The sequence below is a fragment of the Ceratotherium simum genome, chromosome 32, assembly GCF_057802395.1.
Source record: "Ceratotherium simum simum isolate JZ-2026a chromosome 32, ASM5780239v1, whole genome shotgun sequence".
NCBI lineage: Eukaryota > Metazoa > Chordata > Mammalia > Perissodactyla > Rhinocerotidae > Ceratotherium > Ceratotherium simum.
Window position 1 is genome coordinate 28,837,895 of NC_141931.1, and position 144,179 is coordinate 28,982,073.

Consider the following 144,179-nt stretch of genomic DNA (forward strand, 5'->3'; position numbering starts at 1 on the left):
AACCTGTATATTAGTCCACATGATGGTAACCTATAAGTCTTTTGGGGTCTGTTCAAGTTTCTTCATTTTTTTCTTTCCATTATTTAAGATCCATAATTTCTATACCTTTTTTTTGTGAGGAAGATTAGCCCTGAGTTAACATCCAAGGCCAATCCTCCTCTTTTTGCTGAGGAAGATTGGCCCTGGGCTAACATCTGTGCCCATCCTCCTCTACTTTATATGGGATGCTGCCGCAGCATGGCTTGACAAGCAATGAGCCAGTCCGTGCCTGGGATCCAAACCTGCGAACCCCGGGCCACCAAAGTGGAGCAAGAGAACTTAACTGCTACACCACTGGGCTGGCCCCTCTATATCTTTTTTTATAATATCATTTCACTTATGTACGATTTACCTGATTTCATTTAGTTTTTTCTGAAATTTTTCCTTTAGCAATTTCAGCATGTATAAGACAGTTGTTTTGAAACTATTTTCTATGATGTCCAGTGTGTATTCTTGTTTAGCAATAGTTTCTGCCAATTTATTTTCTTCTCTTGAATGGTTCTTCTTTTTTTTTGTACGTTTGTGTGTGTGTTTAATTAGACATTTTAAAAAACAGTGACTTATGCCACTCTTTGCAGATTTTTTTGGTATCCTGACAATCCTTCACTTATTAGCCTGACATGCTCACAGTCTTGGAACCAGCCCAACCTGAAAGCTGAAGGTCTGTTCAGTTCTTTTCTGAGCATGCATCTGGCCTGGCCTGTGTTGGCTTTTTAATTCCCTTGAATACATGGCTACTTTTTGAATGCCTTCATATCTCAAAAGTTCACAGCCCAGCTTCTACTCAGAGCTTTATAGGGTCTATTTTATGTCTCCACCCTTAATCTCTTGTCCCCGGCATCTGCACATCTATAGTCCTCCTGCAGCTGTAATGAGCCATTCCAGCTACTTCTCAGTCCGTGTTTTGAGTTGGGCGAAACAGACAGCCGTCTTTCAGGCAGCCCCCAAACAGGTTAGAACATTGCAAATAGGATCGTCTATGATCACTCTGGTTTGAGAGAGGTAACTGGGTACCGGGCTGATGCCTCTTACAGACCAAGCTTGCACTGTGCCAGACGAGGGGAGGGGCAAGGGTGAGTAAAACTTTATGAAATTTCCTACCACTTTGAATCTGGCTTATTCCTAACTAGGCTTTCACTTTGTTATTGTAGAGCTTTGTTTGACTGTTTCCCAGAGCTACTATAAGGTTATTTCAGCTCGTTTTTGATTTTCTCCTTATGTTTCCATGGGAGAACTCAGGGCTACCTTGTCCACCGTTTTGCTAACATCACTCTATGTGTTCAATTTTAAATGGCTTCATAATATTCCATTGTATCAATGCATCATAATTTCCTTAATTCCTCCCAAGTTTATGTAATTTAAGTTGTTTCCTATTTTTTTCTTTTATGAATTCTTTTGAGTATGATAATAAATTATATAAAATTAATGTCAGTTTTTTTGGTAGTTACATCATGACAGATGTCTAATTTTTTGGTGTGGAAGATTAGACCTGAGCTAACATCTGTTGCCAATCTTCCTCTATTTGTTGAGGAAGATTAGCCCTGAGCTAACATTGGTCTACATCTTGTTCTATTTTATCTGTGGGACACCTGTCACTGCCATGGCATGATAAGTGGTGCGTAGGTCTGCACCTGGGATCTGAACCAGTGAACCCTTTGCTGCTGAAGTGGAGCATGCGAACTTAACCATTATGCCAACGGGCTGGCCCCAGATTTCTAAAAGTTATGTAACTGGGTGAAAGATGTAAACACACTAGTATTCCATTTGCATGCTGCAAATGATATCCAAAAACTGTTAATAATTAATACTCCAATAATCACCATGCCAGAATGTCTTTTTTAGGCATCCTTTTCAGGATTACACCCTGGTTAGGACTGCATATTCTTTTTATAAAGCAAAGAAAAAAGAAACAAAGGTAATTTTGCTAATGGGAAAGGTAAAAAGGAAAATTTTCTTTGAATTTCAAGTTTTTCTTATTCATTGAAGGTCAACTTTTTGAAAAATGCTCATTAATCATTCCTCTAAAATGTGTCTCTGTGTGTGTGTGTGTGTGTGTGTGTGTGTGTGTGTGTGTTGGAAGATAGTTAATTGTTTCAAATGCTGTATGATTAAGAAGGGGCTTCATCATGGTGAAACCAAAAAGGAGGTTGGTATCTGGAGATTTGTGTCTAACATTTGCTGAGTAACTGTTCATCAAATCTCTTGGAAGAATTTACTTATGTATGTGGATCCTGAATAAAACATTTACTTGTGGAAAAAATTAATGATTTCGTTATCACTATATAATAATTCTTTAAGATTACTCTTTAATAACAAACAAACAAATTACTGGTTCCAATTCTCTTCTTACTCCATGGGTTGCTGCTTTAACCTTACTCCTCTTACAGTCTGTTTCCTAACAGTTGGATAGTGGACTTGGATGTTTCCTTCCTGTTATTCACATAATGTACGAAGGCAGAAGAATAAAACAGAGTCTGCTTAGATAGAAGGGCAACAGACAATGGAACCCAAATATTGATGTGTGGGACTACATGATGGCCACTGCATTCCTGTATTGGGATTTGGCATTTATACACCTGAAGACGTACCAATAGTGGTCTTGAGGTTGAGTATTCAAAAGAAAATAGACATAGTGTGAGAGGAAGCTGCCCTGAGTTGTCAAGTCATTGAGTTCCTGTGCGAGTCTGGGAGGCTCACTTTATTCTTGTAACCAGGCTTATACAAGAGACATTGTAGTCAGTGTTCACTCTACACTGGAGTCTGACCATGTGGTTACCTACAGATTATTCTGGGTTTTCTTTCAGTTTTGATCTATTTCCCAGGGTGGCAAAGAAAATGAAACTCATCAGTCAAGAACACTGACTACCAGCTCCCTTGCTTTGAGAGTGATTGTATGGGAGTGATTTCTCTGTATATTTCTGGAATTCAAGAAATCTGTCTGCTCACCAAGAAGACATGATCCAGAGAAATATTTGTGGTAAAATGTCTTTGAGATGAGGTGAATGACAAATTCTGGGAGAGAGTTTCTGTTCTGCTGTGCAGTGGCCTGCTGAATGCCAGGCCATAAATCCTGCACCTGTAGTTTCCTTTGAACTTCTCCTACTGCTTGGGAATTTATCCCGAATGAAAAATATTATATCATTTGAAGGGATCAGCTACAGTCTTCCAGGCCAACGTTTCAATCCTTGGTCCTTGTTATGACATTTGTTTGAAGCGAATACATATAGTTGGACCTTGGACATCAGAGGGAGCAAAGTGGACAAGTCACTAGACTGGAAGCCAGAAATTTGCCTTCCCATTTTTTCTTTAGACTATTTAGTTGTATGACAAGGGACCAGTACTTAAACTTTGAGTCTCTCTTTCTCATATATAAAACAGAAGGAAATATTCAAAGAGATGTTTTGGAGACAGATGGCAGGACTTGTTTACTTTGTAGTGCAAAGTGGGATGAAGGAGTGGGAAAGATCAAGGATACCACTGAAACTTCAACTTCAGTAAACCTTTAAAAGCCCCTACACCTAAGGAAAAGAGCATAACGAGCAGAGGGCCATTAGACCAATTACCTTGTTCTTATTAAAATCATTGAAAAAAGAAAGCTTCTGAGAAACTTGAAAAGAAATGGAATATTATTCAACCTTAAAACAGAAGGAATCCGGCTGTTTGCAACCACATGGATGAACCCAGAGCATATTATGCAGGTGAAATAAACCAGACACAGAAAGACAAATACTGCATGATCTCATTTATATATACAATCTAAACTGGCAAACTCATAGAAAGAGAGTAGTGGTGTGGTGACCAGGGGTTGGGGGAGAGGGAAGTGGGAAAAATAGGGAGATGTTGTTCAAAGGGTACAAAATTTCAGTTATAAGATGAATAAGTTCTAGAGAACTAATGTACAGCATGGTGATTATAGTTATTAGTAAATGTAGTATATTCTAGAGATTTGCTAAGAGAGTAGATCTTAACTATTTTCACTGCACACACATGAAACAGTTAACTACGTGAGGTGTTGGATATTTTAATTATCTTAATTGTGGGAATCATTTCACAATGTATAAGTATATGAAAACATGATGAACACCTTAAATATATAGTTTTCTCATTTGTATGCAATTTTTATTTCGTATGTTCTGTGTGACTACACTGGTAGAGGACTCTTAGAAGCATTCACCTTGTTTCTTGAGACTTCATTCCATGTACCTCTTCCCTTTGTTGATTTTGCTTAGTAACATCTCACAATATAAATCATGTCCATGACTACAACTATATGCTGAGTCCTAGGAGCTCTTTTAGAAAATCAATGAATCCTGGGGTGGCCTTGGAGACTTCCAATGCTAGTGATCAACCAGTGATAGCCTGAGATTGAAGAGGTTACTGGAATGCCCAAGTTTTATTACTTACCATGAAAGTCCCAGGCCTATATTATTCATTAACCAACGGCTCTGAAGGTTGGCAATTTGCGTGGTCACACCTATTTTACTTCCTGTGTCAGAATGTCTATCAGTTTTGCATAGATGGTTGAATTAAAATTTTTCTTAGAACGATATAGGGATTATTACACTAGAGGAGAAACTCCCCAAAATGATTCCTGATTTTCTTTTTATGGACTTTTTTTGAATCATTGATTACCTTTCCATGCCCCAAAAGAAAAGAGTTCAACAGTCTTAAATCCTCTGCCTCAAATGCTTCAGGAAATGAAAAAAAGCATATTCAACACACAATCCTGGTTATGACTCTTGAGCCTCTGGGGATGTTAGAAACACAGTGTTTTCACACAGCTGTGGTGAGCAATCAAACTACCTTACTTGTGCATAATGAGTTGATGACCTCTCTCATCACTGCAAGTTGAAAACAGGTTTGGTGGTGTTCCCTCTAAGTGGGTCTAAAACTAGAAGCCTTCATAGGGACTTGGGAGACATTACCTACACTGCTGGACACCTTCACAATGGAATTTTGTAGACTGTACTTAGCCATTAAGGACTGTATTTTGTAGAATTCTTGATTTTAGTTATAGAAAGTTACTCAAGCTATCCTAAGCAAAAGAGTTTATTGGACTATGTAAATGGGAAGTCCAAGCCATGTATAAATTTAAGAATTTAGAATAGTCTTCAGAAACATCTCCTTTTATTTGCAATACTATTGGTTTGCTTTATTTTTGTCACAACATTTTCCATTGGTGTCAAATATGGCCTTAACGCTGTTCAAGGCTCATGGTCATTAACACTGAGAGCATCTCTGAATCTTCCAGCATCCGTATTAATCCTGAAGGGAACCTCTATTGTTCACATGCCTGTTCTTCTACCATCAGATGTTCAGAGAGATATGGAACTCTGATTACCTAGCCTGGGTCACTATTGCATTAGTTATTCTAGAAATAAGGCCATGTCACTTATTGTCATTCCCAGTGCACGATAATCCTTTTTCTAGATGAAAGTTTAGAGACAGACAAGAGTAATATAAGTCACTATGAGTTCTCATTGGAATCTAGAAAAAGGTATTTATTAAAATGTATAAGTGTAAGCGATTAGTGGAGGCCTGTCTCCCAAAGACATTCCTTACAACTCCATATGCAAATAACTTTGCATATATTACTATCTAGAATGTTGCATCACTTACTTCAGGGAAATTTAGTGTCCTGGCACTAGATATACCCAGCACCCTGGCTAAGTGTGCAAAAATTATTTAGTAATCTCACTGAAATGACCACTTCTTTTCCAGCCAGGGTAGGAACTTATCAGAAGATGAACATGGAAAACTTATATTTGACACAGTGATCTCTGTGCCACGTGGGAGGTGAGTTCTTGGAGGAGAAGGCACAGAGGAGGAAGCCAGGAGAGGGGGAAACTGATTCATTTCTTTCACTTGAAAGACTAGGCCATGCACCATCACAATCAGCAAATCACAAACTCTAAAACAGTTGGTATACTGTATTGGTGTGGAGGAAATCATTATTGAAATGTTTACAGAGAGGAATAGAACAGAAGAATTTGGGACAACAAAGAAAGGTATCTCTTCAACGTGTAATACTCTCTCACATTTTTCTAAGGAGAAGACAGTAATCCTTATTCTTGCTGTCACTACCTTCTTCCCCTCTTTAATTCACTACTTTTTCTATTCTTGGTAATCATGCCAATTGGCTTCCTTGTCGTTTCTTGACAGTTACTCCTTTTAACAGATTTTCTTGCATTTATTATTGATCTACAGCCAATTGCACAAATGATTCTTCACCACCCTTTCTTCCCCATGCCATGAAGAAGTGTAAGGATGCAGGACTGACCAAGTCCATCGGGGTGTCCAACTTTAACCGCAGGCAGCTGGAGAAGATCCTGAACAAGCCAGGGCTCAAGTACAAGCCCGTCTGCAACCAGGTGAGCACGCCTGGCCTCCTCTCCTTTCTGTTCTTCATCTCCTTCTTCTTGTACTACTGCCAGATCTCTATTTCACCTCCCCTCCTATTCATCCTACCTTCATGGAACAGAAGATTCTAGAGAGCAGAGCCTCTGTCTAGAAGGGTGTGCATACAACCCATAATTGTGTCTCTGTTTTGTAAAATCTTTGTGAAAAATGTGGCAAGAACTTAGTGCTACATTGTGGCTAAGGATTTAGGGAAAGTAAAGGAGGTGATAGAGGGATGGAATAGTTACCAGATCTTCGAGAGAAAGTGACATTTCCCTGAGTTGTAAAAGATGTCCAGAGATGGGATGGGTGAAAGTGATTTGGATGGAATTGGGTATAGAAAGGAAGGTCATGAAAACATGAAATGGGAAATAAGTAAGGAAAGAGTGAAAATAAGATGACATATGTATCAGAGGTTTTTATAGGTTTTGGATGCATGAATCATTCATCTTGGTATCTCCGCTTTCAGAGGTCCTTGAATAGGAAGGATAGATAGAAGAAAAATTATCTGGAGACTATGAAAGTCATCGAGGCCAGAGGGATGAAGTTACTGTTTTATGGAGATACTAATGGATGAAATCAACACTCAGGAACATTTAACAGGAACATAGATCAGACCTTGTGATTTACTCTGTCTTAATCTGGTTCTCCTCGTTGATTTCTACCCTTAAATTAACTGTTTAGACACATTATTGTGTGTCTGGGTCTGTGCCCCTACTTTATTTATTCAATTTTCATTTTATTGTGGTAAGAACACAAGATGAGATCTAGCCTCTTAACGATTTTGAAGTACAGAATACATCACAATACAATGTTGTTAAATATGAGGACAATGTTATACAGCAGATCTCTAGAACTTATTCATCTTACATAATTGGGACTTCACGCCTACAATTAGCAGCTCCCGATATCTCGCTCCTCCCAACCCGTAGTGACCACCAATCTGCTCTCTGATTCTATCAGCTTCACTATTTTGGATTCCTCATATAACTGGTATCATGTAGTACTTGTCTTTCTGCAACTGTCTTATTTCATTTACCATAGTGTCCTCAAGGTACAACGCGGAGTCAAGGAGTAAAATTCTTTGACTGGAGAATGTAGGTTATAAAATTCAAGAATTTGATATATAGTGATATAGCAGCATGATTTTCAGTTATAAATGTTAAAAAAAATTATGTGAGATTCTAACGTTAGTTTTACTCCCAACTTTTATTATGAAAAATTTCATACATTCAGAAAAGTTAAAAGTATGATAGAGAACATCCATATTTTCCCACCTACATTCAAAATTTTTAACATTTTGCCACATTGCCAAATATATGTGTGTATATGTGGATCTATCTGCATACATATATGTGCTATTTTGCTGATCCTCTTCAAAGTAAGCTGTAGACATGACACTTCACCCCTTCAGTTCTCAGAAAGCTTATTGTCTAGTATCCAATCCATATTCAAACTTCCCTATGATGTCCCCAATGTTTTCTGTAGATCTTCTTTTCTAATCTGAAGCCGATTATGCTCCACATATTACTTTGAGTCGTGTTTCTTAAGTTGTCTTAACCTAGAATGGTCACTCAACACTTTTTCTACCATGACATCCAGATAGTTTTTTGTTGAATATTCGGGATTTACCTGATTGTTATATTGTGATGTTAACTTGTTTCTCTATTCTCAGTTTTGTAAATCAGAAGCCAGATCTGAATGCCTTCTTATATTAAGGTTAAATGTTTTTGTCAAGAAAATCTCCATTGCATGCTGTGTCCCTCAAATTGCACTCCAGTAGGAAGCCTGTCATGACAAGTTGTCCCCCTATGAGAGATGTTAGTTTTGTCCTCTTGGTTAAGCTAGTGCTAGCCAAGTCTTTTCTTTGTAAATGTGTATTTCCCCTTTGAAATTATCTAGCGATCTGTTCGGTGGTAATTGTCATCATGGGTAGTCACATTGCCCCCATATTTTCATGTAATGGTTGAATATCCATCAATGATTGCACCCTGAATTAGTTATTTCATTGGGACTTGTAAATAATTATTTTCAATTTTAAACATTCTTTTTAATTTTCTTGAAATTTTTATTATAAAGAGAACATTCCCTCATCAAGTCAAGATAAAATTACAATTATTCCTATAGGGCAGGGATAAAGCTAAATTCCTTCCCTTTAGCCATAAATGTTCCAAGAAAGCAGTTACTGTAATTATCATCATCAATAGGAACAATTATATTGTTCATTCTCTCTCTCGCATCACTATGGACTCATAGATTTTTGTTTACTATATGTGTAACAATTGCTTTTAGTTATTATTCCCTTTGACGCTCAAATGTACCCAAATTTCACCCCATCAAACTGGTTCTTTTGTCCTTTAGAGATCCCTTCATGAGTCTTTGAGGAATTTCTTGCTTTCTGGCACAATTTGATGTGCAAGGCTCAAACAGTTCTCTTCCTGTCCCAGATATGGAATTACCCATGTCTCCTCATAGTGTACAATGGTATTGAGTAACAAAGATCTGGTCCCTAGAGTCACTTGTTCTCAGGAACGTTATTTTTTTTTTTTCCTGTTTAAGGGAACAGAGGTATAATACTTATTTTTTAAAAAATCCTTAATTGATGTTATATTTCCAGTGTAAATTTAATAATAAACAGTTTTTTTCAGCTTTTTTTTTCTTTTAACCTTTCGCTTTCATATTCATTTTGCCATTTCATATAATATGACACTTTTCAGTCTTGGCATTCTACAGGTGGAATGTCATCCTTATCTCAACCAGAGCAAACTATTGGATTTCTGCAAGTTGAAAGATATTGTCCTAGTTGCCTATAGTGCTTTGGGATCCCAACGTATAAAAAGAAGGTAATGAAGATAACAAAGAGTTTACCTAAAATGCCATTTTTTATGAAATATTTTTAATCGTACTATACTTAGGTTTCTGAAATTAACTCTCCACTGGTTTGGGGATGAGAGGAGAGGGACAGAAGAAATCCTTCCCCTTTATCATCTCATCACCCAGCCAATGCTTTAACATTATATGTGTCTGGTTGAAGATTAATCAGTAACAAATGTCTGCATTAAAATCTATATATAATCTAAAAATTGAGACAAAATACATAAGCTTAAGTCATTATTTAGATATTTATTAACTAATTAACAAGTTTCTAGTAATACACTCTCTAAACCTCGCTTACTTTATGTTTAAAATCTGGATAATAATATGTAACTCTTGGGTACATCATGATAGAAAGAATTACAATCCGAAGCATTTCTGTAAAATTCTATAGAAATATCACACTCTGTAAGTAATGATAAAATGAACAGTTCTCATTTTGGAACTACTCAATTTTTATCAATAACTTTCAAAAGTTAAAAAATATCCCAGTCTTTTCCTTTTTCTTTGTCGTTTCATGCTCTTTTGCTTTCTTTGGGGCTGTGATCAAAAAAGAAAAACAGCCAATGAGAAGTAAAAGAGAAAAAATCCAGAAGTTTGAAAGCATTGGTCAGAACTCAAACATGCTACAAAATGATCTGGAAGGCTTTGTAAACACAGATTACTGGGTGCCACACCTAAGTTTCTGAATCAGTTGGTCTTGGGTGAAGCCATGGAATTTGCCTTCCTAACAAGATCCCATATGACAGTGATGCTGCTTGTCTAGTGACCACATTTTGAGAAGCACTGACCTAGAGTGGACTTACCTGTTCTGATTGGGAAGCTTCTTACAAACTGAATACTCAGTCTCAGATCTTCAGCCTTTCTGCATTTCCTTCCAGGGTAGACCAGAGCTCCTCGGTTCTCTTGGATGATCCAGTTCTTTGTGCCATGGCAAAAAAATACGAGCAAACTCCAGCACTGATTGCCCTTCGCTACCAGCTGCAGCGTGGGGTGGTGGTCCTGGCCAAGAGTTACAATGAGAAGCGGATCAAAGAGAACATGCAGGTGATGAGTGAGGCTGTGGGTATAGGGCTTCTAAAGAATATCTTTCACACGTGTTCCTCTTAGTAAGGCTCTCAAGACATCTTTGGGCCCAGATGTTATTTCCCATGAATGTACACCTTAATGTATTTCTGCAAGTTTTCTCCTACTGTGGCTACAAGAGAGGCAGGATGGCTCAATGGAATTAAGATTGGTTGGAAAAAGAGATTTTAGCTCCAACATGAAGTCTGCAATTTACTCTGTAGCCCTGTGTTAGCGATGTGTCATTTTCTTCATTCTAAAATGGAGAATTGGATTATGTGATTTTCTTAGTCCATTTGGGTTGCTATAACAAAATATCACAGACTGGGTGTCTTACGAACAACAGAAATTTATTTCTTACTGTTCTATAGGCTGAAGTCTGAGATCAGGGTACCGTGTGTCCAGATGTGGAGTCTCTTCTGGGTCACAGACTTCTCATTTTACCTTAAGATGGTAGAAAGGACAAGGGAGCTCTTTCAGGTATATATTATGAGAACATTCATCTCATGCAAGAGGGCTCCATGCTCATGACCTAATCACCACTCAAGGGCCCCACTGTCTAATAGCATCACAATGGGGGTTAGGTTTCCAACATATGAATTTTGCGGGCACACAAATATCAGACTGTAGCAGTGATCTTCAGTCTCCAAATCACAGTGGTATTAGTTTGCATTTCCTTGAATACTAATGTAGTTTCATTTTCATGTATTTATTCTCCTTGAGTATCCACTTTTTTGAAGTGCCTGTTCAAGTCTTTGTCCATTTTTATTAAGTTGTCTGTCTTTTTATTTATGTACGGAGAAACCATTAGTCTACCATTAGTTATAGGTGCATAACAAACTAGCCCCAATGTAAAATTTATTTGGCTCATGATTCTGTAGCTTGACAATTAGCCTGAATTTAACTAACCAGTTCTCTTCTTGGCTGGGCTCTCTCATGTTTTTGCAGTTAAATGCAGAATAACCACTCAGTTCTGCTTTAGGGGGTTGATTTGGCTGCTGTCAGAGGTATGTAAACTTTGTTCCATATAATTCTTCATACAGTTGGCTAGACTATAGCCAACTAGACTGTTCCTCATCTTATCACAGTGGCATGATCCCAAGGCAGTGAGTGGACACTTGCAAAGCGTTTTCATGTTTAGGTCCAGAACAGACTCACCACTGATTCTGGTAAATTTTATTGTCCAGTGCAAGTTACAGGCCAGGCCAGATTCAAGGAGTTGAGAATTTTTCAGAAATGTTTTTGTATTACCATTCAAATTTGGGTCTCTATACACTTGAAATTAATTTTTAATATCATGTGAAAATGGACCCAAATATGTATATGTTTAAATGGAAATCCAATTGTCAATATTTTCCCACAGATTTTCATTGTCATCTCTGTCTTATATCAAATGTCCCTCAGTCCATTTCTGGCCTCTCTCTTCTATTCAACTACTTGCTTTTCTGTACTGTCTGATTATAGTGGAAAATAAGTCTTACTTTTCAGAATAATAAAATTTTTTCTTAATTTTTCTTCTTTAAGAATATCTTGGCTTTTCTTGAATAGTTGTTAATTTATGTAAAATATAGTATCACTTATCAACTTCTATGAACAATAAGAGTGTTAGTCTTTGGTTCATATTGCATTGATACTGTAGATCACTTTGTAGAAAATTGACTTCTTTACAGTATTGAAATTTTCAATCCATGATTATGATATGGATTTTTAATTACTTAGGTGTTCTTTATATAATTTTAATAAATTTTATTACTTTCCCCACAAAAGCATTCACATAATATTTTGTTGTATTTATTGATAAATAGTAAATTTGATATCATTTTGATAACTTTTTCTTTTGAAAATTTTGAAATGTGCAGAAAACTTGAAAGAATAATGCAATAAATGCCTTGCTTAGACTGATTGATTGTGAAATTGTAGACATCGTGTCTTCTATCTATCTATCTATTTCTCTATCTCTCTATCTATCTATCTTCTCTATCTACCACTGTTTTGTAGTATTACGTTTATGGATTTGTTTGGTTCAACGTATTAATCATTACTGACATTCTTTTTGATGTGTAAAGTGTTCTGCTTTGAAACTGTGCTATCCTCTTCAAGTTAGTCACTTTGTACTTTGAACATGACATCATTAGTATTTGGACAATTATTGGTTTAAAATATCTTGATAAAATTTTTTTTCACATTCTAAATATTCATTGATGGGATATAGAAATCGACCTGTATTTATCAAAATTACTAAATTATGTTATGTATTTTTGAAATTTATCTCTAGATTCTTCTGGATCTTCTAAGTACACTACCTTATCTCTTTGAATAATGTGAGCTTTGTTCCTTCTGTTCTTTTAAAGATCTCCTTTTCATCTGTAGTCTCATGCACTTTCAATACATTATATCTAGGGATGGATTTCTATTTAATTTTTGCCTGATGTTTATTACCACTTGAGTGTTTTGCTTGATGTCCTTAAGAAATTTTGGAAACTTCTAAGATATTTTGAGTATTGCCTCTGCACCATTCATCTGATTTGCTTGGATTTTCTAGATTGGCAATTGTGCAATCTAAAAATCATAAAAATCTTTCTACTTCTGTGATAGGTTTTTGAATTCCAGTTGACTTCAGAGGACATGAAAATCCTAGATGGCCTAAACCGAAATCTTCGATATCTTCCTTTTCACATGTAAGTGATTTTGGCAAATGTGTTTGCCTCAATTCATTTTCTGATGTCTATGATGATGTTAAAATTTACCTCAATACCAGGAAGACAGAGCCCAGTTTGAGTCAGCGATGAGACAGGAGCTTTCTGGAATCTCATCCCAGACTCACTCCAGAGCTTTGTTCGCTGACACCACAACAGTCTGAGTGGACCAGAGTCAGCTTGGACTTACACACATATGTCCTGCATTCATTGCTCCATGGAACTTTCCAAGGAGCTCAATATCATTGTTGGATCTACATCTTCCACATAAGCCTCCCATTTCTATAACAATCTAGTGGACATACACTGTGGATATCACCAGTGTAGGCTAATTCAATGTTTCCAAAACTGTGTTTATCATCTTCTTCTCCCAACTTCTCAATTCTTTATCTGATTAAAGGATTCTCCATCAAGCCTGTGGCCCATGCCTGAAATGACCATCATCCCATATGAAATCTTCGTGAGATGCTGCCAATTTTATGTCCTTCATTAGTTTCCAAGTCTCTCTCTTCCCTTTCATTGCATGTTTGTTCAGGACCAAAATCTGCATTTCTCTTCAGAAAGGCTGGTCTTGTGGGATCAATAGGATTTCTTGGTTTAGGTTTTCTGATGTGTGGAGATCTTGATGCAGAGGACAAAGTTTTCAAGAAGAGAGATTTAAACTATGGAAGAATGTGGAGGCAAAAACACAATTGTTGGAGAGAATTTATAGCCACCGAAGTATCCTTACTCTTCCTTCATGCTCTAAGGTTCTGGTATTTGGAGAAAAGACTTTCATCATAAATTAGGGAAAGGGAGGAATGCACATTCCTAGAAACAGAGATAATGAACCCATGTAATGCATTGTTCTTTCTCACTGTAGTGTTGCTGAGCACCCTGAGTATCCATTTTCTGATGAATAGTAACATGGAGGCCACTGTCCTGCCTTCTACCAGAAGCCCTGCTTGTGGATAGTGAGACAGGAAACATCTCAGATGTTGCTGATCAGACACGTCTGTGTGGGTCCCATCCATGCTGCTTAGCAACTCCTACTCAGCTAGACTTAAGTCCATAGATGAGGAAGGAAAAGCACTCCATTTTTGTCACTTTCTGTAAAAATTAAAGATTTTTCCTTTAAAGACTCGTACCTACTCCACTGTCTGTTTTGTATAGTTTGTTTCCTTTTGACTCATTAGAGCCAAAATCTGATTTGCCTAGAATTGGGGTGGGTGGGAAATGGGATACAATAACAGCAATTTTATAGACATTTCCAGACTGGGGTGGGTAGAGTTTTCAGCCACTAGGGAAGTAGAAGTTAGCAGGTATTTATCAGTCAGTGTTCCTTTAGTAATTAGGGAACAAGAAAACACATTGCATATGTCTGTAGGGTGAGGCACATATTGCAAGAGTGACCAGAATTGCAAAGGCTCTCGTTCAACAGCACGGGGAATCAGAGCTCCAGAATTCCCAGACTGAGGTATCCTGGTCACAGGGCTGGCCCAGGAGGTGGGAGGGGACCCAGCCTGGAAGGATAATTAGGACTCAGACATACAGAAATTTTAGGAGGAGGGAGTTGAGCATATATCTGTTTGGGAAACTTTGGGAAATGCCTCTTTTTCTGCTTCTCTCTCGCACATTAATGAAACTTTCCACTGTTTTTCACCAAAGAGCCAGAGCTGAGAGTCAGGACTAGACTGCCACATGTGCCCAGGAAATAGTAATGAGCTTGCCGGGTAGTAGTTGAACAGGAATTCAAAGAAACAACTGACTGATCAAATCACTCTGAACATTAACTCCATGTTTATCAAATTTTCTCTGTTTCAAAAAATATTAGTTTGATACATTTGATCCTTTTAAATGTTTCATACACAAAGAAGGGCACGCTTACAAATACAAAACATAAGATATTCCTAAGCCAATAAATATTTTCTGTAAACCAATATTAATATGGCAAATACATTTAGTAATTCCAATTCTCCTAAAGTTTTAAACATCATTTGAAAATATATGCATGCAAAATAGCTTACATTTGTTAATTTTTAGGAACATCTTTTATAAAAAATATACATTTATTTTCTACAATTTTTAGTTGTACACACTTAATCATGTAATTGTAAGGAACCAAATTTTATTTTCAGAACACTTTGTTAAAATTTGTGACAATCTTTGACCCAACAGGGACAATAAAAGAGCTTTGAGACTGACTATTGTTCAGGACCTGGGTACACATTCTAACACCTATACCTGCAGCTCTTGTTTCCTCTTATGACCACATTCATCTGTCACAACCACAGGGCTTTCCAAAGCCATGTTCTTCAGTTGGGACCAAAGCAAAAAGCTCTGTAACCGACAGTCTTTCCTAAAATGATTCATCCTTTAAATTAGAGGAGGTCATATATGTTCTCAGATTTTAGTTCAGATTTGTATGACTGTAGCAAAACCTTATGTTTTTAAGACCTAGTGCATAATTATTGGGATTGAATCCTTTTGGTAGGCTGAAATTGTACCCCTTCTATTTTATATAAGGTCTCCTTGGGCACTTTTTTAGTCAATTGATTGAAATTCATCTTAAAGTGTTACTACCCTGAGAAGATCAGTGTATATGACAAAGGTAGCCAAGTAAACTCCATAGATCTGCTTCAGGCAGAAAAAAGATAAGGAGAAGATGCTAAGACTCAAGAAACTGTATTGTCAGATCTGTTCACAAAAGAGGGAAAATTTTTGATAATATTGAAAATGCTAGAGTTACAATATCTTGTCTCACAGGTCAAGAACTTGGAAGTCAAGAATTACATCCTCATAACAAGAAAAAAGATAAACTAAGAATTGTTAATGAGCAACAGGCTCATTCTGCTTGCTTGAATGACAAAAGCAAAACCTCAACAGATGCTGTAAAAAAGAGATTAGACCTAACAACTATGAATTTTTATTTAAATTAGCGATTAATTTTAGAACTTAATTTCTCTTCATCTACCAAAGCCAATGAACACGGTATATTCTGACAACTTCCATGTAAAAGAAATTAATCAGTGCTATCTTCCCAGCAAAAAATATTTTGCCTCTAAAGCTTTTTGATATTTATATTCAATTAAGCCATACTTACAAATCTTTAGGTTTCACTCTTTACATAACTTTCAAGCAAAATTCCACTCCTTCTACGCTTGGCTACCACTCTTGGCTCCTTCTTCTGCCTGACTCTCCTTCATGAGCCTCCACTTCTGCTCCATGTTGGAAAGCTGAATCAGGTCAATTCAGATTGAACCAGAAAATTCAGTGATTCAGTCACTTCAGGCTTAAAATTTGTCTCAGGAACTTTCTCCTCCACAGAAATATGTGTGAAGGCAACTGCAAGCTCCCTCGCTCATTCCTTTGCTGGCTCTCTTTTTCTGACTGGAAGATAATGGCAGTCCACAGGCTTTGTTTGCTCACAGGTTACTTTTGTGTTCCCCTTTACCCATGGAAACTTTCACATTTCACATTCTCACCTGGAGTAACATCAAATAACCAGGATTGCTGTTGGGACACACAAAGTTGGAGCCTGTGCAACTGCATCCACCTGGAAAAATCGTTAATATGCTCCAATGAAGTCTGAGAGAACTTATGGAGGAGCTGTGTCCCATTATTAAAGACTTCGCTGCTGGAAATGTTAAAATTCAAGCAATAATTCTCCATTTAAAAACCTCCTATGTCCAGTTTTAAATGGAGACAAAATTGAGTGATGACTCACAGCTGAAGAGTACAGCTTTTTTTTTTAATTTCAACCTTTTTTTTTTTTACTGCAGTAACATTGGTTTATAACCACATATAAATTTCAGGTGTACATCATTATACTTGTCTTTGTGCATAGATTACATTATGTTCACCATCCAAATACTAATTACAACCCATCACCACACACACATGCCTAATCATCCCTTTCGCCCTCCTCCCTCCCTCAGTCCCCTCTGGTAACCACTAATCCAATCTCTGTCTCTATGTGATTGTTTTTTGTTGTTTTCATCTTCCACTTATGAGTGAGATCACATAGTCTTTGCTTTTCTCCCTCTGACTTATTTTGCTTAGCATAATACCCTCAATGTCCATCCATGTTGTCACAAATGGCTGGATTTCATAGTTTCTTATAGCTGAGTAGTATTCCATCGTGTATATATACGACATCTTCTTTATCCATTCGTCCCTTGATGGGTACGTAGGTTGCTTCCAAGTCTTGGTTATTGTGAATAATGCTGCAATGAACACAGGGGTGCATGTACCTTTACGCATTGGTGTTTTCCTGTTCTTTGGGTAAATACTCAGCAGTGGAATAGCTGGATTGTATGGTAGTTCTATCCTTAATTTTTTGAGGACTCTCCATACTGTTTTCTATAGTGGCTGCACCACTTTGCACTCCCACCAGCAGTGTATGAGAGTTCCCTTCTCTCCACATCCTCTCCAACACTTATTGTTTCTTGTATTGTTAATTATAGCCATTCTGACGAGTGTGAGGTGATATCTCATTGTAGTTTTGATTTGCATTTCCCTGATAGTTAATGACATTGAACATCTTTTCATATGCCTGTTGGGCATCCGTATATCTTCTTTGGAGTAATGTCTGTTCAGATCTTTTGCCCATTTTTTACTTGGTTTGTTAGTTTTGTTATTGTTGAGATGTATGAGTTCTTTATATATTTTGGAGATTAACCCCTTATCAGATATAAGGTTTGCAAATATCGTCTCCCAACTGTTATGTTGAGTTTTCTTTTTGTTGATGGTTTCCTTTGCTCTGCAGAAGCTTTTTAGTCTGATGTAGTCCAGTTTGTTCATTTCTTCTATTGTTTCTCTTGCATGGTCTGACACGGTACTTGAAAATATGTTGATAAGACCAGTGTTGAAGAGCGTATTTCCTATGTTTTCTTCTAGAAGTTTCATGGTTTCAGGTCTTACATTCAAGTCTTTAATCCATTTTTTGAGTGAAGATTGTAACTTAAATGTGGTTGTTCTGCCAAATATTATTTAAGTCATCAGGGACATGTGAAGGACTCCAGGTGACTACCTTGCAGGTATTGATTTGGCTACCATGTTTTACTCCATACCTGTATCCATTTGCCCTCCTGTTGGAAGGCACTCAATCAACCTTCTTCCAGCCTCCCATGGGTACTCAGTAACCTTGCAATGTCACAAAACCTCTGCCACTGGGACTGAAAAAGTTAAATAATATCACATTTTGGCATTACATGGACAATATCTTTTTGTGGGAACTTGCTTTAGAACAGGTGACCAAGGACTTCAGTCTCACAAGTCATTTATAAAATAGAGGATGGGCCATTGCCCCTCACAAAATTCAAGGGCCTGCCAAACTGGTCAGATTCTTTGGGTAACTTTATGTGGCCCTCTGTAGGACAAACAATTACCAAGGCCACCAAGTAACTTTCATTACTTAGGGCATCTTATTTTTTGTGACACTTAGCTCTTTATTTCATCCTCTTTGGCAGTTAAGGTTTAGATTGCTTACAGACACTAGTTACATCTTAACTATGATACTCTATAGAGTCCCTATTCTTTTTTTCCCCCCAGAGGCCCCAGTAGATAGTTGTATGTCATAGTTGTACATCCTTCTAGTTGCTGTATGTAGGACGTGGCCTCAGCATGGCCAGAGAAGCTGTGTGTCGGTGCGTGCCCAGGATCCGAACCCGGGCCGCCAGTAGCAGAGCGCACACACTCAACCGCTAAGCCATGGGGCCGGCCCTGCTTAGACTACCTTGAACCTGAAAACAAGCACAACAGCTCCTGGTCTTCTTCATCTTCAGAAACAACACACTTCCTTCTTGTCAATTTTAGCACACCAATTTCTCAGATTACTAGAGAGTCTGCTTCCTTCCAGTGGGGGGACTGCAGCAGTGTGCCTTGGGTTAACACACAAGGTGTCCAGCAGGCTTGGTCCCAGGTTCCAACTTTCCACTGAGGCCTTGACTACCACCACAATGCTTCCTGGAATTTATTGACCAAGCATGGCCCTAAGGGGTTTTTGGAGCAAACTGCTACCATAAGGTACCTTGAGGAGACACTTTAGAAAACAGATACTTGAGCCTACTGGGATCTTGTAGACTGAGGTTCTGTGCTCCAGTTAGTGGCCTGAGGACACAGATTCCTCTCTGCCAAGGAGAAGAGACCCTTCGTGTGGGCAGCCTGGCCTAGACACAGAGCCTCCTTGGTTAAATGTCAATAGCTCCTTCAGGACTGGACCAAACTCCAGGAGAAGTTCGCTCAGGCCTTCACCTAAAACCACGGGGTAAGTGAAGATGCCCATGCTGCCTGTCCCATTGGCAAAACGAGCAGCCCCTTGGGACAAGGACAGTGATGTGATTACATAGAATAGAGCTCACGGGCCATTGGTGCCATTCCAATCAACTGTAGCACATCCCTGACTGGGATGGGACAGAGGGCTCTGCTCAGTTGGCAAGGTTGAACTCTATCCATTTGGCTCTTCCAAATGTGCTGAAGGATCTACCTGAGGTCCGTGTTTTTACTTATTCATGGGCAGCTGTTAACAGTCTTGGTAAATGGCCTGGAAAATTGTAAAATCTTAATATATTATTACAAAGGAAACCACTTTAAGTAGTCCACGTTTGGCAGGCATTGGTGGATTTTCTCTACCAATTGAGGCTATGCATATCTTCATTTTCACCATGTATGATTGGTACAAGGACAGATTAAGAGGTGAAAGAGCCAGGAGACCTCACCTAGCACTGATATGCTTAAAGGAGAAATGTAGAGAGAATCAGTGGAGTCTGATTTACTTCAATTTAATTTATTACTTACCCTAATTTGAATACGTAATCTTCTATGGGAACTGAAATGATTAAAAGGAGATAAAAAAGACTCAGTGATAACAATTCTTGGTGAATAAATAACTTTATGGATTGAGGTGTAGTCAACACTACAGAGTAAGAGAATTGATCGAGATGGACAGTATTACAGTTAAGATTTCAGAAATGAAGCAGTTCTAAAAAGTATACTTGGGAGTAGTTACCTCATGTAGTGTAGGTACAGGTAGAAACTCTTCAGGAGTTGAGGGTGTCAGAACACTGAGAAGCTTAAGTTGTCTGCATGAACAAGGATGATGTTGACATATCCTTGGAGGGAATTATAAACTTTATAAACATATAACACTATAAAGGCAATGAAGGAAGTGTATGAAGAAGTGGGTAAGATAGTAAAGTCAAGATGATGTCAGTGTTAGAATAACAGTCACCTACTTCTCTCGTTCTAAGGAATTTAACATCCCTTATGAAATGCGCTATCATCTGACCATTCCCTGTTCTAACCTTTCCCTCAGTCACACTACATTCTGAGTATTAGGTTCTGAATAAACATAAGAAGGAAGCACTGGTTGAAATGAGGTCCTAATATTACCAATTACGAACATGGTTCCATAGCACTGGGGTGTAGAGTGTGAGTAGGGGTGCTTTGCTTAGTTGGTGCAGGCTTTGTGTCTCAGACCTCGGCACTGACAATGATAAAAGCAGAGCAGCTTCCCACTAGTTCCCCCAAAGCCACATCTGTTCTGGTTCAAAGGTTGTAGTTCAGGACACTGAACTTATTACTTTATTTTCATTAAAACTGTAATCAGAAATTCTATCTATTCTATTTTATTAGAAATTATACCTAATATTATTCATTATAACTCTTGTACATAGTTAACTGATGTCCATGATTCATAAGGCAGTCCTAAAATATCCTCTTGTCTATGTATAATGCTTGAAACTTAATTATCAATATAGCTAACTAGGAGCAAATCTGTTCTATTCACACTATCATTCCATAGAAAATAAAGAGAATAGTAACTATGATGTTTCTTTCATTTCAGAAATTTATTAAAAGAACAACCACCATCCCATCTCATTGCATGGTCAACTGACCATGACTCAGGTTTGTGAAGGTGTACAGAAAAATATAAATAATTTTAATATTAATCCAGACACTTTCAAAGTATATACTTCAAAACTACAATCAGCATAGTTTCTGTCGGTTTAGGACCTCATCCCAACTAGTGCTTCCTTCCCATGTTTATTCAGAAACTGATTCTCTGAATGCAATGTGACCAGAGCAATGGTTAGAACAGAGTTATGGTTAGACAATAGCCCAATGCATTGGGAATGTTGAATTCCTTAAAAAAGTGAAACAGGGAACTCCAGACTGCTACTAGCAGCACTATAATTCCCCTTAAGTTTGTCTGGATATTAAAATTTAACAACATTCTGACAGGACACCTGCCTTTTGAATAAGTGACTTAAGTGAGACAGATGAGAGGGGAGTCAAATCAGAGGGCTGACTATGGAAGAAAATTCAGCAAGTGAAACTCAGATAACATCCGCAATCAGAGGGGGCACAAGGGAAGGTTGGGCTCTGGAATACCATCTAGTATATCCTTGATCTCAATGTCATCAATTTGTGGTCTCTGTAATTCAGATCATGGAGCAAATCCTGAACATCTCCAATTTGAGATAATCACTAGGCCCACCCATTTCTGGACAAGCTCCTCACTGACCATGAGGAAATTCTAACATGGTGGCTCTCAATAGGGTCGTTACATGTGGGTCCAGGAGATCCACTGTGAGAAGAGAGGAGCTGTAGGTGGCTGTTGGGATTTATGTAAGGGATACATTGAATGAGTAAATCACTTTGATTTGTTTTGCCAAAATAATATTAAGTCTTTCATTTATGAACATGATTGTATTTGCATATATTTGTGTCTTCTTCAATTTCTTTAAGCAACTTTTGCAATTTTGATTGTACAATTCCTTCACCTCCTTAAGTTATTCTTAAGTATTTTATTCTTTTTATGCTATTATAAATGGAATTTTTTAAAATTTCCTTCTCAGATTTTTTTATTAGTATATAGAAATGTAATTGATTTTTCTGTGTTGATTTTGTTACCTGCACCTTTGCTGAAATTGTTTATTAGTTCTAACACTGTTATTTGATCTTTAGGGTTTTTTACATAGAAGATCATGTCATCTTGGAACAGAGATAGTTTTACTTCTTCCTTCTCATTTGGATGGATATTATTTCTTTACCTTGTCTTTTTACTGTAACTGGAAGTTCCAAAACTATGCTGACTATGAGAAGCAAAAGTAGGCAAATTTTTGTTGTTATTGATCTTAAGGGGAAATTCTTTCAGCTTTTCATCATCAAGTATGGTGTCAGTTGTGGTGTTTCATATGTGGGTGTCATTATGTTGAGGAAGATTCTTTCTCTTTCTCATTTGTTGAGTGTTTTTTATCATGAAAGTGTGTTGAGTTTTGTCAAGTGCTTTTTCCACATCGGCTGAGAGGATCATGTGGTTTTTCCTTCATCATTTTAATGTTGTGTATTGCATTTACCACTTTTTGTATTTTGGACTATCCTTGCATTCCACGAATGAATCCCACTTAGTCATGATATAAAATTTTACTATGGTGCTGGTTTCAATTTTTTAGTATTTTTTGTGAATTTTTAATTCTCAAACTATATGGAATATTTGTATTTAGTTGATTTTATTCTAATGCCTTTGTCTTTGTATCAGGGTAATGCTGGCCTCATAGGATGCCCTAGAAGCTCTTCCATCCTCTTCAATTTTTTCAAGAGTTAAGAATGATTGTTGTTAATTCAGCTTTAATGGCTTGGCGGAATTCACTAGTGAAGCAATGAGATCATGGGCTTTTCTTTGTTGGGAAGTTTTAATTACTAACTCAATCTCCTTAATAGTTATAGATCTACTCAGGTTTCATATTCTTTCATTATTCAGTCTTTTAGGTTATATGTTTCTAGGAAGTATCCAGTTCATTAGGATTTCTGAATTTGTTGGCATACAATCATTCATAGTACTCTCTTTCCATAGTTTTATCCACTATGGAAAGTGGAGCATTGAAGTTTCCAACTAGTTTTGTAGTGGTGTCTATTTCTCCCTTCAACTCTGCCAAAGTGATTTTCATGTATTTTGGACCTCTGATGTTTGGTACATATATGCTCGTAATTGTTCTATATTCTTGGTGGATTGACACTTTTATCAATATATAATAGAACTTTTTGTCTCTTGTCACAATTTTTGTCTTAGAAATTCTTTTCTATCTGTTACTGGTATGGCCAGGTCAGCTCTTGTTAGGTTAGTATAGACAGGGAATATGTTTTACCATCTTTCCTTTTTAAATGATTTGTGTCCTTAGATCCAAAGTGAGTCTCTTATAGAGAACATATACTTGATCCTGTTTTTTTTTTTAATCCATTCCATAAATCTATACCTTTTGATTGATTGGGGAATTTTTTACGCTTAAAGTAATTACTTATAGAGAAAGACTTATGTTTTTATTTTTTTATTTTTTCTACGTGACTTAAGTCCCTTATTTCTTAAATGTTTACCTTCCTTTGTGCTTAGATGATTTTTTTGTCTAGAGGACGTGTTTTATTTCCCTTCTCCTTTTCAATTTTGTATACTCTATTTTTATTTTCTTTGTGGTTACCATGGGGATTACAGATAACATTGTAAAGTTATAACAATCTATTTTGAATTGATATCAATTTAACAGTAATGCCCTACAAAAACTCTACTCCTATACAACTCTGTTTCCTCCTCCCAATTTATATTATTGATGTCACTAATTTTACCTTTATACTTTGTGTATGTATTAACATAGATGCATAATTATTTTTATGCACTCATCTTTTAAATCTTGTAGAAATGAAAAAGTAGAGGTAAAACCAAAATTACAAAAGTGCATGATTTTATATTTTCCCATATAGTTACCTTTACTGGAGTTCTTTATATCTTCATATGGTTTTAAGTTACTGTGTAGTGTCTTTTCATTTGTACCTGAATGACTCACTTTACATTTCTTGTAGGGCTGTTCTAATAGTAATTAAAACATTATTATGTATAATCTATTAGGTTTTGTTTATCTGAGATTATCTCAATTATGCCCTCTTTTTTTGTTTGTTTTTTTTTTTTTTTGGTGAGGAAGATTAGCTGTGACCTAACATCTGTTTCCAACCCTCCTCCTTTTGCTGAGGAAGACTGGCCCTGGGCTAACATCTGTGCCTATCTTCCTCTACTTTATATGTGGGATGCCTACCAGAGCATGGCTTGATAAGTGGTGCATAAGTCTGTGCCACGATCTGAACCTGTGAACCCCAGCCTAGCAGAGCAGGCAAACTTAACCACTACACCTCCAGGGTGGCCCTGTACTCCCTCAGTTTTGAAGGACATTTTTACTTGATGTAGAATTCTTGCTGGACACATTTTATTTTTCTTTCTGTACTTTAAATATATCACACCACTGCCTTATCTTGTCCAAGGTTTCTGATGAGAAATCTGTTGATAGTCTTACCCAGGATCCCTTTACCCAATGAGTCATGTGTCCTTTGCTACTTCAAGATAGTCTCTTGTCTTTGTTTTTCAACAGTTTGAATATAGTGTATGTGGTTGTGGATTTCTTTGAGTTTGTCCTACCTATAATTCTTTGAGTTTATTAGATTTGTTGATTATTTATGTCTTACCTTCAGTTTGGGGAGTTTTTGTTCATTATTTCATCAAATAATCTCTCCGCCTCAGTCTCTCTCACTTCTCCTTCTGGGATTCCGGTAATGCTTATATTAGTCCACCTGATGGTGTCCTACAAGAACTTTAGGGTCTGTTCACATTGCTTCATTTTTTTTCATCCTATTCCTTAGGCTCCATAATTTCTATACTGTTTTGATATTGTCATTTTATTTTTATATGATTTACCTGGTTTCCTTTAGTTGTCAATTTTTTTCCTTTAGCAATTTAAGTATATATAAGACAATTGTTTTAATACTTTGGCTACTAGTCCAAAGCCTATGCTTGTTCAGGAACACTTTCTGCCAATTTATTTTCTTCTTTTTAGTGGATAATTTTTTTTGTATGTGTGTTTTATTAGGCATTTGAAATAACAGCCACCTTTCCCACTCTTTGCAGTTTTATTCTATGTCCTGACAATCCTTCACCTATTAACCTGAAATGATCCTAGCTTTTGGATCAGATAAACAGGAAAGTTCAATGTCTATTCAGGTCTTTTCTGAGCACGCATCTGGCCTGGCTTGTGTGTGGCTTTTTTTTTTTTTTACCCTGAATAAATGGCTGCTTTTGGAATGCCTTAACATCACAAAAGTTAACAACACAGCCTCTACTCAGGGCTTTATATGGTCTCATTTATGTCTTCACTCTTAATCTCTTGCCTCTGGAATCTGTGCATCTGTAGTCATCCTTCAGCTGTAATGAGCCATTCCAGCTGCTTTTCAGTTCAAGATTTGAGTTTGGTGAAAAAGATAGCAATCTTTCAGGAAGCCCCAAAGAGGTTAGAACATTGAAAATAAGATCTTCTCTGATCATTTTTGTTTGAGAGAGTAACTGGGAACTGGGCTAATGCCTCTTACAGACCAAGACTTCACTGTACCAGGCAGGGGGAGGAGCAAAGGTGAGTAAAATCATGACAAAATTTCCTACTACTTTTAATCTTGCTTTTTCCTACCTAGATGTTCACTTTATTGAGGTAGATCTTTGTTTGATTCTTTTCCACTGTGCCTATAAGATTATTTTAGCTAGTTTATGGTTGTTTATTTATGTTTCCATGGAAGAACTTAGAGCTTCTTATTCCACCATTTTGTTGACATCACTCTATGTCTTTAATTTTCAGTGGCTTCATAATATTCTATTGGAACAATTCATCATAATTTCCCATGTTTATTATAGTTTAAGTTGTCCAACTTTTTCTTTCATGAGTACTGTTCAGTAAGATAATAAATTATACAAAATATTCATCAGTTTTTTTGTAGTTACTAAATGATAGTTTGCTGAATGTTAAAGATATAAACTAAAAGATATAAACTCTCTAAGATTCTATTTGCTTACTGCAAATGATATCCAAGAAGTGTTAATAATTAATACTACAATAATAAATTTTCTGGAATTTTTTTTTGTCACCCTTTGGAGAACTGCACCCTTGTTAGAACTGGATATTGTTTGAATAAAGCAACAAAAAAAGAAACAAAAATAATTTTGCTGATGGGAAAGGTAAAAAGACAAATTTTCTTTCAATGTGACGTTTTAATTTTTCAGTGAGGGTCAGTTTTTTGAACAATGATCATTAATCATTCCTCTAACTTGTGTGTGTGTGTGTGTGTGTGTGTGTGTGGTGTAAGATAGTTAATTGTTTCAAATGATGTGTGATCAGGAAGGGCATCATCATGGCAAAAACAAAAAAGAGACAGATATCTGGAGGTTTCCAGTCTAACATATGGTAAATAGTTGTTCAGCCAATCTCTTCTAATAATTTACTAATGTATGTGGATCCTAAATAAAAAATTTATTTTGAAAGAAATCCCTATACAATAATTCATTACGTTTGCTCAATGATAATAAATAAAGTAGTTAACTGGTTCCAATTCTCTTCTCACTCCATAGGTTACTGCTTTAACCCTCCTCCTCCTACAATCCATTTGCTAATAGTTGGCCAGTAGAGTTGACTGTTACCCTCCTGTTATTCACACAAACTGTGGAGGCAGAAGAATAAAACAGAGTCTGCTTAGACAAGGAGCAATAGGAAATGGATCCTAAATGTTGGCACATGGAATTAAATGATGGTCACTTCATTCATGTACTGGGATTTGGCACCTATACACATGAAGAGGTAGCAATAGTGGTCTTGGGCTTGAGAATTTGAAAGCAAATAGACCTAGCATGAATCTAAGCCAACCTGGGTTGTCAAGTCACTGAGTTCCTCTGTGACTCTGGGAGGTTTTCTTCATTCTTGTAACCAGTCTAGAACCATTCCTTGTATAAAGAGACAAAGTAGCAAGTGTTCACTTTACATTTGGATGTGACCATGTGGTCACCTACAGATTATACTGGGCTTTCCTTTAGTTTCCATCTATTTCTCAGGTTGGCAAAAGACAGGAAACTCAGCAGTCAAGAACACTATCAGCTGCATTGCTTTGAGTGTGATTGCACTGGAGTGGTTTCTCAGTCTATTTCTGCAATTCAAGAAATCTTTCCTCCCACCAAGAAGAAATTATTCAGAGAAATATTTGTGGTAAAAGATCCTGGAGATGAGGTGAATGGAAAATTATGGGCGAGAGTTACTGTTCTATGGGGTTGCCTGCATGGTGCCAGCAATAAATACTTCATCTGTAGTTCTTGGCAATTTATCCCAAACGAAGGAGAATCCCAATTGTATTTCCAAATGAAGAATACAATATCATTTGAGGGAATAAGCTACAGTCTTCCAGGCTAGGTTTCAATTTTTGGTTCTTGTCACTACTTTCAGTTGAAGCAAATAGGTAGCACTGGACCTTGAACATAAGAGGGAGCAAGATGGACAAATCAGTAGACTGGAAGCCAGAAGTTTGCCTTCCAATTATGTCTTTAGACTATTTAGTTGTATGACAAAGGACTAGTACTTAAATTTTGAGCCTCACTTTCTCATCTGTAAAACAGAAGTGACATTTCAAAGAGAAATTTTGAGAGAGATTAGATGACTGTTTACATTTTAGCTCAAATTTGGATGAAGGAGAAGGAATGGTCAAAGATACCACTGAAACTTATGCTTCAGTAAACCTTTGAACATTCCAGCACCTAAGGAAAAAGCATGACCAATAAAGGGCAGTTAGACAAAATATCTAGTTCCTAGCTATATCACTGCGAAAATAAAGCTTCTGAAATACATAAAAACAAATGAAATATTACTCATCCCTAAAACAGAAGGAAATCCTGCCATTTGCAACCACTTGGATGAAGCTGGAGGGCATTATGTTAAGTGAAATAAAACAATACTGTACAGACAGAGAAGGATCAATACTGTATGATCCCACTTTTATATGTAATCTAAAATATCAAACTCATAAAAGAAGAGAGGAGAAGGATGCTGACCCGAGGCTGGAGGAGAGGGCAACGGGAAAAATGGGAGGATGTTGGTTAAAAGGAACAAACTTTCAGTTATAAGATGAATAAATTCTGGAGAACTAGTGTCAGTACGGTAAGTATAGTTAATAGTAATGTATTATAATCTTGAGGTTTGCTAAGGTAGTAGCTCTTAAGTATTCTCACCACACACAGAACAAAGTTGAGTATGTGAGGTGATGGATATGTTAATTACCTTAACTTTGGTAATCATTTCACAATGTATACATATATGAAAATATCACGTTGTATAACTTAAATATATACTTTTTTAATTCCATTTTTTATTTAGTGTATTCTGTGTGGCCACCCTGTTACAGGACTCTTAAAATCTTTCACCTTGTTTCTTGAGACTTGGTTCCATGTACCTTTTCCCTTTGTTGCTTTTGCTTAGTAAACTCTCACAATATAAATCATATCCATGACTACAACTAGATGCTTAGTCCTATGAGTTCTTTTAGCAAACCATCAAATCTTGGGTGGTCTTGGGGACCTTTGATCCTTGTGATCAACAAGTGATTGCCCAGGATTTAAGGGGTTCCTGAGATGCCTAACTTTTATTACTTATCAGGAAAGACCCAGGCAAACTGCCATGGGTTGATCACCACACATTCAGAACTAACCTAAGACATGAGGAAAAGTTGATTCTTGGCAAGACAAAGTTTGTGCCTTAGCTTTCTCAAAATCATATGGATATCAAACTACTACCTTTGGTTGCTCATCTGAGTTCTTAAGAGCAAAGCTTTAGAGGTCATGAAATTAGCTACAGATGCTGGGATTTTCTGTATTGATTCCTCACATTTGTAAATTAATGAAAAGGAGGTTGGACCAGCCATCCAAAGCAAAATTGAAGATGACACTATGAAGAGAGAAGACATATTCTACACTTCAAAGGTGCTGTGTATTTGGGGTGCGTGTGTGTACAATTGAGTAAATGTGATTGTGTTGGAGATGACAATTATATGATAGGATCAGTAGTTGTTTGGTGAATTGTGCTTATCGGTAGAACTTTTTCACACATATTCACATATTAAATCTAGTATCAAAAATGATGGTAGCTTTCTCATCATTGCTTTGTTCAAATTTTATGATTTTAACGTAAAGCCACTTTACTTTTCTGATCCTCAGGCAATATCAGTGTGATTTAGCATTGACTACTGAATCAGAGATAACTGTGATCAGTTTATAGCTTTTCGTGTCATCTGAGTGACTTACTAAAATTTCTTAACATTCTGTATCTCAATTCTCACCTCCGTCAATAAGAGAGCAATATAACAGGCACTTTGAGTTTAAACAAAATGTAGCTAAACTGTTTTGAATTCTATTCAGCACATATTAATATGTTCAAACCATTTTTTCCCTACAGTTATCTACACAAAAGAGATGCCTAATATTCTCCATATGATTGAACATTTGATAGAATTAGGCTATGTTTATGAACTGTTTTGTAAACTCCATCAAACGTAATTCAGATAATGAGCATGGTTATTATTTGCTAACACATTTCATCTCTTGGGTTATTTCCTTCCATTGTTAATTGATGTGCCAATGATAAATGCAAACAAATAATAGAGTTTCTATGGTTAAGTCAGATTAAAAGGGAAGGCAATAATTTTCCTCTGTGGTCATCAGTTTCCAGCCAGCAGAAAAATGTCAAATTCTTTGGTGAAACAAGAAAAGCAAAACTGACTGAAGTATTAATCCAACACAACTTACATTCTGTATTATCTGCAGGCTTGGGTCAGTATCCTTCAACCAGATTTGGTCTGATCAGCCTTGGAAAAGGCTCTAAAGAAACATCAACGGGACTATATCAATCTTTATGTTATTGATTTTCCAATGGCTCTGAAGGTTGGCAATTTGCGTGGTGACATCTGTTTTACTTCTTGTGTTAGAATGTCTATTGGATTGCATAGATGTGTGAATTAAGTGTTTTTCTTATAAGGATGTAGGGCTTATTACACTAAAGAAGAATCCTCAAAATGGTAATTCCTGATTATATTTTTATTGACTTTTTATAAATCCTTAATTTCATTTCCTGGCCTCCAAGAGAAACGAGTTCAACAATCTCAAATCCTCTGCCTCAAAAACTTGAGGAAATAAAAATAGGCATGTTCCTGAGTCTCTTGGGGATGTCACAAACACAGATTTTCATTCAGCTGTGGTGAGCAATGAAATTACCTTACACTTGTGCATAATGAGTTGATCTCCTCTCTCACCATTTCAAGTGGAAAGCAGATTTAGTGGTGCTCCCTCTAGGGGTGTCTAAAACTAGCAGCCTTCATAGGGACTTGTGAGACCTTGCCTATACCATTGGGTATTTCACAATGATATTTTGTAGGCTATACTTAGCCAGTAAGGACTGTGTTATGTAGAATTCTTGATTTTAGTTCTAGAAATCTACTCAAGATGTCCTATGCAAAAGACTTTATTGGACTATGTAAATATGATGTCCAAGCCATAGATAGATACAAGGATTTGGAATAGTCTTCAGAAATGTCCACTTTTCTTTACATTATTATGGATTTGTTTTATTCTTGTCTCAACATTTTTTGTTGTTGGCAAACATGGCCTTGGGGCTGTTCAAGGCTCAAGATCATTAACACTTGAGAGAGTCTCTGGGTCTTCCATCATCTGTATTAATCCTAAAGAGAGCCTCATTTGTCCCTGTTTGTTTCATGTGTCTGCCCTTGGACCATCAAAAGATCAGAGGGATAAGGATCTCTGATCGTCTAGCCTGGGTCAAGATTGCAATAGTTATTTCGGAAATAAGGCCAGGTAACTTACTGTCATTCCCAGTGCTAGGAAGAACTTTTGCAAAAGGAAAGTATAGGGGTTAGAGAAAGATGTATAAGTCACTGTGAGCCCCAATTAGGACCTAGGAAAATGGTATTTATTAAAACATATAATACGTGTAAGAGATTAGAGGAAGCCTGTGTCCTAAAGATGTTCCTTGCAACTCCATATGCAAATCACTTTGAAAATATTTGTATCTAGAATGTTGCACCACCTAACTCATGGAGGTTTAGTGTCCTGGCCCTAGATGTACCTGGAAGCCCAGATAAGTGTGGAGAAATTATTTTGTGACACTACTAAAATGACTGCTTCTGTTCCAGCCTGAGGAGGAACTTGTCCCAAAAGATGAACATGGAAAAGTCATATTTGACACAGTGGATCTGTGTGCCACATGGGAGGTGAGAACATAGAGGAGGAAGCCAAGAACGGGGGAATCTGGTTCATTTGTTCCTCTTGTGACAATAGACTATGGATTATCACATTCAACAATTCATGAACTTTAAAAGTGCTGGTATGCTGTATTGGTGCAGAGGAAATCATTACTGACACGTTTATAGAGAGGAATGGAGAAGAAGAATTTGGTACAATGAAGATAGGCATCTCTTTCCTTCAATGTGTAATACTCTCTCGCATTTTCCAAGAAGAAGATAGTAACTTTTATTCTTGCTCTCACTACATTCTTCCCCTGTTTAATTTACCACTTTTTCTCTCCTTGGTAATCATGTCAATTGGTTTCATTGTCATTTCTTGACAATTGCTCCTTTTAATAGATGAATTCCACATTTATTCCTGATCTATAGCCATTGGTAGAAATGATTCTTCACCACCCCTTCCTCCCCAGGCCATAGAGAAGTGTAAGGATGCAGGACTGACCAAGTCCATCAGGGTATCCAACTTGAACCGCAGGCAGTTGGAGAAGATCCTGAACAAGCCAGGGCTCGAGTACAAACCCATCTGCAACCAGGTGAGCACCCTTGGCCTCCTCTCCTTTCTTTTCTCATCTTCATCTCCTTCTTGCATTACTGTCAGATGTCCATTTGGCCTCCCTTCCTATTCATCCTACCCTTGCAGAACAGAAGATTCTAGAGAGCAGAACCTCTGTGTAGAAGGGTTGTAATAGAAGCCATAATTGTATCTCTGTTTTGTAAAGACTTCATGAAAAGAATGATAAGAACTTAGTATTAAGTTGTGTGTAAGAATTTAGGGAAAGTAAAGGAGGTGATGGAAGGCTGGAATAGTTACCAAACCTTAGATGGAAGGTGACATTTACCTGAGCTGTAAAGGATGGCCAGAGATTGGATGGGTGACAGTGATTTGGATAGAATTTTGCACCGAAAAGAAGGTCATGAAAACATAGAATGGATACTATATAAGGAAATAGTAAAAAATAAGATAAGGTTAGTGTTAGGGCTTTTTGTGGGGTTTGGATGCCTGAATCCTTTGTCTTGATATCTCTGCTTTCAGGGACTTTTGAGTAATAAGCATAAATACAAGAAAAATTAACTGGAGACTATGAAAGTCACCCAGGTTAGTAGGATGAAGTGACTGGTTTCTGTTGATACTAATGGTGGATGGAACAAACACTCAGGAACATTTGGCAGGAACATAGAGCTGACTTTGTGATTTACTCAGTCTTAATCTTGTTCTCCTCACTGATTTCTACCTTTAAATTAACAGTTTAGACACATGATTCTGTGTCTTCTTCTGAACTCCTACTTTTTTTAAATTCTATTTTGTTTTCTTTCTGTTAAGAACACTTAATATGAGATCTAACCTCTTAACACATTTTTAAAGTATACAATACAGTACAATATTGTTAACTATGTAGATAATATCATACAGCAGATCTCTAGAACTTATTCATCTTGCGTATTTAAGACTTCATGTCCACAGTTAACAACTACCAATTTCTCTCTCCTCCCAGCTGCTGGCGACCACCATTCTGCTCATTGATTCTATGAGTTTGACTATTTTAGATTGCTTATATAACTGATATCGTATAGTGCTTATCCTTCTGTGAATGTCTTATCTCACTTATTGTCATGTCCTGAAGGTACCACTTCCAGTCAGGAAGTAAGAGTCTTAATTGAAAAACGTAGCTTATAAAATTCAAGACTTTGACATACAGTGATATAGCACTATGATTTTTAATTATAAATGTTAAAAAATTCATGAGATTCTAGTATTAGTTTTACTCCTAACTTTTAGTATGAAAAATTTCAGGCATTCAGAAAAGTTGAGTATGATACAGAGCATCCGTATTTTCCCCCCTACATCCAAAATTTTTCATACTTTGTCATTGGAAAATATATATATATGTATGCAGATCTGTCTGCATGCATATATGTGATATTTTGCTGACCCTCTTCAAAGTAAGCTGTAGAAATGACAATTAACTCCTACAGACCTCAGACAGCTTAGGATGTAGTATCCAATCCATAATTAAACTTCCACGTGGTTTTCCCAATGTCTTTTGTAGATTCTTCTCTAATCAGAAGCTGATTATGGTCTACATATTACTATGACTCATGTTTCTTAAGCTCCCTTAACCTAGAGTGAGCACTCAAGATTTTTTATACCATGACCTCCAGATAGGTTAATGTTTAATACTCTGGATTTATCCTATTGTTATCTTGTCATATTAATTAACTTGTCTCTCTATTCCCAGGTTCTGTAAATTAGAATTTGGATATGGATGCTGTATTACATTAAAGTTAAACACTTTTGGCCAGAAAAAGCCCTTTGCATGCTTGTGTCCCTAAAATTGCACTCCACTAGGATGCCTGTCATGACAAGTTGTGCAATATGAGAGATGTTAGTTTTGTTTTCTTCTTCAAGCTAATGGTAGCCAGGTCTTTTCTTTGTAAATGTGTATTTTCCCATTTTACATTACCTAGCAAACTGTAGGGTGATGATTGCCATCAGGGGAAGTCACGTTGCCCACAAATTTTCACATAATATGTTGCGTATCCATCAATGATTTTACCCTGAATTAGTCCTTCCACTGGGATTTGTAAATAATTATTTTCAATTTTAAACACTCTTTAATTTTCTCACTTGACATTTATTACTGTAAAAAGAACATTCCCTCATCAACTCAGGATAAAATACAATTGATCTTATAAAGCAAGGTAAAAGCTTAGTTCCTTCCCTTTAATTATCAAAGTTCTGAGAAAGCTGTTACTGTAATATCACCATCAGTGTGCACAAATATTTTTGTTCTATTTCTCTCTCTCTCTAATCGCTATGGACTAATGGATTTTTATGGACTCTATGTGTTATAATTGCTTTTACTCATTATTCCATTTGATGCTCAAATGTACCCAAATGTCACCAGTGGGATCCCTATCACACTGGTTCTTCTGTCCTTTAGACATCCCTTCCTGAGTCTTTGTGTAATTTGTTGCTTTGTGGCACAATTTGATGTGCCAGTTCTTTTCCTGTTCCAAATCTGGAATTAGCCATGTCTCCTGTAGTATACAACAGTATTGAGTAACCAAAACCTGGTTCATAGAGTTGCTTGTTCTCAAGAATCTTAATTTCTTTTCTTTTTTTACCCTTTCACAGAACAGAGATACAACATTTACCTTTTAAAATTCGTTACTTGATTTGATATTTCCAGTTTAAATTGAATATTACACATGTTTTATTCAGCTTTTTTCCCTTATAATATTTCTCTTTCATATTAGTATTGCTTTTTCATATAATCTGACACTTTTCTATCTTTTCATTGTAGGTCACCCTTACCTCAACCGGAGCAAAGTGTTGGATTTCTGCAAATCAAAAGATGTTGCCCTGGTTACCTATGGTGCTTTGGAACCCAACATCTAAAAGGATGGTAATGAAGACAACAGAGAGTTTACCTAAAACTTCCTTTTGATGAAATATTTTTATTCATACCATACTCATTTTTTTGGAATTAACTGTCAACCAGCTTGGGGAAAGAGGGGAGGGATGGAAGAAATCCTTCTGCTTTATCATACCGTCAATTAGCCAATGCTTCTACATTATATATGTCTGGTTGGAGATTAGTCAATAGCAAATGTCTGCACTAAAATCTGTATGTGATCCAAAAATTGAGATGAAAAACCTAAGCTTGTCATGGTTTAGGTATCTGTTAACTAATTAACATATTTATAGTAATACACTCTGTATGCCTCACTTATTTTATGTCTAAAATCTGGATAATAAAAGGTAACTCCCGGGTTTATCCTGGTAGAAAAATTTACAGTCTGAAGCATTTTTATAAACTACTATAGGAACATTGCACAGTATCTGTAATTACAAAGTGAATAGTTCTCTTTTGGGGACTACTCAATTTTAATCATTATATTAGAAAAGTTAAGACAGAAAATATCCCAGTTTTTCTTCTCTTTCTCCTTTCATACTCCTGTTCTCACTTGAAGCAATGATCACAGAATTAAAAAAAAAAAAAACACTGAGAAGTAAAAGAGAAAAAATCCATGAGTTTGGAAGCATTGGTCTCAGCGCGAGCATGCATCAAAATGACCTGGGGGCTTTGTAAACAAAGACTGTTTGGTGCCACACCTGAGTTTCAGAATCAGGTGATTTTGGGTGAAGCCATGGAATTTGCCTTCCTAACAAGGTGCCACATGATACTGATGCTGCTGGTCCAGGGCCCACCTTTTGAGCAGCACTGGTGTAGACTGGACCTACCTGGTCTGTTTGGGAAGACTCCTAACAAACTGAATACTTGTTTCAGGTCTTCAACATTTCTGCATTTCCTTTCAGATAAACCAGAGCTCCCCAGTTCTCTTGGACAATACAGCTTTTTGTGCCATGGCAAAAAAGTATGAGCAAACTTCAGCATTGATTATCCTTTGCTACCAGCTACAGCATAAGGTTGTGGTCCTGGCCAAGGGTTACGATGAGAACCAGATGAAAGAGAACATGAAGGTGATGAGTGAGGCTGTGGGCACAGGACTCTTAAACAATATACTTCACCTTTGTTCATCTTCCCGAGGCTCTCAAGACATCTTTGGGACCAGATGAGTTACCTGTGATTTCCCACGCATGTATGGCTTATGTGTATACCTACCGGTTTGCTCCTACTGTGGCAATAGGTGAGGCAGCATCGCTGGATGGAATTCAGATTGGGCAGAAAACAGAGATTTTAGTACATGCATTAAGTCTGCAATGTACTCTGTAGCCCTGTGCAATTAAATCTCATTTTCTTTATTCTAAAATGAGGGAATTTGGTTATGTGATTTTCTTAGTCCATTTGAGTTACTATAACAAAATATTATAGACCTGGTGGTTTATGATCAACAGAAATTTATTTATCACAGTTCTAGAGGTTGGAAATCTGAGATCAGGGTTGCAGCATGGTTGAGTGAGGTCTCTCTTCTGAGTCACAGACTTCTCATTGTATCTTAAGATGTTAGAAGAGGGAAGGGAGCTCTTTCAGTTCTCCGTCATGAGGGCATTAACCTCATTCAAGAGGGCTCCATTGTCATGACCTAGTCACCACTCGAGGACTGCACTGTCTAATACCATCATAGTGAGGGTTAGGCTTCCAGCATATGATTTTGGGGGCACACAAATAGTCAGCCTGTAGCAGTAATCTTCAGTCTCCAAATCACTGTGGTTTTAGTATGCATTTCCTTGAATACTAATATAGTTTCATTTTTTTATGTATTTATTCTCCTTGAGTTTCCACTTTTGTGAAGTGCCTGTTCAAGTCTCTGTCCATTTTCATTAAGTTGTTTGTTTTTTTAATGTGTAGAGGACCATTGTTTTACCATTAGCTATAGCTCCATAACAAACTATCCCCCATTTACAGGTTTGCTACAAAAGCCATTTATTTAGCTCATGATTCTGTGGTTTGACAATCAGCCTGGCCTCAACAAAAATGTTCTGTTCTTGGCTGGGGTCTCTCATGTATTTGTGGTTAAATGCATAACAACCAGGCAGCTCTGCTTTAAGAGGTTGATTTGGCTGTCGTCAGAGGTGTGCGTCCTCTCTTCCGTATAATTTTTCATATAGTTGGCTAGACTATAGCCAACTAGCCTGTTATTCATCTCATCACAGTTGTAGGATTTCAAGGCAATGAGTGGATACTTGCAAAGCCTTTTCATGTCTAGGCTCTGAATGGACTCACCACAGCTTCTGGCAAATTTTATTGTCCCATGCAAGCTAGAGTCCAGGCCATACTCAAGGGGTAGAGAATCTTACAAAAATTGTTTTTGGCTTTTCATTCAAATTTCGTCTCTAATACATCTTGAATTTATTTTTTAATACGATGTGAAAATTGGCCCAATATACCTGTGTTTAAATGCAAATCTAGCTGTCTGTATTTTCCCACACATTTTCATTGTCATTTCTGTCATACGTCAAATGTCCCTCAGTCCATTTTTGGCCTCTGTCTCTATTCAACTACACACATTTCTTTACTGTCTAATTATAGCGGAAAATAAGTCTTGCTTTTCAGAATGGAAAAATTATTTATTCATTCCTTTTTCTTTTTGAAAAATGTCTTGTCTATTCTAGACTAGTTCTTTTATGTAAAATATAGTATGACTTATCAACATCCACGAAAAATAAGTGCGAAAGTCTTTGGTTCACATTGTATTGAAACTGTTGATAAATTTGGAGAAAACTGACTTCTTTACAATATTGAGACTTCCAATCCATGATTGTGATACGATTTTTTAATTACTTGCTTGTTCTTTATGTATTTTAACATATTTCATAACCTTCTCCACAAAGGCATTTACATATGTTTTTGTTAGATTTATTCTTAGATAACTAGTAAGTTTGATATCCTTTTGATGAATCTTTCCTAAGTTTTTATTGTGAAGATTTTCAAATGTACTGAAACGTTGAAAGAATAATGAACTACATGCTTGATTTAGGTTCATCAATTGTGAAATTATTGACATTTTGCCATCTATCTATCTGCATATCAATCTATTTATCTATCACCTATCTATTTGTGTATCTTCTGTATCTATCACTATTGTGGACTATTACTACGGATTTATTTGGTTAATCCAATTAGTCATTAATAGCATTCTTTTTGATGCTTAAAGTGTGCCATATTTAGATAGTGATATCCTCCTCAAGCCAGTCATTGTGTGTTTTGAACATGATTTCATTAGTATTTGGACAATAATTGGTTTAAATTATCTTGAAAAAAATTTTTTCACATTGTAACTGTTCATTGATGGTATAGAGAAATCCATCTGTATTCATCAAAATTACTAAATTATATTACGTATTTTTAAAATTTATCTCTAAGAGTGACATCAGTAACATGGAGGTGTGAGCTGTTCCCTCTGTCTCTCCCTCTTTGAACTACAACTAAACGGACATTCATTGATCAGTGGAGGATACCTACAAAGCACAACAGGATGCCGGAGAGACTCATGCAGCAATACCTCTGAAGATGGATGGACTACCTCAGGGTATGTGGTGGATATAGGTGAGCACTCTATGGCCCCCTAGGCAGCCCTGTGCATACAAGTGACCACTCTCCCAAAAGGAGCAAAAATAGTACTGCTGAGGCCCCCAAGGTTAGCAGTGTATCTCAGTGAGACTGTGGAGACAGGTGACATCAGCCCTGAGACCCCACATGATCACTTTCCTGTCCAGTGTGAGAGCCCACAGTGCCACCATAGTCAAAGGGAGTGGACCAGGTTTGGACCACATTGGGAGGTCTCTCCCAACAAGCACAGAAGCTGGCATGACTGGAGTAAGAGGGGACAGCTGATCTGAGTGCCCAGGGGAATGATTTCTTGGCTGCCATAAATGCCCATAGTACCACTATGACCCCAAAGAGGGGAATGCATCTTGGAGCAACTGTGGGAGCAGGCAGTGGCAGCCCTGAGTCACCGTATGATTACTTTCCCATCTGATGGGAGAGCCCACAGGGCCAACATGGTCTCAAGGAGTGGGCCGGGCTCAGACCCTGTGAGGAAGCCCCACCCACCAACCACAGAGCCTGGGGCAACCCTAAGAAAAGGCAGCAGCAGATCTATGTGTGGAGGTATGTGTGGAGGTGAACACATTCTTGGCTGGTGCAAGCACCCATAATACCCCACAACTTCCAGCAGACAGAATGGGATCAGAAACACAGTTCTTGCTTCCCTCCAGTGGTAGCAGGTGGAATCTGCAACCTAATACCACCACAAGTGCCCCAGCAAAAGATTAGTTCATCAGACACCATGGGAAACTACAGCAACAATACAGAGCAGAAGGAGAATGACAAGTCTACAGAAACCAAACCTGAAATCACAGAAATTTACAAAGGATTCAAAATAACTGTCAAAAAGGAACTCAATGAAAAACAAAAAAAGAAACTCAATGAGTTACAAAACTCAGAAAGATGGTTCAAAGAGCTTGGGAATATAATCAATGAAAAGAAGGGATACTCTACCAGAAAGATTGAAAGTATAAAAGAAAATCAAGCAGACATTCTAGATATGAGGAAGACAATTAATGAAATAGAAAATAATCTAGAATCTTTAAAAAATAGAGGTGAAGTTATGGAGGAAAGAATCAGCGATTTAGAGGATAGAAATATAGAATTGCTTCAAGTGGAGGAAGAGAGAACAAATTTTTTTTTTAAATGAAGGAATTATTTGAGAAATATCTAACACAATTAGATAAAACAATAAAAGGATTATAGGTATTCCAGAGGGATAAAGGAACAGAGAGCTAGTTCAAAGAAATAATAGCTGAGAATTTCCGAAACCTGAGGGAGCAACCAGGCTTACAAATACACAAAACCAATAGCACTCCTAATTATATCAATGCTAAAAGACCTTCACCAAGGTATATAGTAGTAAAACTGGCAAAAGTCAAGAACAAAGAAAAAATATTAAGGGCGGCAAGGCAGAAGAAAATAACCTGCAAAGGAACCACTGTAAGGCATTCAGCAGCTTTCCCAACAGAAACCATACAGGCTAGGAGAAAATGGAATGATATATTCAAAAGACAAAATCTTTCAGCCAAAAATACTCTATGCAGCAAAATTATCCTTCAGATATGATGGAGAAATAAAAGCCTTCCCAGATAAACAAAAGTTGAGGGAGTTCATCACCACCAGACCTGCCTTACAAGAAATGAACCCATCCTACCTGAAACAAAAAGGCTAAGGTTTACAAAGCTTTGAGCAAGGAGATAAATGAAGAGACAAAATAAGGAAATTGCAGCTGTCTATCAGAACATGATTGTTGCTAATTCTGCTTTAGAGGCTTAGTGGAATTCACTAGTGAAGTAATGTTGTTGTGGGCTTTTCTTTGTTGGGAGGTTTTTGATTTCTTATGCAATTCTCTTAATAGTTATAGGCCTAATCAGGTTTTCTATTCTTTCATGATTCAGTCTTTGTAGGAATTTTCCATTTCATCAGAATATCTCAATTTCTTGGCCTACAATTCTTCACAGTATTCTCTTTTATATTTCCTTGTTGATCTTCTGTCTGGTTGTTTTATCCGTTATTGAACGTGGTGAATTTAAGTTTCCAACTAGTTTTGTAGTGGTATCTATTTCTCCCTTCACTTCTGTCAATGTGGGTTTCATATATTTTGGAGCTCTGATTTTTGGTATATAAATGTTTATAATTATCCTATATTCTTGGTGGATTGACTGTTTTATCAATATATAATATCATTTTTGTCTCGTCACAAATTATCTTAAACTTCTTTTACCTGTTACTGGTAAAGCCACAACAGCTGTCTTTTGGTTACTACATACATGGAATATCTTTTACCATCTTTCCCTTTCAGATGATTTGTGTCCTTAGATCCAAAGTGGGTTTCTTATATAGAACTAATGCTTCAACCTGTTTTTTTTTTTTAATCCTTTCTATCAATCTATATATTTTGTTTGGGGGCGTTTATTTACAGTTAAAGGAATTACTGATAGAGAAAGACCTACACATTTAGTTTTTTTTTATATGACTTAAGTCTCTTATTTCCTCCATTACTATTTTGCTTTGTGTTTAGATGATTTTTGTTTAGATGATGTGTTTTGACACCCTTCTTATTTTCAATTGTGTAACATCTATTGTTATTATCTTTTTGGTTACCATGAGGATTACAGATAAGATTATAAAGTTAAAATAATCTTTTTTGAGTTGATACCAATTTAACTGCAAGGCCATACAAAAACTCTACTCCTGTACAGCTCTAATACTCTCTCCCAATTTATGTTATTGATGACACTAATTTCCTCTTTATGCATTGTGTACATCTTAACATAGATGCATGATTATTCTCATGCATCATCTCTAAAATTCTTGTAGAAATCAAAAAGTAAATTTACAAACCAAAATTATGAAAGTACATGATTTTATATTTGCCCATATATTTACCTTTAGTGGAGGTCTTTATATCTCAATATGGCTTTGAGTTACAGTCTAGTGTCCTTCATTGAACATGACTGACTCCCTTAACATTTCTTATAGGGCAGTTCTAATGGTGATTAACTCTTTCAGCAGATATTTATATGAGATTATCTTAATTATACCCTAAATTTTGAAAGACACTTAGATCTGATATAGAATTCTTGGATGACAGTTTTTTTTTTTTCTTTTGGCACTTTAAACATATTAACCCACTGCCATTTGTCCTCCAATATTTCTTTTTTTTTTTTGTGAGGAAGATCAGCCCTGAGCTAACATCTGCCAATCCTCCTCTTTTTTGCTGAGGAAGATTGGCCCTGAGCTAACATCCGTGCCCATCTTACTCCACTTTATATGGGACGCCACCACAGCATGGCTTGAAAAGCGGTGTGTCAGTGCGCACCCGGGATCTGATCCGGCGAACCCCGGGCCGCCACAGTGGAGCACACGCACTTAACCGCTTGTGCCACTGGGCCGGCCCCTCTATCTCTTTTTTGATATTATCAGTTTATGATATATGATTTACAAGATTTCCTTTAGTTCTTTGTCAAATTTTTCTCAGCAATGTCAGCATATATACGAGAGTTGTTTTAAAACTCTTTGTCTATGAAGTCCAATGCCTGTGCTTCTTTAGGAACAGTTTCTCCTAAATTATTTTCTTGTGTTTAACGGATCGTGTTTTCTTTCTCTTTCTCTCTCTCTCTCTCTTTCTTTTTTTTTTTTTTTTGGTATGATTAGTGTGTGTTTAATTGGACATTTGAAAAAACAGCCACCTGGCTCACTCTTTGAAAATTTGTTCTATGACCTGACAATCTTTCTCTTGTTAGCTTGACACGCTCCTAGTCTTGGGAAATGCCTAATATGAACGCTGAACATCTGTTCTGTGCTTTTCTGACCATGCTTCTCGCCTTGCCTGTGTTTCGCTTTTTTAACTCTTCTGAATAGACGGTTGTTTTTTGAATGTCTTAATATCCCCCAAATTCAAACCCAGCTTCTCTTCAGGGCTTGATATGGTCTATTCTACGTCTCCACCCTCAATCTGTTACTCCTGGTATCAATACATTTATAGTCCTCCTTCAAATATAGGGAGCTATTCCTTCAGCTTCTCCGTTCAAGCTTACAGTTAGGTGAAACACACAGCAGTCTTTCAGGCAGCCCCAAAATAGCTTAGAACGTTGCCAATAAGATCTTCTCTGATCACTCTGGTTTGAGAGAAGTAACTGGGAACTGGACTAATGCTTCTTACAGACCAAGCCTGCACTGTGCCAGGCAGGAGGAGGAGGGGCAGGGGGGCGGATAAAAGCATGATGAAATTTCCTACCACTTTGAATCTGGCTTTTTCCTAGCTGAGTGTTCACTTTGTTGCTGTAGATCTTTGTTTGATTGTTTTCCAGACATCCTATAAAGTTATTTCAGCTAGTTTATGGTGGTTTCCTTATGTTTCCATGGGGGAACTCAGAGATTCCTAGACCTCCGTTTTGCTAACATCATTCTATGAGTTGAATTTTCAATGGCTTCATAATATTCCTTGGTGGCAATGTGTCTTAATTTCCCTTACTCCTCCCAAGTTACTATAATTTAAGTTGTTCACAGTTTTTTTCTCATTAAACTATTGAGTAAGATAATAAACTATATAAAATATTCATCTTTTTTTTGGTAATTACATCATGATCGTTTTCTAAAATTTATATAACTAGGTTAAATATGTAAAGACTCTAAGGTTCTGTTTGCATGCTGCAAATGATGTCCAAAAATTGTTAATAATTAATACTCAAATAATCACTTTGCCAGAATGTCTTTTTTGGCATCCTTTTCAAGACTACACTGTTGTTGGGAGTGGATATTCTTCTTATAAACAAAAGAAAAAGAAAAAAATAATTTTGCAGATGGGAATGGTAAAAAGCCAACTTTTCTTTCAATTCGAAATTTTGATTCTTTATTGAGGGTCACCTTTTTGAAAAATGCACATTAATCATTCCACTGAAGTGTGTGTGTGTGTATGCATGCGTATGTGTGTGTGTGGTGTAAGATATTTAATTGTTTTAAATGATTTCTGATCAAGAAGGGGCATCATCATGGCAAAAACAAAAAAGACATTGGTATGTGAATGTTTCTAGTCTAATATTTGGTCAATAATTTTCAGCAATCTCTTGTAATACTTTACTAATGTATGTAGATCCTAAATAAAACATTTATTTTGTAAGAAATTAATGATTTATTTATCACTATATAATAATTCACTGAGATTACTCTTTGATAAAAACAAAACAAAACTAGTTAACTTGTTTCCAATTCTCTTCTTACTCCATAGGTTACTGCTTAACCTTGCTCCTCCTACAATCCATTTGCTAACAGTTGGATTTTGGACTTGGGTGTTACCTTCCTGTTATTCAAATAACGTTTGAAGGCAGAATAATAAAGCAGAATCTGCTTAGACAGAGGAGCAACAGGCAATGGATCCCAAATGTTGGCGTGTGAAACTAAATGATGGCCACTTCATTCCTGTACTAGGATTTGGCACCTATGCACCTGAAGAGGTAACAATGGTGGTCTTGGGTTTGAGTATTCAAAAGAAAATGGACCTAGCATGAGTGGAAACTGACTCAGTTGTCAAATCATTGAGTTGCTGGGTGACTCTGGGAGGCTCACTTAATTTTTGTAACCAGGCTAGAATCAAACCTTATACAAACAGACAAAGTAGTCAGTGTTTGCTGTGCATCAGGGTCTGACCCTGTGATTACCTATAGATTATTCTGGGTTTTCCTCCAGTTTCCATCTATTTCCTAGGTTGGAAAAAGAGAGGAAAGTCAGCAGTCAAATAACACTGACTATCAGCTGCCTTACTTTGAGTGTGATTGCAGGGCAGTGGTTTATCTTTATATCTGGAATTCAGGAGATCTGTCCTCCCACAAAAAGCCATGATCAAGAGAAATATTTGTGGTAAAAGGTCCTGGAGATGAAGTGACCCCACAGCTGTTCTGCTGTGGGGTAGCCTGCTAAGTGCCGGGCACTATATACTCCACCTGTAGTTTCCCTTGTTCTTCTCCTCCTGTTTGGGAATTTATCCTGAATGGAAAATATAATATATTTTTGGAGAATAAGCTACAGTCTCCAGAGCAGGGTTTCAAATCTTATTATTTGTTAATTTATTTTCCATTGAAGCAAATAGATAGAGTTGGACCTTTGACATAAGAGGGAGAAAAGTGAACAAGTCACTAAACTGGAAGCCAGAATTTGCTTTCCAATTTTGTCTTTAGCCTATTTACTTGTATGACAAGGAACTAGTACTTAAACTTTGAGTCTCACGTTCTCATCTATAAAACAGAAGGAAATATTCAAAGAGACATTTTGGAGACAGATGACAGGACTTTTTCCCTTTGTAGTGCCAAGTGGGATGAGGGGGAGGAAAGGGTCAAGGATATCTCCAAAGCTTCAGCCTCTATAAAATTCTGAATTCCCCCACATCTAAGGAAAGAGTATGACCAGCAGAGAGCAGTAAGGCCAAGTGTCTAATTCCTTGCATTATCATTGAAAAAAGAAAGTTTCTGAAATCCTTTATAACTAAGAAAATATTGTTCAGCCTAAAAACAGAAGAAATCCTGCCATTTGCAACCACTTGGAAGAACCTGGAGCACATCATTCAAAGTGAAATAAGCCAGATACACAAAGACAAATACTGCATGATCCCACTTATAAATGGAATTTAAAACAGTCAAACTCATAGAAGCAGAGAATAGTGGTGTGGTGACCAGGGGCTGTGGGAGGGACTGGTGGGCAAAATGGGGAGATGATAGTCAAAGGGTACAACATTTCACTGGTAAGATGAATAAGTTCTGGAGAACTAATGTACTGCATGGTGACTATAGTTAATAATAATGTATCATATTCTTGAGATTTGCTAAGAGAGTAGATCTTTGGCCTACTGTCTTAGTTAGCTGATCTGCAAACTTTTTCTTAAAGGATCAGGTAGTAACTATTTTAGGCTTGTGGACGGCATACAGTCTCTGTCACAGCTACTCAACTCTATGGTGAAAGCAGCTGTAGATGATACATAAACAAATGGCTACGGCTATGTTCTAATAAAACTTTATTTATAAACACAGTTGGCTGGCCTGTGGGCTGTAGTTTGCCAACCCTTGCAGTAGCTCCTTAAAGTTGGATGTGGCCAGGGAAGTTGGGTGTACACTTGCTTTGCTTAGTGGAATTCAAGTCATTTTAAGAACTGGTGCCAGTGGTGGCTACTCTGTCAGCCTGAGTCTGGCTGAGAGAGAACATTAGAAAGCTGAGTGCTGGCCAACCCATGATGGATATGTAGCACAACTAAGAAATAAACTTTATTGTTTTAAACCACTAAAAAAAAAAAAAAAGAGAGAGAGAGTAGATCTTAAGTGTTCTCAGCACAAACAAAAATTTATCTATGTGATGTGTTGGATATGTTAATTAGCTCAATTGTGGTAATAATTTCACGTTGTATACATATATGAAAACATCTCTCTATATACCTAAAATATATATGTTTTAAATTTACATACTACTTTTATTTATCGTGTTCTCTGTGACTACACTCATAGAGGACTCTTGCAAGCTTTGACCTTGTTTCTTCAGACTTCATTCCATGTACATTTTCCCTTTATTGATTTTGCTTTGTAACCTCTCACAATATAAATCATATCCATGACTACAACTATATGATGAATCCTGTGAGCTCTTTCAACAAATCACTTAACACAGAGGTGGTCTTATGGACTTATTATGCTAGTGATCAACCAGTGATCGCCTGGGATTGAACAGGTCCATGGGATAACCAACTTTTAGTCCTTACCGGGGAAAACCCAGGCAAATTGGTATAGGTTCATCACCACACATGCAGAACTACCCGAAGACATGAGGGAAAGATGATTATCAGGAGGATAAAAATTTTTACCTTAGCTATATTTCAATCATGCGGAAATCCAGCTACTACCATTGTTTGCTCATCTATGTTCCTAAAAGCAAAGCTATGGAGGTCACCACATTAGCTATAGATGCTGAGTTCCACTATATTGATTCTCCTTTTAGTTACAATAATGAAAAGGAGGTTGAAGGGACCATCTGGAGCAAAATTGGAGATGGCACTATGAGGAGAGAAGACATATTCTACACTTCAAAGGTGCTGTGTGCATGTGCCCTTGCATGACCATGATTGTGTGAATATGACAATTATATGATTGGACCAGTAGTTGTTTGGTGAATTGTGCTTATTGGTACAACTTTTTCCAAACATATTCATGTATTAATTCTAGGGTCAAAAAATGATGATGGCCTTCTCATTATTGCTTTGTTAAGATTTTATGAATTAAAGTCAAGTCACTCTTCTTTTCTGACCCTCAGACCATTTCAGTGTGATTTAGCATGGACTACTAAATCAGACAGAATTGTGATCATATTATAGCTTCCTTATCATCTGGGTGACTTACTACAATTTCTTAACATTCTGAATCTCAATCCTCCCCTCTGTCAAAAAGAGAGAGCCTCCATTTCACCCTCTCTAAATTTTCACTAAGTGGGATGACAAGTGGTTGACTCTGGGGATTCAGAGGATGAGTATTTTGAGGGTGGATTATCATTATTATTATCTGGGTTACTTAACACTATTGAATGTTTACCGCGTATTTAAAGTAATTTCTATGTATCATCTTTAATTACTCAACAACTGTCCCAGGTAAACTATTATTCTTATTTCTTACATGAGTCAAATCTAGGATCATGGTCACTTTTCTCTTTGTTAGAAACTCCTAATGGGCAGTGGTCACAGAAGGAAAGGACAAGTAATGTTACTACTTTGTAGCAGCTTTGCTGTAGGTTTCTCAGGGCCGGAAGTATTTGCCAAAGATTTGCCAAAGGTTTCCGTCATTGAAAGCTTTTTCCATATCAGAAGCCACTATTATTCAAAACGTTAGGTATTAGAAAAGAAAACTTAGGAGGCATAAAGTAACAACGGAGACAGAATTGTGCTTCTCATCAAATGTATTCTTCACACATCCATGTGGTCGAGTGCAATGCACTTAAAGTGTCAAGGTCTAGTTATGGTGAAGCAGGGGCAGCTATGGGGTTGCTTGGGAGGGAGTGCCCACATAAATGATGGAGATCAATACACTCCATCTTGGTAGAGCTATGACACGAAATATCAATAGCTAATAACTGTTAGGGCCAGTTTGTTTGCAATGACATAATTGTCCGTTGTATCCACCATTATAGCTTAAGCATAGGGTATGTCTTATCTATGTTATATCCAACATTTATTACTATTGTTAAAGACAGAAAGGGACCACAGCAAACAGAACAAATAGGCCATGTTACATGGGATCCTATTGTGATAAATCCAACTCTCTGTAGCCCTTACATAGTAATGTCTGAGGGACTTGGAAAGGAGATGACTACTCATACATAGAATGCTGTCAGTCTCAGTAAAGATGAATTGCTGCTTCCATTCCCAGTTAGATGGAGAGTTTAACATAGTGAACTTGTCACCCAGGGGTTATCTTGTCTCCTCAAGGAACGGTACTTAACGAAGACTCAGTGTCAGTCTCTGCTGGTGCTGACAGATTAGCTATCTCAAAATAGTGGGATCTCAAACATCCAAGGTGAGAAAAAGCCTGTGCAGTTGCACCATGCATAGTCTTAATCTCTTCCACCATGGCTATACCATTCATGGGCCCATTGCTTAAGTACTGGAATGGTTAAGTATAGAGGCTAAGTAGCATCCAGTGGACAAGACATCCTATTTACCTAATTATTGAGAGCCTCTCCTGAAGACTCTGGCGGTGATAGAAATCCCCCAGGCAGAGTGGTAGGTGCTTAGAGCTGGAAGTCTAGGTCTGTGTACATGGATATGTTGAGTGTCAAGCAGATATAGTAGAATGACTTCTGTGCTTCTCACAGGGATGAACTCCGTACAGTACATTTATCATTTAATCCTCTTCACAATCCCCTGAAAATTAACTATTATTTTCCCTTTAATCCAATGGGAAAATTTTATTATTAAATTTTTTTCAGCTTTATTGAGGTAAAACTGACATAAAATTCTAAGATTAAAGCGTATGATATTTCTATAATTAAAGTGTATGGCAAGATGATGTGTACACATTCATAACTTCATATCTTTACCTTTTGTTTTTTGGGGGGGCAGAACATTTAAATTCTATTCTCTTAGCGAACTTCAATTATACAGAAAAGTGTTAGCAACTATAGTCAGCAGGGTATACATCAGATCCTCAGACATTACTTACTTTATAGCTGAAAGTTTGTACCATTTTACCAACCTCTCCCCTTTTCCCCCAACATCTAGCCCCTGGCAACCACTTTTCTACTCTCTGTTTCTATGAACTCAATTTTGTTTTCCAATTGTCCCCCTCTGTATTTGTCTTTCTCTGTCTGGCTTATTTCGCTTAGTATAACACCCTCCAGCTTCATCCACATTGTTTTAAATGACAAGCTTTACATCTTGTTCAAAGCAGAATAATATTCCATTGTATGTACAGACCATGTATTCTTTATCCATTCATCCATCAATGGACACACAGGTTGTTTTCATACTTTGGCTATTGGGAATAATGCTGAAATGAACACAGGAGGACAGATATATCTTTGAGATAATGATTTTGTTTCCTCTAGAAAAATACCCAGAAGTGGAATTGCTGGATCATATGGTAATTCTATCTTTAATTTCTTGAGGCACCTCCACAGTGTTTCCGTCAGAGGCTGCACCAATCTACATTCCCACCAACAGTGCACAAGGGTTCCCTTTACTCCACTTCTTTGCTAGCATTTGTTATCTTTGGTCTTTTTGATAACAGCCATCCTAACATGTGTGAGGTGATATCTCATTGTGGTTTTGATTTACATTTCCCTGATGATTAGTGATGCTGAGCATCTTTTTAGGTGCCCATTGCCCACTTGTATGTCTTCTTTGGAAAAATGTCTATTCAGGTCCTTTGCCCATTTTGAAATTGGATTATTTATTTTTTTTGCTATTGAGTTGTTTGGGTTTCTTGTATACTTAACATATTAACCCCTTATCAGATATGTGGTTTGCAAATATTTTCTCCCATTCCATAAGTGGCTGTTTAATTTTCTTGATGGTTTCCTTTGCTATGCAGAAGCTTTTTATTTTGATGTGGTCCCACCTGTTCAGTTTTGCATTTATTGCCTTTGCTTTTGGTGTCAAATCCAAAATAAGATTTCCAAGACCAAAGTCAAGGATCTTACTGCTACATATTCTTTCAGGAGTTTTAAGCACGTGTCTTCTGTTAATGGTTAAATCCCCAGGGCTTCAGAGTCTAGCACGATGTCAGGAAAACAGGAGGCACTGAATAATTGCTTGTTGCATAAATGTTGAATGAGAGCACCTGGGGGATGAAGGCTAAAAAAACAATCATGAATGACTTTAAGAGCTCAGTTGGTTAGAAACTGGATGGAGCATGTACCAGTTTTATGCACAAATTTCCAATTCTTAGCTAAAAATAGCTTCTGACAACTGTATCTATATCTATATCTATGTCCACATCTATATCTTTAAAAGTTTTGTCCAGGTGTCAGAAATTTTCCTGTTATTTACTTCCTTACAATGAATTGTTTATTGACTGAGAGTTGATTTCCCTTGTTCTACGGAGAAGATATTTCACTAAGTCATCTTAGACTGGAGGTCATATTGGAGTTTAGTCTGTGCCCCCAGAAGACAGGTTTGTTTCCAAAGCTTGCACCATCAAACAGATGGAGAGGAGAAATGGAAAAACAGCAGGTGCAATGCTATGAAGGAAATAAATTGCTTCTCTCTAAGTTGGATGGATTTCCGACCCTCTTTATTCATATTTTATAGGTTCCTAAGAGCAAGGCTGAAGAGGCCACCAAAATAGCTATTGATGTAGGTTTCCGTCACATCGACTCGGCACATCTCTATCAAAATGAGGAGAAGATTGGCAAGGCCCTTCTAGAGAAGATGGTGGATGGTACTGTGAAGAGAGAGGACATATTCTACACCACCAAGGTGCTGTGGGTGGAGTGACGAGAGGTCGTTGTCAGATCAGATATGTTATTTTGAAAAAACAAAAAAGAACTTTGGTGTTGTTTTGCATAATTTATTTATCTCCTAACATTGTAGAGGACCATTATAGAAAAATAGAAAACAGAAAAGGCTTGCTTTTCCCCGAAATGTATTAAGGGTGAGACCTGGTTGCTCAAACTCTCTGAACATCAGCCAGCATTCATATGTGAAGCACAAGTAATGATACTTTTCTTCTTTATCTGTTGTATGAATTGACTGAACCACTATGGAATGAGTCTACTCCTTTTAATCGTCAGTAGATTCCCTAAGGACATTTTCAAGTGAGGCTGACATATAATTCAGAAAAGGGAGCAAGACTAGGAAGTACTTGTTTCAAGTCAGCATTGAGTTTACTGAAATATGTAAAATTTTCTGAAGTGGGAAACTCTGCTTCCAGTGTCAAGAGAGCTGAGATCTCTACAGAATTATCTTACGTATGTCGACATAAGTGATAATGAATTTTTAGAAAGCGGACCTCTCAACAGAACTGTTTCCAGGTGTTTATTATACAAGACAGTAGGTTCCATTTCCCCTGGCCTGACATTTCTTGGCTGTCCTTCCAGAGATGACATTTCTCATCTTTGAAACAGTTAGGTTGCTTTTCCTGGGCCATCTAAGTATTATTCATAGTTTTCTTAGAGTCACTCAAATAAATCTCCATTCCCATTAAGGATCTCATTTATACTACATCACATAAATTTAGCCCAAGCACATCTTATTTTTAGACCACCACAGTGGTTTGTTACTCGCTTCTCAGTCTTTTAACAGTGAGATATAATTTGGGTCCTCAAATGTGTGAAATCATAAGCCATTTTTTATTTATTTTGGTCACAGCAGCTTTGGGCTACTTTCCTTCACCCAGAATTGGTTCGACCAGCCCTGGAAAGATCATTGAAGAAACTTGGTCTGGACTACGTAGATCTCTTTATCATTCATGTGCCAATTGCTATGAAGGTGTGCTTTTGTTTTTCCTTCTTATACCCAAGGGTATTCCAGCACCACTGTTGCACTTCCATTCTCTCATTACAGCTGGGTTTTCTGGGTTCTTACTGAGAGAGGTATGTTTTGAGTGTGGTGGATAGAATTGCTAAATGATTTACAAGTCTCCTTGATAGTTGTGTCACTTCACTCTCAAAATTTTTTTTTCCTCATCCCGAAGCCTTCAGAAGCACTGAAATTCAATGATCTCAGTGTCTCTACCTCAAAGAGTTGAGGACACCACCTTACATGTCTGATTGACATGCTGCTGTCTGTAGTCTCTTAGTGATTAGGGTCCTCAAGAATGTTGAGTTACAACAGACTGCAGAGATACAATGGGAAATTCCCACCACTTTAGGGGGAGAGTCCCCCCCATATGGACCTCTCAGTCACAATCAAGAGTGAGACACCCTGGGATGGTCCATTTTACACAACTGGGATCCTTTGGGCTTTGCTGATCCAAAGGATCAGTCACAGTGGATGTTCACTGAGCACACCTGGTATCCTCACTATCTCTGAGTTGCATTATCATAAGCTGGAGATAAAACACATTCCTCAATAGTAAAGGTAAGTCCTGTCATCCAAACCAATGTGTCCCTGGGAAATGAAATCAATTCCAACCATGGGGGAGAATTCATTCTTAGTGAGGTTCAGGGGTTTGTGTGAAGAGCAGGGTAGAGGTAATTGGGGGAAGGGCACTTTGCTAGAGTCTCTCAGGTGCTGCTGTCTGTAGTCTCTTACTGATGAGGGTCCTCAATAATGCTGAATTACAACAGACTGAAGAGATACAATAAGAAATCCTCATCTCTTTAGGTGGAGAGTCCCTCCTAAATGGACCTCTCAGTCCCAATAAAGAATGAGGTACCATGGGATGGTCCATATTACACAACTGGGCTCCTTTGGGCTTTGCTGATGCAACCTCCCATCATAGTGGATGTCCACTGAGCACATCTGGTATCCTAACTATCTCTGAGTTGGGTTATCATAAACTGGAGCTAAAACACATAGCTCAAAAGTGAAAGTAAGTCCTTTCATACAAACCAGCCTGTCCCTGGGAAGTAAAACCAATTCCAACCAAAGGAGAATTCATTCGTAATGCAGTTCAGGGGTGTGTGTGGATAGGAGGGTGGAGGTAATATGGGGAGAGGCACTTTGTTACAGTGTCTCAGGTGCTGTTGATCTTCCTTCTCCCACGTCTTATCTTACACAACACACACACACACTCTGTTTAGCCTCTCGAAGGTTTTGTGACCAAACTCCTTAGGCACATGGAAGGTCATTCTTTAAAAGAAATCTCTTCTTCATTCTCTCCCCCATCTGCGTTCCAGCCTGGGGAGGAGCTTATACCAAAGGATGCCAGTGGGGAAGTTATTTTAGATATAGTGGACCTTCGTGACACATGGGAGGTAAGTACTGCCACTGAAACGCAAGGGACACTGTGTGACAAGGCATAAATTACTGGATTGGGAGTCTGGCCCCATCAATAGTCTGTCCTCAGCCGTATCACTGCCCATTCTCTGTACAGTGGTGTTCTCATCAGTAAAGGAAGGGACCTGAATGGGATGACCTCTAAGGTTTATTTTTCCTCTAAACTTCTATAGTTCAAAGTAGGAGTTTCTTTGCCCCACCTATCAAGTTCAGCCTGGGAGCCTTATAAGGGGATGATCAGAGCAAACTCAAGAAGAGTTAGAGCTCCATCCCAAGTCAGTCTTCCTTACCCCCATGGAGGGAAGGAAGGCTGTGTCTGACTTACAGAATGGTGGACTGCAGAAGGAGAGTGAAATCTGCCCTTATGTAGCCCTTCAAACCATGTATTCCACCATTCTAGGAAAAAGGAAGCAGCCAAAACCTCTAATAGTGAAACTTGAGAGTTTCTCTCTGCTGTTGACCCTGGTGCGATATGTTAAAGAACTATTAGATGCCTAACTGGAAGATAGGCACATCGAATGAGATGAGGAGTGGAATTGAAAGCATCTTCATTTCAATTTATCATCCTTGGTGTGCATGTAATAGAAGCAAGGAGACAAAGTATGTGTGCCTAGCAATAAAGGTCTTTAGGAAAAAATGTATCCAAGTGATAAAACAGGTTCAGTAAAATTGTGATATATGTGAAACTGATTTGCAGTTTTTAAAACATTCAGTGTAAAATGAAAGGAACAAACTACACGAAAGTTATATCACACATGTCCCTCCTTCCCAGGCCCTGGAGAAGTGTAAAGATGCAGGTTTAACCAAATCCATCGGAGTGTCCAATTTCAATCACAAACAGCTGGAGATGATCCTGAACAAGCCAGGGCTCAAGTACAAGCCCGTCTGCAACCAGGTGAGCCCGGTGCCACTGGGGCTTCCTTGTTTTCTGCTCTTTACACCCTCTTCCTTAAGTACTGGCCCCAAGTTACTGTCTTGATGTCAGCTGTATAATGATAGTTCCTTTTACTGCCATAGGAAATACCAAAGAAGGAATGGGTTGAGTGGCATGGGAAGAGTATTCGTTCAATTCTTCAGAGATGGGTGTGAGGTTCCTATGAGACATTCAAGTAGAGATTCTGAGTTGGCAGATGGCAATACCGGTCTAGAGCTCAGGAAGGCGATCACGGCTACAGGTACCAATCTTGGAGTCATTGTTTTATGGATGGTAATTAAATTCACAGAAGTGGATTTGCTCTCCTGGAAAAGTTCACAGAATGAACAGGAAGAGGGCAGAAAAGTCAACGTTTAAGGATCAGGCAAAGAGGCACTGGTTAGGAGACTGAAGAGGAGTTCCCAGAGAAGGAGAGAGAAAATGAGGAGAGTGTGGTGTCAGGAAAGCCAAAGAAGAGGGAAAAATGTTTGCAGGAGCCAAAGGGTGGCTCCTGCTGAGGAGCAGCCAATCCCAACAGGGATGGAAACAGTTATGGATTTAATGGCATGGACTTTATGGAAACCTTGCAGGAGCAGTTACAGAGAAGTGAGAGAAAAAACCAGAGAGAAAAGCAAAGGAGTGGAAAGTGAGGAAATGGAGAAATCATAATGAAATAAATAATTTCTAAAATTAACAGTGAATGCTGCCAATTTTTAAGTACTGTGACATTGTAAAGTTGTATTGCTGTTTTGTAAAAGTGAAAATTGTGCAAGAAACCATTCAAATATCTATACTCTTTGTCCTACTTATTTCATTTCTAAAAATCTATTTGTAGAAAATAACTCAAATTATGTTAAATTATATCCCTCCTCCTTCTCCTCCTCTTCCTCCTCCCATATTTTTCATTTCTCTTTTTCTCTTTCTTTCTTTTTCTGTGTTTCTTTTCCTTTCCTCCTTCCTTCCTTCCTTCATCTCTTTCTTTCGTCCTTCCTTCCTTTCTCTCATTTCTTCCTCCCTGTCTTTCTTCTTATTATTATTCTTATTCTTCTTGTCCTTGTTCTTCCTCTTCCTCTTCTTCCTCTTCCTCTTCTTCTTCTTCTCCTCCTCCTTCTCCTCCTACTTCTCCTCCTTCTCTCTTCCCCTTCCCCTTCTCCTTCTCCTTCTTCTTCTTCTTATTCCTCTTTCTCCTTTAATTTATTTGTGAAAGAAACAAAGCCCTTTTTCCTTTAACTTTTCCCACACAGTTGATGTTACTGATTGATCCTCGTGATACAGTTTGACATGGTACTCTGTCTTTGTACCCCTGTAACTGGAGGTTACATCTAAGACTTCATCACTTATATATATGTCATTGCGAATTTATGAATTTTATGTTTTCCCATCCAATATAGTTACTGTACTTATTGATGATCAAATTGTAATCATTTTATTGATTCTTCAAGTGAGCTCCTGAGTCCTTTGACATGCCTCATTGTCTTTCCTATCTTCTTCACTTTCTAGAGTGTAAGATGTTCTAGGGTCCATGTGTAGCATTTTTGCGCAGACCTGGATTCAACCATTTTTCTAAGAAATCTTGATTTCTTTCAGTGCAAAATGGCAATTAGAGGCCACAACCTGTTGTACATGTCTTCAGTCATTTTAAACGCTAGTAAAAATGTAAGAAGAGAATTATTTTATCATTTCTGAAAACCAACAGCATTGGAAGGTATTTCAGAAGGTGCATGGAAAAAGGTGTCAATCTGAAAAATACAGTAACAATATTAATGTGGTGTTAGATAATCCTTCCAAGGACTTTTCAAATTTACATATTATTGGCTCATGGATTCTAATACCTTTTGTTCTTGGCAACTTACAGGTGGAATGTCACCCTTACCTCAACCAGAGCAAACTGCTGGAATTCTGCAAGTCCAAGGACATTGTTGTAGTTGCCTACAGTGCCCTGGGGTCCCATAGAGACCCAATCTGGTAATGATAATATTAGTGATAACCTAAGTCAGCAACTCTATTCATGGAAGAAACCCTTTTTTAACTTAAGTTTTAACATTTTGTTATGGAAGAATTCAAACATATACAAGTGAACACAATAGTGGAGTGATCAAGGGTGAATGGATAAAGAAGATGTGGTATTTATACACAATGGAATACCACTCAGCCATGAAAACGATGAAATCTTGCCATTTGTAACAACATGGATGGACCTTGAGGGTAATATGCTAAGAAAGGTAATCAGATGGAGAATGTCAAATACCATATGATATCACTCATAAATAGAAGATAACAACAACAACAAACAAACGCATAAAGACATTAGATTGGTGGTTACCAGAGAAGAAGAGTTGAGGGAGAGGGTGAAATGGGTGAAAGGGCACATGTGTACAATGATGTATGGTAATTAGTCTTTTGTTGCTGAATCTGATGTAGTCTACACAGAAATCGAAGTATCATTATACATCATTATGTATCCCTGAAATTTATACAATGTTCTGAACCAGTTTTATCTAAATAAAATAAAAGAGTGCCATGAATTCCCAGGTACCATCCCTGAACTTCAATCATCACCAACATTCTTTCATTCTACTTCCTCTGTCCACCCGCCTGCTGGGAACTCCACTCCAAATATTATTATTTTTTTTTAATTTATTTTTTGTTTATTGTGGTAACATTGGTTTACAACATTGCATAAATTTCAGGTCTACATCATTATACTTCCATGTATGCACAGATTAAATCATGTTCTCATGTTCACCAACCAAATACTAATTAAAATCCATCACCACACACATGTGCCTAATTATCCCTTTCACCCTCCTCCCTCCCCACTTCCCCTCTGGTAACCACCAATCCAATCTCTGTCTCTATGTGTTTGTTTGTTGTGTTGTTATCTACTACTTAAGGAGTGAGATCATACAGTATTTGACCTTCTCCCTCTGACTTATTTCACTTTGCATAATACCCTCAATGTCCATCCATGTTGTCACAAATGGCTGGATTTCATTGTTTCTTAAGGCTGAGGAGTATTCCATTGCTTATATATAGCACATCTTCTTTATCCACTCATCCCTTGGTGGGCACTTAGGTTGCTTCCAAGTCTTGGCTATTGTGAATAACGCTGCAATGAACACAGGGGTGCATGTATCTTTATGCATTGATATTTTCCTGTTCTTTGGATAAATACCCAGCAGTGGAATAGGTGGGTTGTTTTTTAATGTGATTTAATGGTAAAATTTACACAGCTTGTCATGCATAAATCTTAGCTGTTGAATTTTGACAAATGGATGTACTGTATAACCTGACCCCTATCATTGTACAGAAACTTTCTATTTCCCAACAAAGTTGCTTTGTGTCCTTTCCAGACAATTCTTCCTCACCCCAACGCAGCCATCTTTCTGATTTCTTTTCTCAGCTTAGATTAAGTTAGTATCTTCTTTACTTCACAAGTAAAATAAGTCATAGAGTATATACTCTTTTGTTTCCAGCTTCTTTGGCTCAGCATAACATCTATGAGATTTATTCACATTGTTACAGGTATCTAGTTCATTCCTTTTTTACTACTGAGTAATGTTCCATTGTATGGATATAAATACCACAGTCGTTTCTCCATTCACTTGTTGATGGAAATATTAGTTGCTTCCAGTTTTGTGCAATTATGAATGAATCTCTACCATTATTCATGCAACTCTTTTTTTTGCTGAGGAAGATAGCCCTGAGCCAACATCTGTGTTAGTCTTCATCTATTCTGTAGGTGAGACACTGCCAGATCACAGTTGGTGAGCAGAGTAGGTCTGTGCATGGGATTCAAACATGTGAACCTGGGCTGCCGAAGATTCGAACTCTGTGGAACATTAAACACTTGGCCATGGAGCTGGGCCTATGAAACTCTTTTTTAATCATACCATATTGTACCTACTTATCTCAATTATCAGAGGAATTTGAGGAAAATAACTCTCTAAATTTTCATTCCTACACTATTCAAATGTTTTTTTTTTTTTTTGATTTTTGTTTTCAGGGTGGAAAAGGATAGTCCATATCTATTGGAGGATCCAATCTTGAATGTCATTGCCAAGAAACACAATCGAAACCCAGGCCAGATCGTCTTGCGCTACCAGCTACAGCGGGGGGTGGTGGTCCTAGCCAAGAGCTTCAATGAGAAGAGAATCAAAGAGAACTTCCAGGTATAGGTCGAATAGTGTATCCAGAGTGAGGGGCAAGTACTGCCTTGGGGGCCATCTCTCATGGTTTTCAGCAACCACGCATGTTCATTCATTCCCATGCATCATTCCCAATGGGGTCAGCTTGGAAAGGTGGAAAGAAAGAACACTGGCCTCAGAGTCCTAAGTTTTATGGACTCTAGGCCTGGCTTTGCTGCTTCCTAGCTGTGTGACACTGAGAAGATTTCATCTTTTTTTTTTTTTTTTTTTTTTTTTTAAATCACTTGTGGGAGTCCTTCCATGCACTAAAACTCTTTTAAAACCCTGGTTCCACTTCCTCAACTTTTCTACTTGATGACCCCATATTTGTAAGTCAATATCAAACCAAATAGCATTAGCTGCTTTGTTGAATCACCAGATATCCCAGCACAGTTGTTGACCACCATAGGTCTAGGTAAGGCTCTATTTGTGAGTTTTTCCTTATTAAACTAAAATTGTTCATCTATATGTCACTGTACTCTTTTGATTGTGTGATTCTAAATATAGTGACTCCTTCTGGGTCATCTTTTAGCATGTTTCCCCAGCAGAGCTCCTGGCATATCAGAAACTAGATCTAAGTTTACAGACAGGCTAAATTAACAAACAAATGAGTAAAGTTTCTCCCTCATACATCTCCTGGTCCTTTAGATTAATCAGTGGTCTTAAACTTATTTTGTTGCGAGCCTCATGCGAATTGTTAAAAACTACATAAGCTCTATCCCATTTTAAGGTCACAGGTAAAAACTTCATCATCAGCTTAATATATGCAAAAGATGACATTGGACCATGTTGTTTATAAGGTATTTGCTCTAAAACCTTGAAGCTGTTGGTTAGTTCATTCAATTTATTAAAATATCGAATACAGAAATCTAAATCTCATTGTTAAACCAGTCAGAAAATAATCCCATTTTATTTTTTAATTTAGCTCAACATGTTAATACATATACCCATGACAACCAAATCACTTTTGGAGTATATTTTAAAGATGAATGACAGGGGGACAGATAGATAGATAGATAGATAGATAGATAGATAGATAGAAAGAAAGAAAGATAAGACACTGAGTTCTCCATGAAGTTGTCCCCAGGATTAAATGATGGCCTTCCCATTTTCATATTTCTTACCAAAGATCTGTCTGCTTTGCTATTAATTGAGTCTCCATTAGGGGCTATGTATCATCAAGTAAAAACAAATCTGGACTTAAGTAAGAGAGACTTTGTTCAAAAGGGAGAACTCTCTGAATGTAAGATCTGTAAGTATCTCAAAGATCAGTTTGAAAGAGTTTTATTTTATAGGGAAGAGTAAAAACCCCTAGAGAGAGATGGTGTTTGTGGTTAGCATGAGCAGGTGGTGTTGTCCAACAGTTAATCCAGGAAAGCTTTTACCGAGGGCCACAGATTCTTGGAGAGGCCTGCACGGGAGATTGCTCTTCCTTCCAACACTTGCTTAAGTTCAAGGCTGTCAAACTCTAGGGTCTGGTGGGGAAGGAAAAACCTGCCCTAAGTCTGGCCAAGTCAGCAAGTATTTTGTCCATATTGTCCAACTGTCTCTTTGTTTGGAAAAAAAGGAATTTTTTCCTTTCTGTTACAATAAATTCACTTGGAAAGATTTGGGATTGATGAGTTGTGAGCCTTTCTTTTGTGAAGTGGAGAGAGAAGGAGAAGAAGTGGGGAAGGAGAGGTGGAGAACACAGGCAGAAGAGTTCTGAGGCTAGTACACCCAGAAGCTGGTGACAGGGAAGGCTTCCCTGGACACTCTGCTTGGCTCTGTCCAGCTGTAAAGTCCTCAAGTTCCCAGTTGGAAGCCAGCTGCCTTGGGGGAGAGTTAAATGTGATTCTTTCCTTCATTTCAGGTTTTTGACTTTGAATTGACTCCAGAAGACATGAAAGCAATTGATGGCCTCAACAGAAATTTCCGATATGACAAAATGCTATTGTAAGTGCCCTGTAGACTGCTTTTCACAGGTTGTTTTCTGTAGCATGTAGGTTATCAGAGGAAGTAAGCTTCCCCAAATCAGGAAGACGGGCCTGAGTTCCATTGTAGGAGTAAAACAGGAGCTTCCTGTAGACTCAGACCAGAGGTGACTCTAGGGCTCAGTCTCTGTCCCAACATAAACGAGAGCAGAGCCCAGGACAGACCATAAGTAAAATTGCCAAAGTTTATATCATGGTGAACTCACTATTTTGTGACTCTGGTCACTGTGTCTGGTAAGCTTCCACACAGGGCTGACTTACCCGCTCAACATGGACAGCTCAGGGCCTATAGCCCACTTACTTTTAGGGCCTATAAAATGATTCATATTTACTTCTTTTTAAAATCAGGAGAAAAATGATTATATTAAAAATGCCTGTATAATAATGAATCCAGCCTGGATTCTATTCATTTTTATCGTAACACAATAGTAAAATGTAATGTTAATATTTTTGACAAGGGAAGGGCCCCAGGGAGGCAAAAGTGCATAGGTGCCGGGAAAGTCATACCATGGCCCTGCTTCCACTTCCTCTCCTAAGTGTCCAATATCATTTCTCCTTAACGGACATTCCTGTTCCAAGACACCATGCATTTCTTCTGAATTCATCTCTCAGTTGGCCTGTTTTCCCATCACAACTCCCATTTCCTAAGCCATGTCATCTCATCAAACTGAATTATAGGGGCCAGCCCCGTGGCTAAGTGGTTAAGTGCACGTGCTCTGCTACTTGCAGCCTGGGGTCGGATCCAGACGTGCACTGACGCACTGCTTGTCCGGCCATGCTGAGGCAGCATCCCTCATACAGCAACCAGAAAGATGTGCAACTATGACATACAACTATCTACTGGGGCTTTGGGGACAAAAAGGGGAAAAAAAAAAGGAGGAGGACTGGCAATAGATATTAGCTCAGGGCCGTTCTTCCCCAGCAAAAAAAGGAGGATTGGCATGGATGTTAGCTCAGGGCTGATCTTCCTCACGCACACACAAAAAATTGAATTATAAATGGATCTTGAATTTAATTGACCCTAACGTTAGTGATTGATGTGTCCCCAATGGCACACACCAACATTAGATCCTCTGGATTTCTCTGTTTCTTGAGTCAAGGCTTACTCCAGGGAGGCCTTTGTCCCGCAGCAGACTACCTGCTGGGAGCCTCCACTTGCTTTGACTTTGACTTGGTTACAAACACAGGATTCCAGTTGTTCAGTTCCTGCAGGAGCATCTCAGGATGAAGAGAAAGAAGACTCATTGAATTAAGAAGTTTGGAAGAGAGTTTAGACATAAGGGGAATAAAATTTTAGTTAGAAAATAAAAGTTTAGTTCTAAAAGAAAGATCTCAAAATTCTCCTTCTTGTTTGTAAAACTATATCATGATTCTGAGTAAGTAACTTTTCCATTCCCAAAGGCTTTTAAATAGAAGCATATGATCTCCTTCATTAGGCTGTGAATACCTAGTCTCACTCTTCTTTGTGGTCCTAAGTTAACAGCACAGCTCCTGGCCCGTAGAATTGCTCAGAATGCACTCTTTAATGAAATTGAATAGAAAAGGACAAATGTAAAAAGGAAAATAATAATATGGAAAAGTAAGAAAACAACAGTAATACTAGTGATTGAATAACAAGTATTCTCATAAATCCTAAATTCAGAAAACAGTAATGACATTTTGTAGGCGTGGTTATGTAGGTGTACATGTTGTCTCTTGAGTAGATTAGAAGTTCTTTAATGGAGGGACCCTGAATTGTTGAGGGTTCTTTGTACATATACATTGAATGAATGCATGAAAAAGAGCAGCAAAATCATTATTGTGATCATTCTCATTGGCTAGAGACAAAAGTTGCACAGGGGCTGAAATGGCTACAAAATCTTAGCCATAGTTCTCACTTCAATAAATGCAAATTCTAATCTAAATCAAACTACATGTCACGTTGGCACTTATATTCCATGGGGATGTGGGAATTAGGCATGCAGGTGGGGTTTGCACATGGACAGGGAGTCTGCATGTGTGTGTGTCGGAGTAGAAGGAGGGACGTGGTAGTAAAACTAGTTTTCAGCCTATCCTGACACCATCCTCAGAGAAACCCTCTCTTTGACCGTGTGAAGACAGAGTTAAGGCATTAATATCCCTTCTTCTCTTTCAGTGCTGTTGATCACCCTTATTATCCATTTTCTGAAGAATATTGACTGGCAGATACCCACTATGAAATCTACCAGAATTTCCTGCTCCTAAGGGTGTAGAGAGGATTTCTGTACTTGGTGGAGGTGATTCAAAGCAGCGTCTCTAGTTTCAGGCTGCTGGCCTAGTTTTTTCAGTTTCATTTACTTTTTTTTATTTTATGAAAAAATAAAGACTTCAAAACAAGGATGTTTGCTTTTCCTTATTAAAATAATTTATACAAATTATAGCAAACTTGGAAAATAAAAGGGAAAATAGAAAGCAAAAATAACTCGTAATTAGCTCATTTAAAAATCCTTGAACTCTCAGTGCATTTTCCTTCATTATTTTCCTATAGAAATGTGAGATTGTATGTTTATTTAAAATATTGAAATAATCTTCAATATATAGATTGTGTACTTTGTTTTTTACCTTAATGTAAGTATTTCCCAAGCTATCAAATATTATTAAAAATTCAGTATGATATTTTGCTTGTTGTGAAGCATTACGTCTTATTAATTTCTTTAATGTCTCAATCATCTGCCTATGTTGTGGCATTTTGATTAGTTCTTGTATATTTTGCCATTGATTAATTTATTCATTCAGCAAAATCCTTACTGAACATCGTTCATGTGCTAGAAATTGTTTTATCAGTGAATAAAATAGACAAGAATTAAATTAAAATGAGAAATGTCTTGAGATTACAGGCTAGTGGAGGAAGAAGACCATGAAGTAAATAGGGAGCACTGAGCTGTTAGAAATGCATAAGTGCCTGTGGGGAAATAATTCTGCACAGTCTCACATTTCTGTACACCTGATAAACAGAGTCACCGAGTACCCTGCATTCCACATTTTGTGTTCAGGAGGTTTCTCCACCGAATAGCCTTGGAAGGTAGAGATAGTGACTCCCTCCAAAGAAACTGAAGGTATGTTTACTGTCCAGGAATATAAACAAAATATCTCCCTGAAGAGAAAGGGCCGAGATGCTCAGTGCTTGCTATAATCCATCTGAGTTCCCTAGATACAGGTTTTCCTCCTATGAGTCAACGTGCAAGTTCAAGTGTCATGCGGGCCCCTTCACTTCACCCTGTGGAAATGCAGGTTCAAGAACCTAGTACAGCAAACCTTAACAAGGGAAACATTTTCAGAATATATCCATGTATCAAATCCTCACTTTATAAACCTTAAACTTACACAAACTTATATGTCAACTATAGTTCAATAAAACTGGAAAAAATGCTGTTACCTTCACTACAGCTATTGCAGTGAGTTATAAACTATCCTTTTTCTCTGACTGAAAAGTTTCATGACTTCTACAAGCGTCCATGAAACTGTGGCAAATTAATTTGTTAACTTGAGTCAGGTTAAAATCTTAGATCCTTCTTGATGCTTGACAGAATATATGCAGAAAAATTAAGCAGGCATGAAAAGAGATAGTGGTGGGCAGTGGGAGAATTAGGTGCTATTTTAAGTAGGACGATGAGAGAAGTCTTCACTGAGAAGGTGTTTGAGCAGATATTTGAATGAGACAACAGAGTGAGCTATGTGGATGTGTGGGAGAGTATTCCTGGACATGGAATAGAAAATGCTAAGGCCAAGAAGAAAGAGTGTTCCTATAATACTTAAGTGACAGCAAGTAGGCTGATGTTGGTGATGTTTAGTGAGCAAGGGAGATAGTAGTAAAAGATAAGGTCCAGATTTGCAATAAGGTGTTGGTTATGTCATGCTGGCTTTTGAAAGACTTAAAAATTTTTTTATGAGAGAAATGGAGAATGATTACATAGTAGCTACATGAGCTGACATGTTTTAAAGGCATCAGTCTGGATGTTATGTTGAGAAGAAAAAAGGGCAGAAAACCCTCTATTAGGGCTCTTTACAAAAATTCATGTGAGAGATGATATTGGCTTGGACCATCATATGATTAGTGAACGTGGTCAGAAATTCTTAAGAAGAGGGATGTATTTTAAAAGTAGAGTTAAGAAGAATTTCTAACATTTTGAATATAAGGGAAAAGGAAAATATGGAGTCAAAGTAGACTTCAGACATTTTGAGATAAGGAATTGTAAGGAAGGAGTTGCCATTTGCTGAGATGGAGATGATGAGGAGGAGCAAATTTTTGTGGGAAGATGATGAATTTAACTTTAGACGTGTATGTTTGACAGCCTATTAGGTATCCAGGTGAAGATGTTGTGTAGACAGTGGAGCACACAAGTCTACAGGGAGAGGACACGTCAAGACCAAAGATAAAAATTTGGGATTGGAAAGAATATGGTTGTCATTTTAAAGCCACAAAGGCAACTGATCAGAAATTAGATGAGTGAGTGTGGACATAGAAGAGAAGAGCCATGAGGGATCCCATCATTAAGAAGTTGTTTAAAAAAGTCAAAGAACCAACAAGGGAGGTTGTGAAGGAGGGGTAGTGAGCTATAAGGGAAAGCAGGAGATTGTTTTGTCTTGGAAGACAAATGAAGTATTTCAAGGAGAAGAGTCAAATGCTACAAATACGACAAGTAAGATAACTGCAAACTGACCATTGTATTGGAATCTAATATTCAGAAAGTAGTGTGATCAGAGCATTAGTTGGAACAGGGAAGAGTTACACAATAGCCCATCACACTGGGGATGTTAAACCCTTAGAAAGAGAGAAGCACGTAACTGTTCTTTTAAGGCTGACATTATCTTGACACTAGTATCTTACCCATTTCTCAGTACACTCCCTTCATGGTTTTGGTTTACAATTCCTTCCCAGGGTATGTTGACATCATCCTTGTTCATGCAGACAACTCAAGCTTCTCAGTGTTCTGATGTACTCAACGTCTAAGAGTTTCTACTTGTACCTACAGTACATGAGGTAACTACTCCCATGTTTACTTCTTAGAACAGCTTAATCTATGAAATCTTAACTTTGACACATTCCACCCAGTTCAATTTTAATACTCTGTGGTTTCTACTACACCTCAACCCATTAGGTTCCTGATTCATCATGAACTGTAGTCACTGAGTCTCCTATTCCCCTTCTAATCCTTTCAGTTCCCATAGAAATTTACATATACTAACTGCAATAAATTGAAACTGAAATAAATTGAAATCGCAATAAATTGAAATCTAATCAGACATCACACATTCTCTCTATATTTCTCCTTTAAGCACACTGGTGCTGGGTGAGGCCTCTTAGCTTTTTCACCTCTTAGTCCCTCCTGGTGCCAATCATATAGGGCAAATGTCTCCACAACTAAAACAATGGCTCTGCTTTTATTTATGTGGACCCTTTTATCTGAAGCTGAGACCCACACCCATCAGAGATTCGTATTTGTTTGACCATAGTAAAGCGTAGGTATACATATGTTTTAAAAGCTCCTGAGGCAGATCTAAGTGTGGCCAAGATCTGAAATGTCTAATCTAAAGACCGTCAGGTTCTCACTATGATTACAGTGGTGAAGGTGTTTGCATTCCAAACACACATTGTACTCCAAATGGTTTGTTTAGGTCACACATGTTCACTCCATTGCCCTTGACATGTAATCACCTTGCGAAGAGGACCGTGACCCACTCCTGGCCAGTGACACATAGGAGGAACTCGGCTGCAGGGCTTCTAAGAGGGGTTCCCTCACTTCTTAACACGGGCAGTCTCTCTCCTTCGACTGGATATGTCCTATTGAGATGTGATGTCTGAAATTGCAGCACTGTCTTCACCCATCCCAAGGATGATGTCAATACACAGATGAAGGAAGAGCCAAGAGAGTATTGTAGAAGATCTGGACCTCCTGTGGCTCACCCAGAGGTGGCCCTTCCTCTTGACTTCTTATTATGGAGGTAACACATTCCTGTGGCGTTTAAGCCAATTTGAGATAGGTTTTCTTGACCCAGTTGTATTCTAACCAAATCAGCCATAGAAGTTAATAATTTTCTCTTTACAACTCCCTGCACTGTGTACCAGCCAGAGGTTTCAAAATCTGTGGAAATTGCTGAGTCATCCTCTGAGAGGAGGAGCCCCAGTGGATTCCAAGGGTTTGATGATAGAACTGCGAAAATTTTATTAAAATGAAAAGATGACACAGAAGAGGCAGTGATCCCCAAAAGAGTTTCAGCTTCTCCTTCACTCATCTTCAGGTTTCATTCAGGGCACATTTTGCTCTTCAGACAGAACCCCTCTGACACAATAGTGAGTGAAGTAGATTTTACTTCATAGTCTATGGGTTATGAATCTCATCAAACATCATAATTCAAACTTTGTGAATATCTTCTTAAACATCCCTGTTTTTCCCCAAAATTCCTCCCAGGGCAACAACAGTGCCTCAGATCCCCTCTCCACCCTCCCTCCCTTCCATCTCTTCTCATATAGAGCGTCTACCATCCCCTGCCTTTTCCAAAGCAATGAAGTCTTACCTTTGGCTTGCATAGCCCCTTAGACCCACACACCACACCTATAAGCCTGTGTCAAGCTCAAGTATACTCTATTTTTGTTCCCATAGAATACCATATGACCCCACTCTCCTCCCAGAGAATTCATTAGACAAAATAGGTCACTTCCTGGGGACAAGTACTACTGGAAGCATAATTTAAAAAAAATGTCAATATCCTCTTTGCTGAGCAAATATTTGATGTTCTCTGTACACTGATATTTCTCTTGTATGGAATGAGTAAGGAGAAAATCAAGCAATTATTGACTGGTGAACACGAACAATACCTATTTATAACTCCAGAATCCCCTCTTCTCCCTCTCCTCCAGGACTGGGAAATCCTGAGGTCTCTTGACATACTGTTTTCTTCTTCAGCCTCATTGTATAAACTGGGGAAAATTTGAATCTCCACCAACTCCACCAACCCAGAGTGGTCAAGCACAAGCCCCAGTGGACCAGCCAGTTCCTCCAGTGAAATTAGGGAGGCTGGATGATTCTAACTGGTCATTGGTTGAATAGGGGAAAGTCCAGGCTGGTCCCTCTGTGATACATAATCTATCCTACAAGTTAGAGCCTGCCCTAACCTTCCCAAAAGAAAAGCACACCAAGAGTCAGGTCCCTTCTGTCCTTCCCTCTATGTGGCTGGGTCTGGTGAAGGCAGAAGTCACTGTGTCCCAGGCTTTCCCTCTTGCTTCCAGTCTCCACAAGATGCCTTTCCTTCCCACAACCAACACAACTTCTTGAAGTCTTAGCTGTCCCTGCTTGTTCTTTATCTGCACAAGTGAGACCAGCATGTTATGGAGGGGGTGACATTAGTGCCTGACAGCCATGGTCCTACTGTTTGTAATGAACCCCTCCATATGGCAACAAACTAGAGAGTGTAGCTCCTGGCTTGCTCAAAGAGTCCTCAGTGGCAGTGAACTTGGTTCTTCTGGTATTTCCCTAAACACAGTCTCCTCCAGTCCAAGCCCAACTGGAGCCAAATCCGCATAAAGGTCTTGTTACCCACAGGTAGCCTTGGTCACTTCCCTGGTTATTTCCTTCTAAATCCCCAGGTGGGCCCAGGAATCTGAACTTTTATAAAAGCTTCAGAGGTGGGTTGAATGTAGCTATTTTGTAGACTGGCGTTTGGGAAGTCCTTTTAAAGTTGTTGAGTAGTTTATGGTTTTTTTTTTTTTTTTTTTTGGAAACATCTAATAATGCCTACGAGGTATGTTTTATAAAGCATTCTTTGAATCTCCTTTTTAAGGAATTTAACATCCTTGATGCAATGGGCTATTGTCTGACCATTCACTGTTCTAATATTTGTTTAGTTCACACTGCATTTTGAGTATTACGTTCTAAAGTATCATAGGAAGGAATCACTGGTTGGAATGAAGTCAAATTTTATTAATTCAGAGCAGGGTCCCATAGCACCAGGGTCAGGAGGTCAGTAGGGGTCCTTTGCTTAGTTGGTGCAGGCTGTGTGTCTCAGACCTCCACACTGACAATGAGAATGGCAGAACAGCTTCCCACTAGTTCCCCAAAGGCACATCTGCTCTCTTTCAGAGTTTGTAGTTCAGGAAACTAAAATTCTTTCTTCATCTTCATTAAAGTTGTAATCAGAAATTCTACCTATTCTATTCTATTAGAAATTTTACCTAATACTATTCTATTCTAACTCTTGCACATAGTTAACTGATATTCATTAATTATAAGGCAGCCCTAAAATATCATCTTGTCTATACTTAATGATGGAGACCCACTTATCAATATTGCTAACTAGGATAAAGTCTGTTCTACCCACACTATAATTCTACAGAAAATAAAGAGATTTGGAGTTTTGATCTTTCTTTCTTTTCATAAATTAATTAAAAGAACAACCACCATCCTTTCCTAAAGCATGGAAAACTGACCGTGACTCAGGTCTGTGAAGGAGCAGAGAAAAATAGAAATAATTTTAATATTAATCCAGACGTTTGCAACATGTATATCAACAGTATAATAAATATGGTGTTCACCACATTAGGATCTCATCCCCCCAGCACTTTCTTCTCTTTATTCAGAAGCTAATACTCAGAATGCAGTGTGACTGGAGTAAAGGTTATAACACAGTTATGGTCAGACAATAGACCATTGCATCAGAGGATGTTGAATTCCTTAAAAAACAGAAACAGCTCACCCCAAACTGCTACTAGTAACACTATAGTTCCCCTTGAGTGTCTCTGGGTATTAAAATTAAGCAACATTCTGACAGAATACCAACCATTTGAATGAATGACTTCAGTGGGACAGACGGCAGGGGAGCTGAATAATCAAGAGGGCGACTAAGGAAGAAAATTCTGCAGGTTAAGTTCAAATAACATCCACAATCAGAGAGGGCACAAGGAAAGGTCAGGCTATGGAATACTAACTAGTATATTCTTGATCTCGGTGTCACCAATTTGTGGTCTGTATAATTGAGATCACGGATCATAAATCCTGAATCTTCCCAAGTTGAGGTAGTCACTGGAGCCAACCAGTTCTGGACAACCTCCTACTGATCATGAATGATCCTTGGAACTGCTAACCTGGTGACTCTCAGGGGGGTCATTACATGTGGGTACAAGAGATCTACTGTGAGAAGAGAGGAGCTATACCTGGCTGTTGGGATATGGAGGGAAACCATTGAATGTGTACATCGCTTTGATTAACATTGCCATCCCAATATTAAGTCTTTCATTTATGAACCTGATTATCTTTCCATGTATTTGTCTCTTCTTTAGTTTATTTAAGCAAGTTTTGTAATTCTGACTGTACAAGTCTTTTGCCTCCTTAGTTAAGTTACTCCTAATTATTTTATTCATTTTCGTACTATTATAAATGGAATTGTTTTTATAAATTTCCCCCAAAGATTGTTCATTGTTAGTGTATAGAAATGTAATTGATTTTTCTGTGTTGATTTTGTATCCCACACCCTAGCTGAGATCATTTATTAGTTCCAACCGTTTGCTGTTTGATCTTTAAGATTTTCTACATATAAGATCTTGTCATTTTGGAACAGAGATAATTTTACATTTTGCTTCCCATTTTGGATGCATGTTATTTCTTTTTCTTGTCTTTACTGTAACTGGAACTTCCAACACTATGCTGACTATGAGTGGAAAAGCAGGTAAATTTTTCATTTTATTGTTCTTAATGGAAAATGCTTTCTCTCTTTCCCTCTTCAGTATGTTGGTTGAGGTTTTTTCACATATGGGCTTCATTATGTTGAAGAAGATTCTTTCTCTTTCGAGTTTGTTGAGTGTTTTTTATGAGGAAACTGTGTTGAGTTTTCTCAAGCACTTTTTCCACCTCAGCTGAGATGATCATGTGGTTTCTGCTTCATCCTGTTAATATGGTGCATGGCATTTACTAATTTTTGTATGTTGAACAACCTTTTCATTCCGCGAATGAATCCCACTTTGTCCTGGTGTAAAATTTTTAGTATGCTACCGAATTCAGTTTCTAACATGTTTTTTTGAGAATTTTTACTTCTCAAACCTTATGAAATATTTGTCTTTAATTTAGTTTCTCATAGTATCTCTGTCTGGCTTTGTATCGGGTAGTGCTGACCTCTTATAATGAGTTAGAAAGTGTTCCCTCTTCTTCAATTTTCTGCAAGAGTTAAGAATAATTGTCTTAATTTTGCTTTAATGCTTAGTGGAGTTCACTAGTGAAGCAATCTGGTCCTGGGCTTTTCTTTGTTGGGAGATTTTTGATTACTGAATCAATATACTTAAGAGTTATAGGACTACTCAGCTTTTCTATTTCTTTGTGATTCAGTCTTTCAAGGGTATGTATTTCTAAGAATTTTCCATTTCATCAAGATTTCTCAATTTGTACACCTACAGTTGTTCACAGTACTCTCTTTTCTATTTTCTTGTTTATCTTCTGTATCGTAGTATTATCCATTATTCAAAGTGGGATATTGAAGTCTCCAACTAGTTTTGTAGTGGTGTCTATTGCTCCCACCGATTAAGTCAATCTGGTTTTGATATATTTTGGAGCACTGATGTTTGGTACATATATGTTTTTAATTGCTCTATGTTCTTTGTGGATTGACTCTTTTATCAATATATAAGAAACATTTTTGGCTCTTGTTACAGTGTTGTCTTAAATCTTTTCTTCTCTGTTACTGGTACAACCACACCAGCTCTTTTTTGGTTGCCATATACGTGGAATATCTTTTACCATCTTTTCCTTTCAAACTATTGGTGTCCTTATATATAAAGTGAGTCTCTTACAGAGAACATACTTGATCTTGCTTTTTTTTAAATACATTCTGCCAATCTATACTCTTTGATTGGTGGTGTTTATTTACATGTAAAGTAATTACTGATGGGGAAAATTTACTTTTTATTTTTTTTTTCTTTCTAACTTAAGTCCCTTATTTCCTCCATCACTACTTTCCTTTGTGTTTAGATGATTTTTGGTTGTGACATGTTTTGATTCCCTTCTTACTTTAAATTGTGTATATTCTATTATTATTTTCTATGTGGTTTTCATGAGGGTTACAGATAATATTGTAAAGTTGTAATAATCTATTTTGAATTGATATCAATTTAACTTCAATGCCATGCCAAAACTCTACTCTGATACAGTTCCATTCCTCTCTCCAAATTAATGTTATTGATGTCACTAATTTCATCTTTATACATTGTCATATTAACATAGATGTATAACTATTTTTATGCATTCTTCTTTTAAATGCTGTAGAAATGAAAAAGTAAAGTTACAAACCAAAAGTGCACAATTTTATTTCTTTCCATGTATTTACATCTACTGGGGTTCTTTACATCTTCATATGGTTTTGAGTTACTGTCTAGTGTCCTTCCATTTGAACTTGAATGATTCTCTATATATTTCTTGTAGGGCATTTCTAATGGTAATGAACTCTTTCAGCTTTTCTTTATCTGATATTGTCTTAATTATTCCCTCATTTTTGAAGGACATTTTTACCTGATAGATAATTCTTTGCTGATAGGTTCATTTTCTTTTCTATAGCTCTTTAAATACATCATCCTCCTGTCTTATATCTTCCAAGGTTTCTGATGAGAAATCTGTTGATAGTCTTATCCAGGATCCCTTGTGCCTGATGAGTCATGTTTCCTTTGCTGTTCAAGATAGTCTCTTGTCTTTGTTTATCAACAGTTTGAATATAATTTATGTAAGTGTGGGTATTTTTGAATTTATCCTGCCTGTAATTCTTTGAGATTCTTGAATTCATTGATTATTCATGTCTTACATTCACCTTTGGGAGTTTTTGTTCATTATATCTTCAAATAATCTCTCTGTCCCATTCTTCCTCTCTTCCCCTTCTGAGACTCCAATAAAGTGTATATTAATTCACATGATGGTATCCTGTAAGTCCATTAGGGTCTGTTCACATTTCTTCATTTTGCTTTTTCTGTTCCTTAGGCTCCATATTTTCTATATCTTTTTTGATATTATCATTTTATTCTTATATGATTAACTTGATTTCCTTTAGTTCTTTGTGAAATTTTTCCTTTAGCAATTTCAGCATATATAAGACAGTTGTTTTAAAACACTTTATCTACTAAGTCCAATGCTTATACTTGTTCAGGTACCGTTCTTGTTATTTTATTTTATTTTTTTAGTCAATAAAAGTATTTTTTTTTGTATGTTGTTTTGTGTGTTTGATTGCCATTAGAAAAAAACACCAACTCTCCCACTCTTCGCAGATTTATTCTGTGTCCTGACAATCCTTCACTTGTTAGCTTGGCTTGCTCCTAGTCGTGGGATCAGCCCGACATGAAAGCTGAGGGTCTATTCAGTTCTTTTCTGAGCACGCATCCTGCCAGGCCTGTGTGTTGCTTTTTTAATTCTGCTGAATACATGGCTGCTTTTGGAAAGTCTTAATGTCCCAAAAATATACACCCTAGATTCTCCTCAGAGCTTTATGTGGTCTATTATATGTCTCCAATCTTAATACGCTCCCCTTGGCATCTATGAATTTATAGAGCCCCTATAGCAATAATGAGCCATTCCAGCTACTTTTCAGTTCAAGCTTAGCGTTAGGCAAAACAGACAGCAGTCTTTCAGGCAGCCCTCAAATAGGTTATAACATTGCAAATAAGATCTTCAATGTTGACTCTTGTTTGAGAGAGATAACAGGCAACTGGGCTGATGCCTCTTACAGACCAAGTGCACTGTGCCAGGCAGGGGGAGGGACAAGGGTGAGTAAATACATAATGAAATTTCCTACCACTTTGAATCTGGCTTTTTCCTAACTGGGTGTTCACTTTGTTGCTGTAGATCTTTCACTGTTTTCCAGAGCTCCTATAAGGTCATTTCAGCTAGGTTCTGTCTTCTTATATTGCCAGGGGAGAACTTAGATCTTCTTATTCCACCATTTTGCTGACATCACTCTATGTGTTATATTTTAAATGGCTTCATAATATTCCACCGTATCAATGCACCACAATTTCCATAATTCCTACCAAATTTATTGTAATTCACGTTGTTTCAAGTTTCTTCTTTAGTGAACACTGTTGAGCAAGATAATAAATTATATAATATATTCATCATTTTTTTTGTTACTTACATCATGATAGGTTTCTAAAAGTTATATAACTGGATGAAAGATGTAAGCAGTCTAAGATTCTGTTTTCATACTGCAATTGATATCCAAAAACTGTTAATTATTAGTACTCCAATAATCACCTTGCCAAAATGTTTTTTTTGAGTACCCTTTTCAGGATTGCACCCTTGTTAGGATGGGATATTCTTTCATAAAGCAAAGAAAAAAGAAAAAAAGATAACTTTGCTTATGGCAAAGGTAAAAAAGGCAAATTTTCTGTCAATTTGTAATTCTAATTCTCTACTGAAGTTCAACTTTTTAAAAAATGTTCATTAATTATTCCTCTAATTTTGTATGTTTGTTTGTGTGTGTATATGTATGTGTGTATGAAGTGAGATACTTAATTTTTGCAAAGGATGTATGATTAAGGGGCTTCATCATGGAAAAACAAAAAAAGGAGATTACTATCTGGAGGGTTCTAGACTAACATATGGTCAATATTAGTTCAGCAAATCTCTTGCAATAATTTACTAATTTTCTTGGATTCTGAATGAAAAATTTACTTGTGTAATAAATTAATGATTTCATTATCACTACATAACAGCTTAGTAAGATTCCTCTTCGATAAAACCAAACCAACAAGGTAAATGGTTCCAATTCTCTTCTCATTCTGTGGCTTACTGTTTTAACCTTGCTCCTCCTACGATATCTTTGTTAACAGTTGGACTGTGGACTTGGGCATTACCCTCCTGTGATTCACATAACTGATGAGGGCAGAAGACTAAAACAGAGTCGGCTGATACAGAGGTCTTACAAGCAATGAATCCCAAAGATTGGCGTGTGGAATTAAATGATGGACACTTCATTCCTGTGCTGGGATTTGGCACCTACTCACCTGAAGAGGTAACAATAGTGGTCTTGGGGTTGAGGATTCAAAAGAAAATAGACCTAGCATGAGTGGAAGCTGACTTGGGTTGTCAAGTCATTGAGTTCCTTGTGACTCTTGGAGGCTCACTTGGTTCTTGTAACCAGGCTAGAATCATTCCTTTTACAAAGAGACAAAGTACTCAGTGTTCACTCTGCATCAGGGTCTGACCATGTTGACACCTACAGATTATTCTGGTTTTCCTCCAATTTCCATCTATTTCCCAGGTTGGCAAAAGAGATGAAACTCAGCAGTGAAGAACACTGACTATCAGCTGCCTTGTTTTGAGAGTGATTGCATGGTAGTTGTTTATCTGTCTATTTCTGCAATTAAAAAATATTATCTCCCACCTAGAGGATGTGATCTGGAAAAATATTTGTGGTAAAATATTCTGGAGATGAGGTGAATGACAAGTGATGGGAGAGAGTTGCTGTTCTGCTGCAGGGTAGTCAGATGAGTGCCAGGCAATAAATATTCCACCTCTAGTTTCCCTCGTTCTTCTCATCCTACTTGGAAATTTATCTGTAATGGAAAATATGGTATCATTTGAGGGACTAAGTTACAGTCTTCCAGGACAAGATTTCAATTCTTTGTCTTTGTTATTACTTTCCATTGAAGCAAATAGATAGAGTTGGACCTTGGACATATGAGGGAGCAAAGAGGACAAGTTACCAGAATGAAAGCCAGAAGTTTGCCTTCCAGTTTTGTCTTTATAAGAGTTATATGACAAGGGACTAGTACTTAATTGTTGAGTCTCACTAAGTTATCTAAAAAACAGAAGGAAACAGAAGAGACACTTTGGAGACAAATGACAGGACTTGTTTACTTTGTAGTGGAAAATGGGATGAAGAGGAGGAAAGCATCAAGGATATCACTGAAGCTTCACCTTTGGGAAACTTCTGAATGCCCCTAAACCTTAGGAAAGAGCATGACCAACAAAGGGCAGTTAGATCAAATATCTAGTTCCTAGCAACATCATTGAATAAAGAAAGCTTCTGAAATACTTAAAAAGAAATGGAATATTATTCAGTTCTAAAATAGAAGAAAATCATGCCATTTGTAACTACTTGTATGAACCTGGAGGACATTATGCTAAGTGAAGTAAGACAGACACAGGAAGGCAAATACTGCATGATCCCACTTTATAGGGAATCTAAAAATCAAACTCATAGAAGCAGAGAGTAGAGGAGTGGGCCTGCAAAGATTGGTGACTGGATTCTCTGCAGCATGGCAACTGAGCAGACTTTAGTGGGGCAGGGTGTGCACAAGGAGCAGGTGGAGAGTGTGGGACAGTGGTGGAGTGTGTGGGGCTCCCGCTGTGGAGAGACTGGGTCCGCTTCGGGAGGTCAGGGCACGCATACAGGACAGGACTGTGTTGAGTGTGTGTGTGGACCTGTGGGCGGCAGGGCTTGTCAGCTGCAGAAAACTTGTGCTTCTCAAAGACCCACATAGGGGGTTTGCCCTACCTTCCAAAGCCTGAAACAATTGGGTGCTCCTGTGCCTGAGGCCAGCCCCACCCAGCTGCAATCCTGCAATCCTCAGAGAGCTGACAAGAGACCTAATAGGCTAGAGGCTTACAGCAATTGTAAGACCCTGAGCCTAACAACTGGATACACTGGGGGCCTACTCACTTAAAAGAAATACTGCAACACAAATGTGCTATTAGAACTGGCAGCCAACTGTGCTGGGGCTCCCCACGCATGATAAAGAGACTGAAGGGCCCACAACAACTACAAGCAGATGAGCATTACAACATCTGGCCAGGAACATAACTCAGCCTCCCTAGGTGCCTACAGGGAGAGCAAACAGGCCACAAAGAGGACACACATAGCTCACATAGGGGTCACCCCTGGAACATTGAGAACTGAGGGAAGCACACTGGAAGCATCCTAAGGCATCACTTACATAAGGTCACCTATCCAAGAGCAGGAGACTTAGCTGACCTACTTAATACGTAGACACAAGCACAGGGAAAGAGGCAAAATGAGGAGGCAAAAGAATACATTCCAAGTAAGGGAACAGGACAAAACCCCAGAAAAGGAACTAAGTGAAACAGAAATGAGCAACCTACCTGACAGAGAGTTCAAACTAAGAGTGTTAAGGATGCTCACTGATCTGGGGAGAAGAATAGATGAACTCAGTGAGAATGTCAACAAAGAAATGGAAGATATAAAAAAGAACCAATCAGAAATGAAGAATACAATACTGGAAATGAAAAATTCATTAGAGGGACTCAAAAGCAGAGTAGAGGATACAGAAGAACAGATCTGTGAGCTGGACAAAAGACTAGAAGAAATTACCCAAGGTGAACAGGTAAAAGAGAAAAGAATTAAAAAGAGTGAGGACAGTCTAAGGGACCTCTGGGATAACATCAAGCGCACTAACATCCATGTTATAGGTGTCCCAGAAGGAGTAGAGCGAGACAAGGGGTGAGAGAATCTATTTCAAGAAATAATAGATGAAAACTTCCCTAACCTAAGGAAGGAAACAGACATCCAGGTACAGGAAGCACAGAGAGCCCCAAACAAGATAAACCCAAAGAGGCCCACACTGAGACACAATATAATCAAAATGTCCAGAATTAAAGATAAAGAGAGAATCCTAAAAGCCACAAGAGAAGTCAAGTTACGTACAAAGGAAACCCCATAAGGCTATCAGCTGACTTCTCAGCAGAAACCTTACAGGCTAGAAGAGAATGGCATGATATATTTAAAGTGCTAAAAGGAAAAAACTTACAGCTAAGAATACTCTACCCAGCAAGGTTATCATTCAAAATGGAAGGAGAGGTCAAAATTTCCCCAGACAAGCAAAAACTAAAGGAGTTTGTCACCAAGAAACCAGTACTACAAGAAATGATAAAGGGACTGATTTAAGGGGAAAAGAGAAGACCACAAATAGGAAAAATTATCTATTTCCATGATAAGAATGTAATGGATACAAATGCACAAAAAAAAGGTTAGATATGATATCAAAAACATAAACAGAGGGAAGAGGGGAATTAAAGAGTAGAGCTTTCAGACAGAGGTCAAACTAAAGTGACCATCAATTCTGTATAGAAGAAGAAAGGAACAGAGAGGGATTACTACAACACTGAAAAAAAAGAAAAGTTAAAAAATGGCAGTAAGTACATATTTATCAATAGCTACTTTAAACGTCAATGGACTAAATGTTCCAATTAAAAGGCATAAGGTGGCTGATTGCATAAAAAAACAAGACCCATATATATGCTGCATACAAGAGACACACTTCAGACCTAAAGACACTCACAAACTGAAAGTGAAGGGATGGAAAAAGATACTCCACGCAAATAGCAACGAAAAGAAAGCTGGGGTAACAGTACTCATATCAGACAAAATAGACTTTAAAACAAAAACTGTAAAAAGAGACAAAGAAGGACATTACATAATGATCAAGGGAACAATCCAACAAGAGGATATAACACTTGTAAATATCTACACACCCAATGTAGGTGCACCTAAATATATACAGCAATTACTACCAGACAAAAAAACAGAAATAGACAGTAACACAATAATAGTAGGGGACTTTAACATTCCACTTACACCAATGGATAGATCATCCAAACAGAAGATCAATAAGGAAACACTAGCTTCAAACGACACACAAGAACAGATGGACCTAGTAGATATATACAGAGCATTCCATCCAAAAACCGAAGAATACACGTTCTTTTCAAATGCACCTGGAACATTCTCCAGGATTGGTCACTTATTAGGCCACAAAACAAGTCTCCATAAATTTAAGAAGATTGAAATAATACCAATCATCTTTTTTGACCACAACGGTATGAAACTAGAAATGAACTATAGGAGGAAAATCAGAAAAGCCACAAATACATGGAGATTAAACAAAATGCTACTGAACAACGACTGAGTTAACGAAGAAATCAAAGAAGAAATCAAAAAATACCTGGAGACAAATGAAAATGAAAGTATGACATTCCAGAATTTATGGGATACAGCAAAAGCGGTTCTAAGAGGGAAGTTTATAGCAATACAGGCCTATCTCAACAAACAAGAAAAATCTCAAATAAACAATCTAACAATGCACCTAAAGGAAATGAAAAAGAAGAACAAACAAAGCCCAAAATCAGTAGAAGAAGGGAAATAATAAAAACCGGAGCAGAAATAAATGAAATGGAGACCAAAAAAACAATAGAAAAAATTAATAAAACCAAGAGCTGGTTCTTTGAAAAGATCAACAAAATTGACAAACCTTTAGCTATCTCACCAAGAAAAAATGAGAGAAGGCACAAATAAGTAAAATCAGAAATGAAAGAGCAGAGGTTACAACAGACACCTCAGAAATACAAAAAATTATAAGAGAATACTATGAAAAGCTATATGCCAACCAATTGGACAATCTGGAAGAAATGGATAAATTCTTAGAATCATAGAACCTTCCAAAACTGGATCAAGAAGAAGTAGAGAATTTGAATAGACCAATCACCAGTAAGGAGATCGAAACAGTAATCAAAAACCTCCCCAAAAATAAAAGTACAGGACCAGATGGCTTCCCTGGTGAATTCTACCAAACATTCAAAGAAGACTTAATACCTATCCTTTTGAAATTCTTCCAAAAAATTGAGGAGGGGGGAAGCTCCCTAACTCATTCTAGGAAGGTGACATTACCCTGATACTAAAACCAGACAAGGACAACACAAAAAAGAAACTTATAGGCCAATATCACTGATGAACATCGATGCAAAAATCCTCAACAAAATACTAGCAAATCGCATCCAACAATACGTTAAAAAATTATACACCATGATCAAGTGGGATTTATTCCAGGTATGCAGGTATGGTGTAACATTTGCAAATCAATCAACGTGATACACCACATTAGTAAAATGAAGAATAAAAATCACATGATCATCTCAATAGATGCAGAGAAATCATTTGACAAGATATAGCATCCATTTATGATAAAAACTATGAATAAAATGGGTATAGAAGGAAAGTACCTCAACATAATAAAGACCATATATGAGAAACCCACAGCTAATATCATCCTCAATGGTGAAAAACTGAAAGGTATCCCTCTAAGAACAGGAACCAGACAAGGATGCCCACTGTCACCACTCCTATTTAACATAGTACTGGAAGTCCTAGCCAGAGCAATCAAGCAAGAAAAAGAAACAAAAGGGTTCCAAATTGGAAAGGAAGAAGTGAAACTGTAACTATTTGCAGATGCCATGACTTTATATATAGAAAACTCTAAAGTATCCACCAGAAAACTTTTAGAAGTAATAAACGAATATGGTAAAGTTGCAGGATACAAAATCAACATACAAAAATCAGTTGCATTTCTGTACACTAACAACGAAGTAGCAGAAAGAGAAATTAAGAATACCATCCCATTTACAATTGCAACAAAAATAATAAAATACCTAGGAATAAACTTAACCAAAGAGGTGAAAGATCTGCACACCGAAAACTATAAAACATTTCTGAAAGAAATTGAAGAAGACACAAAGAAATGGAAAGATATTCCTTGCTCTTGGATTTGATGAATTAACATAGTTAAGATGTCCATACTTCCTAAAGCCATCTATAGAGTCAATGCAATCCCTCTCAAAGTTCCAACAACATTTTTCACAGAAATAGAACAAAGAATCCTAAAATTTATATGGAACAAGAAAAGACCACGAATAGCTAAATGAATCCTGAGAAAAAAGAACAAAGCTGGAGATATCACACTCCCTGATTTCAAAATATACTACAAAGCTGTAGTAACCAAAACAGCATGGTACTGCCCCCAAAACAGATACACAGATCAATGGAATAGAATCGAAAGCCCAGAAATAAACCCACACATCTATGGACAGCTAATCTTTGACAAAGAAGCCAAGAACATACAATGGGGAAAAGAAAGTCTCTTCAACAAATGGTGTTGGGAAAACTGGATAGCCACATGCAAAAAAAATGAAAGTAGACCCTTACCTTACACCACACACAAAAATTAACTCCAAATGGATTAAAGACTTGAATGTAAGACCTGAAACTGTGAAACTTCTAGAAGAAAACATAGGCAGTACACTCTTCGACATTGGTCTTAGCAACATTTTTTCAAACACCATGTCTGACTGGGCAAGAGAAACAATAGAAAAAATAAACAAATGGGACTACATCAAACTAAAAAGCTTCTGCACAGCAAAGGAAACCATCAACAAAACGAAAAGGCAACGTAACAATTGGGAGAAGATATTTGCAAACCATACATCTGATAAGGGCTTAATCTCCAAAATATATAAAGAACTCATGCATCTTACCAACAAAAAAACTACCAACCTAATTAAAAAATGGGCAAAAGACCTGAACAGACATTTCTTCAAAGAAGATATACAGATGACCAACAGACACATGAAAAGATGTTCAAAATCACTAACTATCAGGGAAATGCAAATCAAAACTACAATGAAATATCACCTCACGCCCGTGAGAATGGGTACAATTAACAAGACAGGAAACAACATGTGTTGGAGAGGATGTGGAGAGAAAGGAACTCTCATACACTGCTGGTGGGAGTGCAAACTGGTGCAGCCACTATGGAAAACAGTATGGAGATTCCTCAAAAAATCAAGGATAGAACTACCATATTATCCAGCTCTTCCACTGCTGGGTATTTATCCAAAGAACTTGAAAACACCAATTTGTAAAGGTACATGCACCCCTGTGTTCATTGCAGCCTTATTCACAATAGCCAAGTCTTGGAAGCAACCTAAGTGCCCATCAAGGGACGACTGGATAAAGATGATGTGGTATATATACACAATGGAATACTACTCAGCCATAAGAAACGATGAAATCCAGGCATTTGTGACAACATGGATGGACATTGAGGGTATAATGCAAAGTGAAATAAGTCAGAGGGAGAAGGTCAAATACCATATGATTTCCTTCATTAGGTAGTAGATAATAGCAACAATAAACAAACACATAGGGACAGAGATTGGATTGGTGGTTACCAGATGGGAATGGGGGAGGGAGGAGGGTGAAAGGGATAATTTGGTATGTGAGGTCATGGGTTGTAATTAGTATTTTGGTGGTGAACATGATGTAATCTATGCAGAAATAGAAGTATAATGATGCACACCTGAAATTTTTACAATGTTATAAACCAATGTTACTGCAATAAACAAAAAATTAAAAAAAAAAATATTTGTGGCCACAATCAGCAACTCCCAATTTCTCCCTACTCCCTGTCCCTGGCGACCACCATTCTGCTCTCCGATTCTATGAATTTGACTCTTTTAGATTCATCATATAACTGGTATCATGTAGTACTTGTCCTTCTGTGACTGTCTTATGTCATTTACCGTAATGTTCTCCAGGTATAACTTGGAGTCAAGGAGTAAGAGTATTCAATTGGAAAATGTGGCTTATAAAATTCAAGAATTTGGCATATGATGTGATTATAAATGTTAAAATATTCATGTGATTCTAGTATTAGTTTTACTCTCAATATTTACTATGAAAATTTTCAGACATTCAGTGAACTTGAGTATAATAGAGTACATCCATATTTCCCTCTTACATTCAAAATTCTACATATTTTCCCATATTGCCAAATATATTTATATATATGTGGATCTATCTGCATACATATATGTCATATTGTGCTGACCTTCTTCAAAGTAAGTTGTAGACAGGACAACTCACATCTACAGACCTCAGAAAGCTTATCCTCTAGTATCCAATCCATATTGAATCTTACATATGGGTTGACATATGTCAAATCGTATGTCTTCCCATGTTTATTATAGATATCCTTTTCTAATCAGGAGGCAGTTGTGGTCCACATATTACTCTCAATCATGTTTCTTAAGCTCTCTTAATCTAGATTGTTACTCTACCCTTTTTTTACCATGACATCCAGATTGGTTTTTGTCAAATATTCTCTATTTATTCGATCTTTATCTTGTGATGTTAATCAACTTGTTTCTCTTTTCCCAGTTTCTATAAATTAGAAGTTAGATCTGAATGCCTTATTACATAAAGGTTAAACGTTTTTGGCAAGAAAATGTCCTTTGCATGCTTTTTCCCTCAAGTTGCACTCTTTTAGAAAGCCTGTCATGAAAAGTTGTACCACTCTGAGGGATGTTAGTTTCGTTTTCTTGATTAAGCTACTGTTAGCCAGGTCTTTTCTTTGTAAATGTATATTTTCCCCTTTGAAATTACCTAGTCATCTGTTGAGTGATAATTGTCATCAGGAGAAGTCATATTGCCCATGAGTTTTCACATAATAATTGAGTAGCCATTAATGATTTTACCCTGAATTAGTTATTTCATTGGGATTTTTAAATAATCATTTTCAATTTTAAACACTATTCTATAATTTTTTTTTACTTGACGTTTTATTGTAAACACAATATTGCCTCATCAAGCCAGGATAAAATACAATTATTCCTATAAGGCAGAGTAAAATCTTAATTCCTTTCCTTTATCAATGTTCTGAGAAAGCAGCTACTGTAATAATCACCATCATTGGGAATAAACATTTTTCTTCTCTCTCTCTCATCACTACGGACTCATGGATTTTTATTTACTCTACGTGTTATAATTACTTTTACTCACTATTCCCTTTGATGCTCAAATTTACCCAGTGTCACCAGTGGGATCCCCACCACACTGGTTCTTTTGTCCTTTGGACGTCCCTTCCTGTGTCTTTGAGGAATTTCTTGCTTTCTAGCACAATTTGATGTCCAAGGACCAAACAGTTCTCTTCCCATCCCAGATGTGGAATTAGCCATGTCTCCTTGTAGTGTACAATGGTATTGAGTAAGCAAGATTCCATCCATAGAGTCACTTGTTCTCAGGAATGGCATTTTTTTGTTTTTACTCTTTTAAGGAACAGACATATAATATTTTTTTAAAAAAATCATTACTTGATACTTATATTTCCATTTTAAAATTAATATTACATAATTTTTATTCAGATTTTTTTAATTTTAAATTTTCTTTTTCATATTAATATTACCATATCATAAAATCTGACACTTTTCTGTCTTGACATTCTACAGGTGGAATGTCACCCTTATCTCAACCAGAGGAAACTGTTGGATTTCTGCAAATCAAAGGATATTGTCCTAGTTGCATATAGTGCTTTAGGAAGCCAACGTCCAAAAGAATGGTAAAGAAGACAACAGGGAGTTTACCTAAAACACTATTTTTGATGAAATATTTTTAATCATACTATACTAATTTTTCTGAAATTAACTCTTAAGTGGCTTGGAGAGAGAGGGAGGGATAGAAGAAATCTTTACCATTTAACATCCCATCACCCAGCCAATGATTTTATGCTGCATGTATCTGGTTGTAGGTTAATCAGTAACAAACACCTGAATTTAAATCTATAAAGAATCCAAAAACTGAGACAAAAACCAAAATCTTAAATCATGATTTACATATTGATTAACTAATTAACACATTTCTAGTAGTAGACTCTCTAAGCCTCATTTACTTTATGTTTAAAATCAGGATAATAACAAGTAACTCTCAGGTTTATCATGACAAAAAAATTACAGTCTGAAACATTTTTGTAAACTTCTACACAAATATTGCACACTGTAAGTAATGATAAAATGAATACTTCTGATGTTGAGACTACTCAATTTTTATCAATATCTTAGAACATTTAAAATAAAAACAATCATTCCTTTTTTCTCTCTTTCTTCTTTCATACTCTTGTTCTTACTTTGAGGGTTATGATAAGAGAAGAAAGACAGCCATTGAGAAGTAAAACAGACAAAATCCATGATTTGGAAGAATGGGTCTGAAATCAAACATGCATCCAAATGACCTGGAGGGTTTGAAAACACAGATTGTTGGGTGCCACAGCTGAATTTCTGAATCTGTTGGTCTTGAGTGAAGCCACGGAATTTGCCTTCCTAACAAGTTCCCAGATGATACCAATGCTCATGGCCCAGGGACCACATGTTGACAAGCACTGGTCTAGAATGGACATATGGAGTCTGAGTGGGTAGCTTCCTAACAAACTGAATACTGAGTCTCAGGTCTTCAGCATTTCTGCATTTCCATCCAGGGTAGACCAGAGCTCCCCAGTTCTCTTGGATGATCCAGTTCTTTGTGCCATGGCAAAAAAGTACAAGCAAACTCCAGCACTGATTGCTCTTCGCTATCAGCTACAGCGTGGGGTGGTGGTCCTGGCCAAGAGTTACAATGAGAAGCGGATCAAAGAGAACACGCAGGTGATGAGTTTGGCTGTGGGCACAGGGCTCCTAAAGAATATCCTTCACATTTGTTCTTCTTTGTGAGGCTCTCAAGACAACTTTGGGCCCAGATGAGTTACCTATTATTTCTCTTGCATGTACGCTTTTTTTGTATTCCCACTGGTTTTCTCCCACTGTGGCAATAGCAGAGGCAGAATGGCTGGATGGAAGTAAGAATGGATACAAAAAGGAGGTTTTACTCCCAGTGTCATGTCTGCAATGTACTCTGTAGCCTTGTGCAAGTAAATCTCATTTTCTCGATTCCAAAATGAATGATTTGTATTATGTGATTATCTTAGTCTGTTTGGCCTGATATAACAAAATACCACAGACTGAGTGGCTTATGAACAACACATATTTATTTTTCATAGTTCTAGAGGCTGGAAGTCTGAGATCAGAGTGCCATGTGGTCGGGTGAGGGCTCCCTTCTGGGTCACAGACTTCTCATTGTATCTTAACATGGTAGAAGAGGCAAGGCAGCTCTTTCAAGTCTCTTTCATGGGGGCATTAATCTCATTCAAGAGGGCTCCACTGTCATGACCTAATCACTGCTGAAGGACCCGACTATCTAATACCATCACAGTGAGGATTAGGTTTCCAGCATCTGATTTTGGGGGCACACAAACATTGAGACTATAGCAGTGATCTTCAATCGCCAAATCACTGTGGTTTTAGTTTGCATTTCCTTAAATACTAATGTAGTGTCAGTTTTATCTATTTAGTATCCTTGAGTTTCAACTTTTGTGAAGTGCCTGTTCAGATGTTTTTCTCTTTTTACTAGGCTGTTGGCTTTCTTCTTTTTATGTGTTGTTGACCATAATTAGTACACCAATAGCTATAGCTGCATAACAAACTCCCCAATTTAGAGATTTACTACAAAAACCATTTATTTGGCTCATGATTCTGTGGTTTGACAATCAGCTTGGGCTCAACTAAGCAGTGACCTTCCTGGCTGGGCTCTCTCATGTATTTGCAGTTAAATGCAGAGCAACCAGGCAGCTCTGCTTTAGGAGGCTGATTTGGCTATCGGAAGTATGTAAACTCTATTCCATATAATTCTTGATACAATTGGCTAGATTACAGCCAACTGGCCTGTTCTTCATCACTTCACAGTGGCATGATCTCAAGGCAGTGAGTGGATATTTGCAAAGCCTTTTCATGTGTAGGCTCAGAACAATCTCACCACTTCTTCTGGCAAATTTTATTGTCCATTGCAAGGTAGAGGCCAGGACAGATTCAAGGGGGAGAGGCTCCTGCAAAAGTGCTTTTGTCTTCTCATTCAAATCTCTACTACACCTGGAATTGATTTTTTAATACCATGTGAAATTGGACCCAAATATGTACTTGCTTAAATGGAAATTCAAATGTCCTTATTCTCCCACAAATTTTCATTGTCTTCTGTGTCGTATATCACATGTCCCTCAGTCCGTTTCCTGCCTCTCTCTTGTATTCAAGTACTTACTTTTCTGTACTGTCTAATTATACTGGAAAATAAGTCTTGCTTTTCAGAATGGTAAATATTTTTGTTCTTTAAGAATGGGTCTTGGGTATTCTTGACTAGTTGTTCTTTTATCTAAAATATAGACTCACATCAACTTTCATGAAAAATAACGGTGTAAATCTTTGGTTAATTTTGCATCAAAACTGTAGATCAATTTGGAGAAAACTGACTTCTTTACAATATTGAGACTTCCAGTCCATGATTATGATATGAATTTTTAATTACATAGGTGTTCTTTATATATTTAATAAATTTCATATCTTTCTCCACAAATGAATTTATATAAATAACTGGTAAAATATATATCCTTTTGATGACTTTTACTAATTGTTTATTTTTAAGGTTTTCAAATTTTGAAAGAAGGAATTTTGAAAGAATAATGCAATAAATGTGTTACTCAGATTCATCTCTTGTTACTTGTTGACATTTTGCTTGCTATCAATCAAGTGATGGAAATATCTATTTATGTATCTCTTTAACTTCTCTATCTATCACTATCTTGGAGTACTATTGTGGATTGATGGATTTCTTTGGTTCAACATATTAGCCATTACTGACATCACTTTTAATCTTTAAAGTGTCCCACATTTAGACAGTGATATCCTCTTCAAATCAGTTACTGTGTCTTTTGAACATGACGTCATTAGTATTTGGACAATTATTGGTTTGAATTATCTCTAAAATTTTTTTATTCACATTCTAAGTGTTCATTGATGGATTATAGAATTCCACCTGTATTCATCAAAATTACTAAATTATGTGTTGTTTTTTTTTTTAATTATTTCTAGATTCTTCTATATTTTCTAAGTACATGACCTTATCTCTTTGAATAATGTCAGTTCTGTTCCTCACTGTTTTAAAGATCTCTTTTTTATCTGTAGTCTTGTGCGTTTCAATATGTTATATATAGTGATGGATTCCTGTTTAATTTTTTCCCTGATATGTGTTATCACTGAGTGTTTTGCTTGCCGTCCATAGAAACTTTGGGAACCTTCTAAGACATTTTGAGTATTGTTTCTGCACACTTCGGTTTGATTCTCTTGAATTTTCCAGATTGGCAATTATGTGATCTAGAAATCATAAAAATCTTTCCACTTCTGTGATAGGTTTATGAATTCCAGTTGACTTCAGAGGACATGAAAGTCCTAGATGGCCTAAACCGAAATCTTCGATATTTTTCTTTTCAAAAGTGAGTGACTTTGTTAAATATGTTTGCCTCAATTTATTTTCTGGTAATGAATGTATGATGATTGGTAAAATTTACCTCAATGCCAGGAAGACAGAGGCCAGTTTGAGTCAGGGATGAGACAGAAGCTTTCTGGAATGTCATCCCAGACTCACTCCAGAGCTTTGTTCACTGACACAGTGACAGAGTGAGTGGACCAGTGTCAGCTTGGACTTACACACACAGATCTTGCCCTCATCAGTCCATGTAACCTTCCAAGAAGCTCGATATCATTGCTGAAGCTACATCTTCCACGTAGGCCTCCCATTGTTACAACAATCTAGTTGACACACACTGTGGATATCACCAGTGTAGCCTAATTTATGTTAACAAAATTGTTTATCATCTTCTTCTCCCAACTTCTCAATTCTTTATCAGATTAAAGGATTCTCCATCAAGCCTCTGACTTATGCCAGAAATGCCCATCACCCCACCCTCTGTGTGGAATCCTCATAATATCCTGCCAAATTTGCGTCCTTCATATGTTTTGAGATCTCTTCCTTCTCCTTTTCATTGCATGTTTGTTCAGGGCTGAAATAGTGCATTTCCCTCCAGAAAGGCTGGTCTTGTGGGGTCAATAGGAATTTTTGTTTTAAAGTTTGAGAAATATGGAGATCACGATGAAGAGGACAAAATTTTCAAGAAGATATATTTAACCAAAATTGGAGAGAATTTGTACCAAACAAAAGATATTTACTATTCCTTCATGGTCTAAGTTCTGGGATTTTGAGAAAATACTTTCATTAGAAATGGGGAAAGGGAAGAATGCACCTTACTTCTACCTGTGAGAATTTTAATTCATAATAGTAATAAATGTGATAATGTATAGAAAGGGATTAGCACATTGGTAAGTTATCAATACTCAAAAGTTTGTAGATTTATTATTCTCCTTGATAATATATTTATTAACGTAGAGACAAATGAAGAAGAAGATAGGGAAATAATGCAGAGAGAAAGAGAGAGTGGTATTCAATCAGTCATTCTTCCAATAAATTAGATATTTTAATAAGAAGCCATAATATTTCTATCACTTTATATTTTGGGTTATTACTGAATAGAGACCTCATTATTGTATAGTAAGTTCCTTGGAGATGGGACCCAACGTTTATGTAACATCCTTTCCATTTCTGAATCTAACTGGATGTGTTGTATGTGGTAGGTAGTTAGTAAATAATTAATGCATTTTAAAAATGGAAGTGAAAATACATTCAGTACACTGTATCACTCTAAAGTATTTATTACTGCCAAATATGTGGCTGGACTTGTCATGCTCAAAATAAGGCAGCATCAGTCTCTTCTTCCACAGAGAATTTGGAATAAGAAAGGACAGTTTATCGTGCTGCTTTATTGACAGAAGTAGCTAGGGCGAAGAACATATTTGAATATTTGACTCTGCATCTTCTGTGTATTAAATTCTGGGCAGGGAATACCATTTGAATAATTTAATTATTATTATTATTTTTTTTAATTATTATAAATTCATGTTTGTTAAAGAAAGGCATACTCCAAACCCAGTCAGGAAATAAAATGTCTAACTTGACCCTAATGACATCTTCTTAGAAATCCCTTCTCTACTACCCTAGAAACAGAGTCATTGAAGCCATATATGCATTGTTTTTTCTCATTCTAGTGTTGCTGACCAACCCGAGTATCCATTTTCTGATGAATATTGACATGAAGCCCTTTGTCCTGACTTCTACCAGAAATCTTGAGTATGGATAATGAGGTGGGAAAAGTCTGAGATGTTGGGGATTTGACAGGTCAGCGTAGTTTCCATCCATGCTGCTTAACATCTCATACTCAGCTAGACTTAAGTCCATAGGTCAGGAAGGAAAGGCACTCAATTTTTGTCACTTTCTATAAAAATTAAAGATTTCTTCCCCTAAAGACTCGTACCTACTCCAGTCTCTGTTTTGTATATTGTCTTCCCTTCTGTCTCATGAGAGCCAAAAACTGATTTGCCTAGAATTTGGGGTGAAGGGATATGGGATAGGATAACAGAAATTTTATAGACATTTCTGGAGGAAGATGAATAGAGATTTCAGCCTCAAAGGAAGTAGTAGTTAGCAGGCATTTATATGTCAGTGTTCCTTTATCCCTCAAGGAACAAGAGAACACACTACATGTGTGTGCAAGGTGAGACACATATTGCAAGGATGACCAGCAGTGCAAACACTCCTTTCCATAAGACCTCCAGGAAATCCCAGAACGAGGTATCCTTGTGACAGGCCTGGCCCAGGAGGTGGGAGGGGAACCAACCTGTAAAGATGATTAGGACTCAGACATACAGAAGTTTTAGGAGGAGGGAGTTGAGCACATATCTGTTTGGCAAACTTTGGAATATGCTTCTTCACTACTTCAGTCCTGTAGATAAAAAGAAACTTTACACAGTATTTTACCAAAGGGCCAGAGCTGAGGATCAGGACTAGATTGTCACATGTGCCCAGGTAACAGTAATGAGCTTGCTGGCTTCCAGTTGGGCAGAAATTCAAAGAAACAATTGACTGATCAAATTACCCTGAACTTTAACTTCATATTTATGAAATTTTCTCAGGTTCAAAAAATATTAATTTGATATACTTGATCCTTTAAATGTTTCAAACACAAAGCAAGGCACACTTGCAAAAACAAGGTACAAAATATTCCTGTCATTAAATATTTTCTGTAAATCAATATTAATATGGCAAATACATTTAGTAATTCCAGTTATCCTAAATTTTCAAACACCATTTGGGAATATATAGATGAAAATAACTCACAACAGTTGTTAACTTTTAGGAACATCTTTTATTAAAAATGTACATTTATATTTTATAATTTTTAGGGGTACAAAATTAATCATGTAATTGTAAGGAACCAAATATTTATTATAGAACACTTTGTTCAAATTTAAGACAATGATGGACCAAACAGTGACAATCACAGAACTTTGAGACTGACAGTTGTTCAGGACCTGGGTACACTTTCTAACACCTATACCTGCCACTATTGCTTCCTCTCATGACCACATTCACCTCCATAATCACTGGGCTTTCTAAAGCCATGCTCATCAGCTGAGACCTAACCACCAAGCTGTTAAATTCACAGTCTTTGCTAAAATGTTTCATCCTTTAAATTAGAGGAGGCTGTATATGTTCTCAGATTTTAGTTCATATTTGTATAACTGTAACATAACCTTATGTTTTTAAGATCTAGTGCATAATTATTGGGATTGAATCCTTTTGTTAGGCTGCAGTTCTACCCCTTTTATTTTTATTTTTTATTTTATTATTATTTTTGTGTGTGTGAGGAAGATCAGCCCTGTGCTAACATCCATGCTAATCCTCCTCTTTTTGCTAAGGAAGACCAGCTCTGAGCTAACATCCACTGCTAATCCTCCTCTTTTTTTTCCCCCAAAGCCCCAGTAGATAGCTGTATGTCGTGGTTGCACATCCTTCTAGTTGCTGTATGTGGGATGCGGCCTCAGCATGGCTGGAGAAGCGATGCGTCGGTGCGCGCCCGGGATCCGAACCTGGGCCACCAGTAGCGGAACGCGTGCACTTAACCACTAAGCCACGGGGGCTGGCCACCTCTTATTTTTTATAGTGTGTCCTGGGACTTTTTTTTAGTCAGTTTGTTAAAATTCATCTTAAAGTGTTGTTCGCCTGGGAAGATCAGTGTATATGACAGAGGTAGGCAAGTAAACTCTCTAGACCTGCTTCAGTCAGGAAAAAGATAAGGAGAAGATGCAAAGGCTCATGTATTTTCTGATTAATTCAGAACTGTTAAGAAAAGAGAGACACATTTTAATAAGATTGAAAATCTAGCATTCCAGTTTCTGGTCTCAGTGGCAAAGAACTTGGAAGTCAACACTTCCACCCTCATAACAAGAAAAAAGATAAACAAACTAAGAATTGTTACTGAGCAATGTCGTCATTCTGCTCACCATGAGACTAACCAAGAAGTCAGGAGGCCAGTCGGTGAAAGAGAAGGAGTTTGTTCTTTTTTGCCACCAAAGTCGAAAGATGACAGACTAATGTCCTCAAAGGCCCTTCTTCCTAGAACAAAGACTATAGGCTAGTTATATAGGGGGCATTATGTGCAGGTAAGCATTATACTGTTTTTAGAACACAGTTTTTTCAGACATCTATTCTCCAGGTTGGCCTTCAAGGTCTGGTCTCAGTTCCAAACAATCTTCTGTTTTTCCTCCCTTATGACCAATGTTCCCGTTTACCCAGAGACTGGACATGCATCGAGATGGGTCCAAGGCTCTATATGCTGACTTAGCTTAAAGATAATAAGAATAAAGTTTAATGCCTGTGTATAATATAAAGATTATCATTTAACGCGTTCTGCCTATATGAGTAGCATCAACAAAATCAACAACTTTCCTTAGATCTATCAGAAAATTGAAGTCACAGGACAAATTGCAGACCCCAAAATTGGAGAGGCAGGTGAATACAGAGACCCAGGACTTAATGGGAGCAGGTCAACAACAAAGATAATGGACTGACATTACTCAGTTTCAAGGCTTACTAGAAAGCTACAGCAGTCAAGTCTGTGTGGTATTGGTTCAAGTACAGACAAATAAATCAATGAATAGGGAGCCCAGGAATAGACCCACACAAATAGAGTTAACTGATCTTTGACAAAAGAGCAAAGGTAGTCCAATGGAGGAAAAATAGTCTTTTGAACAAATGGTGCTGGAACAATTAGACATCCACATGCAAAAACTGAATCTAGACTCAGACCTTAGACCTTTCACAAAAGTTAACTCAAAATGAATTGCAGACCTAAATATAAAATGCAAAACTATAAAACTCTATAAGATAACATAGGTGAAAATCTAGATGACCTTCAGCATGGTGATAACGTATTAGACAGAATACCAAATGCATAATCCATGTAAGAAAAAAAAATATTAGATTTCATTAAAATAGAAAAAATTCTGCCTTGTGAAAGACACTATAAAGAGAATGAAAAGACAAGTCACAGACTGGGAGAAAATATTTGCAAACCATATATCTAATAAAGAGATCAATATCCAAAATACACAAGGAACTCTTAAAACTCTACGATAAGAAAAGAAAAAACCCAATTTAAAAATGAACAAAACAACAGAATAGACACTTTACCAAAGAATATTTACAGATTGGAAATAAGCATATGGAAAGTTTATCAATGTTTCTCATTGCAGAATTGCCAATTAAAAAAAAGAAATGCAACTATACATCTATTAGAATGACCAAAACCCCAAACGGTGACAACACCAAATGTTAGAGATGGTGTGGAACAACAGGAACTCTCTTTCATTGCTAACGGGAATGCAAAATGGTACAGCCACTTTGGAAGATAGTTTGGCAGTTTCTTATAAAACTAAACATACTTTTACTATATGGTCCAGCAATTGTGCTCCCTGGTATTTACCCAAAGGAGTTGAAAACATGTGTCCACACAAAAACCTTACACAGATGTTTATAATAATTTTTAATAATTGCCAAATTATGTATGGAGGTTCTTAGGATATGGATACGTTATTTTATCCATACAGTAGAATCTTATTCAGTGATAAGAAAAATGAACTATCAAGCTGTGAAAAGACATGAAGGAACCTTCAATGGATATTATTAAGTGAAAAAAACCAGTCTCGAAAGGCACTGTAGGGTATGATTCCAACTATTTGACATTCTGGAAAAAACAGAACTGTGGAGAAAGTAAAAAGATCAAGGTTGAAAGGGAGTTAGAAGAAGAGATAAATGGAAGGATGGATAAGTGGAGCACAGAGGAATTTTAGGGTGATGAAACCGTTCTGTATGTAGACAGTAATGGTGGATACATATCAATATACATTTTTCAATATTCATAAATCTGTACAACAGAAAGGAACCCTAACATAATCCATGGACCTTAGTTAATAATAATGTTTCAAAGTTGGCTCATCAGTTGTCACAAATGTCCCACAGTAATGGAATGATGTTAATATAGGGAAAAGGAGGCAGAAGGGGAGACCGTATGTGGAATCTCTGTACTGTATGTGCAATTTCTCTGTAAATTCAAAACTACTTTAAAAAGTAAAGTCTATTAATAAAGATAAAAAATGTATGGTTCAAATTTATTCTTACTAAAGTTTTATTCCCTCTAATTAAAAAAACTTTTTGAGTACCTGCTAACAGTCGTATTTTGTGACTGTCTCATGACATAACTATTAAAGGATCTGATACTCATAGAGTCAAGGTGTTGGTGTTTCTGAGAGTTCTGAGGTCTGTGAAGATGAACTGGAACAGGAGATGAGGTCATTCTCTGGTCATCACCTACATCTTTGTGAACTAGCTTAGCAGGTTGCCAGGCTTAATCACATAAGATCAGGTGGAGTCATTTCCGGGAAACTGGTTTCCAAGGGCGTATTTCCTTCATAAGGAGAGTGGAGTCAGACCTCAAGAGACCATCCACCTCTGTGAGTTGACCTGCTCATCTCTGCAGGTTTATGGCAGCTCTCCTAGGCTAGACATTTTCTGCCTGCACAGCATTTAGAGATGTCAAAATTCTTTCATAACCTGCATAACAAAGTAATGATTTCATTTCATACTGGCTTGCATTAGCACAAAGGTAAAGAGAAGATATTCTCTGGACCTAAAGGAATGTTCAGAGATGAATCCTGAAGTGGCGTGGTCTGTGAAGGGCACCGATGCCCAACGAAGACTGCAAGAAAGGTCTTGTAGTTGTAGAACTGAGGCAACTGGTCAAAATTACTAGCTTAGTGATAATTTCTGCATTTTATTGTGTGGAATTGAAGCTGTCAAAACCAGTCTTTGACAGTCAAAGCCTATGAAAATTGCAGTTCAAAACAGAAAGAGGTTGAGAAATCTTGGGATCCCTTAGAGAGATTCAGCTAAGATGCTCCAAGTAAAAGGCCAAAGAGTTATACCAATATTGGTCTATTTGACATTGACATCAGAAAACTTGACATTCAGAAGAAAGAATGCAGTCATCCTAAATCCTAACCTGAGATCTGGAACCATGAGAGTTACCACACAACCCCAAGACATGTAAGAATGTGATCATTTCTCAAATAAAAAGTAATGAAGCAAACAAGAAAATCTGCCACCATGAAAAAGAACCAAATGACCCAATAAATAGGGAAAAAAATCACACGAAAAGAAATAATAAAAGTGGAGTAATTTGAGCATAACATGAAAATAATTTGGTTTTTCACTCTCAAATGAATTAATAAAGGATAAATATTTTTGATAGGACAACAAAACTAAGTATGTAAGAAAAGACAGATGAGAGAAAGAACTAATTGAAAGTCTCACAAAAAATAAATTTTTTGGATAACAAAATGAAAACTTCAACAGATGCCATAAACAGGAAAGTATAAACAATAGCTATGTACTTTTACTTAAATTAATTAGTGATTTACCTACCTGATTTCTCTTAATCTACCAAAGCCAATGACAACAGTATATTCTGGTGACTTCATGTAAAAGAGATTAATCAGTGCTATTTTCCCAGTTAAAAATATTTTGCTTCTAAAGTTTTTTCATCCAATTTTACATTTTCATTTAATTGTTAATCCACATTTACAAATACTTAGGCTTCACTCTACACATGACTTCTTTCAAGCTTCAATCTCACTCCTTTAATGGATGGCTACCACTCATGGCTCCTTCTTCTTCCTGACTCTCCTTCATGAGCCTCCACCTTTGCTGCATAGTGGAAAGCTGAATCAGGCCAATTCAGATTTAACCAGCAAATTCAGTGATTCAGTTACTTCAGCCTTAAAATTTGTCTCTTTCAAGAACTTTCCCATTGACAGAAATATATGTAAAAGCAACTGCATGCTCCCTCACTCCTTCCTTTGTTGGGTGTCCTGTTCCAACCACAAGATAACCACAGTCCACAGGTTCTGTTTTTTTCTCAGAGTTAACTTTTGTGTTCCCCTCAGAACCCATGGAAAATTTCACCTGTCATGTTTTCACCTGGAACAGGATTAAATCGTTGGCATTGTTGTTGGGACACACAAAATGGGAACCCGTGGAATTGCATCTCTCAGGAAAAATTGTCAATACTCTCCAATGGCATCTGAGACAAGGGATGGAGGAGCTGTATCCCATTCTTAAAGATCTCGTTGTGGGAAATGTTATAATTCAAACAATAATTCTCCATTTAATAGCCTTCTGCAGCCAGTTTTAAAGGCAGACAAAATTGAGCTTTGACTCTCAGCTGACTATTTTTACTTAAATATGGTTGTCCTGCCAAACATTATTGAAGTCATCCAGGACACAAAGGAATCCAGGTGACTACCTTGCTGGCATTGATTTATCTACCATGTTTTACTCAATACCTGTATCTGATTTTCCCTCATGTATGATGGCACTCATTCAATGTTATCTCATCATCCTGTGGGTACCCTAATAGCCCTGTGGTATCACACAACCTCTGCTACTAGGATTTAAACAGTTAAATAGTACCTCATTTTGGCATTACATAGAAGATATCTATTTGTGGCCCTTGCTTTAGAACAGGAGACTCAAGATCTTAAGTCTCTCCTAAGTTTTTTACCAAATAAAGTCTGAGCCATTGCCCCTCACAAGATATAACAGCCTTGCCAAATCAGTCAGATTCTTTGGTAAACTTTATGTGGTGCTCTGACATAGGAACAGTTCCTGAAACCACCATGCAACTTTTGTTGCTTAAAGTATCTTGAATATGAAAACAGGCACAACACCTCCTGGGCTTGTTCACATTGGGATAAAACACATATCATTCTTGTTGATTTTACCACACCAATTTCCCAAATTACTAGAGAGTCTGCTTCCTTCCAGTGGGGGGACAGAACAGCAGGCCTTGGAATAAACACACAAGCTGTGTAGCAGGCCTGGTCCCTGGTTCCAGGTTCTGACTGTCCAGCGAGGCCCTGGACACTATGCACTATGCCTCCTGGAGTTTATGGACCAAGCATGGCCCTAAGGGGTGCCCATGGGTTTAAGGACCAAATGACCGCCACAGGGAACATTTAGGAGACACCTTAGAAAAGCAGATACTTGATCCACTGAACTCTCTTGGAGACTGAGGTCCTGGGCCCTAGTCTGTGGCCTGAGGACTCAGATTCTTCTCTGCCATGGGTAAGAGACCCTTCACGTGGGCAGCTGGGCCCAGACATGCAGCCTCCTTTGTTAAATGGCAATAGCTTTCTCAGGACAGGACCAAACTCCAGGAGGATGACCTCCCCCATTCTCAGCCCCTCACCTGAAACCAAGGGGAAGTGGAGGCAACCCCCTGCCTGCCCCCTTGGAAAATGAGGAGCCCCTTGGGACCATAGCAGTGAGGCCATCACACAGAATGAAGCTCACAGGAGAATGGTAGCATTACGCACAAATCTAGCACATCGCTGATGGGGATGGGACAGAGGCCTCTGCTCAGTGGCAGGGTTGAAAGATATCCATTTGGCCGTCCCAAGATGTTCTGAAGAGAGGCTTACATGAGGTTTACGTTTTCACTTATTCATGGGTAGCTGCTAAGGGTCTTTGGAAAATTAAAAAGCATAATTTTTTATGACAAGGGAAACCACTTTGAGCAGGCCACATTCGACAGGCATTGATGGATTTTCTCCTCCCTTTTGGGTTACCCACGACTCAGCTCTCACTGCGGCCCATACACCAGAGGCTCCATTAATTCTGCAGCAGACAATCTATCAAAAACTCAAAGAGCTGCATTGGCTAGACCTGAGTATCAGGATCACAAATAAACTACCCCAATGCATCTACTCTGCCCTATAGCTGGCCATATGGGCTCAGAGGACTCCTGGCCATAATGGTATCCATGATCTGCCTTGGGACTGTCCCTGGACAAAACAGCCATCCATAACTGTATCCCTTGTAACTAAGGTAAACACTGGAGACTCTCTCCGTGGGGAGATCTTCCCTGCAGGCGGTTACCTTACTCCATGTGGCAAATGGATTGTACTGCTCCACTGCCCTCCTCAGGTGCCACATGATATGCTCTTACATGGTATGCACACAGCAGACCAATGCTCACTACCCCACAGGACAAGCAAGCACAGACTCAACGAAACAAGCCTTAGTCTCTGTCAGTACCTTTGATCATAGACTCTGATCAAGGCACCCACCTGACTTCCCAGCCAGAACAAGACATACAATGGGATTTTCACCCTCTTATTGCCTTCAGCGGCAAGTTTAACTAAAAGACATAATGGCCTCCTGAGGGAATTGCTATGTAAGTTACAATCAGACAATGGTCTCCCCAAATGAGTCTTTCTCCTGCCTTAGGCCTTGGTGCTATTACATTCTAGACTGGTGGGCCTTAAAAGACCCCCATACCAACTTTCATAAGCTGCCATGTCTCCCTTTATTAATTTTCAAGGGGAGGTAAAGGATTCCATGTTCACCAAGAGTCTATTTTTATATTTACCTCCTCACCCACTTCTGCTTTCATTTCCTAATCATCCATCCTCCCATGAGGGCTGAGGGTGGGGCACATCCTACAACACAGTGACAATAAAAGGTCCCAAGGGACCCCTGATGGCCCTGCTGTGAGACCCTCAGGAAAAGCCTGTCTCTTCTCCCTGCTCCAAAAACTTTGCCTGGGTTCACAGGATATAAAGGCTGGTTAATGCCCTCTCTGATCCCTTGTAGGAAATAGAAATAATTGTCCCAGGGCTGACTTCAGGACCAGCGTGGACCACTAGAGGAGGACATGTCAAACTCCATGTAGTGAATGCTAGCCATAACCGAAAATGACCAGGGAAGAAATTCCTGTGCTTTCGGTGGAGCCCCCAAAGCACACACAGATATTCAGGGGGCCATACTCCTATGGATATGGACAAAAAAGGCCCCTACCTCCACCACTGTCTGACTCTCCCTGGTAATGGTACAGCTCCCTGGGAGAGTGGCTACAAAGTGGACAAGAACCAAATCTGTCAAATGCAACTGTCAGCCCTTATGCCAGCTGGTTGTGTCTGTATCCAGTCTTGGTACTTGGCTAGTTTGTGACACTCAGGTTCAAATGCTTTGTCTTGAGGATGATTATAAGCTTCTGGACAATCAAACATGCCCCTGGAACAATTGGATATTTTCAAACTGGAAATGTACTGAGTCTCTCCACAACTTGTTCAGAACTGCTTACCACTGCATATGGTTCATCCAGATCCTAGGTGAGCACAATGGTCACATGCCAGATGGACAGCCTGGAGAGCCCACGTGCCAAACCACTCACAAGGCCATTATTAAGCTGAACACATTTTACCTGAGGTGAATCCACCTGTACTCTTACTGACATGAACCCAGATTGCCCATGACACCTGTAATGACTTATCCAGGTAAAACTGAGGATTATTTATCAACTGTCCTACCATCTCAGTTACGCTGGCTTTCCAATGTGCTTCCAGTAAACAAGCTGTGTGGTCAGGCTCAGAAATTGTTGTACAAGAAGGCCAGGACTTTGCCAACTTTTGAGATCCATCTGATACTTGAAAGTCCAGATCTTGAGGCCAAGAATGCCAGCAGGTCCCCCAGATTGCCCAGGCCGATTTTCATCTTAGAGAGCTTAGAGTTAAGAACCCCACACCACCTGAGCTGGTAGCCACTTGGGAAGGTTTCCCAGGTCCAGAGAGACAACGTCTCCCCAGTCCAAGGACTCGCCACTGCATATGATGGGCTCTGATAGCCTTCCATTCCCCAAGGACACCACGGGGGGGGCCCCCCCGAGACTACAACTATGCACCTCTGAGTGACCAACTTTTCACAAACTGCTTCCTCAAACACTGGACCCTGCTGACACCACTGACTTTCTGAGGTTGGTGTTTGTTGGCCCTGTGACCCAGCTTGCTCAAAGACACCTGCACCATGGTGAGTCCTTCCCCTCATGACTGGGACTCCAACGTAACTCACGTCCCCTTCTTTGGGTTCAAGTGCAGTGATTACATAACTCTTAAAACAAAGGTGCCCACCAACATTGCCACGCTATCTAGCTTACATGGCTCCCTGGAGAAGTACCCTCCCTCTGTACACTCTGAAAAACTATGGGAGACTTTTCTTGGCCTCAAAACATACCACCAGGAGGCCTCCACGAATAACACCTCTCTTTCTAGCACTGGAAAATACCCATCCCATCACAAGGCCTCCACTGACACTTTCTCTGTCCCTTATCTCATTGAATATCCTTCCCTAAAAGAATCCTCCACTCATACAAAAATCCTATCTTACCTGATAAATTATCCATTGCTGCACATGGCCTCCAATACCCTCTCTTTTATACTAGAGAACACCCATTCCCACTCAAAACCCACACTCCCTTTTACACTCTACAACACCCATCCCAGCACCAGGCCTCAACCGACACCCACTATGTCACATACACTAGAGATTCATTGTGCCAACATGAGGCCTCCAATAATACACACTCTCTCCAGTACAGTAGATAGTATCTGTCACAACACTAGGCTTCCAATGACATCCACCCTATCAGTTACACTAGAGGATTCACAGGCCAGCAGGAGGCCCCACTAATAACCACTCTCCTTAGCACTAGAAGATACCCATGCCATCGCATGGACACCACTGATACCCTCTGTCCCTCTTACACCAGTGCATATACATTCCAACACGACACCTCCACTGACACCCTCTCTCTCTCCTACTGTAGAGAACACACATCCCTGCTCTCCCATGCCACACTGTACTGCTCACTCCCTGACATTATACCTCCCCTTGCTGCTCTTCCCTACTGCCACATCAGCACCACCAATATACGTGTCCATCTTCCTCGGATGACAACTGGGCCTTTAAACAAATCGTCAGTTGGACTTGGCCAGATCACTGACTTTACTGAACCACCACACATTCATCTATCCTGCCAATGTCTAGATCAGCAATGACATATGTGAATATCAACACCACAGTCAATGCCCATCTGCCCTCCACCATGTATTCCTCTCACCCCATCCAGGCTTCCACTAATTGCTTACCACAGTCCTCCCCAGGGGTGAAGTGCAAGACCCCTCTAGAGGACAGCATGAATCATGCACAGTCTGTGTCTGTGCTGTCCCATCTACTGTTCTCCTCCCTCAACTCTTGACTCATATGTCACCTACTTCACTTCACATCACCCTCTCTTACAGATCATTCCAGAGATGGGATATCAGGGGTACTGTGGAACTGATACCTCCACTTCCTCCCTTCATAGCCCATCTATTTTGTGATCCCCTTTCCCATAGATCAGCTATCAATCACTTGCTTCCCCATCACTGTGGGATTTCCTGTTCTCATTAAGGACATCCCTACCCTGCCTGCGTCCTTCTGCCAACACCACTTGCGAGCCCTGTCTATCCCAGGTATACTCCTTGGTGTGGAAGCATTGTCCATTCCAAAGAGGACTGACACAGCAGGCAAACTTAAAGAGGGCAAAGGGCAAATGTCTAATGCTTTAATCTCTCAGATGGTACAGACACCACAAACCATTGGCCTCATAACTTAGGTAACATCTCTTCCACAGAATCTATACATACAGGAATTATCTTGAACTCTGAACACTTTTCTTTGCAGTACGAAAACCGGAAGGATGGGAGGAGGAGTTGCTGAAAGATAGGGAACCATAATCTTGAAAGGGAATGTGACATTCAAGGTAGTTTTGATAAATGTCACAAGACACCAAGCACTAGGTCTTACCCTATCAGGGAATCACTTAACAAAGCCTTTGACAGTGGTCAGAGTGTGCCTAATGCAAATTATGTCTGGAGAAGAATAATATCTACAACTAGTTATCCTTAGTTTCATGCTAAGTAGATTAAACTTACTCTGCCAATCAAAACATGAAAATCACATTTTATTGATTAAAATAAACTAAAAATTCATTAATTTTTTGAAAAATTGTATCTCTGAAACAGTTTGTATTGAAACTGCAAATTTAACATCAGCAATGAAACAAACTGCAGGAAAAAGTATGAAAGCATTGATTGTAAAATATATTACTATACTAACAGTTAAACTTCTTTCAAAAGATTCTATATTTTCATTATTTCTAGTTCAGTTTTAACTTTCTGGGGATATGGCTACCTATTTCAATGTTTTCCTGGGATTTCAATAATCTGACCAGATCTGAAAGTAAAATGATACATTTAAAGGGAAGCCTAAATATTGTACAGAGAGTCTTCAGGGAAATGGCAGACTGGGAAGAACCAGGAATCCATCTCTCCACCTAGACAACAACTGTGTGGGTAGAATCTTCTGAAGTAAGGATTCTGCAACTCTGGGGTCTCTTTGAAAGCTTGCCACATCCAAGAGAAAGCTTATTGATAAATCACAGTTAATATATGGATGGAAACCAGAGGTTCTGGTGTGTCTTGCTGGAGCCTGGGTGGGAAATAAGGAACTTGTGTTCCATGTATCAGTGTTCTGTGTTTGATTATGGGTTGCTGCTTCTGATTGCTGAGGGGCAAACACAGAGGCTGTGCCATTTGCTCATACTCCACTAGCTAAAATGGCTTCCAGGGCATTAAAAGGAGCCATCCTTGCCTTTTTAGGGTATTCAAAAACACTGTTATTGAGCTTCATGGCAGAGTGAGCTTTCCCGTGAACTCTTTCCCCGATAAGATACAACAAAAGGAAGAGACACAGACCAACAACGGAATCCCAGACAGTGAAAAGCAAGATCGGAAAGATCCACACTGCCGCACATCTGAGAGTGGAATGTGCTGGGCCCACGGAGGAAGTGAGGAGAGGTGAGGAGAACTCCTCTCCCTCCCCATCAGATCAGCCATCCCGGTTCCTGTGGCTCCCAGAGAGGGGGGAGGGGCAGCCCACTGCGGAAACCGTAGCTCTTCAGGCTCTCTCAGACAGTAGGAAACTCTCACACAGAGGACTCAGAAGAGCCACAGGACTACCATCTACATCTGAGCACCCCAGAGAGCGGATAACGAGGGGCAAAGGAGAAGCTCCCTACATCAGGGACCCAGAGGGCAAAAGAGAAAGTCCCGCCTCCCGGAAAACTGGACCTTGCAGCTCAGCCGACCAGACCAGACCAAGCAATCTGACCCACTGATCGCAGGGAAAAACCACGGCAGAGCACCGGGGCCTCAGATTACACAGCCCTTTACCACCACACAATGGCGGTGGGTGGAAATTGTAACCAGAGATTTCCAGGATGAGGAAAAATAAAGCCAACACAGGAACCACAATGCAAAGATACATGAAATCACCAGACCAGAAGCAAAATGACAAGCACCCAGAAATCAACCCTGAAGACACAGAAATCCATAATCTAAATGACAGAGATTTCAAAATAACTATCTTAAAAACACTCAACGAAATACGAGACAACACAGGCAAACAATTCAATGAGATTATGAGTTTCTTCACAAAAGAGATTGAAACCATAAAGAAAAACCAATCAGTGCTGATGGGCATGAAGAACACAATGGAGGAGATAAAGGAGAATCTGAAATCTTTGAAGAACTGAGCAGACAATATGGAGGAAAGAATTAGCATTTTAGAGGATAGGAATACATATATGCTCCAGATGGAAGAGTAGAGAGAACTAAGACTAAAAAGAAATGAAGAAAGTCTCCAAGAAATATCTGACTCTATTAGGAAATGTAACATCTGAAGTATAGGTATTCCTGAGGACGAAAAGAGGGAAAGAGGAACAGAGAGCCTATTCAAGGAAAAATAATAGCTGAGAATTTCCCAAGTCTGGGGAAGGAGCAGGAAATACCAGTAAGCGAAGCCAACAGGTCACCTAAATATGTCAACAGGCAAAGGACCTCTCCATGAAACCTAGTGGTAAGGCTAGCCAGAGTCAATGACAAAGAAACAATATTAAGGGCAGCCAGACATAAACAAAAAATAACATACAAAGGAACTCCCATCAGGCTCTCAGCGGATTTCTCAACAGAAACTTTACAGGCTAGGAGAGACTGGAATGATATATTCAAAATACTGACAGACAAAAACTTTCAGCCAAGAATACTCTATCCAGCAAAAATATCCTTCAAATATGATTAAGAAATAGTAACTCTCCCAGATAAACAAAAGCTAAGGGAGTTCATGGCCATATGATCCCCACTACAAGAAATACTGAAGAAGGCCCTCAGGCCTAAAAAAAGAGGAGAAAAGGAATACAAAGCTGGGAGCAAGGAGAAAAATAGGTAGATAAACTCAGAAAAATAGTAGATCTTTACCAGAATAGGTTAGCAACCACTTAAATACTAAAATCAAAGATCAAAGGAAGGAAGTCACCAAAAATAAATTTAACCTCATCACTGTAAACACACAGCCACAACACAAGATAGAATAAGGTGTAACAAGAATGACTTAGAAGGGGAAGAGGAAAGTGATTGAATTGACTTAGTATAAGGAAATAGGAGGACATCAGATAATGGACTATCTCATACTCAAGATTTTTTACACAAACCTCAAGGTAACTAGTAAACAAATAATCAAAACAAAATCACATATGATAAACAAAGAGAAAACTAGAAGAGTCATAAGACAGAACAACCAAACTGAATTGGCAGTCCAAAACAAATGGGACAAGAAACAAAGGAAATGCAAAAGAACCAGAAAATAAGTGACAAAACAGCAACATTAAGCCCTCATATATCAATCATTACCCTAAATGTAAATAGATTGAACTCTCCAATCAAAAGATACAGAGTGGCAGGATAGATTAAAAAGCAAGACCCAACAATATGCTGCCTCCAGGAAACACATCTCAAAACTAAAGACAAACACAGGCTCAGAGTGAAAGGATGGAAGACAATACTCCAAGCTAATGGCAAACAAAAGAAAGCAGGTGTTGCCATACTTATATCAAAGTAGACTTCAAGGTAAAACAGGTTAAGAAAGACAAAGAAGGGAAATATATAACAATAAAAGGGACACTCCACCAAGAAGACATATCACTTATATATATATATATATATATGCACCCAACATAGGAGCACCAATGTACATAAAGCAACTATTAACAAACCTAAAAGGAGACATCAACAACAACACAATAATAGTAGGGGATCTTAATACCCCACTTACATCAATGGATATATCATCCAGACAAAAAGTTGATAAAGAAATAGTAGACTTAAATGAAAATCTGGACGAGATGGACCTAGTAGACATATACAGAGCACTCCATCCAAAAACAGCTGACTACACATTCTTCTCAAGCGAGCATGAAACATTCTCAAGGATAGACCATATGTTGGGAAACAAAGCAAGCCTCAATAAATTTAAGAAGATTGAAATCATAACAAGCATCTTTTCAGACCATAATGCTATGAAACTGGAAATGAACCATGAAAAAAAAACTGGGAAAGTGACAAAAATGTGGAGATTAAATAACATGCTACTTAACAACCAATGGATCATTGATGAAATTAAAGGAGAAATCAAAAACTATCTGGAAACAAATGAAAAGGAAAATATACCATACCAAACCATATGGGAGGCAGCAAAAGCGGTCCTGAGAGGGAAACTGACAGCGATACAAGCCCAACTTAACAACCAAGGAAAATCCCAAATAAGCAACCTTAAATTACACCTAACAGAACTAGAAAAAGAAGAATAAACAAAGCCCAAAGTCAGCAGAAGGAGAGAAATAATAAAAATCAGAGCAGAAATAAATGAAAATGAAATTGAGACCAAAAAAAAAACAGTAGAAAGGATTAATGAAACAAAGAGTTGGTTCTTTGAGAAGATAAACAAAATCGACAAACCCTTAGCCAGGCTTACTAAGAAAAAAAGAGAAAAGGCTCAAGTAAATAAAATTAGAAATGAAAGAGGAGAAATTACAACGGATACCATGGAAATACAGAGGATTATAAGAGAGTACTATGAGAAATTACATACCAACAAATTGGACAATCTAAAAGAAGTGGATGAATTCTTAGACTCATACAACCTCCCAAAACTAAACCAAGAAGAAATGGAGAATCTGAATAGATCAATCACAAGTAAAGAGATTGAAATAGTAATCAAAAACCTCCCTAAAAAAAAAAGTCCAGTACCAGATGGCTTCACCAGTGAATGTTACCAAACATTCAAAGAAGATTTAATACCCATCCTTCTCAAACTCTTCCAGAAAATAGAGGAAGATGGAACACTTCCTAAATCATTCTACAAGGCCAACATCACACTTATACCAAAGCCAGACAAAGACAATATAAAGAAAGAAAATTACATGGCAATATCGCTGATGAACCTAGATGCAAAAATCCTCAACAAAATATTGGCAAACCAAATACAGCAATTCATTAAAAAGATCATACAACATGATCAAGTGAGATTTATACCAGTGATGCAGGGATGGTTCAACATCTGCAAATCAATCAACGTGATACATCACATTAACAAAACAAAGAATAAAAACCACATGGTCATCTAAATAGATGCAGAGAAGGCATTTGACAAGATACAACATCCATTTATGATAAAAACTGTCAACAAAATGGGAATAGAAGGAAAGTACCTCAAAATATTAAAGGCTATTTATGACAAACACACAGCCAACATCATACTCAATGGGGAAAGACTGAAAGCCATTACTCTGAGAACAGGAATTAGGCAGGGATGCCCACTCTCACCACTCCTGTTCAACATAGTACTGGAGGTTTTGGCCAGAGCAATTAGGCAAGAAAAAGGAATAAAAGGAATCCAAATAGGTAATGAAGAAGTGAAACTCTCACTATTTGCAGATGACATGATTTTATATAGAGAAAACCCTAAAGAATCCATTGTAAAACTATTAGAAATAATCCACAACTACAGCAAAGTAGCAGGGTACAAAATCAATCGACAATAATCAGTTGCATTTCTGTATGCTAATAATGAACTAGCAGAAAGAGAGCTCAAAAAGATAATACCATTTACAATTGCATCAAAAAGAATAAAATACCTAGGGATAAATCTTACCAAGGAGATGAGTGACCTATACAATGAGAACTACAAGACATTATTGAAAGAAATCAATGATGACATAAAGAAATGGAAAGATATCCCATGCACGTGGATTGGAAGAATAAACATAGTTAAAATGTCTATATTACCTAAAGCAATCTACAGATTCAATGCAGTCCCAATAGGAATCCAAATGATGTTCTTCATGGAAACAGAAAAAAGAATACTAAAATGTATATGGGGCAACAAAAGACCCTGAATAACTAAAGCAATCCTAAGAAAAAAGAATAAAGCAGGAGGCATCACAATCCTGACTTCAAAACTTACTACAAAGCAATAGTAATCAAAACAGCATGGTACTGGCACAAAAACAGACACACAGATCAATGGAACTGAATTGAAAGCCCAGAGATAAAACCACACATATACAGACAGCTAATTTTCGACAAAGGAGCTAAGAACATACAATGGAGTAAAGAAAGTCTCTTCAATAAATGGTGTTGGGAGAACTGGACAGCCACATGCAAAAGAATGAAAGTGGACCATCTGCTATCGCCATTCAGAAAAATTAACTCAAAATGGATCAAAGACTTGAAGGTGAGACCTGAAACTATAAAACTCATACATGAAAATATAGGCAACACACTATTTGACATTGGTCATAAAGGAATCTTTCAGATGACATGCCTACCCAGGCTAGGGATACTTAAGAAAAAATAAATAATTGGGACTTGTTTAAAGAGCTTCTATAAGACAAACGAAACCAGAATCAAGATGAACAGACAACCTACCAGCTGGGAGAAAATATTTGCAAAACATATATCTGACAAGGGGATGATCTCCATAATATATAAAGAACACACACAACTGAACAACGAAAAAACAAACAACCAGATCAAAAAATGGGCAAAGGAAATGAACAGACACTTCTCCAAAGAAGATATACAGATGGCCAACAGGCATATGAAAAGATGTTCAACATCATTAATCATCAGGGAAATGCAAATCAAAACAAGACTAAGATATCATCTCATGCCTGTTAGAATGGCTATAATCATCAAGACAAAAAACAGCAAATGTTGGAGAGGATGTGGAGAAACAGGAACCCTCATCCACAGCTGGTGGGACTGCAAACTGGTGCAGCCTCTATGGAAAACACTATGGAGATTCCTGAAAGAATTAAAAATAGAGATGCCCTATGATTCAGCCCTCCTACTACTGGGAATCTATCCAACGAACCTGAAATCAACAATCCAAAGAGGCTTATGCACCCCTATGTTCATTGAAGCATTATTCACCATAGCCAAGAAGTGGAAGCAACCTAAGTGTCCCTCAACTGACGATTGGATCAAGAAAATGTGGTATATATATACAATGGAATACTACTCAGCCATAAAAAAAGACAAAATCGTCCCATTTGCAACAACATGGATGGGCCTGGAAGGTATTATGTTAAGTGAAGTAAGCCAGAAGGAAAAAGACAAACACCGTATGATCTCACTCATATGTGGAATATAAACCAACACATGGACAGAGAAAACTGCGTTGTGGTTACCAGGGGAAATGAGGGTAGGGAGTGGGCACAAGGGGTGAAGGGAGTCATATATATGGTGATGGACAAACAAAAATGTACAACCCAAAATTTTACAATGTTAAAAACTATTAAAACATCAAAAAAAACCACACTGTTATCTTGGGCATGTGCATACAGGAGAGGCTTGAGTCAGTTTAGCGCCCCTGCAGTCCACTGAGCCACACAAAATGTATGCCAAGGCAGCAATGTCATGGGGTAGTTTAGTTAAACTCTCAACAAAGCTGTATATCAAAAACCCACATGCGACATCATACTCAATGTTGAAAGACTGAATGTGTTCCTCATAAAGTTGGGAACAAGACAGGGTTCTCATTTTAACCACTGCTATTCAACACTTTTCTGGACATGGCTAGAGCCATTAGACAAGAAAAAGAAATAAAAGGAATCCAAATTGGCAAGGAAGCGGTAAAACTGTCTCTAATCACAGATGACTTGCTCTTTTATATAAAATCGCAAAGAATCCACAAGAAAGCTAGTACATGTAATAAACAATTCTGGTATGGTTGCCTCTCCAAGAATGATTCCAATACAAGCCACTGATCATCAAACTGACTTCTCTTTTTATGATAAAACTTTACTTTCTGCACACTTTTTTAAATGTCCATGCCTCTGGCCTTTCTCATAAGTTTTAATATTTTCGCAACCTGGTGTCTCCTGAATTGGCACAACTTTTAGAGTTTCCATTTATCAGCGTTACATAACGCTTAATATTTAATTAGCTCATTCCACGCTGTTGCACTCTGCTTGAACCTGGGTAATGTGCCTGACCACTGGAGTGCTTAACCTTCCTTTGGTGTGGCCCAGTTGCGATTGACAGTCCTTCTTCTACTTGGCACATTTCAGAACTACTTGGCCCGCTCTCAATTTCCGGCTTACAAAAATAGAGAGGTACATGGCCCTATTTTAGAACCTGACATTAATATAGAGGGAGAAAAATTACTCCTATACATTTATCTTCCTCAGCTTATTAAAATCAGTGAGAAATTAAACATATTTTATTTTTGTTCATCCTTCTTTTGTCTTTCAACTGCCTTTTCCTAAACTTCATCTTAGTCTTCTGTTTTTCAGTATACTTAGAAACTCATGGCCTTTCATAGACTCAACTTTTTTCAAATTGCAACGCTAACATTATTTTCATGTTCAAATTGTCACCACTGGTCTAACAGGATTCTCTCAGTTGACACATTTGTTTTTTCAGAGATATTGCTGGCAGCCATTTCAAGTAGCCTTGATTTCTGGCAACAACACAATGTTCAGTTCTGTCGTGAATTTTCCTGATGCAAGATAAAAATAGCTACTCACTAAGAAGTCAGATTTCTTTTAGAGGGAAATAAAGGTAGGGACCAAACTCTGATCATTAGTGTTCCACTTGAAATTGGTGATGAGTAAATGTGCTACTGGTACTCTTTGACTCCATTAGGAGAAATAGAGCTGGAGACTTTATTTTAAAAGTGTGGGTTCACATAATTTTTCCAATTTAATATATTATGTTTCTTATAGTGTAAGGTATTGTCAGTCACTAATATTTTCTACTATGTCAAGCGTTAATTTGTTAAGGAAGTTGTTTAAAGGAAACTAAAATAAAATAGAGGAATCAGCAGGCAAATAGAAACTCAGCTTTGAAGAATATTGAGAATAAGTGCTGACGGGGAAGTGCAGACATGGAGGATGATCTAAGGAGGCAATTTGCTTCAAAGACCACAAAATACCTACAGACATTTAATAATCCTATAGTCCCTGGTATGACCTGGGGAATAAAGGGGATTTGCTGGTAGCTGAGCTGGTTTTGCAAGCACAAAGGTCTCAGAATAATTTACATAGGCAACAGGATAGAGATCGAAGCAATTCTAGGCAGTGGGGCCAAATTCAGAAGTCAAAGTTCAAGATCAGGGAGAGGTCTGAACAGAGGTGGTCAAACAGGTTGAGAAGGAGGCGTTGTAGGAGTCTAAATACATTGAGGCTGGCGCATGCTGGGAAGTTCATTGTGATGAAGGGGAGTGGAATATGCCACCAAAAAATATGCCATGTTGGCATATTGAGTATTTTGAATTAAAGTTACTTAAGAAAGAGCCATTGCAAGAAGGACACTGAACTTCCTTTGTCCCTCTGACAGCATGAAATAAATTTCCCATATGAAATTACCCTCCCTACACCAGGAGGGTACAAGGCATCTTTATCTCCAGAGATAGGGAATTCAGGGCTAAGAAGAGTGTATAAAGAAACCTTGTTACTTCCTCACTAACTTGCTACCCCAATCCCAAACCCCCTTGTTTTGTCAATTCTTCACAAGTGTATTGTTCCTTGTCTAAAAGGTAGAAAAGCTGCCTGCTTTGGTCACTTCTGTGGGCCTCCTATTATTATGGGTTCCTGTATGTATGAAATTAAATTTGCATTTCTCCTGTTAATCTGTCTTATGTCAATGTAATTATTAGATCAGCCACAGAACCTAGAAGAGAAGAGGGAAAAGTTAACCATCCCTATAGTGATGAATTGTGCAATAAAATGTGCAAATCCATGGAATTTAAAATTAAATTTAACCTGTTTCTTCAAAAATAATATATTTTCATTTAGAAATATAAACAATTGGCTATTACAGATAAAGGAACAAAATCATAATAAAATAATACATAGTTTCCAAAGTCGTGTCTCCTGAAGAAGGGAAAACAGACACCTTTTATTTTGGAAGGGGAATGATTATTCACAAGGGAAGTTTCATCACCAGATGTAGAGGTGGATATTCGCTCTCACTAGTGCGACTTGAAAACATGCTTCCACATACAATGCATGTTATGGTAATAAGGCCTAAACTCCTCATGGGGCAGAGATTTTCACATTAAAATGATGCAAGTGTAACCCTTGGGCACTTCTTGGCCCATCTGCACAGGTGTCACTCTTGTGGTGGGGCTTGGACTGGTTCAGGCTGGTTGGTGATTGCATCTCTTAACACAGCTGAAGAAGTGCTTCTGAAATCTCCTTTGAGATGCTGAGAGCAATTAGTATAGTGTTCATCATGTTAGGACCACATCCCCACCAGTGCTTCCTTTCTATGTCTACTCAGAAGCTCATACACAGAATGCAGTGTGACCAGAACAAAGGTTAAAACAGTGTTATGGGCAGGCAATAGCCCTTTGTATTGAGGGATGTTGAATTCTCTGAAAAGGAGAAACAGCTAACCCCAAACTGCTGCTAGCAGCACTATCTTCCCCCTTGAGTGTGTCTGGATATTAAAATTTAACAACATTCTGACTGGACACCTGCCGTTTCAATGAGTGACTTCAGTGGGACAGATAGCAGGGGAGTTGAATTATCAGAGTTGAATTATCAGGCTGAATAAGAAAGAAAATTCTAAAGGTGAAATTCATATAACATACACAACCAGAAAGGGAACAAGGAAAGTTCAGGCTGTGGAATACCAACTAGTATATTCTTGATATCTGTGTCATCAATTTGTCGTCTCTATAATTCAGATCATGGGGCAAATCCTGAACATCCCCAGTTTGAGGTAGTCACTGGGGCCACCCAATTCTGGACAACCTCCTCACTGATGGTTAATCATCATTGGAACTTCTAACCTGGTGGATCTCAATAGGGTCATTACATGTGTGTGCAGGAGATCCACTGTGAGAAGAGAGAAGCTATACCTGCTGTTGGGATGTATAAGGAATTCATTGAATGTGTAAATCACTTTGCTTAGTATTGCTATCCTAATATTAAGTCTTTCATTTATGAACAGGAAAGTCTTTCCAAATATTTGTGTCTTCTTTAACATCTTTAAACAACTTTTTAAAATTTGATTCTATAAGACCTTTGCCTCCCTAGTTAAGTTATTCCTAAGTATTCTATTCTTTTTCATACTATTATAAATGGAGTTGTTTTTTAAACTTCCATCTCAAGTGGTTCATTGTTACGGTATAGAAATGTCATTTATTTTTCTGTGTTGATTTTGTATCCTGCACCTTCGCTGATATTATTTATTAGTTCCAATACTTTCTTGTTTGATCTTTAGGGTTTTCTACTTATAAGATGATTTCATCTAGAAACAGAGATAATTTTAATTCTTCTTTCCCATCTTGGATGTGTATTATTTCTTTTTCTCATCTCATTACTGTAACTGGAACTTTCGATACTATGCTATGAGTGGCAAATGTAGACAAATTTTTCATATTATTGATTTTAAGGAATAATGATTTCAGTTTTTCACCAATGAGTATGAGGTTAATTGTGGGTTTTTCATATATGGCCTTCACTGTGTTGAGGGAGCTTCTTTCTTGTTCTAGTTTGCTGGGTAATTTTTATCATGAAAGGGTTTTGAGTTTAGTCAAGTGCCTTTTCCACATCAATTGAGATGACCATGTGGTTATTTCCTCATCCTGTTAATGTGGTTTATCGCTTTTACTAATTTTTATATGTTCAACAGTCCTTGCATTCCAGGAATGAATCCCACTTGTTCACGGGATAAAATTTTTCATGTGCTTCTGAATTCAGTTTTCTACTGTTTTTTGAGAATTTTTCATTCTCAAATCATAGAGAATATTGGTCTTTAGTTACTTTTCTTGTAGTATCTTTGTCTAGCTTTGTATCAGGGTAATGCTGGCCTCCTGGAATGAGTTGTAAAGTGTTCCCTTCTCTTCAGGTTTTTTGCAATAGTTAAAACTGATTGTTGTTAATCCTGGTTTAAAGGGTTGGTGGAAGTCACTAGTTAAGCAATCTGGTACTGGGGTGTTCTTTTCCATGAATGTTAAATTAGTGATTCAATCTCCTTAATAGTTATAGGTATATTCAGGTTTTTTATTCCTTCATGATTCAGTCTTTGCAGGTTATAGTGTTCCTAGGAGTTTTCCATTTCGTCAGGGTTTCTCAATTTGTTAGCATACAATTGTTCATAGTACTCTCTTTTCTATTACCTTATTCATTTTCTGTCTGGTTGTCTTTTTTCCATTATTGAAAGTAGGGCATTGAATTTTCCAACTAGTTTTGTAGTGGTATTCATATTCATTTCTCCCTTCAATTCTGTCAATGTATGTTTCCTATATTTTGGAGCTTTGATGTTTGGTACAAATATGCTTCTAATTGTTCTATATTCTTGGTGGACTGATCTTTTTATAAATATATAATAACCTTCTTGTCTCTTGTCTCAATTTGTGTCTTAAAAAATATTTATTGTCTGTTATTGATATAGCCATGCCAACTCTCTTTTGGTTACTATATACATGGAATATCTTTTACCATCATACACTTGCAAACTATTTGCGTCCTTAGATCCAAAGTGAGTCTCTTATAGGGAATACACACTTTATCCTGTTTTGTTTTATAATCCATTCTACCCACCTATACCTTTACGTTTGGGGAGTTTATTTATGTGTAAATTAATTAATGTTAGGGAAAGGCTTACATTTTAATTTTTTACTATATAACTTCAATCCTTTTTTCCTCCATTACTACCTTCCTTTGTGTTTAGATGATTTTTGATTGTCAAATGTTTTGGTCCCCTTCTCATTTTCACTTCTGTATATTCTGTTGTTATTTTCTTTTTGGTTATCATGGGTATTACAGATAATATTGTAAAGTTATAATAATCTATTTTGAATTGATACCAGTTTAACTGCAATATAATACAAAAACTCAACTCCTAGACAGTTCCATTTCCCTCTCCCAATTAATGTTATTGATGTCACTAATTTCATCTTTATAATTGTGTACATGTTATCATAGATGCATAACTATTTTTATGCATTCATCTTTTAAATCTTGTAGAAAGGAAAAAGTGGAGTTACAAACCAAAATTACAAAAGTACATGATTTTATATTTGTCCATATATTTATGTTTACCAGATGTCTGAATATCTTCATATGGCTTTAAGTTATTGAGTGGTGTTTTTCCATTTGAACTGGAATGACTCTCTTTACATTTCTTGTAGAGTTGTTCTAGTGGTAATTAATACTTTCATCGTTTGTTTATCTGATATTGTGTTAATTACATCCTCCATTTTGAAATGCATTTTTGCCTGATACAGAATCTTTGTTGACAGATTTTTTTTTCTTTTAGCACTTAAAATATATCATTTCACTGCCTCATGTCCTCCAAGGTCTCTGATGAAAAATTTGTTGATACTTTTACCCAGGATCCCTTGTACCTGATGCATCATGTTTCCTTTGGTGCTTCAAGTTAGTCTCTTGTCTTTTTTTTTTTTCAACAGTTTGAACATAATCTATGTTGGTGAGGATATCTCTAACTGTATCCTACCAGTAATTCTCTGAGCTTCTTGGATTTTGTTGATGATTGCTGATGATTCATGTCTTACATTGAGCTTGGAGAGTATTTGTTCATTATTTCTTCAGATAATCTCTCTGTCCCATTCTTTCTCACTTCTATATCTGGGACTCCGATAATGTGTATATTAGTCCACATGATGGTGTTCTATAAGTTCTTTAGTGTCTGTTCACATTTCTTGTTTTTTTTTCTTTCTATTCATTAAGCTTCCTAATTTCTATGTCTTTTTTGATATTATCATTTTATTCAGATGTCATTTACCTGATTTTGCTTAGTTTTTTGTCAAATTTTTCCTTTAGCAATTTCAGCACATATAAGACTGTTGTTTTAAAATGCTTTGTCTACTAAGTGCAATGCCTATGCTTTATTGGGAACAGTTTCTGCTGCATTTTTTTTTCTTTTCAGTCGATAATTATATTTATTTATTATTTTGTATGTTTGTATGTGTGTTTCATTGGGCATTAGAAAAAACAGCCAGCTCTCCCATTCTTGGCAGATTTCTTCTGTGCCATGACAGTCCTTCACTTATTAGCTTGGCATGTTCCTAGTCTTGCAATCAGTCCAACATGAAATCTGAAGTTGTATTCAGTTCTTTTCTGACGATGCATCTTACCTGGCCTGTGTGCAGCATTTTTAATTCCCCTGAATAGATGGCTGCATTTTGAAAGTCTTAATATCCCAAAAATACACACAGCAGCTTCCCTTCAGAGCTTTATGTGGTCTATACTATGTCTTCACTCTTAATCTCTTGCCTCTGGCATCTGTGCACCTATAGTCCCCGTACAGCTATAATGAGCCATTTTGTCTGCTTTTTGGTTCAAGCTTAGGTTTAGGTAAAACAGACAACAGTCTTTCATGCAGCCCCAAAATAGCTTAGAACATTGCAAATAAGATCTTCTCTGATCACTCTGGTTTGAGAGAGGTAACTGGGAACTGGGCTAATGCCTCTTACAGACCAAGCCTGCACTGTGCCAGGCAGGAGGAGGAGCAACGGGGGCTAAAAGCATGATGAAATTTCCTACCACTTTGAATCTGGCTTTTTCCTAACTGGTGTTCACTTTGTTGCTGTAGATCTTTGTTTGACTGTTTGCCCGAGCTCCTATAAGGTTATTTCAGCTAGTTTATGATGGTTTCCTTATGTTTCCATGAGGGAACTCAGAGCTTCCTAGACCTCTGTTTTGCTGACATCAGTCTATGAGTTGAATTTTAAATGGCTTCATAATATTCCTTTGTGGCAATGTGTCTTAATTTCCCTTACTCCTCCCAAGTTACTGTAATTTAAGTTGTTGCCAGTTTTTTTCTCATTAAACTATTGAGTAAGATAATAAACTATATAAAATATTCATCGTTTTTTTTGGTAGTAACATCATGATAGTTTTCTAAAATTTGTATAAGTAGGTTAAATATGTAAACACTCTAAGGTTCTGTTTGCATGCTGCAAATGATGTCCAAAAACTGTTAATAATTAATACTCAAATAGTTACCTAGCCAGAAGGTCTTTCTTGGCATCCTTTTCAAGATTGCACTGTTGTTAGGAGTGTATATTCTTCTTAAAAAGAAAAGAAAAAGAAACAAAAATAATTTTGCAGATGGGAATGGTAAAAAACCAACTTTTCTTTCAATTCAAAGTTTTAATTCTTATTGAGGGTCCACTTTTTGAAAAATGCGCTTTAATCATTCCATTGAAGTGTGTGTGTGTGTGTGTGTGTGTGTGTACGCATGCGTATGTGTGTGTGTGGTGTAAGATATTTAATTGTTTGAAATGATTTCTGATCAAGGAGGGGAATCATCATGGCAAAAAACAAAAAAAAACATTGCTATGTGAATGTTTCTAGTCTAATATTTGTTAAATAATTTTCAGCACTCTCTTGTAATAATTTGCTAATGCATGTAGATCCTAAATAAAAAATTATTTTGTTAAGAAATCAACGATTTCTTTATCAATATGTAATAATTCACTGAGATTACTCTTTGATAAAAACAAAACAAAACAAAACAAGTTAATTGTTTCCAATTCTCTTCTCACTCCATGGGTTACTACTTTAACCTCCTACAATCCATTTACTAACAGTTGGACAGTGGACTTAGATGTTACCCTCTTGTTATTCACATAACCTGTGAGGGCAGAAGAATAAAAGAGAGTCTGCTTAGAGAGAAGAGCCACAGGCAATGGATCCCAAATGTTGGCATGTTGAAATCAATGATGGTCACTTCATTCCCGTGCTGGGATTTGGCACCTATGCACCTGGAGAGGTAACAGTAGTGGTCTTGAGGTTGAAGATTCAAAGGGAAATGGACCTAGCATGAGTGGAAGTTGACCTGGGTTGTTAAGTCATTGAGTTCCTGTGTGACTCTTGGAGGCTTGCTTGTTTCTTGTATTCAGGTTAGAACCTTTCCTTATACAAGGAGACAAGGTAGTCAGTGTTCACTCTGCATCAGGGTCTGACCCTCTGGTCACCTACAGATTATTCCAGATTTTCCTCCTGTTTCAATATATTTCCCAGGGTGGCAAAAGAGATGAAACTCAGCAGTCAAGAACATTGACTATCAGCTGCCCAGCTTTGAGGGTGATTACATGGGAGTGGTTTCTCTGTATATTCTGCAATTCAAAAAAACTTTCCTCTCATCAAGAAGTCGTGATCAGAAAAATATTTGTGGTAAAAGATCCCTGAGATGAGATGAATGACAAATGATGGGAAAGAGTTACTGTTCTGTTGTGGAGTAGCCTGCTGAGTACCAGGCATTAAATACTCCACCTGTAGTTTCCCTCATACTTCTCCTACTGCTTGGGAATTTATCTTGAATGGAAAACACAATATCATTTGAGGGAATAAGCTAGTCTTCTAAGGCAAGTTTTCAATTCTTCCCCTTTTTATGATTTTCAATTAAAGCAAATAGGTAGAGTTGGACCTTGGACATAAGAGGGAGCAAAGTGGAAAAGTCACTAGTCTGCAATCCTGAAGTTTGCCTATCAATTTTGTCTCTACACTAGTTGTGTGACAAGGGAGTAGTACTTAAAAGTTTACTCTCACTTTCTAATCTATAAAACAGAAGGAAATATTTAAAAAGACATTTTGGAGACAGAGGGCAGGCCTTGTTTACTTTGTAGTGGAAAGTGGATGAAGGGGAGAGAAGGGTCAAGGATATCACTGAAGATTCACCTTTGGAAAACCTCTGAATGCCCCTACACCTAAGGAAAGAGCATGACCAGCAGAGGGCAGTTATACCAAGTATCTAGTTCCTAGCAAAATCAATGAATAAAGAAAGCTTATGCAATACTTGAAAAGAAATGGAATATTATTCAGCCTTAAAATAGAAGGAAATCATGAACTTGGAGGAAATTGTGCTAAGTGAAATAAGACATACACAGAAATACAAATACTGCATGATACCACTTATATGTGGAATCTAAAAATTCAAACTCATAGAAGCAGAGAGTAGAGAAGTGGTCACCAGGGGCTGGGGAAGGGGGCAGTGGGGAAAATGGGGAAATGTTGGTCAAAGGGTACAAACTGTCAGTTATCAGATGAATAAGTTCTGAAGAAAGAATATATAGCGTAGTGACTATAGTCAATTATAGTGTATTATATTCTTGAGAACTGCTAAAAGAGGAGACCTTAAGTGTTCTCACCACACATACACAAAGAAGTTGACTGTGTGATGTGATGGGTATTTTAATTTGCTTAATTGTTGTAATAATTTCACAGTGTACACATATGAAATCATGAAGTTGTACAAGTTAAATATATACTTTTTAAATTTATATGCAATTTTTATTTAGTGTGTTCTGTTTTTCCACACTGGTAGAGCACTCTTAAAACTGATCACCTTATTTCTTGAGACTTCTTCCCATGTACTTTTCCTTTGTTGATTTTACTTAGTAAGCCTCACAATATAAATCATATCCATGGCTACCATTATATGCTGAATCTCATGAGTTCTTTTAGGAAACCACTGAACCTGGGGGTAGTCGTGGGGCCATTTGACGCTGATGATCATCCAGTGATGGCCCAGGGTTAAAGGAGTTCTTGGTATGCCAAAATGTTATTACTTATCAGGAAAGACCCAGGCAAATTGCCATGGGTCCATCACCACTCATGAAGAACTAACCTGAGACATAAGGAATAGTTTTAATACTGGGGAGGTCAAATTGTGCCTTAGCTATATCTCAATAATGTGGATATCCAATTACTTACTACTTTTGGTTGCTCATTTAGGCTCCTAAAAGCAAAGCTATGGAGGCCACCAAATTAACTATAGGTGCTGGGTTTCACCATATCGATTGTGCTCATCGGTACAATAATGAAAATGAGGTTGGACTGGCTATTTGAAACAAAATTGAAGATGGCATTGTTAAGAAAAAAGACATATTCTACACTTCAAAGATGCTGCACATGTGGCGTGTATGTAGACCCTTGTGTGAATGTGATTGTGTGGAGATGACAATTACATGATAAGACCAGTAGTTTGGTGAATTGCGCTTATTGGTACAACTTTCTTCACACATATTCATGTACTAAATCTAGTGTCAAAAAAAGATGATGGCTTTCTCATCATTGCTTTGTTCAAATTTTATGATTTTAAATTAAAGTCACTTTACTTTTCAGAGACTCAGACCATATCAGTGTGATTTAGCATGGACTATTGAATCAGACTGAACTGTGACCAGATTATAGCTTTCCTTATCATCTGGGTGACTTACTAAACTTTCTTAACATTCTGAATCTCACTTCCCACTTCCATCAGTAAGAGAGAGCAATATAAGAGGCACTTTGTGTATTAAACAAGATATAGCTACAGTGTCTTGAATTGAGCCCAGCACATAGGAATATGGTCAAAGCACTTTTTCTCTCCAGTTGTCTACAAAACGGGATGTTACTTATTCCCCATAGGGTTGAAACTTTGAGAGAATTAGGCAACATTTGTGAACAGCTTTGTAAACTACATCAAGCACAATTCAGATAATGGGCATTGTTATTATTTAATAACACTTTTTATCTTTTGGATCATTTCCTTCCATAGTAGATGTACTCTGAATAAATAAAAAAATAATAGAGTGTCTATGGGTAAGTCATATTAAAAGGGAATCAAGGTGGAAAAAAACATATTTCCTCTGTGATCATCAGTTTCCAACCAGTAGAGAAAAGTCTAATTATTAGATGAAACAAGAAAAACAAAACTGAATAAAGTATTAATCCAGCACAACTTCCATTCTTTGACCTCTGCAGCTTTGGCTCACTTTCCTTCAACCAGAGTTGGTCTGACTAGCCCTGGAAAAGTCTCTGAAAAATCTTCAACTAGATTATGTTGATCTCTATATTATTCATTCCCCAATGGCTCTGAAGGTTGGCAATTTGCATGGTCACACCTATCTTACATCTTGTGTCAGAATGTCTATCAACTTGTATGGATGGTTGAATTAAGATTTTCCTTAGAAGGATGTAGGGATTATTATATTAGAGAAGAATTCCCAAAATTTTTTGAATCCTTAATTTCCTTTCCATGCCTCAAAGAGAAAAGAGTTCAACAATCTCAAATCTTCTCTTTCAAAAATTTGTGGAACTAAAAATAGGCATGGTCAACACACAGTCCAGATTATGACTCCTGCTTCTCTCGGGGATGTCACAACACAGAGTTTCACACAACTGTGGTGAGCAATTCAACTGCCTTACAATTGTGCATAATGAGTTGATCTCCACACTCACCATTTCAAGTTGAAAGCAGATTTGGTGGTACTTCCTTTTGTTGTGTCTAAAACTAGCAGCCTTCACTGGGACCTGTGAAACATTGCCTACACCATTTGCTATCTTCACATGGAATTTTGTGGACTGCCCTTAACCACTAAGGATTGTGTTATGTAGAATTCTTGACTTTAAGTTATAGAAAGCTTCTCAAGCTATCCTATGCAAAAGAGTTTATTGGACTATGTAAATGGGATGTACAAGCAATGGATATATTTATAGATTTAGAAAAGTCTTCTGAAATATCTCATCTTCCCTATGACTTAACTTTGCATTACTAATGGCTTGCTTTATTTTTGTTGCAACATTTCCTGTTGGTAGCAAATATGGCCTTGAGGCAGTTCAAGGCTCATAGTCATTAACAATTGACAATATGTCTGTATCTTCCACCATCTATATTAATCCTTAAGAGAATGTCAAATCACCTTGTTTGGTTAATATGTCTGCCCTTGGAAAATCAAATGTTCAAAGGGACAAGGAACTCTGACTGTGTAGTGTGGATTGAGATTTTAATAGTCACTCTGGAAATAAGGACACGTAACTTACTGCCATTCTCAGTGTAAGGGAGGCCTTTTTTAAGAGGAAAGTTTGGGGGGCAAACAAGGATAACATAAGTCATTATGAGTCTCCTTTAGAACCAGGGAGATGGTATTTATGAAAATATATAAGTATAAGAGATTAGAGGAAGCTTGTCTCTTAAAGACATTCCTTCCAACTCCATATGTAAATCACTTTGCAAATGTTAATATCTAGAATGTTACCCCACCTACCTCATGAAGGTTTAGTGTCCTGGCCCTAGGTGTACCTGTCAGCCTGGCTAAGTGTGGAGAAATTATTTTGTGACATCACTAACATGACTGCTTCTCCTCCAGCCAGGCAAAGATCTTTTTCTGGAAGATGAACATGGAAAAGTAATATTTGACACAGGACATCTCTGTGCCATGTGAGAGGTGAGTGCTTGGAGGAGAGAGCACAGAGAAGGAAGCCAGGAGAGGGGGAATCTAGTTCATTTTTTCCACTTATGAGATTTGGCTCTGCATCTTTGGATTCAGCAATTCATGAACTTTAAAGAAACGGTATGCTGGAGAGATGTGGAGGAAATCACTAGGGAAATGTCTATAGGAGAATTGGAGTAGGAGACTTTGGGACAATGAAGAGAGGCATCTCTTTCCTTCAATGTGTAATACTCTTTCACATTTTTCTAAGGAGAAAACAGATATTCTTATTCTTGCTGTCACTACATTCTTGCCCTGTTTAATTTGCTACTATTTCTCTTCTTCATATTCATGCCATTTGGCTTCATTGTCATTTCTTGACAACTGTTCCTTTTAACAGATTTTACTTACATTTACTCTTGATCTATAGCCAATTGCACAAATGATTCTTCACCATCCCTTTCCCCCCAGGCCATGGAGAAGTGTAAGGATGCAGGATTGACCAAGTCCATTAGGGTGTCCAACTTTAACCACAGGCAGCTGGAGATGATCCTGAACAAGCCAGGGCTCAAGTACAAGCCCGTCTGCAACCAGGTGAGCACCCTTGGCCTCCTCTCCTTTCTGTTCTTCATCTCCTTCTTCTTTCACTACTGCTAGGTGTCTGTTTGGCCTCCCCTCCCATTCATCTTAACTTTATGGAACTGAAGATTCTAGAGAGCAGAGCCTCTGTATAGATAGGCCTGAATAGAATCTATAATTGTATCTCATTTGTAAAGTCTTAGGGAAAAAAGTGGTCAGACTTTAGTTCTAAATTGTCCATAAGAATTTAGGGAAGGCAAAGGAGTTGATTGAGGGCTAGGATAGTTACCCAGACCTTAGAGGGAAGGTGACATTTCCCTGAGCTGTAAAGGATGTCCAGAGATGGGATGGGTGAAAGTCATTTGAGGGAATTGTGTCCAGGAAGGAAGGGCATGAAATCATGGAATGAGCAGTAAATAAAGAGTGAAAATAAGATGAGGTGGGTGTTAGGGCTTGTGTGGGGTTTGGATGCCTGAATCCTTCGTCTTTGTATCTCTGCTTTCAGGGGTCTTTGAGTAGGAAACATAGATACAAAAAAAATGACTGTGAAAGTCATCCAGGCTAGGTGGATGGTTTATGGTGATACTAATGGTGGATGAAATCAACACTCATGAACATTTAGCTGGAACATACAGCACACCTTGTGATTTACTCAGTCTTAGTCTGGTTCACCTCATCGATATCTACCCTTAAATCAACCTCTTAGACACGTGATTCTGTGTCTCGTTCTGTGCTCTTACTTTTTTTGTTCCATTTTTTATTTCATTGTGGTAAGAACACTTAACATGAGATCTGCCCTGGTACCAAATTTTTAAGTATACAATACAATATAATATTGCCAACTATGGAGTTATAGTTATACAGCAGATCTCTAGAACTTATTCATCTTAAATAATTGAGACTTCATGCCCACAATTAGCAACTCCTGATTTCTCCCTCCTCCCTCCCCTTGCAGCCACCATTCTTTTATCTGATTCTATGAGTTTGACTGTTTTAGATTCCTCACATAACTGGTTTCATGTAGTACTTGTCTTTCTGTGAATGTCTTATTTCATTTACCGTAATGTCCTCAAGGTATAAGTTTGAGTCAAGAAGTAAGAATCTTCAATTGTGAAATGTGGCCTATAAAATTCAAGAATTTGACATATAGTGTTATATCACTGTTGATTTTCAATTACAAATGTTAAAACATTCATGTGATTATAACATTAGTTTTTCCTCTCGATTTATATTACGAAAATTTTTAGACATTCAGAGAAGTTAACACTATGATAGAGAACATCCTTGCTTTCCCTCCTATATTCAACATTTTTCACATTTTGCCAGGTTGTCAAATATATGTGTGTGTATATATATATATATATATATATATATATATATATATATGCATCTATCTGCATATGGATGTATAATATTTTACTGACCCTCTTCAAAGTAAACAGTAGACTTGACAATTCACCCCTACAGACCTCAGAAGTCTTGTCATCTAGTATCAAATCCATATTCAGTCCTCTGTATTGTTTTCCAATATCTTTTATAGATCATCTTTTCTATTTAGGAGCCAGTTGTGGTCCAGATATTGCTTTCAGTCATGTGTCTTAAGGTTTCTCAACCAAGAATGGTCACTCAACCTTTTTTTTTTACTATTATATCTGACAGGTTTTTGTTAAATATTATGGATTTATCTGATTTATCTTTTATCTGATGTTAATTAACTTGTCCCTCTCTTCCCTGTTGCTGTAAATTAGAAGGTAGATCTGAATGCCTTGTTACATTAAGGTTAAACATTTTTGGCAAGAAAATATCCTTTGCATGCTGTTTCCCTCAAATGTGTCCCTACTGGAGTGTTCCAGTAGGAAGCTTGTCATGACGTATTGTCCCACTAGGAGAGATGCAAGTTTTTGTTTTTATTTGGTGAGGAAGACCAGCCCTGAGCTAACACCCATTGCCAATCCTTTTATTTTTGCTGAGAAAGGTTGGCTCTGAGCTAACATCTGTTTCCACCCTCCTCTATTTTATGTGGGACGATTGCCACAGCATGGCTTGGTAAGCGGTGCATAGATCAGTGCCCAGGATCCAAACATATGAACCCCGGGCCACTGAAGTGGAGCACGTGAACTTAACCACTACATCACTGGGCTGACCCCGAGAGCTGTTAGTTTTGTTCTCTTGGTTAAACAGTGGTCGCCAGGTCTTTTCTTTTTAAATGCATATTTTCCGAATTGAAATTACCTGGGAATAGGTTGGGTGATAACTGTCATTAGGGGAAGTCATATTGCCCCCAAGTTTTCACATAATAGTTGAGTAGCCATCAATGATTTTAGCCTGAATTAGTTATTTCATTGGGATTTGTAAATAATTATTTTCAATTTTAAACATTCTTTTATAGGTCTTTTACCAGATATTTTGTTACAAACAGAAAATTCACTCATCAAGTCAGGTTAAACTACAATTATTCCTATAAGGCAGGGTACAAGCTTAATTCCCTTCCTTTAATTATTAGTGTTCCAAGAAAGCAGTTACTGTAATAATCCCCATCAGTGGGAAGAAACGTTTTTGTTCTCTCACTGTCTCTCATCACTATGGACTCATGGAATTTTATTTACTATATGTGTAATAATTCCTTTTAGTCATTATTCCCTTTGATGCTCAAATCTAAAATGTCACCAGTGAGATCCCCAATGCACTGGTTCTTTTGTCCCTTACACGTCCCTTTCTGAGTCTTTGAGCAATTTGTGGCACAATTTGATGTCTGAGGCTCAAACAGTTTTCTTCCTGTCCTGGATCTGGAGTTAGCCATGTCGCCCTGTACTGTACAATGGTGTTGAGTAACTAAGATGTGCACCGTAGAGTGCTTGTTCTCAGGAATGTCATTTTCAATTTTTTTTTTCCGTTTTAGGGAACAGAGATATAATTTTATTTTATTTTATTTAAATTGTTACTTTGTTGAATAGGAGTGGTGAGAGGGGACACCCTTGTCTTGTTCCTGTTCTCAGAGGAATGGCTTTCAGTCTTTCCCCATTGAGTATGATGTTGGCTGTGGGTTTGTCACACATAGCCTTTGTTATGTTGAGGTACTTTCCTTCTATATCCATTTTGTTGAGAGTTTTTATCATAAATGGATGTTGTATCTTGTCAAATGCCTTCTCTGTGTCTATTGAGATGACCATGTGGTTTTTATTCTTTGTTGTGTTGATGTGGTGTATTACTTTGATTGATTTGTGGATGTTGAACCATCCCTGCGTCCCTGGTATAAATCCCACTTGATCATGGTGTATGATCTTTTTAATGTATTGTTGTATTCGGTTTCCCAATATTTTGTTAAGGATTTTTGCATCTATGTTCATCAGCGGTATTGGCTGTAATTTTCCTTCTTTGTATTATCTTTGTCTGTCTTTGGTATCAGGGTGATGTTGGCCTTGTAGAATGAGTTAGGAAGTGTTCCATCTTCCTCTATTTTTTAGAATAGTTTGAGAAGGATGGGTATTAAATCTTCTTTGAAAGTTTGGTAAAATTCACCAGAGAAAACATCTGGTCCTGGACTATTATTTTTTGGGAGGTTTTTGATTACTATTTCAATCTCTTTATTTGTGATTGATCTATTAAGATTCACCATTTCTTCTTGGTTCAGTTTTGGGAGGTTGTATGAGTCTAAGAATTTATCTATTTCTTCTAGATTGTCCCATTTGTTGGCATACAATTTCTCACAGTATTCTCTTATAATCCTTTGTGTTTCTGCAGTATCCATTGTAATTTCTCCTCTTTCATTTCTAATTTTATTTACTTGAGCCATTTCTCTTTTTTTCTTAGTAAGTCTGGCTAAGGGTTTGTCAATTTTGTTTATTCAACATAGAACTGGAGGTTTTGCCCAGGACAATCAGGCAAGAAATAGGACTAAAAGGAATCCAAATAGGCAATGAAGTGAAACTCTCACAATTTGCAGATGACATGATTTTATAAACAGAAAACCCTAAAGAATCTGTTGGAAAACTATGAGAAATAATCAACAACTATAGCAAAGTCGCAGGGTACAAAATCAATTGACAAAAATCAGTTGCATTTCTGTATAATAATAACGAACGAACAGAAAGAGAGCTCCAAAAGATAATACCATTTACAATAGCATCAAAAAGAATAAAATATCTAGGAATAAAGCTTACCAAGGAGGTATAAGATCTACAATGAAAACTACAAGACATTATTGAAAGAAATAGATGATGACATAAAGAAATGGAAAGACATCGCATCCACATGGATTGGAAGAATAAACATAGTTAAAATGTCTATATTACCTAAAGCAAACTACAGATTCAATGCAATCACAATCAGAATCCCAATGATATTCTTCACGGAAATAGAAAAAAGAATACTAAAATTCATATGGGGCAACAAAAGACCCCAAATAGCTAAAGAAATCCTAAGAAAAAAAAACAAAGCTGGAGGCATCACAATCCCTGATTTCAAAACACACTACTAAGCAACAGTAATCAAAACAGCATGGTACTGGCACAAAAACAGACACACAGATCAATGGAACAGAATTGAAAGCCCAGAGATAAAACCACACATATACGGACAGCTAATTTTTGACAAAGGAGCTAAAAGCATACAATGGAGAAAGGAATGTCTCTTCAATAAATGGTGTTGGGAGAACTGGACAGCCACATGCAAAAGAATGAAAGTGGACCATCTGCTATCACCATTCTCAAAAATTAACTCAAAATGGATCAAAGACCTGAAAGTGAGACCTGAAACCATAAAACTCATAGAAGAAAATTTAGGCAACACACTATTTGACATTGGTCATAAAGGAATCTTTTGGATGACTTGCAAACCCAGGCTAGGGAAACTAAAGAAAAAAATAAGCAAGTGGGACTTTATCAGATTAAAGAGCTTCTACAAGACAAACAAAACCAGAATCAAAATGAACAGACAACCCACCAGCTGGGAGAAAATATATGCAAAACATATATCTGACAAGGAGTTAATCTCCGTAATATATAAAGAACTGACACAACTGAACAACAAAAAAACAAACAACCCGATCAAAAAATGGGCAAAGGAAATGAACAGACACTTCTCCAAAGAAGATATACAGATGGCCAATAGGCACATGAAAAGATGTTCAACATCATTAATCATCAGGGAAATGCAAATCAAAACAACATTAAGATATCACCTCATGCCCATTAGAATGGCTATAATCACCAAGACAAAACACAGCAAATGTTGGAGAGGATGTGGAGAAACAGGAACACTCATCCACAGCTGGTGGGAATGCAAACTAGTGCAGCTTCTATGGAAAACGGTATGGAGATTTTTCAAAGAATTAACAATAGAAATACCCTATGATCCAGCTATCCCACGACCGGGAATCTATCCAACGAATCTGAAATCAACAGTCCAAAGAGGCTTATGCGCCCTTATGTTCATTGCAGCATTATTCACCATAGCCAAGAAGTGGAAGCAACCTAAGTGTCCCTCAACTGATGATTGGTTCAAGAAGATGTGGTATATATATATATATACAATGGAATACTACTCAGCCATAAAAAAAGACAGAATCGTCCCATTTGCAGCAACATGGATAGTCCTGGAGGGTATTATGTTAAGTGAAATAAGCCAAAAAGAGAAAGACACATACTGTATGATCTCACTCATATGTGGAATATAAACCAACACATGGACAGAGAAAACTCTAGTGTGGTTAACAGGGGCAGTGGGGGTAGGGGTTGGGCACAAGGAGTGAAGGGAGACATATATATGGTGATGGACAAAGAAAAATGTACAACCCAAAATGTCACAATGTTATAAACTATTAAAACATCAAGTAAAAAAAAATCATTACTTGATGTTGATAACTCCAGTTTAAATTTAATATTACACAGTTTCTTATTCAGCTTTTTTGCCTTTTAATCTTTCTCTTTCATATTAATATTTCCATTTAATATAGTATGACACTCTTCTATCTTAGCATTCTGCAGGTTGAATGTCATCATTATCTCAATCAGAGGAAACATTTGGATTTCTGTAAATCAAAAGATATTGTGCTGGTTGCCTATAGTGCTTTGGGAAAACAATGCCCGAAACAATGGTAATGAAGACAACAGGGAGTTTACCAAAATCAGTATTTTTGATGAAACATATTTAATCACACCATTACTTGGTTTTCTGGAATTAACTCACAACTGGTTTGGGGGAGAGAGGAGAGGTAGTGAAGAAATCATTCTCATTTATCACCCCATCATCCAGCCAATGCTTTTACATTATATGTCCCAGGTTGTAGATTAATCAATAACAAATGCCTGCATTAAAATCTTCAAATATTCAAAAGCCATTGCTTAAGTCATGATTTCGATATTTATTAACATTTATTTATTTATTTATTTATTTATTTGTTTATTTATTTATTTATTTATTTATTTATTGTGAGGAATATCAGCCCCAAGCTAACATTCATGCTAATCCTCCTCTTTTTGCTGAGAAAGATCAACTCTGAGCTAACATCTATTGCCAATCCTCCTCCTTTTTTTTCTGCCAAAACCCCAGTAGATAGTTGTATGTCTTAGTTGCACATCATTCTAGTTGGCGTATGTGGGACATGGCCTCAGCATGGGTGGAGAAGTGGTGGGTCGGTGTGTGCCTGGGATCCAAACCCAGGCAGCCAGTAGCAGAGTGCACGTACCCAATGGCTAAGCCATGGGACCGCCTGAAAAAATTCATGATTTGGAAGCTCGGGTCTGAACTCAAGCATGCATTAAAATGACCTGAAGGGCTTTATAAACACAGGATGCTGGTGCCACACCTGTGTTTCTAAATCACTTGGTCTTGGGTGAGGCCATGGAATTTGCCTTCCCAGCAGGATCCGAGATGATACTTATGCTGCTGGTGCGGAGACCACCTTTTGAGAAGCACTGGCCTAGAGTGGACCTCTTGAATCTCTTTGGGAATCCTCCCAGAAAACTGCATGCTGAGTCTCAGGTCTTCACCATTTCTGCATTTCTTTCCAGGGTAGACCAGAGTTCCCCACTTCTCTTGGATGATCCAGTTCTTTGTGCCATGGCAAAAATGTACGAGTGAACTCCAGCACTAATTGCTCTTTGCTACCAGCTGCAGCATGGGGTTGTGGTCCTGGCCAAGAGTTACAATGAGAAGCGTATCAAAGAAAACATGCAGGTGATGAGTGAGGCTGTGGGCATAGGCCTCCTAAAGAATATCCTTCACATGTGTGCTTCTTTGTAAGGTTCTCAAGACATCCCTGGGCCCAGATGAGTTACCTGTTATTTCCCATGCATGTATGCCTTTTGTGTATTACCATCGGTTTTCTCCTACTGTGGCAACAGGAGAGTCAGCATGGCTGGATGGAATTCAGATTGGAGTGAAAACAGAGATTTTAGATCTAGCATGATGTCTGTGATGTACTCTGTAGCCCTTTGCAACTGACCTCTCACTTTCTTCTTTCTAAAATAAGGGAATTGGATTATGTGATTTTTCTTAGTCTATTTGGGTGCTATAACAAAATACCACAGACTAGGTGTCTTATGAACAATGGACATTTATTTCTCACTGTTCTAGTGCGTGGAAGTCTGAAATCAAGGTGCCAACGTGTTCAGGTAAGGGATCTCTTTTAGGTCTGGCAATTCTTGTTGTATCTTAACATGGTAGGAGGAGCAAGGGAGCTCTTTCAAGTCTCTTTTATGAGGGCATTAAACTCATTCAAGAGGGCGCCATCATCTTAACCTAATCACCACGCAAAGGCCCCTTTCTAGTACCATCACAGTGGGGGTTAGGTTTCCAACATCAGACATAGTAGTGATCTTCAGTCTCCAAATCACTGTCGTCTTAGTTTGCACTTCCTTGACTACTAATGTAGTTTCATTTTTATATATTTATTCTCTTTGAGTTACTACCTCATGAAGTGCCTATTCAAGTCTTTGTCCATTTTTATTAAGTTCTCTGTCTTTTTATTTACATGTAGAGAGACCATTATTGTACCATTTGCTATAGCTTCATAACAAACTATCCCCAATTTAGAGGTTTACTACAAAAGACATTTATTTGGCTCATGATTCTATAGTTTGACAATTAACCTGGGCTCATCTAAGCAGTTCTCTTCTTAGCTGGGCTCTCTGATGTATTTTCAGTTAAATGAATCACAACCAGGCAGCTCTGCTTTAGGAGGTTGATTTGGCTGTTGTTAGTGGTGCATAAACTCTGTTCCAAATAATTTTTCATATAATTGACTAAACTATAGCCAACTAGTATGTTCTTCTTCTCATCAAGGTGGCATCTTGCCAAGACATTGAGTGGATACTTGCACAGCGTTTTCACGTCTAAGCTCAGAATGGACTCACCATTGTTTCTGGCAAATTTTTTCATCCAGTGCAAGTTACAGCCCAGGACAGATTCAAGAGGTAGAGAATCTTGTAAAAGATCTTTTGTCTCCTCATTCAAATTTGGGTCTTTACTAAACCTGGAATTGATTTTTTTTATTGCAGAAACATTGGTTTATAACATTGTAAAAATTTCAGGTGTACATCATTATACTTCTATTTCTGCATAGATTACATCATGTTCACCACCAAAATACTGATTACAACCCATCACCACACACATGTACTGAATTATCCCTTTCACCCTCCTCCCTCCCCCCTTCCCCTCTGGTAACCACCAATCCAATCTCTGTCCCTATGTGTTTCTTAATTGTTGTTATTATCTACTACTTAATGAGAGAGATCATACGGTATTTGACCTTCTCCCTCTGACTTATTTCACTCTGCATTATACCCTCAATGTCCATCCATGTTGTCACAAATTCCTGGATTTCATCGTTTCTTATGGCTGAGTAGTATTCCATTGTGTATATATACCACATCTTCTTTATCCATTTGTCCCTTGATGGGCACTTAGGTTGCTTCCAAGTCTTGGCTATTGTGAATAATGCTTCAATGAACACAGGGGTGTATGTACCTTTACAAATTGGTGTTTTCAAGTTCTTTGGATAAATACACAACAGTGGAATAGCTGGATCATATGGTAGTTCTATCCTTAATTTTCTGAGGAATCTCCATACAGTTTTCCATAGTGGCTACACCAGTTTGCACTCCCACCAGCAGTGTATGAGATTTCCCTTCTCTCCACATCCTCTCCAACACATGTTGTTTCCTGTCTTGTTAATTATAGCCATTCTGACGGGTGTGAGGTGATATCTCATTGTAGTTTTGATTTGCATTTCCCTGTTAGTGATTTTGAACATCTTTTCGTGTGTCTGTTGGCCATCTATATATTTTCTTTGTAGAAATTTCTGTTCAGGTCTTTAGCCCATTTTTTAATTGGGTTGTTAGTTTTGTTGTTGTTGAGATGCATGAATTCTTTATATATTTTGGAGATTAAGCCCTTATCAGATGTATGGTTTGCAAATATCTTCTCCCAATTGTTAGGTTGTTTTTTGTTTTGTTGATGGTTTCCTTTGCTGTGCAGAAGATTTTTAGTTTGATGTAGTCCCATTTGTTTATTTTTTCTATTGTTTCTCTTGCCTGGTCAGACATGGTGCTTGAAAAGATGTTGCTAAGACCGATGTCGAAGAGCGTACTGCCTACGTTTTCTTCTAGAAGTTTCATAGTTTCAGGTCTTACATTCAAATCTTTAATCCATTTGGAGTTAATTTTTGTGTATGGTGTAAGGTAATGGTCTACTTTCATTTTTTTGCATGTGGCTATCCAGTTTTCCCAACACCATTTGTTGAAGAGACTTTCTTTTCCCCATTGTATGTTCTTGGCTTCTTTGTCAAAGATTAGCTGTCCATAGATGTGTGGGTTTATTTCTGGGCTTTCGATTCTATTCCTTTGATCTGTGTGTCTGTTTTTGTGCCAGTACCATGCTGTTTTGGTTACTACAGCTTTGCAGTATATTTTGAAATCAGGGAGTGTGATACCTCCAGCTTTGTTCTTTTTTCTCAGGATTCCCTTAGCTATTCAGGGTATTTTGTTGTTCCATATAAATTTTAGAATTCTTTGTTCTATTTCTGTGAAAAATGCTGTTGGAACTTTGATAGGGATTGCATTGAATCTATAGATTGCTTTAGGAAGTATGGACATCTTAACTATGTTAATTCTTCCAATCCAGGAGCACGGAATATCTTTCCATTTCTTTGTGTCTTCTTCAATTTCTTTCAGAAATGTTTTATAGATTTCAGTGTGCAGATCTTACACCTCTTTGGTTAAGTTTATTCCTAGGTATTTTATTCTTTTTGCTGCAATTGTAAATGGGATAGTATTCTTAATTTCTCTTTCTGCTACTTCGATGTTAGTGTACAGAAATGCAACTGATTTTTGTATGTTGATCTTGTATCCTGCAACTTTACCATATTCGTTTATTACTTCTAAAAGTTTTCTGGTGGATACTTTAGGGTATTCTATATATAAGATCATGTCATCTGCAAATAGTGACAGTTTCACTTTTTCCTTTCCAATTTGGATCCCTTTTATTTCTTTCTCTTGCCTGATTGCTCTGGCTAGGACTTCCAGTACTATGTTGAATAGGAGTGGTGACAGTGGGCATCCTTGTCTGGTTCCTGTTCTTAGATGGATACCTTTCAGTTTTCCACCATTGAGGATGATATTAGCTGTGGGTTTCTCATATATGGTATTTATTATGTTGAGGTACTTTCCTTCTATATCCATTTTATTCATAGTTTTTATCATAAGTGGATGCTGTATCTTGTCAAATGCTTTCTCTGCATCTATTGAGATGATCATGTGATTTTTATTCTTCATTTTATTAATGTGGTGTATCACGTTGATTGATTTGTGAATGTTAAACCATCCCTGCATACCTGGAATAAATCCCATTTGATCATGGTGTATAATTTTTTAACGTATTGTTGTATGCGATTTGCTAGTATTTTGTTGAGGATTTTTGCATCAGTGTTCATCAGTGATATTGGCCTGTAATTTTCTTTTTTTGTGCTGTCCTTGTCTGGTTTTGGTATCAGGGTAATGTCAGCTTCATAGAACGAGTTAAGGAGCTTCCCCCCCTCCTCAATTTTTTGGAAGAGTTTGAGAAGGATAGGTATTAAATCTTCTTTGAATGTTTGGTAGAATTCACCAGGGAAGCCGTCTGGTCCTGGACTTTTATTTTTGGGGAGGTTTTTGATTACTGTTTCGATCTCCTTACTGGTGATTGGTCTATTCAAATTCTCTACTTCTTCTTGATCCAGTTTTCGAAGGTTGTATGATTCTAAGAATTTATCCATTTCATCCAGATTGTCCAATTGGTTGGCATATATCTTTTCATAGTATTCTCTTATAATCTTTTGTAGTTCTTAGGTGTCTGTTGTAATTTCTGCTCTTTCATTTCTGATTTTACTTATTTGTGCCTTCTCTCTTTTTTTCTTGGTGAGTCTAGCTAAAGGTTTGTCAATTTTGTTGATCATTTCAAAGAAGCAGCTCTTGGTTTTATTAATTTTTTCTATTGTTTTTTTGGTCTCTATTTCATTTATTTCTGCTCTGATTTTTATTATTTCCCTTCTTCTACTGATTTCGGGTTTTGTTTGTTCTTCCTTTTCCTGTTCCTTTAGGTGCATTGTTAGATTGCTTATTTGAGATTTTTCTTGTTTGTTGAGATAGGCCTATATTGCTATAAACTTCCCTCTTAGAACCGCTTTTGCTGTATCCCATAAATTCTGGCATGTCGTATTTTCATTTTCATTTGTCTCCAGGTGTTTTTTGATTTCTTCTTTGATTTCTTCGTTAACCCAGTCGTTGTTCAGTAGCATTTTGTTTAATCTCCACGTATTTGTGGCTTTTCTGATTTTCTTCCTATAGTTGATTTCTAGTTTCATACCGTTGTGGTCAGAAAAGATGCTTGGTATTATTTCAATCTTCTTAAATTTATGGAGACTTGTTTTGTGGCCTAATATGTGATCAATCCTGGAGAATGTTCCACGTGAATTTGAAAAGAACGTGTATTCTTCGGTTTTTGGATGGAATGCTCTGTATATATCTACTAGGTCCATCTGTTCTAGTGTGTCGTATAAGGCCAGTGTTTCCTTATTGATCTTCTGTTCGGATGATCTATCCATTGGTGTAAGTGGAGTGTTCAAGTCCTCTACTATTATTGTGTTACTGTCTATTTCTCTTTTTACGTCTGTTAATAATTGCTTTATATATTTAGGTGCACATACATGGGGTGGGTAGATATTTACAAGTGTTATATCCTCTTGTTAGATTGTTCCTTTGATCATTATGTAATGCCCTTCTTTGTCTCTTTTTACAGTTTTTGTTTTAAAGTCTATTTTGTCTGATATGAGTACTGCTTCCCCAGCTTTCTTTTCATTGCCATTTGCGTGGAGTATCTTTTTCCATCCCTTCACTTTCAGTTTGTGAGTGTCTTTAGGTCTGAAGTGTGTCTCTTGTATGCAGCATATATATGGATCTTGTTTTTTAATCCAGTCAGCCACCCTATGCCCTTTAATTAGAGCATTTAGTCCATTGATGTTTAAAGTAGCTATTGATAAGTATATAGTTACTGCTATTTTTTAACTTTTTTTTTCTCAGTGTTGTAGTAGTCCTTCTCTGTTCCTTTCTTCTTCTATACAGTATTGATGGTCACTTTAATTTGACCTCTGTCTGAAAGCTGTACTCTTTAACTCCCCTCCTCCCTCCTTTTATGTTTTTGATATCATATCTAACCTCTTTTTTGTGCACTTATATCCATTAGGTTCTAATCATGGAAATAGATAATTTTTCCTATTTGTGGTCTTCTCTTTTCCCCTTAAATCAGTCCCTTTAACATTTCTTGTAGCACTGGTTTCTTGGTGACAAACACCTTTAATTTTTTCTTATCTGTGAAATTTTTGAGCTCTCCTTCCATTTTGAATGATAACCTTGCTGTGTAGAGTATTCTTAGCTGTAAGTTTTTTCCTTTTAGCACTTTAAATATATTGTGCCATTCTCTTCTAGACTGTAAGGTTTCTGTTGAGAAGTCAGCTGATAGCCTTATGGGGTTTCCTTTGTATGTAACTTGACTTCTCTTGTGGCTTTTAGGATTCTCTCTTTATCTTTAATTCTGGACATTTTGATTATATTGTGTCTCGGAGTGGGCCTCTTTGGGTTTATCTTGTTTGGGGCTCTCTGTGCTTCCTGTACCTGGATGTCTGTTTCCTTCCTTAGGTTAGGGAAGTTTTCATCTATTACTTCTTGAAATAGATTCTCTGTCCCCTTGTCTCGCTCTACTCCTTCCGGGACACCTATAACACGGATGTTAGTGCGCTTGGTGTTGTCCCAGAGGTCCCTTAGACTGTCCTCACTCTTTTTAATTCTTTTCTCTTTTACCTGTTCACATTGGGTAATTTCTTCTAGTCTTTCGTCCAGCTCACTTATCCGTTCTTCTGTATCCTCTACTCTACTTTTGAGTCCCTCTAATGAATTTTTCATTTCCAGTATTGTATTCTTCATTTCTGATTGGTTCTTTTTTATATCTTCCATTTCTTTGTTGACATTCTCACTGAGTTCATCTATTCTTCTCCCCAGATCAGTGAGCATCCTTAACACTCTTAGTTTGAACTCTCTGTCGGGTAGGTTGCTCATTTCTGTTTCACTTAGTTCCTTTTCTGGGGTTTTGTCCTGTTCCCTTACTTGGAATGTATTCTTTTGCCTCCTCATTTTGCCTCTTTCCCTGTGCTTGTGTCTACGTATTATGTAGGTCAGCTACGTCTCCTGCTCTTGGATAGGTGACTTTATGTAAGTGATGCCTTAGGAGGCTTCCAGTGTGCTTCCCTCAGTTCTCAATGTTCCAGGGGTGACCCCTATGTGGGCTACATGTGTCCTTCTGTTGTGGCCTGTTAGCTCTCCCTGTAGGCACCCAGGGAGGTTGAGTTATGCTCCTGGCCAGCTGTTGTAATGCTCAGCTGCTTGTAGTTGTTGTGGGCCCTTCAGTCTCTTTATCATGTGTGGGGAGCCCCAGCACCGTTGGCTGTGAGTTCTAATACCACATTTTTGTTGCAGTATTTCTTTTAGGTGAGTAGGCCCCCAGCGTGGCTGGTTGTTAGGCTCAGGGCCTTACAATTGCTGTAAGCCTTTAGCCTATTAGGTGTCTTGTTAGCTCTCTGAGGATTGCAGCTGGGTGGGGCTGGCCTCAGGCACAGGAACACCCAATTGTTTCAGGCTTTGGAAGGTGGGGCAAACCTCCTATGTGGGTCTTTGAGAAGCACAAGTCTTCTGCAGCTTACAAGCCCTGCTGCCCACAGGTCCACACACACAGTCAACACAGTCTTGCCCCTTGTGTGCTCCCCGACCTCCAGAAGTGGACCCAGTCTCTCAACAGCAGGAACCCCACACTGTGCCACCGGCCCACACTCTCCACCTGCTCCTTGTGCACGCCCTGTCCCACTGAAGTCAGCTCAGTTGCCAGGCTGCAGAGAATCCAGTCACCAATCTATGCAGGCCCACAAGTTGCCTGAGGGCTTGTTGTTGGGTGGGGCCACTCTCTAGGGTGAGGTGCCTCCCCTGGCTGTTCTGGATTACATCAGTGCTCTACCGGGTGGGGCAGACCCTGGGCTAGCAGGCCTCAGGGAGAACTCCAATGGTTTCTGTGTCAGCACGCCCACACCAGGCCACAACAATTGCTGCCGACAATGTCCCAGTCCCTGAAGAGGTCTCACCCCTCACCGAGATGTATTCAGGGCCTATTAGGTGAGTCTCTTTTCACTACAGCACTGTGCACCTTTCTTTCTGGTGATTTTATGATGCTTTCTGAAACGGGTGAGTTTGCATGCGGGCCCTTTAAGAGCCGGTTTTAGTTTCTTTGTGAACCGGGTTTCCTGGGGGTACTCCCCAATGTTTTAGCAGCAGGCAAAGTCAGATATTATGTCGCTGGTCTCGATTGTGCTGGGTCCACAAAATGCCCATAGCGAGGGCGCTCCCTGGCTCAGGGCCCCACGCCTCCAGGGAGGCTGCCTACCTGTGAGCCGCTCCCGGTGGCCCTGAAGCTGGCGGCTTGTGAAGGTGGCGTTTTTCCTCTCCAGAAGGGAGTCTCTACCTCTTCTGCCTCAGTTAGGATTGTCCATTGTTGCAGGAGTTCCACTTATCCAGTTTTCAGTTCTGTCTCAGGAGCAATTTTTCCAAGAGTAGTTGTAAATTGGCTGTGTCCACGGGAGGAGGTAAGTTCCGAGTCTGCTTACGCCGCCATCTTGACTTCCCCTAACGTCTTTCTTTTGACTCAAAAAGGAACTTTGCAAATTCGCCATCAGCCCTGCAATTTCTCAAAGAATTTGTTCTCTCATTCTATAAAGAGAAATATATAAAATTAATTAGGCTTATTTGATAACATGGGAAGCATTGTCAAATAAATGATGATAAACCTTCTTAGGTTATACTATATGGGTAAATGTTACTAATATAAATTTTTCTTAAGAATTATATAACATTTAAAAAATTTTGATCTATCCTGGTTGTCAGTCATAACATAGTTATTATCTCAAAGTGTTGTATGTCACAGAAAAGCAACATGTTTTTGCCAATTGCTATTTTTGTGTTTTGTTATTTGCAGACAGATGTTGTTTTACTCTGATGATTTGCAAATATGTTTCATCTTCAGAGAGATTCATGGAAAGGACTCTGACACTTGCTCTAAAATATAAGTTTATGATAAACTTTCAGATTTTAAAACTGAGCTGAGTGAGAAATTACAGAACTCTAATGGAGAAACTGATAACCTCTAAAACTGTTAACAAAAGATCAAAAATTTATTACATGGGGCTAAATAAATTGATGAGGATGATTATAATTTTTTGAATTTTTCATTTAAAATATTGCTGATTATTTAAATGTTTTGTTTTTCCATATTTAAGGGAATCTTTTTCTCTTTTCTCTTAAGCAGTGACTGACAGCAATTTGTAAGCAGAATTGAAGCATTTTTATTTCTCTTACTACCTGATCCATCCAGAAATTGATAATTCTTGATGAGTGATTATTCTTATTTTCATAGTGATATAGTTATTTACATAAATTCAATAAAAATCTATTCAGCTTATAGCAGGACACAATTGGAAACACTGGTTGTATTAGCAAAGCCTTGACTGGAATGTCATATAAGAGAAATATGCATAGACTCAGATATGACCACACAGGTTTAAGGACTAAGGCTAGAACTTATGGAACAAATAAAGCCACTTGGAAATACTGGCCTGGTAACTTGCTTATAAGTGTCCAGGCAATGTTGCTAGGTGACTAAAGAAGGACACTTCCCTGGTAGGTGCAAGAAGCTCAGGTATTTTGGGGGACATCGAGAAGAGAGGAATTCACTCAAATCTGTAGTTATTGCAGAAAGAGTCTGATGATAAGTCCTTGGCTTGGTGTCCTTGGCCTCAAGAGGCCTTTAATGTTCCATCTGAAGTTCCCTATAAAACGTTCCAACAAAGCAGATTTAAAAGAAGTTATTTGATGAATTCCTATTCTTACAGTATTTATGTAAGCAATTGGGCCAAGTTTATTGAAACTATACATTTTGCAAACCAATGTCTTATTTTGGCTATTTTGGGCAAAAATGAGGGTGATTTTAGAGAGAAAAAAATTGTTTCAATAGAAACTATACTACACACTTGTGGATGTTGGATTCTCATTCTGTTAATTGTCTTTGACATTTTACTTTTCTTTCTTTTTTTTTTTTATAGGCATAAACATGAATCTCCCAGAGACATCTTTTTTTGAAGAAGAAGAAGATTGGCCTTGTGCTAACATCTGTTGTCTATCTTCCTCTTTTTCTTTTTTCTCCCCAGAGCCCTGGCACATAGTTCTGTATCATAGCTGTAGAGTTGTAGCTCTTCTATGTGGGACACCGCCTCAGCATGGCTTGATGAACGGTGAGTAGGTCCATGCACAGGATCTGGACCAGTGAACCTGGGCTGCTGAAATGGAATGCATGAACCTAACTGCTACACCATTTGGCTGGTCCCTTGATTTTAGATTTCTATCTATCAGCTGGACTGGATCCTGAATTCTTCTAGTCTCCTCAAATATATTGTCCAAACTAACATTTCATTTTTTCCATCCTTTCATTTGGATTCATTGAGAACTAGGACAAATTTTCCTGAAGCCTTGTAAATTGAAGCTAGAAAGCTTAGTGTAAACTTAAGAGAGAGCTCCTTGATAGCCCATGCGTGTACAATCTTCATGTCTGTCATTATAAATGCTTCTTATTACATACCTGGTTACGTGCATACACACTATAGGCCTAACTTTGAGAGACATTTACTGTGTTCTAAAATGACCCAAAAGTCTGAGAGGGAACTCTGAATGGACAAATAAAGCCCTGGCAGATAGCAAGTTGTGTTCAGAAGATGGTCTCCTCAAGATAAGTAATGAGGGCTGGCCCCGTGGCTTAGTGGTTAAGTGCGCGCGCTCCGCTGCTGGCAGCCCGGGTTTGGATCCCGGGCGCGCACCGACGCACCGCTTGTCCAGCCATGCTGAGGCCACGTCCCACATACAGCAACTAGAAGGATGTGCAGCTATGACATACAACTATCTACTGGGGCTTTGGGGGAAAAATAAATAAATAAAATTAAAAAAAAAAAAAAAAAAAAAAAAAGATAAGTAATGAATGCTTCCAGGTTCTTTCCTTACTTCTTGGACTAAGCGATGGCAAGCTACTTGGCTACATCAAATTTTACCCAAGGTTCTAGGCACTAACTTTGATTGGTTTACAGGACTCTTCTCCTGGATTCCCTAAGGATTGAAGTTCATTATGAAGAGGTTATTAATTTGGGCTGTCTATTTTGCTAATTTGTGTGATTGTCTATGTAATTATAAAATGTGGACTTAACCATTGTTCCAAAGCCATTGAGCATAGAACTAAAATCATAGCTATGCAAATCATATCTTGCTCTCCACCACTGGTACCCCAAAATATTTTTTTTAAAGTAAATCAGTTTCCTTCCTTTGATCCTGATCTTCACCCTTTTACAGCAGGAGGTAGCTAGAGTAGTCGTCACCCCAATTCCTCAAGATTGAGGAATCATCATAAGACTGTGGGTATTGAAACAGAGAATGAAGGAGTTAAAATCTTCCCTAGAGAAAAAACATTGAGATGAACTTTGTTATAGCTGCAGCTGTGCATACTCAGCCTAATCAACTCTTGTTTAAAACTAATCAGGTCTTTCTGTCACTCCTTAGTATATGAGCGTGCTGTTTTTCCCAGGAAGTTAATTCCTGATGTCAAAAATCTGCCTCACAAGGCCAAATGCCAGATGAAAATGAAAACTAATCAGTAAAGTCCATATAGTCAAGGAAAAAGAAATTCAGTGTACAAGGCCAAAGGCAGGCTTATGGGAAGCCACCAACTGCAAGTCCACATACTCTGCCTCTCCCACTTAAGCCCCAGAACATTCTACCCCTCCTCTACCCAATCCCCAGCACATGCTCTCCTTCCCTACCTAAAATCCAAGATAAATATCCCTGTCTTTTTCCCTTTGAGGAGGTGGTTTTGAGTTTATCTCCCAAATACTCATCTAACTTCCTTTTGGTAATAAACCATTTTCCTTGCCACAAACGTGTTGATCCGGTTATTGGTCCTTCTGTGTGTAAACAAATCTGTATTTGTGATTAGTAACATCATTACACAGAATGGAGCTCACAGTTGAGTGGGGACATTCCACCCACCTCTAGCACATCCCTGACAAGGATGGGACAGAGGGTTCTGCTCAGTTGGCAGGGATGAAAGCTGTCTATTTGGCCTTCCTGTGATTCCCTGAAGAAAGAATTACCTGAGGTCCATGTTTTTACTTATACATGAGTGGCTCCTAACGGTCTTGCGACATAGCCTAGAAAATAGAAAAGCATAATTTTTTATTTGTAGGGAAACCACTTTGAGCAGTCTACGTTTGGCACGTGTTAGTGGATTTTCTCCTCCCATTTTGGTTATGTATGTCTCAGTCCTCACGGTGTGTGATTGTTACAAAGACAGACTAAGAGAGGAAACAGCCAGGAGGCATCACACAGCAGCAAATCTGTTTAAAGGAGACATGCAAAGAGAACGAGTGGAGTCTGACTTAACTTCAAGTGATTTTCTTATGCTCCCTAATTTGAATGTGTAGACTTCTAGGGGGATCAGAAGGATAAAAAGGAGAAAAATAAGACTCAATGATTACAATTCTTGATGTATCAACAACTTGAAGGCTTGAGGTGTAGTTGAAATGACAGAGTAAAATAATTGATTGAGACAGAATGTATTAAATGTAAAATTTCAGAGATGAAGCAGTTCTAAGAAGTAAACATAAGAGTAGTTACTTCATGTAGTGCAGATAGAAATACAAACTCTCAAGAGTTGAGGACATCAAAACATGAGAAGCTTGAGTTGTCTGCATGAACAAGGATGATGTCAACATATCCTGGGAAGGAATTATGAACTTTATAAACATATAAATGTTATAAAGACAATGAAGGGAGTGTAAGAAGAAGTGGATAAGGTACTAAAGCTAAGATGATGTCAGCCTTAAAAGAACTGGCTACCTGCTTCTCTCTGTCAAAGGAATTTAACATCCCTGATTCAATGGGCTATTGTCTGTCCTTTCCCTGTTCTAAACTTTACCCCTGATACACATCATTCTGAGTATCAGGTAATGAATGAACATAAGAAGGAAGGACTAGATGGGATGAGGTCCTAATCTTACCAACTGGGAACATGGTTCTGTAGCACTGGGGTGTTGGGGGTGAGTGGGCAGAACTTTGCTCAGTTGGTTCAGGCTGTGTGTCTCCAACCTTGGCACTGACAATGAGAATAGCAGAGCAGTTTCCCACTAGTTCCCCTAAAGCCATATCTGCTGTCTTTTGTAGGTTTTCCTTACAACATTGAACTTATTTCTTCATCTTCGTTAAAGCTGTAATCATAAATTCTACCTATTCTATTCTACTAGAAGTTACACCTAATACTATTCTGTTCTAACTCTTGCAAATAGTTAACTTATAGTCATTATTTATAAAGCAGTCTTAAAATGTCGTCTTGTCTATGTTTAATGTTGGAAACCCATTTATAAATATTGCTAACAAGGAGCCCATTTGCTTTATCCACACTATATTTCCAAAGAAAAAAAGGGAATAGAAACTTTGAGCTTTCTTTCTTTTCAGAAATTAACTAAAATAATAATCACCATCCCTTATCAAAGCATGGAAAACTGACCATGACTCAGTTCTGTGTAAAAGTAGAGAAAAATATACATAATTTTCACAGTAATTCAGTTATATTTATTATATATATATATATATATATATATATATATATATATATATATGTCAACACTATAATAAGTATAATGTTTGTCAGATTAGGACCTCATCCTAACCAGTGTTTCCTTTCTATATTTATTCAGAAGCTAATAACCAGAATGCAATATGACCAGAACAAATGTTAGAACAGGTTATAGTTAGACAATAACCCACTGCATAGGGGATGTTGAATTCCTTAAAAAGGAGAAACAGGTAACCCCAAAATACTAGTAGAAGCACCATAATCCCCCTTGTATGTGTCCAGATATTAAAATGTAACTATAATCTGACAGTAAACCTGCCTTTTGAATGAATGACTTCAGTGGGACAGATGGAAAGGGAGTTGAATAATCAAAGGGCTGACTAAGGAATAAAATTCAGTAAGTGAAATTCAAATAACATCCACAATCAGAGAGGGCACAAAGGAAGGTCAGGCCGTGGAATACCAACTAGTATATTCTTGATCTCAGTGTCGTCAATCTGTGTTCTCTATAATTGAGGTCTTGGGGGAAATACTGAAAATCCCCAATTTCAGATAGTCACTGGGGCCACCCTATTCTGGAGAGCCTCCTCACTGATCATGAATGAGCCTTGTAATTTCTAATACGGTGGCTCTTAATACGGTCATTACATATGGGTGCACAAGATCCACTGTGAGAAGAGAGGAGATATACTTGGCTGTTTGGATATTTATAAGGAATCCATTGAATGTATAAATCCCTACATTTAGTATTGTCATCTTAATATTATCTTTCATTTATTATCGTGATTGTCTTTCCATGTATTTGCAACTTCTTTAATTTCTTTGAATAACTGTAATTTTGACTCCTCAAGTCTTTTTCTTCCTTGATTGAGTTATTCCTAATTATTTTATTCATTTTCATGCTCTAGTAAATTGAATTTTTTTTAAATTTCCTTCTAAGATTTTATTGTTAGTGTGTAGAAATGTAATTGATTTTTCTGTATTGATTTTGTATCCTGAACCTTTGCTGAGATTGTTTATTAGTTCCAAAGCTTTTCATTTGATCTTCATGGTTTTCTACATATAAGATCATGTCATCTTGGAACAAAGATAATTTTACTTCTTCCTTCCCACTTTGGATTCGTACTATTTCTTTTTCTTGTCTTGTTACTGGAACTGGAACTTACAATTCCATGTTGACTATGAGTGGCAAAAGCAGACAAATTTTTCATGTTATTGATCTTAGGGGAAATGCTTTCAGTCTTTCACCATAGTGTATGATGTTAGTTGTGGGTCTGTAATTTTGTGTTGAGGAAGATTCTGTCTCTTTCTAGCTTGTTGAGTGTTTGTTCTAGTGAAAGGGTGTTGAGTTTTGTCAAGTGGTTTTTCCACATCAATTGAGATGATCATGTGGCTTTTTGTTCATCCTGTTAATGGCATGTATTGCATTTAGTAATTTTTGTATGTTGAACAATCCTTGCATTCCAGGAATGCATCCCACTTGGGCATGGCATAAAATTCTTAGTATACTGTTGGATTCATTTTTCTAGGTGTTTTTTTTTTTTTTGAGAATTTTTAATTCTCAAACCATATGGAATATTTGCCTTTGGTTGATTTTCCTGTAGTATCTTTGTCTGACTTTTTATCAATTTAATGCTGACCTCATAAAATGAGTTAGGAAGTGTTTCTTGCTTTTCAGTTTTTTCCAAGAGTTAAGAATGATTGTTGTTAATTCTCTTTTAAATACTTGGTGGAATTCACTAATGAAGCAATCTGGTCCTGGGCTTTTCTTTGTTTAGAGGTTTTTGGTTATGGATTCAATCTCCTTAATAGTTATACTTCTACTCAGGTTTCATATTCCTTCATGATTCAATCTTTTAGGTTATGTGTTTCTAGGAATTGTCCATTTCATCAGGATTTCTCAAATGTCTGGCATACAATTTTTTATAGTACTCTCTTTTCTTTTCCTCATTGATCTTCTGTCTAATCATTTTATCGATAATTGAAATTGAGGTATTAAAGTTTCTAACTAGTTTTCTAGTAGTATGTATTTCTCCCTTCAATTCTGTCAATATGGGTTTCATATATTTTGGATCTCTGACATTTGGTATATATATAATTGTTCTATACTATTGATGGATAGACCTTCTATCAATATATAATATCCTTTTTGTCTCTGGTGACAATTTTTGTCTCAAATATTTTTTATGTGTTACTCGTATAGACACACCAGCTCTTTTTGGTTACTATATGCATGGAATATCTTTTACCCTCTTTCCTTTTCAAAATATTTGTGTCCTTAGAGACAAAGTGAGTCTCTTATAGAGAACACATACTTGATCCTGTTTTTTTAACCCATTTATGGAATCTATATCTTTTGATTGGGGAATTTATTTGTATTTAAAGTAATTACTGATAGGTAAAGACATATATATATATTTCCATACAACTTAAGTGCCTTATTTCCTCCGTTACTAATTTCAATTGTTTTTAGATGATTTTTGTAGTAGGAGTTGGGATGCCCCTATCACTTTTAAATGTGTACATTCTGTTGTTATTTTCTCTGTGGTTACCATGGGAATTGCAGATAATATTGTAAAGTTAAAAGATTCTATTTTGAATTATACCAATTCAACTGCAATACCGTACAAAAACTCTACTCCTATACAACTCTGTTCCCCTCTCCCAATTAATGTTATTGATGTCACTCATTTCATCTTCATACATTGTGTACATATTAACACAGATGCATAATTATTTTTATGCATTCATCTTTTTAATCTTGTGGAAATGAAAACATACAGTTACAAACCCAAATTTTAAAAGTACATGATTTTCAGAAATTAATTAAAAGAACAACCAACATCCCTTCCCAAAGCATGGAAAAGTGATCATGACTCACATCTGTGAAGGAGTAGAGAAAGAAATAAATAATTTTAATATTAATCCAAACATGTTTAATATACGTCAAAACTATAATAAGTATAGTGTTCCTCACCTGAGGACGACATCCCAACCTGTGCTTCCTTCCTATATTTACTCATAAGCTCATACTCAGAATGCAGTGTGACCCAAGCAAGGAAGAACAGGGAATGGTTAGACAATAGCCCATTGAATGCGGGGATGTTCAATTTCTTAAAAAGGAGAAATGGGTAACCTCAAACAGCTACTAGTAACACTATAATTCCCCTGAGTGTGCCTGCATATTAAAATTTAACAATATTCTGACTGGGCACCTGCCATTTGAACGAGT

General features: G+C 37.6%; 1 protein-coding gene and 3 pseudogenes across 4 annotated transcripts; all 4 read left to right on the forward strand.

The window, feature by feature from the left end:
* The first annotated feature begins 5,805 nt into the window (after positions 1 to 5,805).
* LOC101405595 (aldo-keto reductase family 1 member C23-like) lies at positions 5,806 to 13,059 on the forward strand (annotated as a pseudogene).
* A 13,570-nt stretch (positions 13,060 to 26,629) lies between these two features.
* LOC147912994 (aldo-keto reductase family 1 member C23-like protein) lies at positions 26,630 to 35,790 on the forward strand (annotated as a pseudogene).
* Positions 35,791 to 43,104: 7,314 nt separating this feature from the next.
* On the forward strand, positions 43,105 to 88,369 carry LOC101407762 (aldo-keto reductase family 1 member C15-like). Of its 4 annotated transcripts, XM_087420910.1 has the most exons (10): positions 43,105 to 43,123; positions 43,613 to 43,680; positions 50,001 to 50,168; positions 51,063 to 51,179; positions 52,532 to 52,609; positions 53,404 to 53,526; positions 55,400 to 55,509; positions 57,551 to 57,716; positions 59,584 to 59,666; positions 61,839 to 61,881. In XM_087420910.1, the coding sequence occupies exons 1-10, from the start codon at positions 43,105 to 43,107 to the stop codon at positions 61,879 to 61,881; spliced, it is 975 nt and encodes a 324-aa protein (XP_087277036.1). The 4 variants fall into 4 exon arrangements, with proteins under 4 accessions (XP_087277036.1, XP_087277038.1, XP_087277037.1 ...); XM_087420912.1 differs by lacking the exons at positions 43,105 to 43,123; positions 57,551 to 57,716; positions 59,584 to 59,666; positions 61,839 to 61,881 and adding exons at positions 83,784 to 83,949; positions 86,578 to 86,660; positions 88,327 to 88,369 and having other exon boundaries at positions 43,557 to 43,680; XM_087420911.1 differs by lacking the exons at positions 43,105 to 43,123; positions 55,400 to 55,509; positions 57,551 to 57,716; positions 59,584 to 59,666; positions 61,839 to 61,881 and adding exons at positions 82,762 to 82,871; positions 83,784 to 83,949; positions 86,578 to 86,660; positions 88,327 to 88,369 and having other exon boundaries at positions 43,557 to 43,680.
* Positions 88,370 to 115,620: 27,251 nt separating this feature from the next.
* Positions 115,621 to 128,114, forward strand: LOC101406116 (aldo-keto reductase family 1 member C23-like protein; annotated as a pseudogene).
* Positions 128,115 to 144,179: the final 16,065 nt, after the last annotated feature.

Coding starts and splice junctions, on each gene's coding strand:
- LOC101407762 (XM_087420910.1), top strand. Junction 51,180..52,531: donor ATGTGCCAATTGCTATGAAG/GTGTGCTTTTGT, acceptor TCTGCGTTCCAG/CCTGGGGAGGAGCTTATACC. Junction 57,717..59,583: donor GAATCAAAGAGAACTTCCAG/GTATAGGTCGAA, acceptor CCTTCATTTCAG/GTTTTTGACTTTGAATTGAC.